This window comes from Strix aluco, chromosome 15, assembly GCF_031877795.1.
Source record: "Strix aluco isolate bStrAlu1 chromosome 15, bStrAlu1.hap1, whole genome shotgun sequence".
Taxonomy (NCBI): Eukaryota; Metazoa; Chordata; class Aves; order Strigiformes; family Strigidae; genus Strix; species Strix aluco.
In genome coordinates this window covers 21,624,835-21,746,730 of record NC_133945.1, presented here as the reverse complement: position 1 = coordinate 21,746,730, position 121,896 = coordinate 21,624,835, and the positions used below count along the sequence as shown (strand labels likewise).

The 121,896-nt window shown below is 56.3% G+C and overlaps 1 protein-coding gene across 1 annotated transcript; it reads right to left on the bottom strand.

Annotated features, from left to right (window-relative positions):
* Nucleotides 1-2,337: 2,337 nt before the first annotated feature.
* On the bottom strand, nucleotides 2,338-63,017 carry HS3ST4 (heparan sulfate-glucosamine 3-sulfotransferase 4). The gene is made up of 2 exons (XM_074840894.1): nucleotides 62,290-63,017; nucleotides 2,338-3,163 (listed from the first exon to the last, which is right to left on the bottom strand). Exons 1-2 carry the CDS (start codon nucleotides 62,904-62,906, stop codon nucleotides 2,527-2,529), a joined length of 1,254 nt encoding a protein of 417 aa, XP_074696995.1. The 5' UTR covers nucleotides 62,907-63,017; the 3' UTR covers nucleotides 2,338-2,526.
* Nucleotides 63,018-121,896: the final 58,879 nt, after the last annotated feature.

Sequence of the window (121,896 nt, the reverse complement as noted above, 5' to 3'; positions counted from 1 at the left end):
CCCCTGTCCCTCCAGCGAGGGGCACAAGAAGAGTGACAGGGCCTTGATGGCAGTCAGGGACTGGAGGCTCTTGCCGGGAGGAGCCGGTCCGAGCTGCCCTGGGGCAGCGCTCACACCTCACCAGGCCAAGGCTGGAGTGGGCAGGGAGACCCTCTGGGAGGGGATGGGGGTCTCAGGGGCTCTTTCACGCTCAACGGCTCCTGGTTAAGCTGTGGGTGAAGACTGAGAGAATCCAAGCTCTGGCCACGGAGGCGATGGGCAAGGCCACACTGGTGGCCACAGCCAGCCTGCCGGCTCCCGGCCATGCTGCAGCTGGGATGGCATCCCCCCGGCGCCAAGCCCTTCCACAGGCACCCAGGGCCACCGGTCCTGCTTCTGCAGGCTCCGCTCAGCCCCATCAGGGTCAGCCCCCCGCAGTGTCAGGGCCGCAGCACACTGGGAATGGGCAAAAATTTCTGGGTATCCCTCCATTGAGGAGCCCGGACACTGGGCCTCGATGAGCCCCTCATCCTCCAACTGAATCCATCGAGCAGCTTGCACCAAACTGTGTAACAACAGTTTTCACTTAGGAGCTGCTCTGAGATTTTAATAACGTGTGAAACACTGTAAAATTATTCCTATTACATACTTCCAATTTCCATGTAATAATTTGGGGATTTGTGGGTCTGTGAAAATCTGTGTTGTGTCGAGAGCTGTTTTTAAATCTAATCAGGCTAATAGGAACTGACATGACGTTAGCAGAGACCTTGCGGTGCCCCTCCAGCATGGCCCATGATGTAAATTTTCTAAATGGCTTCAGCTCTTTTTTCATCCAATCCAAGGCACCAGCACCACTTCATGGCGTAATGAACCACACGACAGGCCATGAAACCCAAAGCAGGTTCAGCTTGTTACCCAACGTAACAGTGATTTCATTTGGTTAGCTGGATCAGTGGGGATTTCTTGCCACCTTAATCAAAACTGAGTCTTGGTCCTCCCACAGAGATCTCACACAGCATCTCTGCTGCTTTCCGACAGGCAGGGACCTGCCCCTGGATGGGCACTCGCACCAGCTACGCTCCACCGGGACACAGCCTTACCACTCATTAAAACAAAGAACACGGCCAGCAAGATTTGAGTGCCCTTAGAAATCACCCATGCGGAGGGAGCATTTCAGCAACAGTAGCTCTGCATTCTTCCTTTTGTTCCCTCGCTTACTGTTTTCCTCTCAGTAATGGAGATGGAAACAGGGCAGCTGTGCCGAAGTGCTGCTGGGCGGCTCCGCTGCTTCTAGCACGCAGCTCTCATCACACTGCTGGAGGTTCCAGGTGGGATATGGGTTTATTCTACAGTTTCTACCAGGATTTACAACTGTGGTCGATGTGGTCATTTCCACTAGAAAGCACACATTCTTTGCGCAGAGCAGTGCTCACACTGGGAATTAATCGCTTTTTTGTAATTCTGAAGTAAAGATGAAGGCTGCTTCCCATTTTGCAAACCTGGTTGTCAACCCCACACAGCAGAGATCTTGTTCTCAAGGTGTAAATGAAGGGCAGTGCCAGGGACCCCAAGGCTCAGCGCTGCCCAGACCCTCCGCTGGGGCTGTCCCCCCGCCCTGCCCTGCAGTCACCCCCTCGGTTCCCTCCAAAGCACGAGCAGGGCACAATGTGGCCTCACCGGGAGGTGCTGCCCATGCGGGCTCCACACTGTGCCTTGGCGGCCCGGCTGGGTGGGGAGACCCCGGCTGGCTCCGAGCGGGCGCCTGGCACGGTCCTCAGTACGGCTGCCAGGAGGAGCCGGGGGGGGGTCTGCGGGAGGCCCCGGTTCCGATCTCACTGAGCATCCCAGCAAAGCAGGAACGACTCTCTTCCAACAGTGGAGATGACACACCCACCAGTTGGAGGAGAATTGCGCCCAGGTGTTTTGTGGCACTTGGTAAATACTAGTTTTAGTGCAACAGGTAATTGAAACGTCTGGTGCAAATGAAGTTTCTGTACATAGTTCCTTTGCAGCATAACTGGCTTTATTCCTTCCACACACAAATACCAGTGTGCATCTGAATGCACGTATCCTGAATTTACCAGATCTGATGCTGCTGTCTGGGCAAAACTAAAAGCCAGGGCAGGAGAAATCACACCTATGGGTTTGTCCCAGTGCTGCTGGGTTTTGTGAGCCACCCTGCGCCCAGCTGGCTGCGGCAGGAGGTGCTGGCCCTGCCTGCGGGGTTGTGTGGGGGACACCAGCAGCAAAGTGTCAGGATGAAGCATCCCATCGCCCTGAGGAGCCCCGCTCCCTCTGCCTCCTCCTCCTCCTCCTCCCACCCACCCCTGACCCCTCAGAGTCATGGTGGGAAGAGCCCAAGTGCAACGCGAGGTGACGTGCCACTAAGGTTTCAGAGCTGGAAACGCGGGGTGGCTTTGGCTGCAACCCTGACAGCGCAAGAGTCTTGCGCTCACAAGGCTGAGCCTCCAGCCCCGAGTGAGTTTTGGGTCTCTAATGAAGATTTGCATCTCAAAAGAAAATAACTTTTTTCCCGATTTTGTGGTTCTACTTATCACTTTCTTCCTGCTCCCACTGGAAATCTTGGCCTGTCATTTGGTAAAACATGACATTGAAGGGTTTGTAAAACTTCCGCAGTCTGTGGATGACGTCTGGGTCTATTTTGGGGTGAGTTCGACCCTTGGACTTGCCCAAGCACCGGGGAGCGCTGCTGTCCTCTGGCTTCTTTAGACAGGGGAACCCCTTGGTTTTATTAAAATAAAAATGTTTCTCTGTCACAATCCTCTTGAGGCCTAAGAAGTCCTGGACCTTGGCCATCTCCCCGGCCGGATCAGTGATGAGCCTCTCACCGCTGACAAAAAGGATCTGGGAGAGGGGGAAGTACTGGAGCCAGTTCTCCAAGTGCAGGGCGTAGATCCCGATGCGGATCGCACTCCAGGATGCGTCGATCAGCCCCAGGGTCCGGTTCTTGAAGGCCAGCACCTCGAAGGTGGGGATCTCCGGCTTCTTGGAGAGTGTCTGCGTGTAGTCCGAGATGGCCCGGGTGACCGGGTTCCTCACCACCACGATCAGCTTCGTGTCCTTGGCCATGGAGTGAATGCGCCTGGGGGCCTCGTTGGTCACGAAGTAGCTGGGGGTCTTCTCCATGGTGATCTGGCCGTCCAGCGTCTTGGGCATCACGTTCCTGTGCAGAAGCAGAGGAGGGGTGGTTAGCAAGGGCCAGGCAGGGATGGACACCTCGGCGTCCCTCCTGGATGTTCCAGAGGAGGGCGGCTGCCCCACCAGCGGCCCCAGGGACCAAAGCACTTCTGGCTTTGTTTCTTCTTGGACCCTGGACACGGTGGGTGCCTGAAGTGTTAATCGGCCTCAGTAACACGTTATACAGCCGATTCGCCATAGGCATATGTAGACAAAAGTTAATTGACAATAAACCTGTACAATACCTGTCTGTTCAGCAAGCCATCTGCTTCCATTTGCTCAATTAAGCCTATTCACTTCAGAGCCTTGTACCAGAGTGGTGCAGTTAGGATTACACAAGACCTTTTTGTTATGATGACATGCTTTTAAATGTCTCAGCTAATAAAACTTAATACAGAATAAGATCCCTTGCTTCTAGTACAATAATTAAATTTATTTACTATCTTGTGTGTGAGAAAGAATGACTTTTCTTTTATCTCTAATTCACATGCTCTGTCAATAATTAATTGCTGCTGGGTTTTGAGCTTCCTGTGCAAGCACTTTTATTAGCCAAAAGGAATTTGCCTACTGGATAAATTAGCATGTAGCAAGACTTTCCTGGATAGCATATTACCATATTGTAAAATGAAACTGCAGCGAGATAGCATTTATATCTAAGAAAATGAAGAGGTAAATGCTTGTCCCAGCTGCCCCCAGTTAAAGATTATCATAGCAAGCTGGAAGGTATTAAATGATGTCTCCTGCAAGAGCATCCCAGCCTTGCTCACACCTCCTCAGCCGCCGGGTGCTGGGGCGGCTGGAGGGCAGCGCCACGAGCCAGGCACCGACCCCCTCCACCGCGCACGCCGTGGCCAGCCCCAGCCCTGCCGCCGTGCCCCTGCCCCACCAGGCTCTGCTCCGGCACCGGACATCATCTGCAGTGCAGAGGCCCCAGAGGGAACCTGGCTGGATCCCGAAAGCCGCGGGAGTGACCTCACACCAGCAGTGACCCCACGCTGGCAGCGACCCCTCCCCTGCTCAAAGGTTTTACCAGCGCAGTGTTACGTGCTTCTTCAGTGTGTTTCAACAATATTTTTATCTTAAACTTTTCAAATACTGGTGCCCAGTTCGTTTAACCTGTCACTGGCTAATTTGCCCCAAAGACACGGTGCCTGACGTGCTGCTGCCGGAGGCACAAGTTGGAGCGGTGTCATGGCCCCCGGCAAGCACGTGAGGTTCAGGCCAGGCCCTCTGCAGCAGACACGGAGGATGGTGATGCTCAGGTCTGGCAGGATTATCCCTTCATATTGCAACTATTTTTAGTACAAACATATGGCGAGGAAACAATGTGAATAGGCTGGAAATGGTTCTGTAAGAGCACCTTGGGCACTGGCGACCGCAGCGATGCTGACGTCAAACCGCCGAGCCCCAGGAAACAGCCATTTCAGGAATTACGCAGCTGAAGTCTGCAAGCAGAAGTGGCTGTCAGGGAAGGCCCAGCTACATTTGCCTGTCAGTGTCGCCTCATATTTGTGACTGGCTAAATGCATCAGCTTGCTTTAAACCTCTCCGTAATTTGAGGATTTACTGCTCATTGCACATCCATCCAGCCGGGCTTGTTTTGCCAAGGTGCTGGAGGAGGTGCTGGGTCTCCTGGCAAGGCAAGAGCAAAGGTGGGTCTGAGGCTGCTCGTGCCTTCAGCATTTTTGGGTGAAGAGGTCAGCAGGGTCCTGTGGCTGCCTGTCTCCTGCAGTCAGCATCTTCCCTGTTGAAAAATCTGAGTCCTGGCAATGGGGGTTTGTAGGGGAGCAGGGCTGCAGCTCCCCAGAGCACGGTGGGGTGTCTGCAGTCCCATTTCTGCCCAGAGCACTTCGGTGCCTTGGCCCTGCCTTGCATCAGCCATTGCGTAGCAGTGATACGCAGGGAGCAAGGATCAGTTGGAATGATGCATCTTGAGGTATTTTTCCTTTAAGAAAAGCCTGAACAAATTAAGAGCGATGCAAGCACTCGGGGACTGCAGATGCTGCAGAATTACAGACTGGCTTTCCTGGGGGGGATCCAGCACCTGGATTTAACAGCCCTGTGGGAAGGAAGCATCTTTTATAGCTATTCACATCACAGCAAGGGCCACAGCGTGATCAGGGACTGAGGGCAGCAGCCACCTGGGCATCGGCACCACCGGCTGCAGGGAGCAGCGGCTGGCGACCAACCCTGCACGGGCATCCCTCAAACCCCCGGGGCTGCACTGGGGCTCACCCGACTTCTCAGTCTCTGTGCAGTTCTGACCAGTGCTTGACCCCACAGAAATCGCCCTCGCTCAGCAGCACGTCTCTGGAAGTGGCTGACCCTCCGTTTCAGGACGTGACCCACCGCAGCCGTGTCCCCGCTGCACAGTCCCGCTCGCTGGCCGCCACACACACACACCAGGCCTTTCTGCGCTGCCCACAAAATATAAGCGTGGCTGTGTAAAATTTCCTGTTTGATGGGGTTTTTTTAAAATATTGCTTAACAAACTTGGAACTGAAATGCTAAAATTTCTGCACAGAAACTGGGTCTTGGTCCTGATGTGACAGAGCAGTGGAAGGAAGGAGGAGAGCTGGGAGCTGAGCCAGGAGGGGGCTGGGGGCTGCTGGGGGCTCCCTGCGGCTGCTCTCGAGGTTGAGGCTGAGGAGGGGGAGTGCCCCTCCTCTGGCAGGGACCGGCCTTGGCAGCGGCTGGAAGTGGTTTCCAGCCCCACTGGGATGAGCACTGAGCACAGACTGAGCCCCCAGCCCCGAGTAGCCTCCAGAAGAGGGGCAGCCTGCATGGGGGAGCCAGCGCCTGTGGCTGTCCTTGGGGCTGCACCATGGGCCTGGGAGAACACGGTGGCGGAGTGAGGGAAAGAACTGAGACCAGGGAATAAAGGCACTGCCAATCCAGTGACTTTGCCTGGGGCGCTCCCAGAACAGGTTTCTATTGAACCATTAATTACCAAAATCAATGTGTTACTCTTCTGTTCCTTGCTCCACAAAATAGTTATTTTATCATCAGTTATAGCTAGTAATTTGTAAGCATTTCCTTTTTAAGGGATACTATCACAAGCTGCAGACCATGTTTTACCCTGCTGCTTGCTGTCCTGTGCTAACAGCACCCCAGAGCACCAGCACGGCCAGTGCCTAGGGCAGCGGTACCACAGCCTGTCTGACACCCGTCAGTAACGGGAACCCCCCAGGAAGGGCCGAGGATCTCTCCGCCAGCTATGGGATTCTCTGCCCATGCTCCTTTCCTCCTGATTCCAACCACTCAAGATTTAATGAAGTCCTGAAGCAGAAAGTTTTAATATTTCTTCCCAATCTCTGTAGTTAATGGCAACTTTAGACATGGTTAACATGCACAGAGGTGTCTGGTCCCTTGTGTGTCTTGCGAAATTCTGTGCTTAAAGACATCAAGCAGCAACAGGGTCCTCAGACTTGTCCCTCGGTGCTCGGGCAGTGTTTCTCCTTTGTGCCAGCTCTGTATTGACTCTGTCCTGCTTCGCGAGGATGGGAGAACGCAGCTCTCTGCCTTCTCGCTTTATCCCAACCTTCATTTTACACCACGGTAAAGCCTGAAGGGGCTGTACCGGCTCCGATGCTCCTGTGCCAGCTCCCCACAGGAACACTGCAGGTCTCCCTTCACGACAGGTTCTCCCAACACTGTCCTTCCAGGCCAGGGGCATGTTGGGTCCTGAGCTGGTAATGGGGGTGACGCTCTGGGAGGCTGACCCGGGGCTGTCGTTACTGCTCCTGCTGCTGGGAGCTTGTGTCAGCGCTTTGGGACAAGAGGCTCAGCCTGGACCAGCAGGATTGCAGTGAACCCATGAACCCGTCGCATGTGGCACTACAGGATACGGGAAGAGGCAGCTCTGATTTCTGAGTGAGGAGGGTGAAGCTGAGGCAGCAGCCGCCTGTATAAGGGGAGAAGGAGCAGCACGTAAAAGTCCTTCTACCTTGCAAATGGCGCTGGAGCGCCAGGCCAGCACCAAACCCCGTCACCCCACGGTGTTCAGCTGCCCCACACCCCCGCAGCAGCACCGCGCGCTTGGTGCTGCCTCAGCCGGGACAAGCTGTTTCCCCCTGCAGTTGTGGGAGCAGGAGCAGGGACCAGCCCAGGCAGAACTCGCTGGCGTAGGCTCCTCTGAGTCAGGCAGCCAGCAGCATGCAGCAGGCTGTCAGATGTCAAAGCGTAGCAATTAGGAGATGCTAAAAGCTCTGCTGGACTCCAGCGATGGACTCTCAGACAATAGGGCTCGAGGGGCCCATTGCCACTGCCTGCTCTGACCCTGCGCACAGCACAGCCAGACCTGCCCCGGCCCACCCGAGCGCAGCCTCCACCAGCACACTGCAGCACAGAGCCGGGGGGGCCGGGGGGCTCCGGGGGGCTCCTGGGGTTAGTTAACACCACTCCACACTGCAGCCGAGTGTGAGCAACGGTAATTGGTCTAGCCACAGCCACCAGCTTCTGGGGTTTTTTTGTAATACATCTTGGTATCTGGTCTCTCTCCCAGCCGACAAGATGCTGTTCTGCAAATAAGTGCCTGTGGACTCTCAGACTAGAAGCTCAGAGCAACTGGGGGCTGGCTGGGCCCCCGCCCCTTGTGCTGGTGCTCTGCCTGCACAATCAGACCGGAGGGTGTTCCTGATGTATTTGTACTGTTTGCTCCTGCTCCCCGCAACCAGCATCTCCCCAGCACTGCGAGCTGCCTGCATGACAATTCTTAAAAAGAGATGAAAATTAATCAGAATGCAGGGGCAGGACTGCTGCTCTCCTTCACCCACGCTGCCGCTGCTGCCCATCCCGCCACTGGCAGGGGCAGGGTGACAGCCGGGAGCGGGGTTCCCTCTCCTCCAGGCACCGCTGTGCTGCAGCAATAGGCCCTCCACAGACAGTTCTGTGAACAGAGATTTTGGTCCCCTCTGCTCTAGGGTCAGGGCAAGACGATTATCTTGGCTTTAATATTGTCCTTAGTTTTTACATTAAATTGTGGTTTCAATAAGCTGTTGCAAAAAAAAAACCCAAAACCCAAACCTCTAAGCTTTTTCTCTGTGGTGGGGACACTTCAGACAATACACTGGAAGCAAGTTGTAATGGCTGATGTTCAAGTATAAAACAAACACACCAGGGGTTTATAAAAAGAAGCACGAACTAACTATTAATTACAACGGCCCCTTCAGATGATGTTATCACAATAAACAGGAGCCAAGAAATTGCAGAGCTAATAATCTGAAAGTGTTGCCACATTTAAGGACTGTGTTTAATTCCATGCACAATAAAGAGAAATGGATAGATAGGTTGGCACTGAGGAGAGACAGCAGGGAAGTAGCGATCAAGGAAAAGAGGAGGAAAAGCAGATTCAGCTTTTGCTGTGCAGTTTTAAGGCTAACACTGGGAGCTGCAGTGTGTCCTCGAAACACCCCTGGCCCTGCAGAGTGCCAGAACTACTGCAGCTCTGGGATGCACATGCAGAAACGCTTTTTCTCAGACTCTGCCTTGTTTCAGTGACTTTCCAGGTGCTGCCTTCCCGGGCAGGCACACAGACAGCCGTGCTGAGCTCCGCCGAGGCAGCGCTGGAGGAGGCTGGAGCCCGTCAGCCCCACCGGCAGTGCGTCCCGCTGCACGCAGTAGCTGCTGCCGAGTGCACGGCAGAGAACGACACACGGCACCGCCAGCTCCTGTTGCTGGGAATAACGAGGGTCTTAAACCTGGAGCAGCCGAGCCTGTGGCATGGCGGGAACACTCCTCAGAGCAGTCAACCTTCACAGAGCCACTGCCACGCGCTCTGCCCTAACGGCACGCGTGCCAAGGGAATGCTAGCCAGCTCCGGCCACTCTCCTCCGCAAGACTGCAGTGCTGGGCCCGGGCTTTGCTCCCGGAGAGGACTGTGTGGCCTCCGGGACACGCTTTGGCTTTTCTTGCAGCGTTTCTTTCCCTTTCGATGCCGGGCCGGCTGATGACGAGGCAGCACCGTGCTACTGGCCATGCCCGACAAAGGGGGAAGCGCTGGGATGGGACACAGCTCCCCACGGCCCTGCGCTGGTCTCTACCCCCTGCCCACCCCTCCTCTGCCTCCATCGCTACCCACCTGGAAAAGGAGGGGCAGTGACAGCAAGTGCTGGAGGGAGCTCAACCACACTCCGTCCTTAATGACTCTGTCGCTCAGTGACAGGGAGCAGCATCATTTCCCCAGGCTTGTTGGTAGTGGCATCTCTGCACTGTGCAACGTCAAAATGAAACTTTTCTTGCCATTCCTGGGCTTGGCTCCAGGAATTACCTGGTCCTCCAAGCAGATGATCAAATATGTATTATTGGGTGCTCACTTGGGCTTTTGATATTTCTCTGCTTTCCCATTCATTCCTTGTGGCCTGGAGGCTGAGGAGGGCCAGGCAGCTCTGTGTGCCCCCCCTCCAGCACCCCCACTGCTCCTGCAGCTCCCCGGTCACACCAGCGACTCGCTGCTGTTGCTTCTTCATGGTTTTTTGCTCTGTACATAAAAATGGCCCCAGCCACTGCGCAGTGATGGGCAGCACATCAGGCTCCTGGTCTCTGGTCCGTGGCAAAGGCCAGCTCTAAACCCGCATTGGGAAAATGTGCTGTAGTAATTGCTCTTAACTGCTGGCTTCAGACAAGCTCTTTATTTTCAAAGGATACATTTTATAAATTTGTGAATTTGCATGTTGCCAAAATCCCCTTGTGGTTTATTTAAATCCAGATTATCTTGTTTATTCCTTCAGTCACAGCTGTCATTTATCTCTGTGTAGGCAGCTTGTTCACGATGTTGCAGGTTTCCTGAAATCCCACTCAAAAGGAGCCTTTGTTAACTGTATTTTCATGTTCTCAACAAGAGAAAAAAGTTCACAGCAACTCCCAGGGCTTGGAGAACCACAGAGGAGGACGTGGCTTTGAACGATCGCTATCCGAAAGAGGCAATGGCCAGGTGCTGCAACCGTGTCACCTGCCCGTGGAGCTCATCTCTGCTGCTCCTCAGGGTGGAGCAAACATCTGCTTTTGTCTTCTGAAAGACAAACATGAAGTAATTTTCCTTTTTATTATTAACACATTCCGGTATAATTGCTTGAGCTGTCAACTGTGACCTGCCAGTAATTCAGCAGGCGTGGGACTTTCAAGGGGAGAATGGCATTGCAACTGAAGACTGCAATACGCATTAAAAGCAGAACCTATTTGCTGTAAGCCCCCAAGTCAAATCTCTTGTTGAATTTGTTCAAACATAAATTTACAGCTGAATTTACATAGGTTTAATGTTTTATAATCTTTTTGGTCTGTGAATCTATATTCAAGACTGAGTGCATTAGCTTAGAAATATTGCGCTTAACGCTGAAAATAATTTTAATCTCACCAAAGTCCAATCCTTTGCACATCACTAAACCTCAGAATCCAATCCCTTCTAATAAGAGACACAAAACTTGCATCTGTCGCTGCCTAATAGATTCATACTGCTTTAATTCAAATGGCTTGCACATGTCTGTTAAAAAACATTAAACGCAAATTGTAAAGCACTTTCAGAAAAGTGGGTGCCAGTTCAGTCTGGGGCTAAAGCAAAACAACTCTCCCTCGGGAGACTCACTGAAAGAGTTTAATGGTTCAGAAGGTGGTGGCTGTGGGAGAAGGGGGTGAACCACCCTTCGCTGTGACTTGAGCTCTTGCAATACCCAGAATTAAGGGCTGCCTGGGGCCATGGGTTTCCCTCTCCAAGACAAGCAGCTTTCCCTTGTCCCCGAGTTTGCAAAGCCATTCGGTGTCTGTGCAAAATGCTCTCGTGAGGGGCGGTTTGAGATCGCAAGGACACTCCTCGCTCCGTGCCAGCCACGTCCCTGCTGAGCTGCTCCCTCCCAGGGCGCACAGGACTTCGAACCCGGGACACGACAGCCAGAGCAGGGAGCAGCCCCGGCCCTGCTGCAGCTGGGGGAACAAGGAGCAGCCGGGGCATGGGAGCGTCTCGTCACCCTGCAACAGGCCCAGCTGTGCTCCCGCTGCCCTGCCCGCTCCCCCCGGGGCCACCTGCAGCCATACCCCGACAGCAGTGTCAGCGGGATGGAGAAGGGTCCCCAGTTGCCATACCAACGCAGGTGCCAGCGCCGTGTTGACTAACTGCGAGCCGATCTGATCAGAGAACAGCAGCATCGAGTTGCTACGGTAACTGAAGTGCCGAATTGGAAATTGTGTCAATAGCAAAGTTATCCAAGAGGAGGGAAGCGTGAGCAGCGGGACGCCGGGCCTGAGCCCCCCGCAGCTCCTGCACGGGGACTGACCAAACAGCTCAGGACATGGCCGAGGCTCAGCTGCAGCCCAGGTGCTGGCCCCGGCTCCTCCATTCCATGGGGCACAGCTCCCCTGCACCCTCCTTCCCTTTCCTGCTCCACCTCTGCTTTCCTTGCAGACATGGCCAGAGGGGTTTGTCCCCAAAGGACAGGCCCCCCCTCCGGCACGGTGCAGGCAGGGCACACGTCAAGAGCAAGGATGCTGCCCACGAGCATCATTCGAGCCGCTCTCCCAGACGCCAGGGAAAATGCCTTTGGAGTACAGTCTATTTCCAATGTGATTTTTCATCATCTCGCCCAGTCTAGAGTACAACAATCGCAATGAAAAGGATTCTGTGTCTCCACAAAATGCAAAATCTTTAACGGCTCATTGGCATGTGCTGAAGTTGGCCTGGATAAGAAGTTACTCCTGAGAGCCCGCTATTGATTCTGTCAGGGATTCAGAGGTTTTATAGGCATCGCTCAGGATCTCTTTAGTACTTGTACCTTCTTAATGGCTCTCATCACCAATAGAACTGAAAACATCCCCCTGCGCACTGGGGAGTGGCTGAATCTGTGCCAGGAGACGGTGCTGCGCTGCTGCCCTCCACGGCTTGCCGTGAGCCTCCGAGACAGCCCCGGGGCCAGAACCTTCCATGGTTCCCCAGAGGCACTTTAGGAGGTGGGGAAGATGCCGGGGCTAGGAAAAGAGGTGGGTGAACTTCACCCGGGAAGGCTCCTCTCCTCCTACCACTATGCAACAAAATCAGTGGGCAGCTGGCTGAGTAGCAGACAAAAATATAAATATGCTCTGATTTCACTGGGACCATCTGGCTCATGCATGATAGGCGGGTAAGAATGCTATAATCATGGAGCAGAGAACTAAGCTGATCCATTAAAGTCTTTTAGCAGAAGCAACTATGGAACCTGTATTAATCCAGCAATGCTTTGTGAACAGACATCACAAGGTTAGATCCATTCAGTTGCAATTAAAAATAACCCTCGCTGTTCAGGCTGGCTTGGATAGCTAATACAGCATTGTGTCCCCAAAGACGCTCATGTATATAGATTGTTGATGCTCGCACAATGCAATCTGAAATTATGATCTTAATGCTAAATCTTGCTTTCTTCTGTTCTTTCCTCAAGTGGTTCTCCTCTGGGATACGGCTGTTGCCTTGAGCTGAAATCCCTCACCCATCTGACTGCACTGCTCACACACAACCGGGCAGTCTCAGATCAGACAGCGCTGCTGCAATTTCACTGCCTCCCTAAAGCGGGGTGCCCCTAACCACCCCCTTCGTCACCAGCAGCCCCGGCGGATGCAGAGGGGTGTGCTCACTCCTCAGCTGCCTGACCTCGCCCGGAAGCGGCCGCCAGAGCTCTGCAAGCTCCTGGCACGCTGGAAGCACTTGGCACACCAGTGCCGGCCCCCACCATCTCCGGTGGCTCAACACAGCCCTCGGCACCGCCTGCCTCGACTGTGCAAAGCAACCTCAGTCTCGTGGATGGAGATACATGTTCAGTATGACATCGTTTTACCAGGGATAAACCTGGCCCGAGTGCTCCCATTTTAGTGTGAGATTTATCACTGGTCAGTGCTCAGCCATGAAACAGGTTGTGAAAAAGGCTGAAATGCGTATTTCTAACCCTACTGCAGTCAAAATTGTTTTGACTAAGCCTCACTACAGTTCTCTACAGAAGCTCAGCAATCCTATTCACTGGGAATATCTCAGTGTCATCTACCAGATTTAATTACTATATTGATCACAGTTACAGCAAAGCAGCGCTACTCTGAGTGCCCAGCCTCTCGCACATGTGCTGCAACAGGGACTTGCTGGCAGGCAGCGGAGAGCCCTGACTCCTCTGACTGGGGATGTTCAAGACAAGGTGGTCTGTTCCGAGTCCAGGTTTCCCTTCCACGTACAGATACAAGTCCCTCAAGTGCTAGCTTATTCATTTTCCACTGTCACAGGAAGAAGGGAAAAGACCTGGACGTCCATGACTTGGTGTAAATCCTGGGGCTGAGAAAGCAGCCAACCCAGAAAGAAGCATGTCCACCCTGAGGACTCCGGGTAACCGCGCTGAGCTCCACACTCGTGGGAGGCTTGGTCTTGCAGAAAGGGTTCAGGCACTTTGGGGACCACACAGCAGCTATTTAATGAGCAAATAAAGACAAATTAACTCTGAAAAACCTGGGGTGTCCCAATACCCGTGTCTCAGTCATGGGCAGCTTGCTCTGTCAAGTGGGTCCTCTGAAGAATGGGAGTGGTCCTGTTTCTCCCCAGTGCTGTTCCCCCACCCGCTCAGAAGATGTGGTCAAGCCGTGGGTGTCACCTGCACCGCTGGGCTCTGGGGATGCGCATCCCAGTGCTCAGTACAGGGCTGACTGCGGACAGCGGTAGAGCAGAAGGGGAGCAGCATGGAGACCTTCCCTACACCGGCTTGGGAAGTACCAACACAGCTGCAGCAGGATGAAAACCTGCTGGGGTGAAAAACATGCCCAATACAAGTGATCAAACCTCACTTTGAGATCGGCCAGACCTACTGCACGCTGCAGAGCTGTCACCACCCAGGACAGGCCTGGAAAGCCGTTTGCAGCCGCTTGCAGCTCCCGCTCCCCGGCTCGGGCAGGGGTGGGTACGCAGGGCTGGGCAGGGGCACGGGGCTCCTCCGCCCTTCCCCTGCGTGCCAGGCCCAAGCAGCGGCGAGAGCCCGGCTGAGGTGTGCACAGACACAGCCACGGCCATCCCAGTCCGCGCCGCAACCTCGGGCCAGGCGCAGGGCTGCAGCCATGCCTGCCCAACCGCCCGTCCTCGGATAAAACGGGCATGAACACACGAAAGGCCGATGCACGCATCAGCCTGTGCTTGCAGGACAGAAATCCTCTCCGGAACACTAGACCAGGGCACCTTGTTGGCAGCAGGCCATGGCAGAGCTGCCCTTCCCACCTGCTTGGGAAGAGCCATTCCCGAGGTGGGCAGCTGCTGGGGACACACGGCCGGCCAAGTCCTCCTGCCCCCCGCACGGCTGGCAGGCACCCGAGCAGAAGCGCTCCCATCCCGCTTTGCCTTGCTGATTGCTAAGTAGTATCTGTGGAAGTTTCAAGCCTGTTAATAATACATGCTATTGATGTTGCAGTTCCTGGAAAAGCCAATCTGATATGGAAAAGATACAGCTGAGGAAGAGAATGCTATACACACAGTCCAGTTCACTTTAAATACTGATGTGACTCAACTGGGCACTTCACTCCTGTTTCCCAAAGATGGGTCCTTCTGAGAAGGAAGACCATAAAAATAGAATATTAAAATGTAGTAGCACAGAGCTATACATCCTGAGGAGTCCTTTTTCATCTTCTGCAAAATTTACTTCTACCGGGAAAAAAACCCTGACAATAATGGCTGCCTAAGTGAAAGCACTGCTGCTGTATCATGCTAAAAGCTTTTCAGGGAAAAACAGTAAATAAATTCCACTCTTCAGATGTATCTGGATGTTATCCTAACACAGTGCCAGAGTAATAGGCGAGCCATCAACAGCTAAAAGGCTGGGAATTGTTATGGAGAGACAAGGGAGGAGCGATATCTGCAGAACAGGTCGAATAACAGAAGTAACTGTACACATCCCGCTGCCGAGCTCTCGCACCTCCGGCAGCCGGAGGAAGGGAGGACTCTGGCCCCACTGGCACAGAAAAGTCTGACGCAAAACTGCCGGTAAGGGCTGCGTAGGAGCTCCTGGCTGGCCAGAGGCAGACGGCCAGCACAGCCCTTCTGTGCCTTCAAAGCGGTGCCGTTACTCCTTCCATGCCCAGCTGCAGGCGAGGGGGGTCCCTGCAGGCCCCGGGCTGAGCACAGGGCAGCGATGGGGGAGGACGGGGCAAGGAGGACAGGCTCCTGCAGGGAGCTGGCAGGCTCTCAGAGGACAGAGGATGCTGGACATAGCAAAGCCAGTCCCAAATCCCTCCACAGAGACACTGGGGGGGCAGATCTTCCCCATCACGTTCACCTTGCAGCTGTCCAGAACACAATATCCCTTGTTTAATCTACAGTGGGGCAGTGTTTGCATCCAGCCCGTGCCCTGGGCAGAGCCCCGCTGCCCTCCGTCTCTGTTACAGGGCAGCAATGAACACCACTGTCCCATCCCTCTTCCCCGCAGCCCCCACTCTCCCCACTCAGCCCCAGAGGCAAGTTGGCTCCTCAGCTCCCGAGTTCCCAGGGCACCCGCGAGGCACTGAGAGGTGACGCTGCACCACCTTGGTCCTGGCATCAGAGGAGCCCCATGCCAGGGTGACAGCACAGACCTGAGCCTCCTCCCTTGCCACTCAGGAGCTGCCCTTCTGCCCCAGGATGGAGCAATGCCAGCCAGGCTGCTGCCGAGGGAACAGCTATTTATTATTTGCTTCTGTCAATTATTTTGGGGTTTAAGTTCATTTATTATGTATGCAAAAATGGTAATACAGTGGCATGTGAATGTCTTTTAGGCATACAATATCCTTATTATTCAAAATGTTTTTTCCTCCATAATTGAATGGTTTACCTTATTATTACTTTATGTTAATGACCCAGCATTTCCATTTTTCTATAGGATGCTTAATTGTAAGCAAAGTGCAATCAGAATCAGAGATGCCATCTGTAATTGACAGCATCATAATAACAGCCAGCATCACAGGAACAAAGTACCCAAATAAATGGCAGCAGGGAGAGAGCTGCCTCTGAAAATACCCAGGAAGCTGTTCTGGGCTGGGACAGAGCCCCATCCACGCAGGATCCTCTCCCCGAGCAGTGACAGTTTGGGCATTAACACAGATAGAGTGCTATTTATATCAGTTTGTACATTTAATCAGTTTTTTTGCAGTTTTCAGCGAGATGTGAACTATATCCCTGTCCAAGGCATTTGGTTCAAATCAGCTGAGACAGAGAATAATCAAGATTTATGATTCTCATTCTAACTCGGATCACACAGTCAGTGCAATCGGTGCAGCAGAGCTTCCTCTCTGAGCCCGAGTGACATCCCTTCACTCTCCCTCGCAGAAGTGATTTAACGTCCATCTCAGGAACTGTCAAAACGCTGCTGCAACTCCAGATAACAGCGACTCGGGGCTGTCCCCCCGCTCCCCCACTGCACAGCCACCCGCTCCCCTCCTGGGCAGCGGCACTGGAGGGGCACGGCGGCCCAGTTAGGGGTTGTTGGGCAGAAATCAATAAAGCAGCACTTTGCAAAAGAAAAGGGATTTCATCTTGTTCCGCCTCTCAGTACAGCTCAGAGCAGCCAGGAGAAGGAGCGGCCTGGGCTTATTGAGGGGGAAAGTCCTCGCTGGGGGATCAACACCGCAGGTTCTGCATGAGCCCCCGGTGCCCTGCGAGGGGAAGGGGCTGGGGGACAGCGGGAGCACGGGGGCTGCGGCAGGGAAGGAGCCTGCAAACGGCCCCGGAGGCAGCTCCTGCAGTGGGGAGGGTGCCAGCGCTACTGGCAGACAGCTCTATTTCCAGGGGCTCAGCACCGGCCCAGGCAGCCAGAGCTGTGCTCTCCAAGACCTCAGCTGGGAAGCAAATGTTTGGATAAAAATTAAATGATCCAAAAGCAACTCTATTAAAAAAAAGAGCCAGGCGATGGGAACGCAGCAGCGGCCAGGCTGTTTCTGAGGGCAGCCACACCGGGCTGCCACTGGCCTTGGCTCTCGGACGCTCCAGCGGGCTCTTCCCCAGACATCTGCTCCCGCCAGTGCCAGGCGGCTCAGGGACAACTGCGGAGGCGGCTTCTGGCACATCATCGGCCTCTGTGCCCGGGAGAGAGCCCGCAGGCGGCAGCCAGGCCGCCCAGCAGAGCCGGGCAGGATCCCTCCCTGGGCAGCAGAGCCCAGACACCTCCGTGGATAAACCCCATCTCCTGGGGGGGGGGTCATGAGAACAGAGCGCGGTGACACGCCGGGCAGGGCTGGGGGATTCATCCAACAAATGGAGTGACGGGAGCTCGGTCTTGATTGCGGCAGGGGGTGTGCTGGGAGGGGGAACACGGGCTCATCTTCCCTCATGCACACCCTCGAAATGAGGGCAGAGAGATATGCCAGCCATGAAGGGAAAATAAATGCTGTTTACCTGCAGTAGTGAAGTCTCCCCGTAATGACTTTGTCAGCACAGGTGCCTGTTAATGTTTTGTTTTCTTCAGGGTTTGTTGAGCCATCTCTTCCCCATACACATACACACCATGCGCAGCACAGCTTAGATTTAGCCAGGGCTCGGTTAAATTCACACATGCAGTGTAACATTCAAGTAAGTGAAAAAACAGACTGATGCCACTCCAGTCAATAGAGTAAACAATCCCTGGTTTGGATAAACAGAATTACTAGTGCTGAAGAGCCCTGGGCAGCACTGCACACGCCGATTAGTGTAAATGCTAAACACAAACCAATTAACACTCCCGAAGTCTGCTTATCTCATGTCACTTAGTGCTAAAATAAAGCCTAACACTAAATACACATATTGATTTAGCCATTAAATCTAGCATCACTCAAAATAGCTCGTTATATTACCGAGAAACAAATAAAGTCACCTTAATTTTCAGGACCTACTGTATTATGAACACTGACTTAATTGCTCCATCCAGCACCAGGAGTTACTACTGACACTGAGAACAGAGTGATAGTACTTCACTTAAAAATTAAACCTAGCAGGACCAGAGGCAGGTGGCAAGAGGACATCCCTGTGTCACCCCAGGTAGCTTTGCTGTGGAAACACCCAACACACTGGCCTGGTGCTGTGCCAGCAGCTCACAGAGCCAGGATGTAAATGTCACACTGGCCAAGACTATTGCTCTGCCAGTACCAGCCACAAGTCAGGGGCATCAATTCACCCCCCTAAGGACAGGGACAAGACTTACCACACAGTCCTGGCAGACACCGCTGGGGCCCTTTCCTAGGACAGCAAGCACTGACACAACACCAGTCCTTGAAGAACCAAAGCTACTTCTGCTTTGATTTGGGTTTATATACCTGTTAATTGAGAAACTATTGGAAGCTGGTGTGTGGGAAGCTGCTGATGGGAAGAGCCCGGCTGGAGGTATCCTGCCCTAACGAGCACGGGGAGAAGGCAGGGTGGGACATGTGGATGTTAGCAGGCAGTGTGTGATGTTTACATTCCTAATTACAAGAGCTAATTCTTCGGTTTGGCCAGGTGTCCCTTCTGCAGACAAGGTTAATGGGATGTGAGAGGCCACAGCTGCCACAGCACCAAGTGAGGAGGACAGGCAAGGGACAGCAGTATTAATCAGCCAGGAGCGATGCAAAAATGGTTATCTCAAGCTGTTTGGAGGCACGGATTAAAAATAAATCTCCCTGAGTTTAATATTCTGCCAGTCAGCTCCTTTTTGTAGGTGGAATCTATTAAAAAATTATCTTTCTGCTAAAATGCTAAAGTATTTTTGACATTTAACAGCTTGCTTCAAGCAAAAAAGTGCAATAAATACATGGGAGAGCTAATTGGCTCCAGTACACCCAACATCCAGCCCGTCATGAATAAGCAATGTGGCGCCAGCTTACCCATGGCTCCCGCAGACCCCAAACCCCTCCTGAGCAACAGCACATCTGCTCCAGCCTCCCCTGTTCACCTGGGGTAACTGGGAAGTGCCCACCATGATCCAGCAGCAGCACAAAACCAGCCACAAACTGGATGTTTAGAGCCGAGGGTACTGGGGTGGGATGGGGTGGGACACGTGCTCTAATTTGGTTTTACCGAAGTCTATACCCTGAGTTACTTAGTTTGCTTCAAGATGCAGAAGGAGCTGCTTGGCAATGTAGTCTTCTCAATAAAAATTAATGCTTTAACAAGAAGCCAAATAGCTACAGCTAATGTACTTCTGAATGAGATCTAAATTTTATTCATAAGCATCAGTGTCAGGACTAAAATAACAGTTTTATGGACACTATGAGCATAAACAGCTCCGCTGATTCAAAAACAGAAACTGCACTTCTGAATGAATCAACTCATTCATTTGGAACAAAAGCATCATTTTAAATACATGCTTCAAATAAAAGAGGAAGCTGGAGACAATATTCTTCTTGTGAGCCTGCTTCCAAGACATGCACTGCAGAGAAGAGAGACTAGCTCCTGGCGAGGGGATGGTGACTGGGAATGTTCTGGGGAAAAGGAGCAGAGATCACCCAGAAGGTGCCTGGGACACGGCTGGAGGTGGGGTGGGATGACGTTCCCACCTCCTGAATCACCTACGTGTGGAAAAGAATCCCAGATGGGAAAGAAGAGTGCTGTGGTGCTGCGGAAACCCCCACTGAGCTCCAGCATTGCGGACATGCTGGCTCTGGTGCCTGCTGGAATGGCCCTCATTTATTTGGGAGCATGTTTAGGTGTTTTTCTAGACTCCTGAGCACCAGGCATTGGGAAATCAGAAGGCATTTAAAGAAAAAAAACCCTCAGGGCTGTGGATGTCACTCCCTGATGTGTGGGAGGACGCACAGAGCCTCTGAACACCCTTCCACATGGATCTGCATGGCTGCAAAAGCCTCTGCCTGGACGGCTGTATCCACGCAGCTGTCCTGTGGGATGCAGCAACGCATGATACGGCAGCAACTACACTAAATTTGTGTCTCTGGAGAAAAATAATACAAAGGAGATGACTCTGTTTCTTGCAGATGTTTCTAACCGTTGCTGGTCCCTGGTCTTTATGCTCTACCTCTGCCTGCACTGTCTCCCTCACCCTCTCCCAGCATAACGCGCTGTGGTGGTTCCCAGCGCCAGGAGCTGCGGCACGACCCAGAGGCAGGGCAGCTCGGGCTCGTTCCTCAGTTTGGGGCCCTTTGTGCTGCCCTACCTCTCATTTCCAGCCGTGCTTTACGTGGTGGTGGCCTGGGAGGGCCCTGTGGTACATTGTGCAGGGGACTCTCCAGGAGCTTTGTCTGGATCTTGATGTGAATCATGGTAACACACAGATATCCGTTGCTTGCCCAACAAAGCAGTTACAAATGCAAGTTAAAAACGGATAAAATTGGAAAATGGGGAGAGCTGTATAGCTAACAACTAACTGATAAAAGATTTTTAGAAAAACACATCTTGGAGAGTGCGCTCATTACAGACAGAAAAGTCAGACAGGTGTCAGGAAACACTCTGACACAAAGAGAACTTTACGGAGATGCATGACAGGACGAGAAAATCAGAGTCAGCTGGACTGATGGCAATTCTTGTGCCTCAAGGCCTGGGGCGAGGAGCTGTGCCACACGGGCGCTGGGCTGAGCAAGGGCTCCCGCAGGGCACGGCCAGAGCCCAGGTTGGCGGAGGAGCTGCGGCTGGGAGATGGGCACCGAGTGGTTTGGCTGGGCAAGGGAGACCAAGGAGGGGCAGTGACACAGGGGAGGGGGCTCGCTGGGAAGCAAAGCCCTGAGTCCGCACGGCTCATCCCCTCGTGGTGCCTCTAACGAGCGTCTTTGCGGGGACGGCACTCGTCCCAGCCACCTTTGCCAAGACCCCCCAGAGACCCCGCCGGGCGCCGGCCGCAGCTCCTGACCGTGCCTTTGGGGAGGATGCCGGGGGCACCCGCCCCCCCCCAGCACATGCTGTGGCACATGTGCACGGGCTGTGGCGTGGCCGTGCCAGCCAGAAAGACTCCAGAGCACAGCTGAAACTGGGCTGAAAAATGCATTGTGTATTCAGCGATGAGTTCGTTAAGTTGTCCGGCGGTTAATGAAACCCTAACAGGCTCTGGACAGTTTGTTTATTTTACAAGGCCAATTAGGGGCCGTGCAAGAGGAAAAGCGCCAGCTCCCAGCACCCCCCTGCTCTCACACGCTTTCTGCAAGTGGGAACAGGACCGAGCAATTGCAGTCGATACTTAAACACCCTGGGCGAGGTGATCGCATCCAGCCCCGAGCAGCCAGAGCTCCCGGCTGGGCCAAGCCCCCTGCCCCAGGCAGCCCCCAGTCTCCTGTCAGACCCCATCGGCTCGAGGCGCCGCGGGGCAGCTCTGCCCGCGCTGAGGCTGGGCGCGCAGGCAGCCCGGCTCTGGCCACTGCAGCCTTTCCTGTAACTGGGGTAATATATCTGTGGCCACAAATGAAAGATCAATATTTATTTAACACACACACACTACCCTTTAGAGGCCCTTAATTGTAAATTAATCATCATTAACTGACAGTAATTGAACATGCTGAAAGCTACGATCATGGCTTTCCCCCGCAGCGGGAGGCCCTGGCGCGGCCGCGGCAGCCGAGAGGAGCGGGATGGAGGTGGGAGGCGGGAGACGGCCCCGGCAGCGGCGATGCTCAGGGCTCCGCTCGGGCAGCCGAGGCTTCGCTCGGCTCGCAGCCGTCCCGCGCCAGAGGCACGGAGCTCTGGGGGCTGGGGGACCTTCGCCAGGCCCTGGCAAAACGAGGGGGTGACCCCAGGAGCAGGCAGGTGCCTCTTGCTGGCTGCAGCCCCAGAGCCCTTGGCAGGACACGCTTGTGCTTGAGCCCCAGCCTCAGCCCCCAAGGGGAGAGCAGAGGCGTCCAGACTGGACAAACCCCACGGCCCCTGTGTCCTGCACGGGGGGCTGAGGAGAGGAATGTGAAGAGTGAAGGGACAGTCACAGGAGGAGTGAGTGCATCGGTGCTCTGCCAGCCCCGGGGCTGCGGACGGTCCCGGGCAGGTACGTAGCTGTCTGCGGGAGGCACAGCCCGTGACAGCTCCACACCCGGGGGGTGCCTTTCCCTCGGGAGGGAGAAGCTGCAGTTTGTTTCTTTCCAGACTTTACAGAAATACAAACCAGAAGTGCCAGTGCCAGCTCCTCCTCCCTTGGCTCCGGGGTGAACCAGGCGTGAGCCTGCCCGCAGGGCGGCACGGGGGAAAGGCTGGGGGACACGCACGGTCACCAGCAGAAGTGTTTTGGAGAGTGCTGCTGCTTTTTAGACAAACTTGCACACTGGAGGGCTTTTGAGATCTAAGTGTGCTCTCTAGTCCAGGGGGTTAGAGCAGCTCTACCCTGCATTTCTGGTATTACAGCGATTAAGCAGCAAAATGTAACCTAGTCCTTGGTGGGGAGTGCAGGAGAGTGTGGCTGATCTCCAGTGCCAGCAGGCTGTGCAGAGTGAGCTGGCAGAAAGAAATGCAAATTCCCTTTCTGTAAGGACGACAGTGGCACGAACACTGACTTTATTAAAATGCAGAATTATTTCAGGGCCCTTTGTTTAGCTCAGAGCCTGGAGGTAATTTATGCGCAAGGATGGAGCAGTGAGGGCTGTGCTCAGCTGCCTGGCGCTGCCAGCATTTCTTGGCTCATGCTCCTGGTGTAAAGGCTTTCCAGCGCTAGAAGGAAGGTCTGGGGAGTGCACAGTCTCCCTGCTTGTTCTTGCTGCAGAAGTTTTCCTGTCCCCACAGCTCCTATGTACAGATCCTGGGGCATGGGCCCTCTCAGCCTGGACAACAGCAGCCTGATCGCACCCCGGGCCTGGGGGCTGCTGCTCAGGAGGTGCCGTCCCTGAATGCTGGTGCACAGTGTCCCCATCTGCCTTCCCTGCGGCTCCCCTGGGGCAGAGACAGGCGCATCACCCCCGCCCCAGCCTGGCCAAGGGGCCATTCGAGTTGTGGGCAGCGAGGAGGAGACCCGCTCCCTGCCCTGGTGCCACGCCATGGGGCACGAGCTGCACCTCTCATGGGGGGAGCACAGGAACGTTGACCCCTCCAGCCACCGGACTCGGCATCAGCGCTGGATCTGCCCCAAGTGCCCTCAGGCTGGGCAGTTCACGGACTCTGCAGCCCATGAATTCTGTTTGGATTTGGAGACTCGTAGCTGGCAATTTGAGCTGCTGCAAGCTCTGATCAAAATCTGGGGCTTGGTTGGCTCTTCTGCAGCTTTGGCCTCTATATTGAAGGGAAACAGGCAGGATTTGGCAGAAGAAATCCCAGAATCTGGCACAGAGATGACAACTAGTTTCTTATGATGAAATACTAAAACTCAGAGGGATGCAGTTCACTCGCCCAAGTCAGGACTCCAGCGTGGCTCAGAGGAAACGTCCTGGTCCACAGCAGAGAGCTGGGCAGGCTCCTGGAAAGGGACCCGGAGGGCATCAAATGGGGGTTTCCCATAAGCCATGTGAGGTGGACAGAAGAGAGAGGAAGATGCTGCGGCAGGTCTCCGAAGCGCAGCAGCAGGCACGCTTGCTCATGGCCACGGTCCTGGGAGAGGGTCCAGCCCAGTCACCGTGGGCCGGGGGAGGTGGCAGAAGGCTCTGCCCGGCGCGTTCCGGAGGAGTGGGCTCGGCTGGGGGGGGGAGCGGCGCAGCCGGGGAGCGCGGGGGGACACCAGGGCAGAGGTGGGGGCTGGGAGCCGCTCTCAGGCGCGGCAGCTCCACCTGAGCATCATTGCTAAGGCAAACAAAGGCTCCTGGAGCTTGTTGACAGGGGCGTTTGTTGAGATGAAATCTCTGCATCCGGTTACGTGTTCTTGCTTTGAGGAGCTTAAACTATGTCCAAGATCAGGCCAGATTAAATCCCTGACTTCCACTGCTGTCTGGGAAGTCTCATCTAGGCCGATTTGCATTTTCATCTGCATACCAAGGCTGGGCTTATAATCAGCAAGAAATCTTTCCCAGCTCATTGGTCCAAAGGTAAATGTCTGCAATGGAAGGTAAACAGGGGGAAGGCTGGTGCTGCTCCAACAGAAGCTCCCCCCGTGCCGCACGTACAGGATTTGCCGTATCCTGACTGACCCGACACAGGGGGCTCTGCCGCCTCATCCCGAGAGCTCCATGTCTGGTGTTAGGACGTGCACTGCCGGGGCTGTGTGTCAAACATATTACAGCATGTTTGACACAAAGTCTGGTTTCACTGAGCCAGGTTTATCACCTGATAAAAGCTGCTACACCCAGACACTGCAGGCAGAGCAGAGGGCTTGCTATGAACAGGGGGATCCAGGGCTTCTGCTTTCGTGCAGGTGGGGCACAGATTGAGGTTGAAGGAGGAGAACCGTGCTCTCTGTGTGACTCCCAAATCACACCAGGGCCCTGCATATGCCCGTCACCAGCAGCTGGTGACGAGCCGCAGATTTGCGGGAGCCAGGAGGAGGAACGGGGGTGCTGGGAGCGTGTGGAGCTGAGAGCCTGGAGCCAGCCACCCTTCTGGAGGGAGAGACTATTCTTAGGTGGGTACTTGGACGTGGTTCAGAGGAACCTGCCTCGTCACATTTAAATTCCTCTCCCCGTGGTGGCACGGTGACAGAAGCCTTCCCGTATGGCGCCGTGGGAGGGAAAGCTTCCGCCCGCCATTGTCTGTGGCGGATACCAAACGGCGTGCTGGGCGCCTGCCATCGGCAGCAGGCTGCTGGCCGCCGGTCCGTACCCCGAACAGTGCTGGCGGCCCCGTCCCCCAATCCTGCGCCGGGAGAGCACCGGGAGCAAGTGTCACACACGTTGCGGGGACACTGGCCGCAGACCACCCTTTCAAGGCATTTACACACACCATTTAACTTCCCCAAACACTCTGCTTCGCTAAACCTCTTCACTCCTAGTTTCTCTGCACGTTGATCTCCTCACCACACATGCTGCCAATTACTATGCAAAATAATCATGTTAATTCCCAACTCCGTTAGCAAACAGCCAATAAAATCTCCGGCGCTTGCCAAGAGCGGGGGCCCCGGCACCGGGAGCGCGAGCGCGAGCGCGGCGCTGCCTGCAGAGAAACCCCGAGTTGCAGTGAAGGAAAATGGCCACGGCCTCAGCAGCAAACGGGTTCTGTGCCATGAGTGGCTTCATTCGCACCGGCAGCGTCACGATGTGCCGCGGGAGCTCCTGCCAGAGCCCTGCCCTGCCCTGCCCGCCGCAGCCGTCCTGACACAGCATCCCACCGCGGCTCTCGCACCGCCATCGGCCTGAGCTGCCAGGGACAACGTCAACAGGTCCCGTTCCAAGGGTGGGCACTGCGTCCCCACAAACATTCCTCCTTCTGTACTTGGAAGTTTACAGAAAGTTTCCAGCAAATTGGGGTTACAGTAAGGCAGCGCTGGGGTCAGCCCATCCTGCGCCAGAGGCAGACGTGCAGCCCTGCATGGCACACGGCAGCACGACGAAATTAATCACCGCGGCGAAGCTCCTTCCCTGCCACTGTGTCACAGTTGCGCCACCCTAATTGTGCTGGTTAAGCGCAGCGTCTTGCCTGCACTTGGTTGGGGCCACGGCCGTTTCAGATAAGACAGAGCCTGGATCAATGCTCTGTGACAGCCGAGGCGCTCCCAGCCAGCCTGTTCATGGGGCATCTGCAGAGCCCCGACCCCCGAGCAGGGAGCGCAGCACAGCGGGCGCTGTGAGAGCACTCCCGCCTGGCCAGGAGAGCGTCTTCCCGGCGCTGAGTGACCCCACCGTCCCCAAAGCGTGGTGGGGAGGGTCGTCTCCATCGTGGGGCAGGGCTGCCGGGGCTCTGCGCTGCCCGGCTGACACTGCGCGTCTGCCCCGCTCTCCCCTCACAGACTCTGTGGGGAAGGCACCAGCCTCCCGGGGAAACGTGTTTGCGTTGCCAGGAACGATAAACCCTGACGCTGCCCAGCCCTTCAGGAAGGGCCGTTATTTCTGACTGACTCCCTGCCCTCCAAGAGGCTTTGCCACAGAGGACTCGGCAGCTCTGCCCTCTCGCTGCTGTGCTTGGCATGGGACAAAGCCGCCTGCACATCTAACACTCAGGGCTTCACCAGTAATCCCATTAGATGTTTCTGTGTTATCTGACCCGTCACAAACACCTTGCTCTCAGGAAGAGACAGCTTTGCTGGCTCCAGCTAGCGATGGCTCAGCTTAAATCTGGTCACCGCTGCCTGCTCACGCTGCATCCCAGCCGGCGCTCGGCTCAGGAGCCGCAGCTACTCTGAGCACACGTGCTGGCCACTGGGGCCACCAGAGACCCAGCGGGGTATGGACACCCTTCCCGAAAGCCACCAAAGCCCCAGGCACTGATGGTGACCCCGCTGCTGAGTGGCTGCGGAGCCGCTGGGTGCCCAGCGAAGGGCAGCCCCCTCCGGACCTGGGTCCCTGCCCCATGCACACTCTGCAGCCCTGGGGAATGGCAGCCAGTGGAGCCAGGGCCGAGTGGCTCTTCCCACTGTCACCTGGAGCTTTTCCAGACGCCAGGTATCTGCTGTGCCTTCTGCAGCTGGCAGGGACGGGCAGCGTGCACTGGAGGCAGCGGGACAACTTCCCGGCCTGAGACTGAGCTCCGGGGCAGAGCCGTCTCCGTCAGCTCCAAGCTGCTTGGCCGCCCAGTGCTGCAGGGACACGTTTCAGACCAAACGCATCTCCAGTTTGGGAGCGCTTGGGGACCAGCGGTGACGGATGGTGGCGGCGGCTGCCCTGGGCAACCTCAGGCTCGTGTGGAGAGACGTCTCCTTCCTGTCAGAGAAGAAAAAAGCCATAATCCTCCCTAACTGCTGCTGTGATTTTCTTATCCATCACAGTGGCAGCTTATTTCTACCTGCCCGGGACCCGTTACTGTGCTGGCAGTGGACGAGAAGTGGGGCAGCTGGCAGGAAAGCAGCGGCAGCACCCATAGGCATCCCCTGCTCCCATCGCTGCAGCTGGACCAGCAGAGCCAGGGGCAGGCACTCACGGGTGAGGTCCCAGCCCCAGGAGGGGGTGCAGCGGCAGCCCTGTGCACCCCCAGGGCAGCGGAAGGCCCAGGTGGGTTCCAAGAGTGGGAGAGCAGATTTGGGGAGTCCTCATGGCAACAGCATCGCTGGCTGTCACACCGGACAGCCTGGCAGGGTATGCCAGGGTGGGGGGGGCTGCTCGCTCCCCGTGTTTGCCAGGAGCGGTGCAGGGTGGGCACAGGTGAGGCCAAGGTGGGCAAGGGGGGGTCTGCACCACTGCATGGCCTCACCGCACCCCAGGGCACGTGGACAAAACCACCACGATTCTTCCCTCCTTTGGTAATAGAATGTGGGGCAGCAGATCCCTGAATTCAATGCCTTCCTCCGGATCAGCTCCAGAGCGTGCTGCAGCCCTTGGGAACAGGCAACGTCTTCTGTAAATCTACCAATTCTTGTTTGTTAGCTGGCGGCGTGACCAGAAACGCCACGCTCAGTGTGCGCATCTGCAATCGCATCTCATCTCCTGAGGGGTTAAACCTGACCCTGAGGTGGGGACCGGTGCTTGCCAGGCAAGGCCCAGAGCTGAGCCGGGTCCTGGGATGGCCGTGGGGACTGGGGGTGTCACACAGCTGTCAGGCTCCAAGAGACAGGCGTGAGGGTACGTGTCACCACAAAGGAGCTGTAAACGCTTCCAATATTGGGCTGAAGTTTTAGAATCCTCGTTTTACAGTGGGGGGGAAAGTGTTCCCGTGTGTGTTTGCATGGGTCTGTATGTCTGTGTCCCTGACGAGAGACAAACAGCCCCGCAGCGGCAGCTGCTAGAAGATGCCCACGGTGAGTGTCCCTGGAGGAGTGTACCCAGCGCCGGCGGGGCTCTCCTTGCACCCCCTTTCCCCCTCACCGCTGGCCGGTGGGTGCGGAGCTGCAGCCTCCCCCTGCTTTGGTGCGAGGGGTGGCCCTGCACGCCCTGGGCTGCAGAACCTTTTCTGCACCGGGTTGTGGCAGAGAGTGGCCAACCTGCGGGCGCGGGTCTGCGCTGGAGCTGGGGGTCACTGGACTCTGCTGCTCCCAGCCACCGTGGGGCCGAGGGGTGACCAGCAGCCGGTGGCTCTTCCCCGCACCGACACCGTCCCTCAGCGCAGCCCCGGGAGGCTCCATGGCCTCAGCCCCAACAGTGATCGGCAGCAGCAACCTGTGGCAGATGCAGAGCCACTGCGAGGAGCAAACCCTCCGCCGGCAACGGATCCGCCCTGCGCAGCCCAGTCACCAGTTACGCCTCCTACACATCTCCTCTCTATTTACAGACATAAATCCTCGGCGTAGCACAAGAAAAGGTTCAGCTTTGCCAGCCAGACTTGTAAACCACTTTACAGTAGCCCACGACTCTGACACAGACATTTTAAGGTGGCACCATTGGTGTGCTGGAGCTGCACCTGAGTCAGCAGTTGCCACACGCACCCCATCCTGGCACGGGTTTGGCTCCTCTCACCCCGCTGCCAGACCCCCGGTGCAGCTGGGGGGGTTGGGGCTGCGCTGCGTCGGGACTCCCAGCCCAGCCTCGGGTCTGCCCTGTGCTCCCGCCGAGCTCAGGCCACGTCAGCAGGAGCAGCTCCGAGAAGCTCCAGGGGCTTTCGCTCTGCCCAGGGAAGGGAAACAGCAACTTTTAAAAAGTCAATTAGCTCTCTGTCAATTAGCTTATGCTGAAGCAGGTAATTACCTTATCACTTAGAGTACTCCTGTGCTCCTGGAGAAGGCAAACACTGCTCCTCCCTGCCTGGCACAAAGGATCCCTGCACTTAACCGCCACCCTGGCCACCCCACAGCCGGTGGGGCCAGTGGCCAGCACTGCCAGTTTCGGTGCCCCCGGCCACGGGCTGCCCCGGGCACAGCACCAACACGCCCCAACCCATGCTCTCCCTGGCAGATCGGGCTTTCGGCGCTCACAACGATCAGGAAAAGAGTGAGAACCAGAACTGCAGCGTGACTCCCCGCCCTGCCCGTGGCAGCGGCACGAACCGGGCTGCCGGCAAGGGGGCTCATGGCAGCTCTGGTCGGGCCTGGGCACGGGCTGTGCCGAGCCTCTGGCTCCCGCGACCGGTTCTGCTCTGTGCCCTGCTCGTTTCTCTCCTGCTTTTCTACAGATGCTTCTGCACAGCCCCCAGGGTCACGGGCTCTGGGTGAGGAGAGGCAGGGACACGCCGGGTGCTCCCCGGTCCCAGGCGGACGCAGCCCCTCGTCCTGGCCAGCAGCGCCGGGTGAGCTCTTCAGTGTTTGGCAAACGCCGCCATTCCCAGGCTGTTCCCTGCAGCAACGGCTTGGCCAACTCACTGCAGAAACGGCCGCAAGTTCATGAGCTCCATCTCCAGAGGAAGACGTTCTCCTCACGGCGGGATTGCCTTGCAAAATCTGCAGCCAAGCAGCGTGTCGCTGGCATGTCCGGATAGGAAGTCTCCATAAAAAATCTCCATAAAAAATGAAGCAAAATAAAAAGGTTCCACTGTAATCCTATTAATGCATCTCCACACAGGTTGGTGTCTCCTGAAGAACACTTCCCATTAAAGAAATCAATTTAGTATTCGGCTTTCTTCCTGTGGTGCATATTGAAGTGGGATTTGACAATGATGGAAAACAGATTTGTGTTAAATACTGCCAATAATGTCTCATAGCTCAAGGTTACAGCTTCTTGTGAGCGACAGACGCTCGTAATCCAACGTGTTGAAAATACTGCACTCCACTATCAATTATCTGGAGTTATTAGGTTTTAAAATAAACTGCACATCCGGACTTCAGGCCACACGTTTATTTTACATTTTCCTTGCAGTTCCTTCACGCTGGTCTGGGCTTTCTGAGGTTTTCTGAGGCCGTCTGCCACCAGCCCTTGCAAGGCGCAGGGCTGCTCTGCGGCACAGCTGGGTCCGTCTCCAGCCACAGACCCAGCCCGTGGCCCTGAAAACCCACTCAGTGCAGTCTGTGTCCTCGGTACCCCTGGATCTCAGACCTGGATGGAGCTCCAGACTTCAGAGAGGCTTACAGCAGACACTTATTTCTTGAGCCTCCTCTGTTTGGCTAAACACAAACTGCAGGTTTCAGACTCACCAGTTTGGTTGGTAATTTCAAACAACTGTTTTTCTTCCTTGGTTTCTCAGAAGCCCACAGCAAAACAGTTTGCTTTGTGTCCTAAATCCTGGCTTTGATGCTTGACAAAAGCCTTCTTTTCTTTGATAAACAGAAATGAAGCCAAACATTAATGGATCCTTTTCTTCTCACTTGAGAAGGCAGGGGAGCCTTGCAGGGGAGTCAGAAGACCTTTCGGAGCATCTTTTTATTTTGAGGCTGCAGAAGCATCAGCCGAGCCGGCGCCTGCCCCTGTGAGCTCCCTCTGCCACGGGGATGCCTGGGCAGAAGCATGAAGCGACGCTGATCTGGTGCCAGCATCGCGTGTCGGCTGCCCAGGGGTGGTTTCAGCGGTGCCACAAGGAAAAACGGGACAATCTGGGAAATGCAGGACGGGCTAGATGTCAGCCCCTGCTTGGGGATGCACAGTGTTACCTGTCTGCGGAGGAGGTACTGCCGAGTGACAGGGAGCAGAAACAACAGCCAGAGCTGGGGAAACAGAGACACGACTGGGAGGTTCGTCTGACAGGTAGGACGTGCAAAATGCACGCACCTGGGTAGTGGGGCCAGGGAAAGCAGACCCCTGCGCACTCCCTGCTGGGCATCTTCCCAGTCATTTTTTACCCTAATCTGCAAGTCAGTAAAGCCATCTGTCCCATTTTTGGCTCGCACTTTTGAAGCAGTGTTCCCTGGGACAAGGAGTCTGTGGCGTGAGTCGTTACGGCCATCACTTCGCCCAAGCAATGGCAGCGAAGTTGACCAACTGTGGAAGAGACCACAGGGGCCAGCAGAAGGCTTGAGCTAGCCCGGCCTGGCTACGAGGTGATCGGAAACTGGGGCACGGCGCATCTTTTGCAGACCACGAAGACATTCACTGGTCCTACAAAACCCAGGGTAACAGCGAATATTCTTGATTCCTGTCTATCAGCACTTCATTAAGCAATTACAGATCTACAGACATTTCTCTTCCATAAAGTGTTCCTGCATCAATGGCAACAGCCTGCAAATATTCGAGAGGCATAAACAGAGTAATTAATCAGGGTGCTGTAATGGCAAGAAATTAACATAAGGAAAACACAGACTGAATATTGGAGAAAGTTTTCTGGCAGCAAACCATGTTAATCAGAGAATTGTCATCCCAGGGAAAAGGGGAAACTCCACAGCATGACACAGGTCAGAGATCCTTGGCAAACATCCCAAAGGGAATGCAGAAATGCTGGCTCGTGAGATGGACAGGATGACCCAATATATGACTCGCTTTTCCTAATATCAATCACTGAGTGATTTCTAATGATGATTCACTGCTCTGGGTAACGGCCCATTTGTTCACAGCTTGCCTGACAGGGCAGCAACGTACTCACTGAGGTCTCCCCCTTGGTGAGAGCATTTGCTACCCAGGTCTCTCCATGCTCCTTCTGCTGCCCTGCCACAGGCTGGGCTTTGCAGCAGGTTATTCCTTCGCCGCAGGTTATTCCTTTGCAGCGCCCAGGTGTTGTGCCCACGCCGTCACCCTGCGCTCCCCGGGTGGGCAGGAGCAGCCCCAAGAGTGCTGGTGGCTGTTTGCGCACAGGCAGCTGCCCGGCCGGCACTGGAACCAGCTGTACCGGGTCCTAGGAGTTGCCAGTCCCACAGAACAAACAGTTTAATAGTTTGGATTGCTCTGTGCGCATGTTAATATTTTGGGGCAGAAAGAGGGGTAATTGCAGTTCTACAGAGGAGCTACAGCTGCAGCCCTGCCGGGGAGCCTCCAGGAAGCGCGGTGGGACAGGACTGGTTCCAGGCAAACCGTGTCTGCCTGGCAGCTACCCAGAGCACCCCGCAGCTCCGCACCAGAGACCCGCACCTGCACAGCACGTGCCAGCAGGAACACCATGCTCCAGCCAGCCTTTGAAAGGGCAAAACCTGCAAGGTGAAGGAATAAAATTACCCCAAGTCACCGATTCTATTTTTACAGCAGCCTTCCCAGAAATTTGGGCACACGACAGTGAGTGCTGTACCTGCACTGCCCTCCTAGGAGACCCTGGAGACACACTGAACCCCACTGCCGAGCACCCAGGGCCCCCTCAGCCTTCCCGTCACCACAGAGACGCTGCTGTCCTGCGGTGCCCGTGTGCGGGAGAGCCAGAGCCCCCGCTCCCAGGTGTGCTTCGCAATCATGGAAACCAGAAGAGCTCTCTAGAGCTGTGGCAAAGGAATTAATCCAAAGGGTTGGGACATTCAGCAGCTGCCGGCTGCTCCCTCCACGCCTCCAGAGGCTGCGCCCTACCTGTCGTGACGCTGGAGGTCGAGAACAGAGCAGACACCAGCTGATTTTACAGCACATGCCAGGAACTCAGCGTAGTGACAAGTGTCGCTGCCAGAGTCAGGGAACGCCGCTCCCAGCCGCAGCGGGGCAAGGTTACCTTTACCTGCCATCACGAGGAGGCGGCGGCTTGTAGGACGCATCCCCTCAAACACTGACAGATCGCTTGCTCCACGCGTCCTGTTGCAAACAGATGTCTCTGTGCAACAGAGCAGCCACCCGAATGCTAAAGCAGTTTGTTCCCGGCGCTCCATAAAGATGTTATATTTGTTCCCAGAAGTTAATCTTTAAAGATTTTTAGAGCGATCAATAACCAGGGGATGTATGCAGAGCAGTCTGGATGCAGGAGCACCTCCCAGCGCATCAAGCACAGTGCTGGACAGCAGTGGCCGTCCTCCAGCGCAGGACAGGGGGCACCGCAGCACTGGAGGGCTCAGGGGACTGGGAGACTGAGCCCCAAGACACTGGGGGCTCTTGGCACCGAGCCGGGGGCCATCAGGCAGCACTAAGCCAGGCTGCAGCAGTGGGGGCTCCCGGGGCGCACCAAGTCCTGCCGGCACGGGGCCGTAGCCGGGGGCACACCGAGCCCCACCTGCACCGGGGCTCCCGTGCGTGGGCCGTGAGCGCAGGCTCTGGGCACGCAGACGTCTGCAAGGAGTGAGGGGAAGTTTAGTTTCAGTCTGGCAGGCAGAATAGTGGGGAGAGGAGGGTTCAGAGCCAAGAAACTGGAAAACCACTTAATTTGTGTTGGGCGCCGCGTGCTGAACGGAACGTGCCCGTTTCCGCAGCCCACGTGGTGCGTCCCGGTCCCGCAGTGACTGCTGGACAGCCGGGTGCCTTCGCGCAGGCACAGCTAATGCCTCACCACCCCCAGAGCCCCCCAGGTGCTGGGTTAGGCCCCTGCTCTTCTCCTCTTGGGAAGGAGCTGGCTCAGCCACTCCTGGCCCCTGCTCCAGCACTGCCCCGGGGAGGGCCGGGCGCTGCCTCTGCGGGCACCTGCCCTGGGGGCCGATGCGGACCCGAGCTGCCCATTGCTTCAGCACGTGGTGCGGGAAGAAAGCCTGGACGTGAGTGTGAGCGTTTGGGGAAAACACCCCAGGTCCCAGCAAACCCCCCTCCACCCTCTGAGATGAATTTCCATATTCATGAGTCTTATCACTCCCCTCAAGCTGCTGTGTGAACGCAAGCAATTCAAAAAGCAGCACCATACAAAGGCAGATTTTGAAGCCATTGGGGAATCAGCAATATAGTTTCTCAAAGCCTCACTTGCCCTGCACCCGTCCTGCCCAATTTAAGCTTGTGTTCCAGTACTGCTAGTCCCAAGGTGGTGACTTAGTCCCAGCAAGGCCGGTGCAGGTCCAACGTCCCTTGTGGCACTCATGCAGCACCACCGGGGCTGGCTCCTTGCTGGGGGAGGGTGGGAGCGGGCTCCTGGTCGGGTGCTGGAGCAGAGCTGGGACAAGCCGCTGGGTTGCCAGTTTGATGCTGTGACCAGCCACCAGCCGCTGCAATCAGCCGGCCGGCAGCTGGCCTGCCTGGGCAGCGCTCCCAGGCTGCGGTGGCCATGCAGCCTTTGCTGTTTGCCGCTTTCAGCCCAGTGTTGCATTTAGCATTTTATTAAGGAGAGCCATTAACATTTGAAAAAAAATTCCAGACTTTGTCAGTGCTTATCCTTGTCTGACTCCACAAAGCTTGTTCGGGCTTTTATCTCCCGCAGACTAGATTACACTAATGCCTCCAGCTCCCGGCTCGCCCGAGGACTGATTACCAAGTGCCGCGGCCCTGTGGCCACGTCAGCCCAGCGCCTCACCCTGGGGCTGGTCCCTGGCCCTTCTGCCTCTTGGAAAGCTCTGGAAAGAACAGTGCTCCGGGTCACCAGCTTTAACGAGCGCTCTGTGCAATTAGCGCTCCTAGTGCCCCCATCGCCCGGCCACTGAGCGCTGCTGGGGCTCCTGCGTGGCAAGGCTGCCTTCCGCCGCGCCGGGAGAGCGGCTGCGCTCAGCGGCGCCTGGGCTCTCGCTGCTCGCCCCTCGCTGCAGCACATCGCACCCGGTGCCGCATGGGCGACCTGCCCGGGCACTCGTGGGGCCAAACACGTCTGGTAATGCTCCACTGGACTGGTGTGAAGCTGGGGAGCTGGGGAGCAGGAGAACCAGGGACCTGCTGGGGAGACCCACACTCCTCTGCTCCCAGTGCTGTCATCCCCCCTTCCCATCACACGCCAGCTCCTGCGCAAACAGCCGTGCTGCTCTCCCTGGGCTGTTGTGCTGCAGGCCAAATTAATTGTTTCTAATAAACCCATCTTTAAATTACAGAACCAGGCAGGGGCCAGCTGATTTGAGGGCTTTTCACGCCATTAGCCCTACTGCAGTCGGTGGTGGGCCAGGCAACGTCCTCGACTGCACCCCTGTGACTGGCTGGGACGGGGCCCCGCAGCCCCCCTTCCTCTGCTGGGGGGGCTTTCACAGCGGAGCATCTTGGCCACCCCTCTGGGCCTGGGGAGAGCCCGAAGGAGCTCCCCACATGCCTGATCACACGCTTCAACTCTGGGAGACCAGGAGCAAACACCTCATCTGGTCCATGCCAGTGACAGAGATGTCCCCGGCAGCAGGGAGATGGAGACAAGCTGGCAGGCGTCTGCTCAGGGCTTGCAGCTCCTCTTTGGGGGAAAGTGCAGTGATAATACACACTAAGCAAAGAAAGTGAATTTATAGCCAGTGCTGCTTAATGAGGGGGTGTTTCCCAGGGGCAGCTACAGGCAGCAGGGTTTGCAGAGGCAGATTTGCAGCCACTTTGCAAAGGCAGATGCTGGGACAGGGGACGCACCACAGGGGAAGAGGCTGAAGCACTCGGGTAGGATTTGCCCTACCCTGCCCCGGGGTATCTCACCTTTATCAGCCTGAGCCCCGGGAGGGGAAGCAGAAACACTCACAGGCAGCAGCAGGTTCATTTCAGCACGTTGCATGCAGTGCCTCTACGCCTGCCTGGCTCCCCCCACAACTTATCTGAACTCTTCCCAGATGGCTTTTATCTTTAAACTACTGTACAGCAATACAAAAAAGACAACAATAATTTAAGATCCTCTTTGACTGCAGGCTAATACCAATTCACTCTGTTTGCCGAAGGATGGTACTTTCCCTTCTTTATATAGCCTCTGTGATTTTTTCAGCGTATGCAGATAATCTCATGCTCCTCATAAACGCAGCCATAAACTTTCCTCCCTCTGCCCCCTTAGAAGTGCATAAAACCTGCAGGATAACCAGCGTCATCCCAGGAGGCCTCTCCGAGGAGATAACAGCTAAAACGGGGCGGCAGCAGCCAGGCAGGTCTCGGGGGAAGCTCCCAGAAACTGGCCCCATCACTTGCCCCTTCACAAGCCCGAGTGGAGCGGGAGGGCAAGCACAAGGCCAGGGAGCCTGAATTTCCCTACATGAAGGATTCTCTCCACCGCCGCGGCTGCTGCCTGGGCAGGGCTGCACCCGCAATGCTCCCAGCTGGCGTGTGCTGGGGAGCGCGGGCCTCCGGGTACGAAGGGCTGGCTGGCTTGAAATCAGCTGCTGCTCTCCCCCGAACCCGCCCGGATCCTACGGACACCTCTTGGGGGCTGTCTGGAAGGGAGTCCTGCCTACAGACTAGCCAGGAAAGGTTGCCTTCTCCTGGAGAGATTTTGGAACATGAAAAGCTCTTCCCGTACGGATGAAAGATCAACACCTCAGTGAATTATTTGGGGTCTACAGAAATGCAGTCTTCCCAGATTTCAGCCCTATTAGTTCTGGGGTTTGTTTCACATGCTAGATCTGAATTAATTAAGCCTTCAAATTCTGACTCATTTTCAAACCTGTTCACTAGAGCAGCTGAAAGAAGGTGTTCTGTCAACAATGGAACTTCCCCCCAAACACTTTAAAATCTGAAGGTTTATCAAAATCAACTTTAGTTTGCAAACTGTTTAGGTTTTGACTTAGCAGCTTTTTTTTTTTGTGGCAAAAAGAACGGTTAAGAAACGCTCCCAGGCATCTCTGCTGCAGATTCTGGGAGAGCAAAGGGGGCTGGCACAGATCTCTGATTCTCAGCCAATTTCTCCAGCACCGGATTATAAGCATCCTTCTTCCTCTTGCTGGAGTGCAGACAAAAACTGCATGTTCTTGTAAAAGCCTCCAGCCCTAAAGAAGACAAAATGGTGTAATGTTTAACAGAGCACGGTCTCCTGGCCATGGCTCTGCGTCCCTGGGGTTATGCGTGGGCAGCCTGGGCCACTGCTGGCCCCCCTCACCCCCAGGTAGCCCTGGTGTGGAAGGACACCTCCAGCTGGGCGGCGAGAAGATGCCACCACGGGCATCTGGGTGCATCGTTCCCAGAGCGCAAGTCAACCTTTCCATGTGGGCGAATTAACGGAAGCCCCTTCCCTGACAGCAGAAACCTCCTGTCTTTCCGCCAGCTGCTCTTTCTCAATTCTTCACCGAGAACGACAACGAGCACTTGCATCTTCCCTCGGCCTCTGTGTGAAACTACTGGAGTACGGACATCGCCCACCGCCGGGAAAGGTGTTGAGGCACCGGGCACCTGGCTCAGCGCCGGCCAGGGCTCCCCGTGCCTGGCCAGTTTGGACAGGGAGGCGTAAGGTTCTTTAGGTCCCGTCCCTGGCCCAGGGCCGGCCCAGGATCTGTAGGCTGGGTGCTGCACGCACAGCTCCTTCAGCAAACATCTCCCAGTTTGCTCCCTGCCAAGAAGCAGTGTCTAGTTTTGCCAGGAGTCGTCTTGCTCATTACAGGTGCCTCCATCCTGCAGATGACAAATCGCTCCCTGAATGTGCAGGCTGCACAGCGTGTCTCTGGTTGAGTTGCGATTTCACCCAGAACCACATCCCCAAGAGTTATTATCGGTTTCATTAGATTAATGATTGCAGAACCACCAGCAGCATAGCAGATGAGGCATTTACTTTTGCATTCGCGTACAGTAGCAACCAGTTGCATGGTTTTGCTTAAATCAGGACAAGAGACTGACTGGAGACTGACACAGTGAGGCGTGATTTCTTGCTGGCTTTAGCAGCAAGGAGACAGATTTATGATGCTTAAAAAATACCGACTGGACTGCGAAACGGACAGAAATCTTTCTGGTCTGTGCATAACGACACACAAAACTTTAACCCCTTGCATACTACAAACTTCTTCCCAGTCTATTCTCAGATTAGACTGACGGTAGAACCCCCTCCCTAATACAATGGGGTGGGGAAAGCAAATTAGAAAACATCCTCTCACTGCCTAGTCTGTCATCTGTGCTGCTAATAGTCATGAGTAGACCACATGGTGGGCATGCTGAGATAAAAGGAAGCTAAGAGATTGTTTGTACCGTTAATACATCTCATGATAAATGATGTGTAAAGTTTTACTGCAAGGCCTTAAGGAGGCTGTGAGCAGGGAACACCAGCTGAGGGAATGCCAGGCTGGGGGAAGGACCGAAAGGCAAACCTGGGAAGGCTGGGGAAGGGCCGGGAGCAGCCTGAGCCCAGAAAAGAGAGGCAGGGAAGGTTTAATCCCATCTCCTCCAGGGAAGGTTTAATCCCATCTCCTCCAGGGCCATATGACACCCCAAAGCCAGACGCGAGGCGCTGGGATGCTGGATCTGATGGGGCCAGATGAGGGAGGTTGAGGCATCACAGCCACGCTGGGAGGTGAAGTTGAAGACTCCTGCGATAGCTGAAACAGAGGCAGCCAAGGCCAATCCTTTGCTCTTTGCGGGCTTTCTTGCTTTATCTTTCTGAATTTTTTCCTATGTTATGACCCAGTGTTAAATGGAGTAAAGTTATTTTTCATCCTGAAACCTTCCCTGAGGTTTCTGGACCCTCCTTGCCCCTGGGAGCAGAGTTCTACTAAAGAGGTGGCACCCTCAGAGTGGCGGGGCCGTTCGGAGCACGAGCTGCAGAGGTCGGTAGCGCGGGGGCTGTGTCCGCAGGAGGTGCCGGCGCCGGGCGGGGGGTTCCGGGACCACTCGCACTGCAACTCCTGGGGCGCCGTCCTTTGGAAACCGCTTGGCTTCTCCTTAGCCAAAGTCTGTGAAGCTCAGGGCTGTTACTGGTGTCTGCTGAGGTCTCCCTGAAGCAGCAGCTGTGTAGCAGCACGAGAGATGCCGGCACAGTCTGCACTTTCCGTGCTCACTCAGGCCAACTCTTCTGGTGCTTTGTCCTTGGCTCGTGGCTGCCGGGAAGCAAACGGTGGGACACTGAGCCCCAGTGCCCCGGTGAGCTGGAGTGAGCTGGTCTCTGTGCCTCCAGCTGGAGCCCGTGTTTGAGCCTCTCAGCACCACTCCCGGAACAAACCTGAGGGTCCCTGGGAAGCTGCCACCCACCTACATCTGCTTCTCCGTGCTGCAACTACCGGCACGAGCTCCTGCTGTGTGGATCCTGATGCTGGCGGGAGATCCATGACTGGCAACACTGCGAGCCCCTCTCCTCAGCTGGGGCTTTGTGAGATTCCCCAGGCAGAGAATTAATGCCATGGCTATCTCATAAATGCCATGCAAACACGAAGAGAATTGAGCAAACGATAAAATGGAGATGAATTTTTGGGAGCAGAGAGATTGAATAAAGAAACAAGGCATCAAAACATGCAGTTTATGCACAGGAAAGATATATCTTGCCAAGGACTAATATTTTGTGTGGCGCAAATAACTCAATAGTAACAGATATGCACATGTAAAAGCGTGATATTAGGAAGAAAGTGCTGGTTTCCCCTGCTTCTCCTTGGAGCACCTGACAAGTACAGCCTCCTCACCCTGCACTCAGCATTGCCTTGTATTTAAACACCCTCCTCCTCCCTGCCCTTCCCCTTCGCCAGGGACTCTCCTCTCCCTGCTGGAGCCTGGCGTGTCGAGGCGGGGTCGTGGCTCCAGCTCTCGGGCGCGGAGGAGCACTTTCTCCCGATGACACAGAGACAACGCCGTGCGCAGGCTTGAGGCGCAGAAGTGCCCAGCCCAGGCTCCCCATCACGCCTGGTGCTGCCTCGTGCCCCCTGCTCCCTGCCGCCGTGGGCGTTTCCCTCCGCACAGGGGATGCTCTTCAGCTCAGCAGTGTTCACCGTGATGCTCGGGGGGCTACGGTACATCGAGGCTGTTTGGGTCTGCCCCAGGGAAGACAATGTGCCCAGGGGCTTGTGAGGACCATGGCCTTGTCGGTGGGAGCCAGCCCGCGGTGTGACGGGGAGTCAGGGCCCCTGTGACGCTCACCTTCTCGTCGGTAAAGGACTCTGCCACCAGGCAATCAGGACGCCTTTCAGAAAGTGTGCTTTAGCAGGCTCCCAGCGTGCTTCTGTGCCAGACCATCTGTCTGTGCTCCCCATCTCTCCTTGCCACAGCCAGAGATTTGCACAATCGAGCACATTTAACTGTCACTGGAATCTTCCTACCTGGCGCGAGGGCTGTAAGCCTTATCTGCATTTAGGAATTGCGCTAAGCCAGCAGATCTCCTGCATATTTGCTCTTTGAAACCACGCTATGAAAAGCTCTGGCAGGAGGGCCACATAAAGGGAAAGCCCTACATCTCCAGCCTACAGATAAAGCTTTGCACCATACAAGACATTTCGATATTTTATGCTACAATTTGGCATTGCTCCAGAAGAGCTGAGTTATCTTAAGCTTTGTAAATGCAGAGCTAAAGCATTAGCAGGGGAATTGTTCCTAAGTCAAGGGTTAGGGGCGCACAGCAAAGAGGGTTCTTACGGGGCACTCTCCCACTGGCTTTGGGGGATGAGTGCATGAGCACACCCCCCACCCCGGGGAAACCGCACCACGCTCACCAGCGCTAAGCCTGGTGAAGGGCTTACTGAAAAACTACAGCAAATCAGTTCATCCAAGCTCCTAAGTACCCAAAAGCATCAAAAAGTAAAAATGTATTTTAAACTCTGGCGATTAATTAGGATGATGGATGGGGACACAAATATGGTTATGGTGCTTCCTTCGCACAGATGCAGGAGCTGTTCTGAGCGGGGGAATCCGAGATGCTCAGAACAAGATGCTGCTCTGGATGGTCATGGCTCGCGCAGCCATGGAGAACGGCAGGACGTGAGACCGCGGCTACCCAAAACCTGCCGGAGGCTCCTGCCCGCGTTAGCATGGCCAGAAAGGTGCAAGTGAATCAGATCTGCGTTCGTGCCCACCCTGGGTTGCCCATTTTTGCAGGAGCGGATGGTAGGAGCTGAACAGCTAAAATAGGCGGTCTTGAAATAATCTTGAAGGAGAGAAGCGAGGCAGCTGCTCAAAGGCTTGTGCCAGCCTGGAGCTGAATTTCGCTCAGGGAAAGGTGCCGCAGCAAAGGAGACCCTGCGTCTGATCAGGAAGCTCAGTCAAGAGCTGGAGCGTTTAAACAGCAATAGCAAAGGAACTGGGAAACAGAAAACAGGAAAGAGCAAACGGCTTTTAAACAGTGGAAATGTTCTGCTATGGAGGAGGAGGAGGACTGAAGAGGGAGGATTAGCCAGCTATAAATACAAGCAGCACTGAGTTAAAAGGCTAATTAGAATAGCAAAAAGAAATACAGCAGCACATTTCAGAGACTATTTCAACTAACAAAGAGTTTTTCAAATCTGTTTGCAGGAGCGAATATGAAAGAGAAAATTGGATCCCTATGAAATGATTTCAAGAATTGGAGGAGGAAGAAGGTAATGGCAGATCTCTTAAACAGCCAGTCAAGCTCCCTGACATCTTCATCTGCTGCAAAGGTAGAGGGAAAGACGACAGGCCTCAGTTTTCATGTCTAGGGAGGAGAAAAGAGCCAGTAACAAAGGATGGGTTTGTGAAGAGATGGGGCACAAAGGGAAAGGCCAGGCATTCCTCCCCGGGCAGCCTGGAGAGAAGCAAGAAATCCAATTATTTCAGGCTGAACTGGAAGGGCCTGAGCCCCAGGGTGCCGAGGGTCTGCGACAGCCCCATGACGCCAGGTGCAGGGCGGGCGCTGCCTCCCCCTGCTGCCACCCCAGAGCTCGCCCGGAGCGGGGGGCTGCGAGTCCCAGTGGCCACACAAGAGGCGGCTCACGGGGTGTCGGAGCCAGCACAGAGCAAAACCACACTCTGTGGAAGTGAATCATTGAGCCCTGGGAGATTTATTACCTCAGCATATGCCAGAAATGGCTTTTAGCTTCCCCAAAGGCTGGAACAGATGGTCCTCAAGTTCCTAACCTATTAAATACATACATGCACACACATGTACATACATATACACACGTATATATAAACATACACCCCCCCGACTGGACACCCCCCTGCGCCCCATCCTGCGAACACGCGTGGCTGGGCTGCACTGCTGCAGAGCAGCGCCGTGAGCTGCCTTGTGCCCCAGCAGCGCACACCGCGTTCCGTGGGGCAGAGCGGACTGAACGCTCCTTGACCTGTCGGCGCTTCGGCCGGCGTACCACGGGCTGCTCTGCAGCCCTTACCCAGCTCGGGTTTTCTGCCAACAATTGTGATCGACGTGTGATACGTCCTGCAGCTCTTCCTAGACTCAGGGTGATGCCAGAGTGGCGGCGAGGAAGGACGTCTCTCTCTATTGCCCAGTACACTCTGATTTTCCCCAGTCTTTGGGACACAGGAGCATTTCAGCCCTACAGAGAGCTGAGAGAGGGTTTGTCCCACAGATCTGCTGGCCAGAGGCAGCACAGAAAAAGGAGACTTCACCAGCGCAGAGGCCAGTTTGGATGCACATCCTCCATCTGGGCTCCGGGCTGTAGTATGAGGGTGTCATCCAGATCCCTCTGCAGCCGGAGAGGAGGGACTGGCACCCCCAGAGCTCCCATCGAGGTAAGCAGCTGAGGATAAACGGGATGACTTTTGTTCTTCATCCATTCATGATATCACTGGCGGCTGCTGTGACCAGAGCCACAGGTCAGGATGACATCAAGCCGTTAATGGGACAAAAGGGTGACAAGTGGGGATGATTCAAGAACCAGGGAGGGGGCAGGGGGGAAGAGGTGGTCAGAAGGAGCAGACGCTCTGTCTCCTCCCTGGCAGACAGCGGGAGCTGGCTGGCGGTGACCCTGCACATGGCAGAGCGCTGACAGGGACAGCGCGGGGGCTGGGGAAAGGGCCGCCGGGCTGGGAACTTTCTGAAATGAGACTAATTGCATTGCCTAGCAAATCATAACAGCAGCTATGATACTTTGCTCTTCTCCAAGGATGCGGAGTGGCTTTATGAGCGCTAATTAACTCAGACTCATACAACACGGCAGTGAGGCAGGTGCAATTAGATCCATGGAGAGCGGCCGTTGGTAGCGCCGGGTCCCACGGCGGGGCGGCACATGCAGCCCGGGAGATCTCGCGGTACCCCAGGGGGTACGGCCCTCCCCGGGGGGCGATTACAGCCCAGGAGTTCCCGCTCCCAGGGCTCTACTAATTACCCATCCCAGCTCCCTGCACGCTCACATCCATATTCATCATCACTGCCTAGAACAAACATAAGGCAAAACCATGAGGAGTAGTTTTGCTGATGAACAGCCACCAGCTGCAGCCCTCTGTCCTGCCCGGGTCCAGCTGAGTCCGTCTGTCCTCTTCTCCCGACCTCTCTGCTGTGCCCGTTCCTCTGCTCCTGCCTGGTCACCCATGGGGCCCTGCAGCTCCACATCAGACTGGTCCCAGCACGCGGTGTGTGCTGGGCGCAAGGCAGCCTCGCCGAGGTAGGACACAGTGCGGGGTCCCGGGCGCTTAGCGCTGCGCCCCTGCCCTCTCCCCACTCACAGCCACGCGACTCCAGCCAGCAAGGCGCCCGCGCGGAGCTCTCTGGGGTGCGGAACAGCGGGGAGAGGAGCAGAAAAATTCACAGACGTGCACCTAAATAAAATATTTTTAAGTGAGTCCCCATGAGGTGCCAGCAGCTCTTTAATATGATGCTGCCTTTGCTGGGTGATCCTGCCTTCGCTCCAGCTGGTGGGGAGAGCGGCTGCCAGCTGCCCACAGGAGAGGGAAGACAGCAAAGTCTCCTCTCGCCTGGAAAACCTGCGCTGGCTCATCCTTGAGCACCGCTCTTGACTCTACAAAAGAACGGCCTCTTGCAGTGGGTAGCAGGGTGGCAGCAAGAGCATCAGCAGCAAACGTGTGCGGCCAGGGACGGCTGCCCTGTCCCCAGCACGGAGTGGAGTGGCAGGGCCCAGCCACAAGGTGCAGAGGATTTTGCTCCGAAATGAAGAGCTTCGTTGTTCTCAAAGGGGTGGAACTGGATGTAGCCTCCTGCATCGCACCACCCCTCCAGCCCTGCCCCTGGGGATCGCTCCCGTCCTCCAGCTGCCAGCAGGAAGCAGCAGCTGAAGCCCCGCAGCGCTGCACCGGGTGCCCAGCTGGCCTCTGGCCTCATCCTCGGGCTGAGGGCGTTTGAGATTACTAGAGAGAAATGCCGTACGCCTTAGGGAGCGATACCTCATACAGGCAGGGACGCCCCATCCTGAGTCCCCGGGCATCCACCCGTGGTCACTGCCAGGACACTGGCCTCGGTGATGTGCCCCCACAGCAACTGCCCTCATGGCGTCGTGCCCTCCCCACCACTCCGGTCGCTGCTGTCACTCCAGCGGGTGGGATCCTTCTGTACCGAGCGGGGATGACTGCTGAGAATGTCAGCTTTAATAGCAGACTTCACCTTAGCTGGACCAAACAGCTCTTTGCCCTGTGGCAAAGCCAATGCAGCATAAACTCACCAGGTCAAATCTGGCCATTTACAATTTGTGCTTTCTTAGTACGGGGAAGAAATAGTTATTTCCCCTAATTACAAGTTAAATGCCAAATAAATGCCCTATCCTGTATGGTAATTGCAATGTCACTGAGTGATTAATGCCTGCTCTACAAGCTGAGAATCTGCACAACATTTGCAAACCGCAGTAACCCAGCTCCCCCGAGTTGCCGAGCTCTGCACGGCCTTTCTGTCACCGGTCATTTGCTGAGCTCTGGTGAGCCAGCACCAAGGGTGGGCTCCGATCTGCGGCAGGACACACGCCGATAAAGAAAGGCTGTGCTGCGCCAGCACCAAGAGCTGTGGCTGTGCCCGACTCACAACCTGGCCCCAGTGTTGCCCCCCGGCCACGGTGCACCGGAGCAGGCGGCTGAGCCGCACCGGCCACAGGCTTTGTGCCGCACCGGCGCCTGGCCCCCACCCACAGCAAAGTGTGGGAGCAGGGGGGGATGGCCCCGCTCCCCACACCCCCGCGGAGAGCCCCAGCTGGTCCCGGGGGCTGGAGCAGGGAGCTCTGCGCGGGGTCCCGCAGCGGTGCCAGACCTCGGCCCAGCCCTGGCAGCTCTGCATCCCTGGGGCGTGCAGGTGCCCACGCCCATCCCAGAGCCGAGGCTCCTTGAAGCTGCTCATGCCACAGCCCCGCGACCCATCACGGCGCCGATCGATACGAGGCTGAACATTAAAATTGATTCTCCAGCCGATCTCACGTTCCAGTAGCGAGCAGCGCCTTCCCCCCGATGATTTCTGCAGACTTGCCATTATTATTTGTACCCAGTGACACGGCGTGTGAGCAGGAGGGGTCTGGCCCATCACACCCACCCGCCAGCCCCGGCGGCTGCCGCCACGGGAGGCCAGGGCTGAGCTGCGCTGCCTCGCCTGCAGCCACTCCTGCGAGGCAGAGGGAAAGGCTTTCAAGTTTAGTTTTATATGTATATGAGGGTCTCAAACGGTGACACTTGCTAATTACATTTTAGAAAATAACAAAAGGAAATTCTAGACAAAAGCTCAGCATTTAGTCTTCCTCCCCCCCACACACAGGTTTTTCCCCTTTTTAAAAGAAATAATCTTTTAAGCATTAAAAAACCTCCCCAGTGCTGCTGGTACAAATGCAGTGTAACCTTGAATTATATGTAGCAGGGCTGGCTTTCATTATTTATTAGCACGATCAATTAGAATATTCTGTTTGCAGAAGAATATAATCCAATATGTACTTCAAGCACTAACAGCTAAATATATGCTTATTTAAAAATCAATCTAAAAGTCAAGGTTTCCTTTGTAAATCCTTACTACAGATTTAAAAAAAAGCATTGAGTGTTACCGCCTGCTGAACGCTGTAGTCTCCAGGAGACATTTTAAAACATCTCAAATGGGAATTGATTGTAAAAGGCAAACAACTGCTGAACCCCCCGGCGCAGAGGACTCGCGGCTCGCTGGCACACGCGAGGGCTGGCACACGGGTGGGCACCCCGGGATCGCAGCCTGGCCGCCCCACGGGAAGTGGGGACAAGCACCCCCCACCCCGGCAGCCACCCACCTCCCTGCACACCCGGGGGGAACCGGTGGCACGAGGCTCCCACGGCACCGGGAGCTTGCCAGCCATGCCCAGCGACTCGCCACCGACACGCAGCATCCCGGCAGAGGCTTATTTCTCATTGAATCGCCCGGGCTGACACGGCGCCAACGCATCCGACTGCCAGCCCGGCCCAGGATCCGCAGTGTCCTCGCCTTTCTCCCCCGAGTCACAGGTTTCTAAGATTAATTGTCATGTATTATTTATTGACCTCAGCCATGACCTTGGCCCGGCGCGGTTTCCTCCATGAGCGCCTCGGCACCACGGCGGTGGCAGCGACAGGCAGCTGCTCCAGCCCCGGCCACGCTGCGGGGCTGCCCCACGGCCCTGGAGACGCCCCGGGCGCTTCGGTCCCGCTCCGGTCCCACCCCGCACGGCCATTCCCCGGCTGTGCCAGCGCTCGCTTTAATCTCCTCTGCTGCAAGCCAGGCGCGGGCGTGCTCGGCGAGCTTCCAGGTTCTCCTTCTTTCTTAAGCTCTTTCTCTTTCGTCTTTCATTTTTAAATCTTATCTCCAGGTAAAGAGGGTATTTGACAGGATCAAAAGGTGACCTTTAACAAGGTTAGCAGAGCCTCAAACAATATCCCTGCAAGTTCATGCACACTCGAGCGTTAAAGGAACGGTTCTCTGATCTCCTGTTCCTTGCTGGAAAAGTTGTTTCACAAAGATCTCTGCCAAAAGTCCATGCAGCAGGCTGAGAAAACTTTCTTAAAAACCCAACACCTAGAGCTAAGCACAGATTGTCCTCCAGCTTCTGAGAAAGCAATCATTAAAAACTTCTGAAGTATTTCTTTCCCTGTTCAAGTTCCCAGTCTCTTGCCAATTCCCTGGGTCTAACAGATTCCCGACTATCCCCCATCTTTCACTTAGCTAAATAAAATCACTCGAATGCCTCTTAGGAGAGGCATTACCGTGGTGGAGGGAGGTCAGACAGAAGCAATCAGAATGATTGGAGAGTGATTAGTGGGCTGGAAGCGCATCCCAATGGAGCGCGGGTCAGAGACCCGCGGCAGTCTGCTGGGCACGGGCGACGCGGCAGCACTGCCGGGGACCCCTCGGGCCCCCAGGGAGCGAAAGGCCCCAAGCTGCTGGGGCTCCCTGAGGGCTCCTCTGCAGCGCTGTGGCCTGCGTGGGCCTGAGGGCTGCCTGGTCATGCCGGGAGAGATGCAGAGAGGGACCAGCAGCATGAGCTGGTGGATGGCAGATCCCTTCCTGGGGAGACTGGGTTATTCGACCTACGAGCCGGGGGTCACTCCAGCCTCGGCTGACACCAAGGCCCACAGACCTCTTGTAAGCACCTTGCGGACAAATTCCAGGTGGGAGAAGAACAGCCTGGGCTAAGGGATGATGTGGGCACGTGGTGACAGGGCTCCTGAGCTTCCACTGCACTATGGCATCAACCGGCTGCAGGGCTGCATCCCCCCGGGGCCCCGGCAGACGAGGAGGGGAGCCGGGAGGGCGGAGGCTGGGCTGTGCTGGGTCAGGAGGGCACTCCCAGAGCTGGCACTGGTGGTGACGGGGCCCCCGCGCCATCGGCAGGGCGAGGGGTCACGCGTGGGCTCCCCTGCCGGCAGCCGAGCTCGCCGGTGCCTCCGCCCGTGGCCAGGCGCCCAAAGCGAAGTGAACAGACGGGAGCGGGTGGGCGGGCAGGGATGATACCAGCGTTAATCATTTCCGTGCCACCGTACATGAAAGCGGCAGCGCACAGCCTGCGCCGCTCCGCTGCCAAGTGCTGGGCACGGTGGACGAAGGCGCGGGCGAGCAGCTCTGCGCAGAAGCTGCCCGTTCAGCACAGCCAACCCGCCGCGGCTCCGCTGGCAGAGAGCGGGTCCCCTCCACGTCCCCGCGGAGAGGGACGAGAGGCGCCAGCTCTGGGAGGGGATGCACCCAGCCCCCCCGTGCACACCCATCCCTACAGCACCTGGCTGCAGGGGGGGCAAAACCACCCCAGGCAGGCCAGCAGCCAAGGGGTTAAAGGGCCTTGTTATTCCTTTCATACCTGGGCTCCACGTATTTGCAGACTGAATTTCCCAGAAGCCGGGGCTTTTTACTGCCGGATCTGCTGTAGAACCATGTTGTTATAGATTGCAAGTTCCTTAAAGGTCAGATAACACAATACAATTGAATCATATTAGTGAGCATAGCGCCTTGGTATTTTACTAAGGAAACCCATAAAGCAGATTGTTTGTTGCAGAGAAACATACGTTGTATAATAAAGTCAGTGTAATTGTCTCCAGAAACAAACAATCAGTTTATGAGAAAAAACCTCCTGTAATTGTGGGTCCTCGGTGCGGCCGCCGTCGGGGCCAGGCGCTGGCAGGGTATCGAGTGCAGATATTGCAAGTCTGTATTTTACAATTTAGGCTACAGTACCTAAATGCATTGCAGAAGACCTAGTAGGGAAATAAACAATTTCCAAGTGTATTGTTGAGAGACAAATATTCAATACTTCATTTAATGTATGGTTTGCAGTTAGCGGTTAATCTAAGACAATGCAGAGCGAGCCGCGTTTCACACTGCTATTAAGGAAATGCAGAATTGATTGTGAGGATGATTGAAGATTTCTGAAGAGCACAATTCCCAAGTCCGTGATGACCCCTCCTTTTTTTTTTTTCTAATTTGCCTGTAATCTACTCAGACAAATCCTTTTATCATGTTTATTTCCTTTCCAAGTTACAACCAGTGTGATTAATTACTTAACTTTGCAGTCCTGCTTACCCTGCTGTACGCTCTGATTTTTCTTCCTTTTAAAATGGTTTTCCATCCTAAATAGACATATTTCCTCTCTAAGCTCCTTTACTTTGTCCCACTGAAACTCGCTGTTAATAACGGAGGGAAAGGTTTCCGCAGGAGCTGCCCAGCAGCCGCCCGTCCCGCCATGGATGTCGTGGTCCCTCCTGGAGCTCCTCACCCCGCCTCCCGCTGCACAGGGGCTTGGGCCGCTTCTGTGGGGGGAGGCAAAGCACAAACCTCTTTCTCCAAAAACTTGGGCACTTGTCAGACCCAGGGGGGTCGCAGCCACTCTGCCGGCCTGGAAATTCTCATTTGGTTCTAGATTTAATCTCGTAATGAAATAGAAATTGGAACCAGCGCAACTGTTTTAACCTTCCCTAGTCACAGAAAGAGGAGGAAAAGTAATTTAAAAAAAAAAAAAATATTGAATACACAAAGCCACGTCTCCTCTCATCCACCTTTAACACCCCCATCGGCCGCTCACCATCCGGGGGGAGCGGAGGAGGAACGCGCACGGCTGTGCCACCTGCCGCCCTGTGCCAGGCCCTGGCCCCTCTCCACAGCGTGCCGGCATGTCCCAGCCAAACAGTGGCAAAACACACGCGGAAAAGCAATTAGATTTAAATCTAGTTTCCTCTTTCTACCTTGCCTTTCTCTTTTCTCTACTTAGATGCTCTTCAGCGTTCTAACTAATATGATTTGTGTTTAGCACAGTGTGAAACAAGAATGATTTATGGGTCTGTTAGCACTACACGGCTACCTGACGCCATCTCAGCCCCCCGAAAGGGCACTCCAAGAGCAGATTGACGAGAGTGTTCTGGCATTACATGTAATTATTTGTATACCCTGCCCGCATAATCCCTGTTATTCTGGTTCTCACGATGCCTGTGTGCTTTCTTTACGCCACACGCTGGGCTCTGCTTTGGGAGAAAATAGGACCAGGACCCTCAGCCAGGTCCAGCCCCCGACGCCACATACCAGCCCCTGCCCACGCTGCTGCCACGAACTGATCTGCTGGGCTTAGATTGATGTTTCAGCTCAGATTAACTTGTGCTTTAGCTAAAACAAATACGGGCTCAATCTCTGCATTTCATTACCAACAACTAATGCAAAGGCTCTGCCTGCTTGGGAACCGATCAGACCCGACTCCTCGAACGTGTTCAGAAGCCCAGCAAGTTCAAGGCTAGCTCAGCGACTCGGGTGCCAAAGTCCTAGTGAAAACCTCTGGGATCGGTCAGATTTTACCTGTGGCTCTGAGAGCGGCTACATCAGTGAGGATCCTGCGCCTCTGCACTAGCAAGTGCCCTTCATTAATTCTTCATGCTGCCCCAAGTACATCCAGCGTCCTCCTCGGCTTGGCAGCCCGCCCCTGCGAAGCGGGGCAGACAATAAGCAGAGCCCCCTCCCTTTCCTTCAACATATAACAAGAAGCCAAATGAAATAATGAAAGAAACTCATTTTAATGCCACAGAGGGAATTGTTTTATTGCTAAAGCAGCAAATAGAACTAATTGAATCCGCTGGAAAAAAAAAAAAAAAAAAGAAGAGCGAAGGAAAGGAAAGGATAGGTGCAGTGCACAGACAGAAAGGGCAAACTGGAGCCTGAATATTCATGGGCCTGGAAACTGCAAATCCTTGAATGCAAAATATCTTCATAACTGATAATACTGCCAACGGCGATGCATGCACAGTGCTCAGAGAGAGGGAGTCGGGACCGTTTGCATTTACAATACATTTTTTTTTTAAGTAATATTCTGGAACAAATTCTCTGGTTCATTAAGTTGCTTTGTGCCTCCCTGGTAAAACAAACCAGCCTGGGAGCGGGAGCAAGAACCACGGCCCCGCACCGACTCCCACCCGCAGCTGGGCGCAGGGCGAGGCTGGGCAGGGTGAGCACCCACGCAGCCTGCACCCTGCCTGCGGGCAGCAGCGCCTGGAGGAGCTCGACCACCCCCACGGTGCCACATTCGCAGGCAGCAGGCGCCCCTGGGACAGTTCTGCTGCCCGCAGGGGACAGGCAGGAGAACAGGCAGCTGTCTGCTGGATCTGGGGGCTGTGATCCCCATCTCTGCCGGGGGCTGAGCGTGGCAGGGCTGCACAGCTGGGGGACTTCATCCCAGATCGCTTCCCATGTCACTTGCCGCCAGTTAAATCTGCCACAAGCTTTTAAACTCACTGTTTTCAGTGAACCTTAATTTTCAGTGGCAACATATATATTAATGTAGGGGGCTGCATTTTAATTAAGCCAGCATTCGTGTTCTTCCTTACAATAGTAAGTGATCCAGCAAGAAACACCAAGGTATAAATCCTTTTAACGAAGAAGGAGCTACATATTCTGCACTATACATTTAGGCACAGAAGCACCAATGTACAAACTGACTGTTCCATGAAGTGCAAGGGGGTGCTCCGGGAGGAGAACTGGCTTAGAAATGCAATTTATCCCCTGAAGGTACCACGCAACATTCATTCGGCACCACTGCGACTGTAGGCCCTGACCCTGCACCCCAAAGGCATCGCAAACCCCCTGTTGTACCTCAATCCACCTTCTCCCCCCTAGAAAAGACCCAAGGCACAATGAGGCCGCGTGGGGTTGCACATGCCCGGGCTCCCCCCGGACCCCGATGCCTGTGGGCAGGAGGGGAGGGTCTGTGGCAGAGCCCCTGCGCTGGCAGGAGCCGGCAGAGCTGCCGGAGGAGGGGGCCTGTCCCCCCCGGGGTGCCGCGGAGCGCTGGGCACCCAGCGCCGGTGCTGTAACTCGGGGCCAAGCTCTTCCCCGGGCCGGCTGGAGCCCAGAGCCACAGGACGAAAGCCGCCTCTCCGCAGAGCCCCCCCAGCCCCTCCCCACACCAGCATCCCGAATCCTCGTCCTCTGGGCGCAGCGAAGACCTTCAGGCTCCCTCCGCCTGCGACGCGCTCTAAGCATTAGCAGAAGTTAATGAGGGGCACCAGCCATGCTGCGCCGCGAAGCGCCTCGCCGGGTGACCCCGGGGAAGGGCCTTGAACCGGCAGCAGAAGGCGGCTTGTACCCACCGCGGTGCCCGCGGGGACCCGGGCCAGCAGGAATCCCCGCTCCCAAATACATCACCCCGACTGCAGTCAGCAGCCGGGAGCTCAAACATTAACAAACGAGCTCCTTAAACACTCTGGCCACGGGAAAGCACTTTCTCGCCGTTGCCTACCCCAAAAAAGAGCTGAGAATTTCTGCTCAGGTTTTCCAAATGAACCACCCTGTGGCAGAGACACGGATGGTCTCCCACAGAGACAACCGCATCCCAAGACGAGTGTTTCAGAATACTATGTGGGAACAGAGTAATAATAAAACACCTTGATGTAACTTTACCAGCAGTGGCTCTAGCAGAAAAGCCTGTAATGATCTAATAACACATTTCCCCTGCTGCCACTCCAGCCTTGAGAAATCCAGGGTAGTTTGAGCCTTAAATCCGTCCCAGCTCTTCCTTTGTCATTAATTGTTAGGCTATTTGTATTACACATTTTACATACCAAATAGACTCCAATTTCATGGTGGGCTAGACTGCAGAAATGCCTCTTTTAATCTTTTTAATTCTAAAGTAGTATCAAACTTTAATATTTTCTAATGGAGTATACATTTACTCACTTCTAACAGTATCACTACAATTTAGGAGCAATAAAAGTCAAGTTCCCGTCTGTATGATAAGCTTGCAGCTTTATTTCCGAAGTTCAATCAGTTAACCTAGGAGAGCAATAGCTTCCCTACAATGAGTAACGATGCAGAATAATATTTAGATAGAGATAAACCCTTTTTGCATAGGAAATTACATTATGATTTGCTGGGTCTTAGAAATTCTCAGCGAGATGCTTTAGTTTACCAATGAAGTTGTTGCCTCAGGCGTTTTTCCACAGCGCTTTGATTTTTTGGGGGGTTTCTAGAGGATTTTGAGCTGAGTAAGGAACCTTTGTTGTTCCCGATCCAGGCGTGTGTAGCAGACCCGCGGCACCTCCTGCGCGCCCTCCTCCCGTGCCGATGCGTGGGCAGTGCTGGAAGAGCCCCCCAAAGAGCGGCCGCGGCGCAGCCCCGGGCTCTGTCCCTCGCGGGGAGGGGGCGGCCGGGCGCTGCCCACGCTGCTGGCTGGGGACTCCCAGGGCTCCCCTGGCACCCGCCAGGTGCTTGCCCCGTGGGGATGCCCTCGTGGCTACCCCAGCAATGGCAGCAGCTGCTGGCTAGCTTGGACTGCTCTGCTGTGGCCAGATAGTTAATTTACCTTGGGTAGCCGTTCATAAAGACTGGTGAGCCAGAATGCTGCCCAGTGCCTCCCCTCCGCTGCCAGCCCCTGCCAGGTTTAACCCTGCCCGGGGCAGAGGTCAGCATCCAGCACCAGCCACCATCTTCCTTCACACCAGGTAAAGCGCTTCCCCGTCACCCTGCCCGGCCCCCCGGAGCCTCTCTCGTCCGTGCCCAGCCGCCGCTTGCAGCCCTTTGCCTTCCTGTATGTTTTTAACAGCAGAGCCTCAGCCTGGGGCACCCCCGTGCCCCCCGCGCATTGCCCGGCTCTGCAGGCCCCAGCGCCGCAGAGCAGAGGCAGCGATTGGGGATTAACATGGTTCAAATAAAATAGCCCAGAAATTAGCTCGGAGGTGCAAGTGCTGACAGCGCAGGCGAGTGGCAGCGGGATCAATGCTGGTGCTCCCGGGGGACGGACCAAGTGGGGATGAACCAAAGGCCAATTAAAGGCCTCCAGCAGCAACAACTTTGGGATCCAGCATCTGCCATCGGCGTCTCATGAGTCAGCGCTCTGGACACAAAAGGGTCACTTTGTTTTTAAACAAGTGGGACTGGAGCCCAGTAATTCACAATTAATAACCTGCCTGAGCCATGTGGTCCCTTCCCCCCACAGGTGATTCCTCCCCACGTGTCCGGGGCTCAGAGGGGGGTCCTGAACATGGGGGGGGGGGGGGGGCAGCTGAGCCCCCCTGCATGGGGAGCACCTGGAGGAGCCCCCAAGCCCCTGGAGCTGGTGCCTCCTGGGTGTTGGACGGGTGGGGAGGTTTTGCCTTTCCCTTGGCTGGGCGATGGCAGCTCGTGCTGGCAGCTGCTGAGTCCAAATGCGAATTGAACACAAGCTCGTGACGTGGACGTTAGCTTTCCACGGGCGTGCTCACTGCTCCGCTTAATTATATGAATGTCCATCAAGAACAAATACAGAAAGGGCAGAGCTGAGGCTGAAATAAAGTTATTTGCAGATGTGGATGAACACTAATAGAAAGTATATTATATTACCGTACCCATCTCAATGCAAGATGAAAGGAAATATGCTCTAAAACAAAGGAGAGCTGCCAATTCGGGCTACCAGAGCACCGTTGCTCCACTCGGACCCAAAATGATTACCCACTGATAAAGGAGGGGGCCAAGTCCACTCCAGCCTGGCTCTGGAGGGAATGGAAATCAGATTTTGGCTTGAAATGTGTTACAGCAATCTCTGTAACACAAAATAAAGCCTGGCAGATGGAGTTATTTTTATCCAAAGCCAGCTCTGTTTAGTAGGTCCATGTCTATAACTGATGTCCCTTTGCTACTTCCTCGTCCCCCCTCATCTCCCTGCCTCAGTTTCTCCAAGGCACTGACAAGATTGGAGCAGACAACCGCAGGTATATTTTGAGAGGATTCTACATTGCTTAGCTGTAAAAATCAATTCTGAATTTTGCATCCACCCTCAGCATTTGGCCTGTTTATATTGCCAAATAAATTCTTTAAAGAAGTACTGTACTTCACAGGAGAGCTTGTCAAGGTAAATACCTTCATTTACATAGCAATTGAAATGTTAAAGCCATAAAGAGCAAGTTTATGATCCATCCTTGATGCTTGGATGTATAATATGACAAGGGGGAAAATAGTGCGCCTTGCAACATTTACTAAATTGGTGTGTTGACTCTGGGGATGGAAATGGGAGATTTGAAAAAACAGGTTGGAGGTTTTTTCCAAGGTTGGTTTTGTTTTTTTTTTTTTCCTCTTCTTTTTTCCATAAATATGAATCTTTTCCACAGCCTTCAAATGCTTGGCTTTTAAATACTCTCCTTCAAGCTTGGAAATAGCCTCTACCTAAACAAACAGAGGGCTGGGCCCGGACCCGCGTGGGCAGGAGCTACCTGGCACGCGGGGCTCCCCGGGACGCTCGCCGCAGGTCACGGCGGGGGACGGGACGCTGGCCCGGGAGGGGCACCCTGGCCACACACCCCCATGCACCAGCATCCCCTGAGAAAGGGGAAGCGGGAGGTGGTACCCATGTGCCGTGTGTGCAGTCGAGGTCGGAGAGGCAGCTCCTGCAGCCCCCTCCTGAGCTGCTCCCAGCGTGGTCGCGGGGACGGACCCTGCCCAGGCCGCTCAACGCGCCGTGCCCCAGAGCAAAGGCCAGGCCACGCTTCGCTGCGGCTGACCCCCTGCCTCTGATCCCAGCAGTACTTTCTCACCGTGATTGAAAAAACTCTTATAATTTAGGGTTTTCATTTAAATTTTTCAGAAGGAAGGAGAAATCAGTTCAAACCACTTCAAATCCTAAATAATACTTTAAAAAAAGTGTAAGAAAATGATAAAATGGACTGCTGCCTGCATACATACCACAGTGAAATTATAATATCCACACTTAATGCTTTGGAAAGTTTGATAGCGCATGTTCCTCACCTGAACTCAGTATGAACATTTCAGCCATTCATTCATACTCGTACCCTTCTCAATTCATTGAAACCACTTCAAGCAAAAATCATTGACAGAAATTACCTCTGTGTATTACACCACGAGCAGTGAGAAATGTCCCACATGAGCCTCTCCAGCCCCCAAAGCAATAAAATTTCTGCTGAAGTGCATGATATAATGACTCAGGGAAAAGAAGTCCCCATGACAACAAGAGGTAAGAGAAATCCATGAAAGGCAAAAGACTCCGACCTCTCTCAGTACAAGGTGTCACCAATTTGTACTGGAATTTTCACTTTGAAAAATCAAAAGCCTTTATCCATAACTTTCATTGAGAACCTGTTGTTCCTTCTTTGCTAGTCTGGGCTTGGAACAGAGCAGAACAAGCCTCACTGAATCAGAAACTGAACAGGGGTCAGGTTCATCATTTAAACCCATGAACACAACCAAGTGACTCTTTGTTTTTCTCTTTTCCAAGGGGGCTGGTTTTCCCCAAGCCTATTTTTGGGGTTTCTGTAGCATCTACATGCTTAAGCGATACTGTATTCACACACAGAGCGAAGCTCACAAACTCTGACACTACAAATGACAAACCTTCAGCAGCCAAGCACTGTAGTGTTTCCTTAGTGGATTATTGAGCAAAATCCTAGAGAAAGAGTGTTCCTGAAAGTACAGTGCAACAGCTAGATTATTTCAGGCCTGGCGACACATGGCGGTTCCCTACTCCTCCTCCAAGGGACGCTCCAAAAGTTATCGAAGAGGCGTCTCTGCCTTGCTTGGTTGGTTTTCTGAGCCCTGGGCTCGTATCGCCTCTGCCAGGGGTGCTGGGCTGCTCCCGTCACAGGGTCCGTGGACGCACCGGGGGAGCCAGGCAGGACCCCGCAGGGTGCGGTGGCGGGATGTGGCCCTGGTGCACCCCCCACCGAGTGAGCGGCACTGGCCGCGTCCCTGCCGGGGCTGCCAAGGGGCTCCATGGCGCGGCCGCGCTGCCTCCCCGCTCCCACCTGCTCTCCCCGCCCGGAGCTCCCCCCGCCAGCGTGTTGTCCCTCGCACGTGTCTCACTCTCTTTGCAAGAAGAGCAAGCGCAGCGTGGAGGGGCTGTGGGTGTGGAAAGCAGCTGCCATTCCCATGGCTACAGTCAAGTGGCCTGTGGATAACCATCATCAGGTGATAAAACACTGCAGAGGCGCCCGATTCCTTCCTGCGTCCAGTCCCCTGAGCCGAGACTGAGAGGCAAGGCTGGGAGAAGCTGCTGCCCAGCCAGGCGGTGGGGTGGGCTCCCCTGGCCCAGCACACAGGGCAGGGCAGAGGTGGGAGACCCCCAGCTCTGGCAGGCGGTGGATTCACTCCAGGAGCTCTGGGTGCGGAAGAAAATCCAGGCCTGATGATGGAGCAGCCTCTCTCCAGCCCCCAGAAGGGTGAAACACAGGGACTGACCAGCGAAGAGCCTGGGCCCTGCTCACAGCCTCCAGCCTGTAGCCCAGCTCAGCCCAGAGCCGCCGCCAGCTTTACTGGGAGCTGGAGGCAGGCCCGGTGGGAGGTCGGTGCTGCAGGCACGTGCTTGCTCTGCATGGAAGACTTGGGCTAGAAAAAACAGTGCACATGTAGGATCTAATCCAGCCTCTAGGAAAGGCAAAGGGGATGAGATATTGAAAGAGCTGCGCTACACGGAAATACTTGCACAGTCTTCAACCCAGATTAATCCCAACACACTGGATCCCAGAGGAGGGAGGGCAGCTGAGTCACTACATTTCAGCAAAAGCCAACTCACAGCAGGTCCCAGAGAGAGAGAGGAAGAAAAAAAAAAAAAAAAAAAAAAAATCAATCCACTTTCCCTAAGTTACCAGAAGTGCAGAGGGCACAGCACACCGTGCAGAGAAATACAGCAGTTACCAGGCTTCTGCAGCGGTGCCCGTCATTAGCAGCAAACCCCGATCTATCCATCCGCTGTGGGTGTTCCTGCAGTGCCCATCAGCGCAGGCTCACCGCGCCGAGGGAAGCGCTTTGATTTTCTGAATACCCTGAGCGGATCGGAGAGGCACAAGCATTACCCAGCAAAGCAATTACAGCTCACAGTGAGGGTCACACTGCGGGACCGAGGCCGAAACGGCCCCACACTATTGCTGTCCAACAGCCCTTCAGGGATGCTGCAGGGGGGTCTCATCGCACGTCCTCGCACCCGACCGGCGCCGGTTCTGCTGGCAAGAGCCGGGTGCTCCGAGGCAGGATCAGCCCTGGCGCAGAGACGGCCCCGCCGCACCAGCCTGGGGATCAGCACAGCAGGCGGGTGGGCGAGACGGCAAGCAGCCCCTGGGAGGAGCAGAGCCCGTGACAGCGATAACGGTGCATGACAGCCGCTTTCCTGGTACAGACGAGTTTAATGTCCACAGGGACGTGGCAGCGTGGGCTCCGCAGCCACAGACAGCTGCTCCCTGGAACCGCTGGTGCAAGAGCACATGGTTATTGCTGGGAGAAGAGCTCCCTGTCATGGTGTTATCCATTATTTGTACGAGGGTAGCAGCTCACAGAATAACACACAGGCCTGACTGTTAGGGAGAATGCTCAAAAAAACCCAGACAGGCGGTGAAAATAGCATTAGACATGCAAACCATTTCATCGCCTGTCACGGTGACTGCTGCCCGCAGTGGCTGCAGCGGGGCCGCTCCACGCAGGAAGAGACGCCCCTGTCTAAGTGCTTAACGTGCGGAGGCCTAGGGCAGAGCGAGAGGAACGTAGTCCCAATTACAGAGACATTGCTGCAGCTTCTCGGTGAAGGCTCCACCGAGAGGGAGGCAAGGAGTAAAGCAGTGTGCATGTACATGTAGAATTTAACTCCTGGTTATCTGGAATAATCTTCCAATCAGTGAACTTTAAAAGTCCACATTTAAATTCACTGCTATTGGATACTCTCTTTGCACTGTGGAGATCATATTTTTGTTAAAACCACAAACTGTTTTTCAAAATGCTGTTGGGAATCCCCAGTTTTCTGCTAAACACAGGATGTCGAGATCGCCTTGAAAGCCTGAGCGGACACAGCCGAAGCTCCTCACCGTGCTGAGCCTGCGGGCAGCTGTGAGCAGACTTGGAGCGCTGGGCAGCTCCGCTCAGCTCAGAGAACTCCCGAGCTGCCCGAGGGCTGAGGCCTGGGGCATTGGCCGCTCGCAGAACCACCCAGCTCAAGCACCATCTGTCCAGGTGCTAAGAGCCCCCGCTCCCCTCACACGGACACCCGGAAGCGCTTCTCCTCCGACACCTCCAGACCAGACCCCAGCAGCATCTGAGCACCCAGTGGTGTTGGCGGCCACACACGTGACGACGTGCCAGCGCTGGAGCCAGTGGCGGCAGGGCAGGGCGGCAGCTGTGTGATGCCAGCAGGGTCACCTCCCTGTCTTGCCGGCCACAGAAAGCCACCCAGGACCACACGGAGGCTGGGGCTCCCCCGCAGAGCCTGGGTCCAGCCCTCTGGTGCTCGGTCTCTCCAACGGCTGTTGCAGCAGAACCAACCCAAGGCCTCCAGCACCACGAGGTGACAAACCTGTCTGAGCATTGGACACTGCGGCCAGTTTGAAGTTCCTGTTGTCATCAAAATCCTCTCATGCTTGTGTACCCTCACTCCACGCCCAGGCAAGGAAATTGGACATATCCCAGATGCTGCTTCTGTTTGTGCTGGTAATGAGCATGTGTAGACATAAGCTAAATTCCTTCCACGCTCAGAGGCCTCCAGAGCCTCCCCATGGTCCTGCTGTGCTTGCTGTGGTCTCAGAAAGGTTCTCACAACTCCTTCCCAGCTGCAGGATGGCTCAGGGCAGAGCTCAAGGTGTGAGACATGCCCACGGAGCACGAGCATCACACTGGAGAGAGCACATCGCCTGTGCAAGCGCCTCTGGTCCGGCCTGGCCATGGGGGCTGTGCAGGAGGGGTCACCCTGTGCCTCGGCTAAGTGGGCAGCAAGAGCTTCCCCGAGCACATGAAGGAGTGGAAGGAAGCTCAGACACTGGCTAAAACCCAGCAGCAGCTCCAGCAGGGAAGGATGGTGTATCCCGTGGGTTAGAGGGAATGAGCGAGTGAAAGAACTGCCAGCGACTGCCAAAGGAGAAGCAGGTACCTGCTCCTTGCCACAACCTTCATCCATGGGGGACCAAGCTCTGGCATGTTGTAAGGGATGAAGTCAGCGAATTCCACCACCAAAGATAATATTTACTGCCAGGTATCAGTGTCGTAGACTTGAGAGAGAGATGAAGATACGCAAGTAATACATACACCAGAGCGGAGTATTGCCCCAGCACTAGCAAAGAGGAAGGTTAAAAGTCGCTTCCCACTCAGCCTTTAGAGCCCCGTTTAACAGTAGTCAAGTTACAGTCTGCATTAAAGGGGGGGGGAAGCAAGCTAGGAAATTTATCAACAAAGGTTAATGGACGAGGGCTATTAAGTGCAGTTTAAGGAAAGCTGTATCATTGAACTTGTCCTTCAGGCAGCCCAACATCAGGGTGACCGGAATCGCAAATTACAACTACACAAACACTGCCGGCAGCGCAACAGTGACCAGCCCGAACCAGCCTCTGACCCAGTTCGCGTCAGCGCGCGGGTAAGAAAACCTCAGTTTGGGAATTTCTACCTGAACTTTGTCTGCAGCGCTAAAGCAATCCCAGACAGTCTGGCTTTCCCCAAAGGTTCCCAGAAAAACAGCAGAGGCTGCACAGAGCTGTGTGCCAGCCCTGCCACGCCGCAGCAGCCGGGGCAGAGGCGTTATCTGTGCTCCCTCCCGCCCCTGCCCGGACCCGGGCACAGCGCCTGTCACTGAGCCACCTCCAGGCAGCAGAGACGAGTGAGGCAGCACGGGATGAACTCGACAGAAATGGCAGCGTTTAGGTGCTGTCTCCATTTTACAGGCGGAGAAACCAAGGTGGGGAAACGGCTTCTCTTCCCTGCAGCTCTGCCGGACCAGAGATACGCTCAGTACCGAATGACAAAGCAAGGAATCCCGAGGGTCTGCTGTTTCCTTATCTCTCTACAGAAGAAAAAACTTGACAGTATTAAAACCTAACAGTTTCTAATGCATGAAAGAAGTGTTATATGCAAAATACAAACAAGTGATAGAAGTCACTGTAAGGAGAAGCTGGTATAAACACTTCAGTAGTTGCTCCTTTGCTTAAAGAAAGCTGACATTTCTGTGGATAGGAAAAATCTCCAATTACCCTGCGTGGGACACAGCTGCAGGCAGCCGGCCCTCTCGGTGCACTCAATCAGCAATCTCAGAGAAGGCCAGGAAGAAACAGCTGCTAGCAGGGAGGGCCATCTCCCCCCGCTCCGTTTTTGTTTAGTATTTGTACAGCACCAAGCGCACCAGCAGCCTGGGACCAGCCCATCCCCATCCCCGGGGAACCCCTCACCCCCACCCAGGCCGCCAGCGCTCCGCGACCTCCTGTTCTGTCCTGGAAACCTCGTGCGAGGAGAACACTGTTTGGGCTGGGCAGGTGCAAAGATGACTTTAGGTTAAACAATCAGGGCAAACCCTCAGGGCCACCGTGACAGTTAAGCAGCAGTGTAATTAATTTATTTATCCCATGACCAGAGAATCCACCCCCCAGCCTACTCTGCCCAGGACCCTCCCAAATCAGCTCCCACCCAACCGTCCCCTGTCCCACCCCTCCACCAGTGCAGCACCAGTGCTAGAAACGAGCTGAACAAGCCACAGAGCTGCTGCTGGGATGAAAACATTCAAAATGCATTCTGCAAATGAAAACCTGCATGTGCCTTTTGCTCCACGAGAGGAGTTACACCCACTCTCTAGCCCTTTTCTTGTAGCATGACTTTAAAGATGAAAAAGCAGCTGCTTGCCATAGTCAGTGCTTGATCTTCCCCTGCCTGTTTTGAATAAAACCAAACCTTTTTACATGCCACTTTCTAGCCTCTTCCAGCAAGTTTCTAAACTTATTTTTCAAGGCAAGCCTTTCCTGCAGGAAAATTCCATAAAATAAGATACTGTGTCTGAAATTACATATATATACACAATAACCACGGTCAGTCCTTTCTTCCTTCCCCACGTCGGTACAGCACACTGAAAACCCTCTCAGACACAAACGCACTTTCTCAGTGCTGATCTCCACTTTATTGAAGTCCCTCAAGAAAATCCCTCAGTATTTTAACAAAGCCGAGTGGATGCTACGCCAAGGAAGCGTTATGAAGACTTTGCTTCCACAATTGCCACAAAAAAATCGCCTGGAGTTCCTCACATTTAAATGCCATTGACACGAAGAGCGTGTACTCTATTTTAATAAAGAGTGACCAGATAATCCGAGCAATAACTAACTTGCTGCCTTTATCCAGTTTGTACTTCATTTTCAGAGCAGCTAAACAGCCACCATACTAGGCACAACAGAAAGAACTTTATCAGCTTAGGCACAGACTATTTCTTATAAAGAAACGAGTAGGGATTGCTTTTCACCGTAAGCTACAGAACTCCGAGTAATTTGCAAGTTCCACTGATGTCCTGCCTTCCTCCTGGTTTGGAGAATTTGAAAGAGAGAGAGAGAGAGAGAGAGAGAAGCCCTGAGCCATCTCAATTCATTGATTTGCTAAACCTGCCAAGGCACTTAACACTTCATTACTGCCTCCAGTATTTCCTAATAATCAGGACTTTTAGCATAAGATTCCCTTAAAACGTTACCCCATGTCAGACAACAACATTTAGAGACCTCTTCACGAAGAGAATCAGATCTCGTCAACGGAAAAACTTTCTGGCGTGGAACTTGTTGAATAAAGAGTCAATCTGATTTGTGAAGTGAACCCTGCAGCCTGGGTGAGAGCAGGCGCCCTCCTTCACCTCAGAGCCCCCGGCACCACCTGGAACAACTCGCAATCTTCTTTATTTCAGTAATTGTTAATTACTGACCTATTTAGACGTGTTCCACGCCAAGTGCAGCTGAACCGCCACCGTCTGCTCCAGCGCCCTGTGCACCGGAGTTGCAGACGAGGGATGTTTTTACACATTCCCTGCCTCTCCATCAGACACCGCAGTTTAAATCACCGCAGCCGCCAGCCGAGGCACCGCGCGATCGCCCGCCCGGCCCTGCCCGGCGGCCCCGCACCCGCCGCGTCCCCACGGACCCACCAGCGGTCCCGGGACCCGCCGCACCCGTCGGGGGTCCCACCACCCAGCCGCCTACTGGGGCCATCCGGCGGGGAGAAGGCCGGAGGACCCCCCCGCCCCACGGCCCCCCGGGACCCCCCCGCCGCCTCACCTGTACCACTCCAGCCCCTTCTCGTAGTTCCTGTCGAAGAAGTGGGGCTCGGTGCCCACGGCGCGCACGTCGGGGTGCGCCCGGATGGCCTCCAGCAGCGCCCGCGTCCCCCCCTTCTTCACCCCGATGATGAGGGCTTGCGGCAGCCGCTTCTCCCCGTAGTCCGGCGTGGTGCTGCCGCCGCCGCCGCGGCTCCCGGGGCTGCCGGCCCGGCTCAGCTCCTCGTCCGTGGTGCTCGACTCCTGCGGGTCCCTCTCGAAGGCTCCGCTCGGCGCCGCGATCGCCTCCCCGGGGGCCAGAGGCGTCCGCAGCCAGTCGCCCGCCGCCCCGGCCCGGCTGCCGTTGGAGGCCCGCGTCGGAGCCGCCGAGGGGCTCGGGGTGCCGGCGGGGGAGCGCGGGGCGCCGCCGGGGCCCGCCGTGGCGGGGGGGGAGCGCGGGGCCGCCGTGGCGGAGAGGGCGGCGGGGGAGCGCAGGGCGGCCGGGCCGGTGCCCCCCATCAGGCTGTAGCACAGGTAGGTGAGGCAGAGGGAGAGGCTGCACATGCAGAGCAGCTTCCGCGCCGGGGGCACCTTAGAGCCGCGCCCGCCCGGCACCCCCGGCTGGGCGGGGGGGGACATGGCTGCTCCCCGCTCCTCGCCCCGGGCACCGGGCGCACATGGTGTCAGCCGCCGCCCGGCCGCCCCAGCCGCATGGGGGGCCGCTGCCCTCCCGCCCCGCCGCCGCCGCCGCCGGGGAGGGGGGGGGGGGCCCGCATGGCACGGTTGCCGCCGGCCCCCGCCGGGCACCGGCCGTGCTCCGGTGGCCGCCCCGCTGCCGCCGGCTCCGCACTGTTGCCTCCCGAGTTCCTGCTGCTAAACTTTGTGCCGGGTGGGAGGCGGGAGCGCGCTCCCGGTGCGGGGAGGGCCCGCCCCTGCCCCCCCCCCCGCCGCCGCCGCCGCCGGGAGCGCGCCCGGCCCCGCCGCTCAGCACCGCGGGCAGCGGCCGCTCAGCACCCCGGGGGGCGGCGGGAGGGTCTCGGAGCCCCCTCGGGGGCAGGGCAGGCCCCGGCTGGCTGCCCCCCGCCTGTGGGGAACAGCCCCCCCAGCCCGCCCGCCCCATCCGCTCCCCGGATCCACCCGCTGGGCCACATCCTCCCACCCCCACCCCCCCCCCCCCCGCCCCGGCAGCGCTCCCGGGCGCCGGCCCCCGAGGGCAGGGGCAGTGCCCGCCGTCCTCCACCGACGCTTCTCCTCTCCCGCAGCAGGAATCACCGCGCCACAGCTCCGTGACCCCTTGTCCCGGCCCGCGCCCCTCCGCCTCCCCCAAAGCGCGGTCGGTGGTGTCACCCCCCGGCCCTGCGGCTCCTGCCCAAACCCTCCGGCTCCCCGAAGAGGAGCGTCCGGACAGACCCTTGGGGACAGCCCCACGCAGCGGGGCCCAGGTCCCTGCTCTGACCCCCGAGGAGCTGGGCAGGCTTCACGGGGCAGCCGCTGTCTCCCGGCAGCTTGAGGGAGCCTGGAGAGTTCATTGTTCAGGTGCCAGGAGCTGCACTAGTAGGTGAGGCCATCACACCCTCGCACGTTGCTCTTCCAGGAACTCTGTCCCCAGGCTGGGGCTGAGAACCTCCCTCCTCTCAGTTTTTCTGGAGCAGCCACCAGTTCTTCCCAGCTCCACATTTTGGCACTTACCACCTCCAGTTCTCAGCTTTGGCTTTATCAAGGATTTTCTGAGGGGAAGAAATGCTTTAGTGTCTCTCAGCTTCCTCCTATCGCTCATTCTGGGGTCTCCCAGGAGTCTCTCCCTCACAGGTGTTGCCCTGTGGCACTGGGGCACATTGCAGCTCTTGGCATCCTGGCCACCGCCGTCCCCCTCAGCAGAGCACTGGCATCGCCGTGGTGCGGAGGTGAACTGAGGAACACAGTCATTTGCTAAAGCCCTCACAGGGGAACAAGTGGCAAATGTAACGCTTTGCACCCCAACTGCTACCGCAAACCACCGGCACCCCCTGAACACTGCAGATCACCCAGAGAGCCAGGAGCGGGTCCCGGCAGCCGGAGCTGCAGAGCGGCTGCACGTTAACACAAACAGGGGCCGCAGCCAGGCTGGAAGAGGGTAGAGTCGAACCCAGCCTCGCGTGGCTGTGAGTGCCCACGAGCGGGAGCACGATTTGGAGGCAGTGACCCCTCTCCACCAGCCTCCGCCCCGGGGAGCTGCAGACCTGCACACCCCGTGCTGCAGAGGTGCTCTGGGCAAGGGCTGGCGGGAGAGAGCAGGCGGAGGCCCCTCATGCTCCCCCAGCTGATGAGCCGCAGCCGGGATCTGACAGGGGAAGCCCAGGGATTCCGCCAAAGTCAGCCAGTCACTCTGTGAAGCTCAGCAGGGAGCACAGAATCACAGACTGGTTTGGGTTGGAAGGGGCCTTTAAAGGCCATCTAGTCCAACCCCCCGCCACGGGCAGGGACATCTTCCACTAGATCAGGTCGCTCAAAGCCCCGTCCAACCTCCAGGGATGGGGCATCCACCACCTCTCTGGGCAACCTGTGCCAGTGTTTCACCACTCTCATTGTAAAAAATTTCTTCCTTATATCTAGTCTGAATCTACCCTCTTTTAGTTTAAAACCGTTACCCCTGGTCCTATCGCAACAGGCCCTGTTAAAAAGTCCCTCCCCATCTTTCTTAGTCCCCTTAAGGAGGAAGCTCTAAGGTCTCCCCAGAGCCTTCTCTTCTCCAGCTGAACCCCCCAACTCTCTCAGCCTGTCCTCACAGGGGGGTGCTCCAGCCCCCCGAGCATCTTCATGGCCTCCTCTGGCCCTGCTTGAGCAGGTCCGTGTCCTTCTGATGTTGGTGCCCCCAGAGCTGGACCCAGCACTGCAGGGGGGTCTCACAGAGCAGAGCAGAGGGGGAGAATCCCCCCCCCTCGCCCTGCTGCCCACACTGCTCTGGGTGCAGCCCAGCACACAGGTGGCTTTCTGGGCTGTGAGCACTCATTGTTGGCTCATGTCCAGCTTTTCACCCACCAGTACCCCAGGTCCTTATCATCACAGCTGCTCCCCATCCCTTCACCCCCAGCCTGTATTGATACTGGAGGTTGCCTGACCTATGTGCAGGACCTTGTACTTGGCCTTGTTGAACCTCCTGAGGTTCACATGGGCCCACTTCTCGAGCTCGTCCAGGCCCTCTAGATGACATCCCGTCCCTCCGGCGTGTCAACCGCACCACACAGCTTGGCGTCATCTGCAAACATGCTGAGGCTGCGCTCGATCCCACTGTGTCATTGATGAAGATATTAAACAGCCCTGGTCCCAGAGCGGACCCCCGAGGGATGCCACCTGTCACCTATCTCCATCTGGACCTTGAGCCATTGACCACTACCCTCTGGATGTGACCATCCAACCAACTCCTCATCCACTGAAGAGTCCACCCATCAAATCCATCTCTCTCCAGTGTAGAGAGAAGGATGTTGTGGGGGACTGTGTCAAAGGCCTTACAAAGTCCAGACAGACAACATCCATAGCTCTTCCCTTGTCCACTGCTGTGGTCACTCCATCCTGGATGGCCACCAGGTTGCTCAGGAGGACTTGCCCTTGGTGAAGCCACGCTGGCTGTCCCGCATCACCTCCCTGTGCTCTGTGTGCCCTGGCACAGCTTCCATCAGGATCTGATCCACGACCTCCCCAGCACAGAGGGGAGGCTGACTGGTCAGCTGTCCCCAGGTTCCCCCTTTCTGCCCTTTTTAAAACTGGGTGCAGTGTTTCCCTTTTTCCAGTCACCGGGGACTTCACCTGACTGCCACGACTTTTCAGATACCACGGAGAGTGGCTTGGCAATTCCCTCAGGACTCTGGGACGCATCTCGTCAGGTCCCGTAGACGTGTGTGTGTTCAGGTTCCTCAGGGGGTCCCGAACCTGATCTTCTCTTACAGAGGGAGGGACTTTGCTCCCCCAGTCCCCGCCTTGCGGCCCATCCACTCGGGAGGGGTGGGAAGAGAGGCTGCCAGTGAAGACTGAGGCAAAAAAGTTGTTGAGTACCTCAGCCTTCTCCTCGTCCGCTGTCACCACTTTGCCAGTCTCGCTCGTCGGGGTTACGCTTTCTTTGCCCTCCCTTTCCCGGCTGACGTACCTGTGGAAGCCCTTTTATTATTCGTTGTGTCCCTTGCCAAGTTCAGCTCCAGCTGCGCCTTGGCCTTCCTGATCCCACCCCTACACAACCGGACAGGGTCCCTCTACCCATCCCAGGATTCCTGTCCCTGCTCCCACTGCCTCTGCCTTTCTTCTCGCCCTTTCCTTTGACCAGCAGGTCCCAACCCAGCCATGCAGGTCTCTTGCTTCCTTTCCTGATTCCTTACACCTGGGGATGGAGAGCTCCTGCGCTCTAGGGAAAGCGTCCTCAAGGCTCTGCCAGCTCCGTTCTGCTCCCTTCTCCCCGAGGGCAGTTCCCCGGGGGGTCCTATTGACTGACTCCCTGAAGAGGTGGCACTTGGCTTTCCTAAAACTCAGGGTCCTGACGTTACCCTTCGCCTGACCCGTATCCCTCAGGACTGTGAACTCCACCAGAGCAATATCCCATTGGAGTCTCAGCTGTGCTTGGTCTCATGGGAGAAGCAACATCTGAAAAAAAAATTAAGTGCCAATATCAACTAGATAACCAGAGCTGAGAGAAATGTTAATCAAAAAAGAGGAAGATCACAGACTTTACCCATAATGAACAAAAGCTCAATGCTGCTCTCAGCTGGACATGTGTTCTCTCTGTGCAGCTCCAGTTCCAATAGAGATTATTCCTTCATAATATATTTTTTATGGTACACATGAGACCTCTGAAATGCAGTGTCTTGTGTCCTGTAAATCATTTCCTGTAACTCATGGATTCCTTTTCAACTGCATTACGGTAATGTGAACGTTAAGGGACTAACTTGAACTGACAGAAGCAAAGTCTCGCGTCCCTCGCGCAAGCTTCCAGCCCTGGAGCTTGGGGGAGGCTGCACAGCCCCTGCCCAGGCTGCCCCGCTTGGCCTGGGGGTGTCCCTGGGAGCTTGTCCTGGGGGTGTCCCCCAGAGCTTGGCCTGGGGGTGTCCCCGGGAGCTGTGCGGAGCCCACCAGGGCAGCACACGGGCCCTGCCTGGGCAGGCTGAGCCCACAGACAGCAAGGTTGCTGCTGCACATTTAGCAATCAGACTTGAGCCTTAAATGAAAATCCCAGGTGGGTGCAGCCGGGGTCATGGGGAGGGGGAGGCCCGTGCTGCAGGGCTGGGGACAGGCTGACAATCTCAGAGAGCCCTGAGCAGAGTGGGGTTGCTCTGCTGCTCTGCTCAGCTCATATATATGTCCTTTCACATAACTGTTATAATATGTATAGATCTACCTTGAGAGAGATGAATCCTCCTCATACATGGAGATACATTTATTCCAAATTAGAGAACCCACAGAGAGTCTGCTGGCATCAGCAAGCCCGCTCTTGAGTTTCCTGATATCACACCAAAAAAAAAAAAAAAAGAAAAAATTGTTTTCAGTTCCAAAAATATAAGATGAACATCAAAATAGACGCCATTTAATGAGGAGTCGCAGTGCTTTGGTCTTTCTTACACTGAGCACACATCTAAACCGCAGTGCTTAGCAGAATGCCCTGCTCTGACATCCTTGTGTCTCTTCCACTGTGATGTGCTGCACAGAAGACTAATAGGATTTGCAGGCAAATCATACATAACGGAAAGACTATTTCTTCTTGGGCACCAGCTTCCAGCCCAGAGGAAATTTTATAGCCAGAATGTAAAGCCCTCTAAAACAAATGGTTTAGCCTTAAATGCCTACTGCCTGGGCTCTGACTCTTTTTATTCATCATAGACTGTGTATTTCTCCTGCATGGATGTCAAACGCATCCATGAGCAGATCTGAGTGTTATCCGAGCGTCTGGTGGTGTTCAGCCAGTGGATGCAATAGGAGCTGATGGAGTGTAACACTTTATTTGACAGTTCTGCTTTTAACGGCTTATGTATTTACACTGCATACCTGCACACTTCTGTTCACATTAATTAGCAAGAAGAGTGCTTCCCCAGCATTCCCGAAGTGTCCAGTCCAGCAAGGCCAGCTGAAGCTGTTAGGCCTGTGAGGGAATTGCCAGGATAGGTCAGGCTGGTGGATCGTCTAGTTCATGCCCCAGATTTTGGCAGGGACCAAGACCAGCTGCTTTGGAGAAAGGTGGAGGAACTCTGTAGTGGGCAGCCACGAGCTGACGTAGTTTCTTCTAAGTCGGCAGCATTTAGTGTGACCTGCGGCTGTCCCAGCCTGGGGGCCGTGCCTGCGATACTCAGGTTCGTGCCAAAACCTTGGTTATGGGGACGTGTGACGATGAGTCATGGCAGGCGGCTGGGAGCTGGGAGGGCCTGACTCCGCACGCGCTAAAGGCAAGGCTCTAACTCGGGCTGCTTTCCCTACATAACGGACTGGGAAGCCCTTTCCGAGATCTTGCCGCACCTCTCACCGCCGGTTGGTCCCGCGCAAAGGCGGGTGGCCTGGCTCGTCAAGGGGAAGCAGAACTCCGCTCCGACACAGGGACAGGTCAGGACTGGCCCGTTCGCTCTTTAGACATGGGAACATCCACCATTCCCATCACCTCTGCTCCAGGAACATCGACTGGGAGAGGAACGGGGGCAGAGCCAGACTCAAGGACAGCTCCAGACTGAAGAGGCCGTCTGAGGGGACCTGGGCATATTTAGCCACGTGAGAGGAGGGCTGGAGCGTGTCCCTGCTCTCTAAGCACAGGGGCAGATGAGCACCAAGGAAGGAGGGAAATGGCCTCAGATAACAGGCAGTGCTGGCACAAAACCAAAGAGGTATGAATTGGCACAAATACGTTTTGGCTGGAAATCAGATGGTTTCTAACTGCGGGAGAAATGTTGTTCTGGAACAGATTCCTGAGAGGAGTACTGGGGGCAAGGCATGCAATTAGTTTGAAGATTGAGTTTGAAATGGACTTTATGACATGGTTGCCAGCGATTGCAGGGAAATGGGACTGGATGGCCCGAGCTCTCCCTGTCAGCTCTGCACTCCCGTTGTGACTCAGGAGCACCAGCCTGAGAAACCCCTGACAGGAAAGGGCTCTTTAATCTATCAGAGGCTTAACAAGGCCCAGTGATGGGAAGCTGGAATTAGACACATTTGAGTGAAATGAAAAGTGTGTATTTTAACAGGGACAGTAATTGCCTTTTGTAATACTTTGTGAAGGAATATGGCAGGTTACCTCTCTTGGAAGGCTTTTCGCTGTCACTGGAAGTCTTTTGAAAGAAATGGTCCTACTGGGCCAAGCTGTGAGCCGGGGATGTGGTCCCTGCAGAGAGGCTCTGGCCTGTGAATCCCTATGTGCTGCTATCTCCATTATTGCTTCTGCTAAGAAGTAAACTTCCAGACATGAACACCTTTATTTCCTGACTTTTACAAACACTAGAACTATATTTTTCAGAAAACTACAGAAGTTAACCTCCCATAATTCCTTCTCATTATTTCTTTGTCATCAGAAGCAGTGAAACACCTTGAAAAGAGGTAGATTAATTCACATGGTGTTCTACGTCCTTCAGGGAATGAATGAAGATTGTACATATACACTGAATAGAAAATAAACAGTAAAAATGCAATGACATTTGAACTCTAGTCCAAGACGGCACTCAAGATGTTTTGCAGTGGCATTCCACACTCTCAAAGCATTTTCCCATTCATGGAAGCAGGTTCAGGTTTAGAATAAGTGTCTGTTCTAGTGGTTTTTAGCAGTGGCTCCTGTGATCTAAACTATGCAGCCTTGGAACCTATGTCCACCTTCCTCGCCTAAAATTAACAAAAGGTAGAAGAGGAGCATCTCTGGGCAAACTGCTCAGAAACCAACCCCCCTGTTTCACTGATGCATTGTTCACAGTTGCTATAAAAAAGGGAACAGCTCTTAGACTTGGAAAAATGTATGTGGCACAAATATGTTGTTGTACGTGATTTATACAGTGAATAGTCCCGAAAACGTAGCCAGAGGGAAAGCCATTCAGTCTGAGAGGTGCACGCTGGCCCAGACAAGAGAGGAGGTTAGACAAGGGGCAGTCAGAGGTGCCACAGGCATCGGAACCAACTAGACGGTGCTTCAAGATCCCAGCAGCCCTGAAAGCCTGTTCCTGTACACTCTGCATGGCTAAAGACCGTAAAGGCCCCTGGCCCCAGTCGTGTGGGCAGCGGGAGAGATTGTGGTGAATGCCGGGGGAAGCGGGGCCCTGGGCTCTGCTGGTTCTGCTGTCACTCTTTTGATAAGCCAGCCCTTAGGAAAGCTGTGAACAGGGATTGTCCTGCCATTGCTGAGCACCTGAATGACGTATCTGCTCCCCGTAATCCTCCCTGTGCTGGGCGTGCTGGGGCTCTCCCTCCTCCCTCTCCCTTTTCCTACAAGCATCCCGCTGCCGCCCTGGACCCACCGCTTCTCCTCGGGGAGGAGCCCGTCCGCGGGAGGAGTGGGTGGAGAGACACGAAGGCTGCGGCCACCACGCTCACAGCAAGCCCAGCCTGGGGCTGCTGGTACCCCCAGAGACACAGCCCCAAGCAGCGAGGCTGCGTGGGGCTCAGCCTGACGAGTATCCTGCTAAGGGGGGGGCTGCCCGTCAGGGCCATGCTCAGGCCTCCTGCTGCCCCTGAGCAACCTGCTCCCACTCTGCAAGCCCCAGTTATTGCTCAGGACTGAAGTCTCCAGTTCCCCTCACAGCTGCCCCCGGCCGCACTGATAAGCTGGGGAGCTGGCTGCTCTCCCTGGGGGAAGGGCACTGCAGGACCTCCCCCATCTGTCCTGCACTTGCTCAGTGTCAGGGGGTGAGTGGCTCTATCTGCACATTATCAGGAGATAATCTCCTGTTCTAATCTTGGCTCTTGCAGAACGAGGACCAGGGCTTGCAGAGGAAGCCCTTCACTGATCACACGACAGGATGACATGGCAAAGCCACGCTGAACACAGTGTTAGCTGGCTGGCTCCATCCTGTGCTGAAGCAGCGATGGTGGTAGGAAAGGGGAAGGCAGCGGTCACGGAGAAGCCGCCTCAGATTTGCAGGGTGGCTACAGAAGGGGAAACCGAGGCAGGGAGGGAGGAGGAGATCCACCCTTTGATCCCAATCTCGGGAGGCCCGCTGTCGTGTCCTAGAGCTGGTGTGGGTGCAGCGTGGCCCTGCTGTGTCCCAGCACTCCAGGCTGGAGGCTGGCAGAGGCCGGCAGCACATCCCGCAGGGACCTGGCGCCTGTGGCCGACGCAGCAGCTCTGTGGACAGGGCTGCCTGCGGGGCAGCGGCGACCAGAGCGTGGACACGTCCTGCCGCTGCCGTGGACTGCACTGCCGCCGGCTGCAGTGAGCAACTTCCGAGCTGTCAGGACATCCTGCAGCCAGCCAAGACTGGGGGGTTAGCGGGGCAGCCAGGAGACCTCCTGGCCTCTCCACCTCACCAGCTGAGCCCCTCGACGGATGCTGCTGGTGCCCTGTTCGCCTGGGGCTGGAAGAGTCTCTACAGCACTGGGGCAAATCCTGAACAGGGAAGGAGTGGGACGTAGCTACCAAACAGCGCAGAGCCAGGGCCTTGGATACGGCTCACCCGTGGCACAGCCAGCTGCCAGCTCTGCATCAGCGCGGCCGATTGGAAGTGTTTGGCCAACATGCACCGTGCTGCCCAAAACGCCCTTGCCCAGTGGCGTGGGCCACTCCAGGAGAATGCACTGGCTCGGCGGCTGGGTTGCCCGAGGCATGTGCTGGGCACCGTGCTGCAGCCTCGCGCAGCGTCACCCGCTCCGATGCCGGACATCTCCTGCGCCTGCTCAGGGGCTGGGCGTGACTGTCTGTGCCAAGGTGCCACTGAATCCGCACAGCCTTGGCAGCCTCCCGGCTCCACCTCGGGTCGCTGGCACTGAGGTGCTCCTCGTGTTACCATAGCAATTGGCGAGGCTGCTTGAGAGGGAGCGGCCAGCCCAGCCTCTGCCGCCTGGGTCCGAGGGGTGCTGCTCCCCCAGCCCAGCCCAGAGCCCCACAGCAGAGATGCTCTCCCTCTCCCTCTCCCTCTCCCTCTCCCTCTCCCTCTCCCTCTCCATCGCACGCTGGTGCTTGGGCCATGGAGCAAAGACACCAGCACCTCCCTCACTTCATTCCTCCTCTGCAGAAGCCCTTCTGGCAGCCAGCAGTGCTGCCAGGTTAAACTGTTAGGTTAGAGCTGACAAACCTCTGCCCGCACCAGAACCTGACTCTGCGCCACCACCTGCGGTTCCCCAGCATTGCCCCCGACACAGAACCTGATCTGGGGGTGCAGGACAGCCACAGAGACCTCAGGGCATCTGCTGCTCCCCGCTGCATGCCTCAGCCCTGGCAGTAGTGGCTGCTCAGCTGGGAGGGCTTTCACTCCCCTGCCATGATGCAGAGTTGTCCCCTCCTAAATCAGCACCAGGTTTTACAGGGACCCGGCGATGAGGCTTCCCAGGCCCTGCCCGCGGTCTCCGGCCCTTCGCTGGCAGGAGCAACGCCCAGTGTGAGCCTGTAAATCCTCTCTGTTCTCACTCACCCCTTCCCTTCCCTGTGCAGTTCCCCCTCCCCTCCTCACTTGCCACTCAGCCAAGCCCTGCCAATTCAGTAATTTAATCTCTGCTCATTAGGTGGATCCTCCACCTCCCTCATCATTTCTGTAGCTCTTCTGTGAGCTGCCTAATTTATCACTCTCTGCCTGGTAACAAGGTACCCAGCATGTTCCCGCTAAGATTTATTCTTTAGAAACACCCATGCCACCTACTCTGCAGGGCTCTGCTCTCTTGACTGCTTAGGGACTCTTTCTTTTAGGATTTTGAATGATTTTACTTGGGACTGAAATAGGATTAATAAGTGATCATGACTATTCATTTACTAGATTTTGATATCACATCTGCCTTCCTTGGTTCTGGTATCTTCTATAGTCTAGAAAAAGAAACCTCTGCTGATGTATCCCCAACCGCTGTGAGCAAATAATACCTGAATTTCAAGTGGGGAAATGAATTATGCTCCATGCCTTACACGACCAACTAGACAGCGAGGTCTGAGCAAGACAGCAGTTAATGTAGCCTGGGATGGCATTTAGCGAAGTCTGAAGTCATTTCTTCTCTATCAAAAATGAGAAGTTCTTGTTCTCTCATGTTAGAAATATTGTTGCGATATTAAATTTTACAAACCTGTCTGTTGTTTCATCATCATCTGGCTGCCAGCCAGCTGTCGGCGTGGGATCAGATCCTCGTCTGGCCAGCAGCACCGCAGACATGGCCCAGACCTCCTGGGAGATCCCTGTGACACAGAGCCTGTGCCTGTTAGCCCTCCTTCACTGCTGCAAGCCCAGGAAGGCCACCGCTTGCCACAGAAGAGCGAGATGACATTGCCAGCGCTTGCCACAGTTGGTGGTGGGATGCAATCCTCGCCACCACCACTAGAACATCCCCAGAGGTGGAAGGGAGAGGCACTCGCCGTATCTCCCCGGGGTGTCTCGGAGCATCTGAGCCTTTGCTAGAGGCAACAAAGAGAGGAAGCAGGAGGGGAGCCAGAGCTTTTAGGATAGTTTAGTTCAAATGGAAGAAACCCTTATCGCTCCCGAGTACTCAGGACTCCTGCCCCTGAAAGCATTCTCTGGCGATGACAATTCACATCCTGTAGCTGCAAGTGATGGAGCAGGCCCGCTCTGGAGCACAGACATCAAGGGATTAAGAAAAGGAACAGGAAACAAAACAGGTGTTTGCCACCCATCCATTGCACGCTACCCTCTCTGATCAATTTTGCAACCTGATCTTGTCCTCTGCTGTGCCAGAATACAGCAGATGCATTCAGCCTGTAATTTAGTCCAGCTGTGGGTGCAATTTCTAGCTAGAACTGACTCATGGAAACATTTGGCTTCATCTGGGAGCAGAGAACCCCCGCAGTGTGCCAACTGACTGACTTCTGTGAGCTTGTGTCAGTGTGTCAGGACAGGGCATTACCTGCAGCTGAAGCGCACACAGTCCGTGGGGAAATAGCCCGTGTGCCCCCAAACCGCCTCCTCTCGGGGCTGCCAGGAACCACGCAGGGCTGCAGCACGTCGACCACGCTCTTCTCTGTACCTTCTTCTCCCTTGGTACCCACCGGCTTGGCAGAGCAGGGCTTGGCCTCGCAGGGAGCCAGCGGCCCCCAGGCACCCCCCGGGTATCCCCGGGTACCCCTGGGCCGGCAGCGGCAGGAGCCGTCCCACAGCATGCACTGCCCGCCCCGGCAGCCCCCATCACCCACCCGCGCCTCCGGCCTTTCCCTCCGCGCCCTGTGGCCACCGTGGTCCCGCGCTGTCCGTGCTGCCGCACTAGCTCAGTTCCCAGGACCTCTCAAATCTGCAGGGTGGGTCTTGGGGCGCTTCTGGGCTGGCTCCAGACTGGAGGCAGTGACCGAGAAGGAAGGGCGGCTGCCTCCTGCCAGGGTCTCAGGACATGACCGGGAAAGGGTGGGGGATGGAGCTGGAAATGCCTGCGCAGGGATTGTCGGACCCTTTTGCTGCGAGGATTTCCCACCCTGCTCTCCTCGTCCCTGTCCCGTGGACAGCAGGAGCTGAGCCGATGACCGGTGCTTGCCTCCGCACCCCCCGCCTCGCCCCCTGCTCCCCATGTTTGGCTGCGCAGATTTCTGCTGCAGCCCAGCAATGCGACCGCTCCGGGCCCGGCTCAGTTTTTCTTCCATGATGTGAGAAGTGACAGCTCACAAACTTGAAAGAGTATCTGAAATGTCTGAGGAAAGGAAAAGCAGAGAAACCCCCCGATGCCAATGCAAGGCAACTGGGTTTGGATATCTGACATTTTGTGATTCAGAAATCCACCGTGCAGTGAACTGAAAACAAAAGTGGCTGCCTAACTAACTGCTTAAACAAACTTCAGATTCATCTGAGCAGAGTTTCTAAAGACTCGGATATAAAGGTCAAATAGTCCTTGCCAGCCCATGAGCTTCTTATACAGAGAAGCATCAACTATGGCCCTTGTTATGGAAAACAGTCAAAATAATACAGTGATGTTACCTCCAAGAGAAAATAGATAGTGCAAGTTATTCCATCTTCCCTTTTAGTGATATCAGTTTAGAAAAAAGCCAGGCTATTTACAGAGAGCATTTTGCTTCCAGTACTTTTGAAGTAAGTGAATTTTGAATTAGTTTAAGTGCAGGATAAATCAGTGAAATAGGAAGATCTTTACACTCCAATAAGATGCTATTACTCATAAGCATATTGCACTCTAGCTTGTGGACTAAAACTATCAGTGCATGACAGGACACCAAGGGCATGAAACACAGGGGATCCATGAAAATTAGCAAAGCACCTTCGGTATGAAGAGGTAATTTGGGATATTGATTGGTGATGATGGCAGCCCAATGCTGAGATAATCTGGCCAGATCCTGTGATCCTGGGTGCTTCAGACAGCCGTGAAAACTCCAGAACCCCTTCCAGGAGCAATTTATATTTCTTCAGCTTTCACATCAGAGGCTGAAGCAGGAACACAGAATTAAATGCTGTGCTGTTGTTAAGGACACTGTGTCCAGCGTTACTCTTGTTTATCACATCCATCACCCCAGCACAGGAGAACCACAGGCGGGAGCTCGGCCCCTTGCCGGGCACAGCAAAAACACGCCTGGGGCCAGGGTCTCTTTAATGAGTTTTTAACCTGGGTTAGAGCAGGGTGCACAGGATGGCAAACGCACAGGGATGGAGAGGAAGGGTGGAGCGGAGGCTGCTGCAGGGGAAGACGGAGCATCACCCCAGGATGTCTGAGGAAATAATAATTTTTCTTTTTTACATCTATGACTTCACTGTGTGTGGACACCCGCAGCTGGGCACAAGGAAACTCGGCGCAGGAAGCCCCGTGCCCAGCTCCCCACTGCATGGGTCGTCCCGACCGCGGAACACCGGGGCGTGCCTGGCTCCCGGCAGCACAGCACGGAGCTCTGGGTGTCTCCAGTGCCAGTTTGTGTGGTACAGAAGCAATACGCAGTCAGAAAAAGGCAGACCTGGAGGGCTCCAGGGATGGCCAGGCGTGATATATCGTGCTACATGCACGCTCTCAGCTTCTGAGCGAGACACGCAGCAGGGACCATCGCTTCTGGCCCTTATCTTTGGACACGTCTCCAGAGAGAGACCCTCCCTGGGTTGCAAGTCCAAACAGCAGCTGGTCAGAAAGGAATGACACTGAGTCTTCATCATCCACAGTCCCAGCTGGTTTCAAGCATGAAAATAAGAGGGCGAAGAGCAGAAATGGCTTTGCAGTTTCCACCATTTCTCTCCTCTTTCTCATTACAACGGGGAAGGAGCGTTGAGGTGAAGGTGTTTCCTCCTTGTGCTCCAGCCACGCCGTACCAAAGCCGAGACAGCCAGTGGGTTAAAAGTCGCTTCCTGAACACCAGGTGACCTTCCTGTGGGCTCGTGGGCTCGTACCTGGCTCTTGTATCTCCAGCTCTGCAGCAGAGGTGTCGGAGGCCTTTCTGGGAAATGAAACACAGCCACACACTGGATGCAGAGAGGCACAGAGAATCTCTCCCTGCTCCCTTGACATCTTTCACCCTGCTCCTCACAAGCTGCTTGGATTTTGTGTCAAGAGGTGATTCTGCAAATTAAATCGGTTCTTGTCTCCTCTTGGTTGGCATGGCAACCCGGGAGGATAGATGGCACAGCCTTGCTACAGCTCTCATGGCTGGAGACGCATCCCAGCTCCTTGGTGCGGAGATCCCGCAGATCCAGGCAGACGGTGCCGGAGCCCCAGGCAGGGCAGCTCCGTGGGCAAGGCTGGGCCCAGCTCCTGGGACGGCTGCGCAGCACCCGGGCTCGGATTCTGTCTGGCTGAAGGGCTGTGCTCAGCTCAGGGCCAGGCAGGGGCAAACCGTGGCACAGGGGAGGGGTGCCTGGGCCAGCAGAGCCTGCCGAGCCTCCGAAAACAACCGCAGCAAGAGCTGCGCATCAGCACGGTCACCTCCCGGCTCTCGGACCTCCCAGGCCTTGGCAGGGATCGGCTTTTCCCTGCTGCCTCAGTAAATGAATTTAAGCATTTTCCAGCTCAGCAACTAGAGCCTTTGCTAGTCTTGCATTTGTGTTTGATTAATGAGATAGCCAGTAATTTAAACATCTCTTGAGGTCTCTGTCTTTCCTGAGTAATTCTGAAGTTATTGCTGTTTACATAGAAGAAAATCATATTGCCTTGCAGAGAGCATTACTGCGGTGATAAGAGTGGAAATTGATCCTCGAGGAGTAGAGGCAATGGCACTTCCACGGAGTTGCAGTGAATGCTCATCGTTTCCTGGAAGAGAAAAACACCTTCCTCAGGCTGAGAGTCGCCCACCCCAAACCTGGGAGCGGCTGGGGCCATTCCCGCCCCACGGATCCGAAGTGCCTGAGACCGTGTGGGAGAGGCCCCAGAAAACCAGGGGGGCAGGACTCACCGGCCAGAAAACCCCCATATTGAGGATTCCTCCAGGCTGGGGTTGGGGGGATTAATTTCCACAAGCAGACTGGTTGTCAGACCCATTTGAGATAAATCCGTTTTCAAAATTATCATGTTAAAAGGTTTTAATTATTGGGGACACGTTAGGAAGACAGCTGGGATTTGCCTTCTGTTGTTCCCACCAGGCCTGAGCAATCCTGGTTTTTCTCACATCCCAGCATAAATCTGGAATAATCCTCCAGGTCAGAGGACTCAGGCTGCTGTCAAGGCAAAACCCGGTCTGGGAAGAGAGTGCAGACAGTGATGATTTTGGGGGATACATTTACAAAACCAGGACTTGTTCCTGAGCAACAGCCGTGGGATTAGTGCTGACGCTAAACCACACAGATTTTCTGCATGTGTAACCTTGAAGCTGCTTTGCCTTTGAGGAGAGAGCGCTGCAGCCAGACGTCGCACGCATCACCCCGGTCTGGCTGGTTTTCCAGGAGGAACTTGGAGCCAGTTCAGATCCTCAGGTCTGGCTGGCGAGAGCTGTCGTCCTGCCTCGGCTGCCATCCATCTCCATCCTTCCCTGGGGCTGCAGAACCGCTCCAGGCAATTCCTGAGCAGACCATTATCTGCAGCTGCTTCTGCTCCTTGGCCCAGACACCCACCGCCCCACCCCGTTCCGCGGGGTCAGGGGCACCCCGGGCTGTGGCACTGAGCCAGGACTGGGACTGGGCTGAGCAGCGGCCGGCAGGCCCCGCAGCACGGTGTCAGGGGACGGAGCGGGGACGCCGAGCCCTGCAGTCCTCCCGCCCGCTCTCCTGCAGGTGTGGGGAGCTCCAGCTCTGAAATGTGTTGCCTAGAGAACTATATTCCTCCTGCTCCTTTTCTTCAGCTGCCTCAGGAAAAAAACTACAGAAATGGATAAATCCAGCTGAGGTTGGGGTTGAAACAAGACGTGAAAAAAGGGACTAAATTAAGGCCCACATACTCTCAATCTGTCCTCTACATTTTTGAGTCATCCTGTTACATCTGGCTGCCACCAGAAGGTCGCCCGCCCTCCCTCCCACACGTACCAGTCAGCCCAGCAAGCTGAACGCTTTATGGACACTGGGAGGCTGGAAGCTGCGCTGCTGCGGGTGGCAGAGCTCGGCTTTGCTCAGCTGCCGAAGCGCCGGGAGCCCAGCAGCGGGCTGAGCCGGGCAGCACAGGGTCCGGCAGCACGGCGCTGACTCTGAGAGGGGCGGGCAGGAGGTGCCCCCCCGTTATTCACTGCAGGGCTCCCCCGAGCGCTCCAACACTGCTGATCCTCCCACCAGCAGCCCCGCTCAGGGCCGGGCAGGCGACCTCCCGCCCGTGCTTCCCGCTTGGGCGGCCTTGAGGCCAAACTTCCCCGGCAGCGTAGGTTTGTACCTCCCTGTTCTCTAACACAGCTTTTTGCAGGTGCTCTCTCGTGGCCCTGTATGAAATAATTTCAATTTAATGAGCTCAGTTAGCTGCAGATTAATCGAAAACAATTTTGCACAGGTTCCTTCTTCATTATAAAAACACTCTGGTCTGTCTTCCAATTTCTCAAACTGTCTCTTTGTGGTCATCTCCCTTCTCTCCCCTCTCCCCTCATGCTGCCGGTACAAATTACCCTTCCCTGCACGGGCTGGCTGGGAGAGCAAAAGCCTCAGAACTCTTTAACTCCTGCATCCTCCCATGGGCGAGGAAAGGAGCTCCTCCCTGTGCACATGGCGTGTCTGCAGGAGAGACACTTAAAATTCCTGCCATGGTACGAGGCCACCTTTGCTGCAAAGCAGCATCTCCCCTGCACACCATGAGCACCCGCCGTGCGGCCACAGTGGCCAGCAGCTGTGACAGCCCTGGGCTGGGCCCAACATCTGGGCAGGCGAGGTGCCTGCAGACCCTTTTGTTTCTGCTCTCCTGTACCCAGCAGGCTCCGAGCTTTCTCTTTCTCACAACACTCACTGCTGGGGTTTTGTCCTCAGAAAGCCCAGCTGCAGAGCTCTGAAGTCTCCCGGTGCGTTTGACGTGGTCAGGGGAAGGAGAGCATCCATGCAGCCCCACCTCGACACTCTGGCCAGCCCGGGGGTCCCTCACTCACCGATTCCCATCCAGAACCCCAAGCTGCAGGATCTTCCCGCTACCAAACCCTGTTGCTGGTCCCAGGGAGGCTGCGGCACAAGCTGGGCTGACGAAGCTGCAGCCCAAGGGTTTCCAGCGCCGGTACCGCCGGGGCTGCGCGACACACGCTGCGATCAGCTTTTGTCACCAAGCGATTCCCAGCCCTCTGCCGAGTGCAGGGAGGCAGAACCAGCTCACCCAAGCGATTTCCTTCCACCTGCAGCAGACGAGCTTTTCTCCACACCCAGGCACTCAAACCCCTGCCCATGGCTGCAATGCCCTCCCTGCGCCCGGCGCTGCTGCCCCCCGGTCCCCCACGCAGCCGGGCCAATCCTCATCACTGTGCTGGCTCCCGGCCTCCTGGTCACAGCCGTGCCACCCCAGGAGGGACAGGGGAAGGGAGCTGGGGACACGGGACAGACGGGGTGCAGCACTTTCCAGCTGCTGCCCCGGTCTGCATACTGTGCTGGTGGGATGGATGGTGCAGTTTGTGACTCTGGTACCGTCTCCTCTGTCCAGGGGGGCTGGGAGTTGCCTTCAGTAAAGCCAAGTTTCTGCTGCCCCACGGAGAAAATTCCCTGGAATTTCCCCTGCAGTTCTGCAGGAATCCCTGTGACAGCACAGTTACAGCTCAGGCATCAAGGAAATATTAATTATCGCCATTATCACCCAAGCAAATCAGCCAGTGTGTAACATACGCAGCCTTGAGCCCCCCAGCTCCAGGCGGGGTGTCGAGCTGTGAGCAGGGCTGGGGGGCAGGAGGAGCCGCTCCCTGCCCGACCCTCCAGCCCCTGCCCACACGCTGCCGTGCCCCCTGCCCTGGGCTGGCAGAGACCACGTGCCCACTGTGCTGCCGCCGCGGGCTGCTGGGTGCGGTGGGCGACCGTCCCTTTCGCCAGCCGGCCCCAAGCCCTCCTCCCGCCCGGGCGAGCTCTGGCCGAAGGCAATCCATCTCGCAGCCTTATCGCCACGTGCTGCTTGGCCCTGATTTACTGTTATTGGCAGTCAGCAACCTTTGCCATTTATATTCGGTGCCAAGCTTCAATTTACAGTATACTTTCTGCTTCGGCTCACCCCAGCCTCTATCTCCACCTTCCACATTAATGCAGGATATGTACAGAATTCATCTTGGAATTTATTTAAAAAATGTCAGCCACGCTGGCTTTAGTACGTTCCCTCATCAAAGCAGCACAAAGCTCAATTTAAATGAAAATTAGCAAATTATGGATTGTCACCCGAGCCAGCACCCCGTTCAGTCCCGCTGAGCTGGCAGCATCCCTAGGGGCTCCGTGCTGGTGGCACTGCCCTGGGGTGGCTCCAGGCGCTGTCAGGAACACACGTAAAAGAGAGCAGGAGGTGAGTTGTAACTGGCAGCCCAGTGCAATTCCTCCGGCTGCAGAAGATGAGCCTGTGACGTGTCCCCCCCCAAGTGGTTTTAAAAGCTGTAAAACATTAAACTGTGCAGCAGCTGCTTTCCCTCCCAGGGCAGAGCTGTCCCCAGGTCAGGGTGTGCTGTGCAGGGGTGGAGATCCTGCCCCTCCACAGCATTTAATTTATGCTAACAGCAAGGAGCTGCAGCTGGGCACACAGGGGAGAGCAATAACTGTTAATTAGGATAAAGAAGGGGAGCGCCGTGGCAGCCTGTTGCTGACTGTTCTTGAGTTTGGGATGGGAGAGGGGAGATCTGTGCTAGGCCAGGATCTTCTGCAGACTAGCTTGTGTTGTTTGACTTAGGGTTTGCTGCCCTGTGCTCCAGCTGTTTAGAGCATATGGGGGTGTTCTGGATTTGGGGGGTGTCTATTGAGACAGCAGCTTCTGCTTTTTGTGGTTCTAACAAGCTCCATGTGTAGATTTGCTCTTGTGGTGGTTTCAGCCTTAACAGTAGGCCTGGTTGAGCCTGCATGAAAAATTTTGGTGTGAGCAGCAACAATTTTGGGAAAGAGCAAAGCTGTAAGAGGGGCACTTGCTGGGAAGCGCTGCCCCGGGCTTTACCAGGGTGTGATGGAGTCTCCACAGCCCCGGTCAGCAAAGGCAGCCCCTCCTGGTGTGAGGGGCACCCAGCACCCTCCGCTGCCCAGGGGGGGACTACCCTGCCCGGTCTTCAGCCTGAACCCAGAGCCGGCGGCACCAGTGGCTTCACCTGGGCCTGGACTCAAGAGACCCGAGGGGCAGGTGGGGGTGCTGAGGGGGTGTCCTGGGGGCAGCTCAGAGAGGACGGTCTTTGGCTGGAAACTGGACTTGTCGGAGGTTCCCAAAGACAGCTCCAGCTGCTCCCCGCTGGCTGGGGACGGGATGGGGACGTGTGTGCTGGCTGCTGCAGGGAGAGGTGTCTCTGCAGAAAGTCAGGAGCAAACAACAAATATCGTTGCAGAAAAATGCTGTTTCCCACATTTTGCAGCAATTAATATTCTTTTGGAGAGCTAACCATTGCTCCTTTGAGAAAGGGACAAAAGAAATATCATTGACAAGTTTTTCAGCCTCATTACAATATTCTGTACATCAAATGTGCCCAGTGTACCAGAAAATACAGATGTTGCAGCTGTCATTTGGGATAACCTGATTATCCTTTTATTTCTAGCTTTGTTCAAAATAAATTAGCTGTGGTAGTCTGTTCAGAGAGATAATTAGAGTCAGCCTAAACACCAGAATGCAAGAAACCTACTCTAGGTCAGAGACTTAACTGAGGCCAAGCCAGGCTGAAGATCAAGCCCTGTGTCTAAGCCTGCACCTCCCACCGCGTTCAGGACCTTCTCTTCTCCTCCGCTCCTGCGGAAAGTGTCTGAGGATGATGAAGACGTGCCGGTGGGAGATGAAGCTGCCGCAGGCCGGTGTGTGCTGCCTCGGTTCCGTGGCAGGGCTGCCAGGCAAGGTCTCGTTTCGCCAAGCACAGCACCGGCACCCAGAGAAGGGGAGCCCTTGCCCGCAGCTGCAGGGGCTGCGCAGAGCCGAAGCCGTGGCAGGGTGCTCCCTGCCAGCCCCCCGTCACCGGGCGCTTAAGGAGGCAGAGGAGGTCTCTGCGGGAGGATGTTCCCTGCACGAGGACTGTCCGGGAGGGCAGCGATGCCGTGGCTGCAGGCGAGCGGCTCTGGCCCGGGCTCCCTGCAGGTCTCTGAGCGGCACCTCAGCTCCAGCTGAGAGCCGCGTTGCTCCCAGGGCCCGAGCTGCAGTCCAGTTAACGCTAGATTCAGCACACTCTGTGCACCAATTAAAAGCTTCCATTCCAGTCATTAACTCTACTCACTTTTTAACAATACAAAAAGTGAAGACGTTTTCTTTTTAAGGCTGATGTTATTTTGGCAGCGGTTGAACATGTCAGTCTTAGCAGAAGCTAATTCTTCTGAATTAGGCCATAGTCAAATCTCTGTTTTCTAACTCTAGATATTTAAAGCCCGAATGATTAGATAATCCAGAATACAAATGAATAAAGCCTGAGGAAAAGGAAAACCAAGCCACTTTAGTGATGTCCCATCCCATATGTTCTGACAAAAAAAATGCAAATAAATGCAGATGTGGACGTGTGGCAGAAGACCAGGGTGTAACCTTACGGCACTCGGTTCAAGTTGGGGGTTTGCCTCTCTGGAGCGCTCCCCTCACCCCCTCCGCGGGGATCCCTTTGGGCGCCGCCTGCTCCGGGCTGATTCCAGCACAAGCTGCAAAGTGGCAAATTGAGTGAAACTGCGTGGAGATGGCTAATCATGAGATGGCTAATGGAGATCACTAATGACTCCCTCACCTCTGCTAGGAGCCCCCACTGCAGGTTATTACCATGACTGGTGCTGTGGGGATCGATCCTGCCCCCCTGCACCCTGCAGCTGGGTCGTGGGGAGCCGTGACCGCCTACTGCTCAATGAAATTACAGTTCATAAAATTTGCTGCCTTACAAATCAATAGTAAACACAGGCTGAGCCTTCCCGAGGAGCGTGGCTAATGTGCTTGCCGGGGCTGGGGGTGCCGAGCAGAGCGGAGCGGACTCTGCCACGAGCACAGCTGAGGAGATCTGGGCTCAGCCTGGCAGCACCTGGGGACACAGAGCTGCCCGTGGGGCTCTTCAGGGAGGCTCCCAGCCCAGGAAAGGTGAAATACTTGCTCTGAACCAGCCTAGGTGAGGAGCTTGGGTCTCTCAGGAGTTTATTGGCACCATGGGGAATGAGAGGCGGGCAGGAGCAACTTGGAGCTGCCAGCCCAGCACGCCGGCTGCGTCCCAGGCCCCGTGCGCTGCTGTGTCTGTGTGTGCAGAAGAGTTTAGGTGTGTGTGGCTGCTCCGGGTGGCCCAGGAGAGGCCGGACATCCCAGCCAGCAAGGGGACATGCGGACTGCACTGGCCTCACAGTCATCTCTCACGGGCTGGGGTTTGCTCTTTGCCAAGGGCAGATGCTCCCCGCTCTGTGTCACTGTGCATCTCGCAGCTCCTGGATGCCCGTGCCAGCCCCGCAGCCCGACGGCCTTCCAAGCTCGGGGGGAGCTGCAACCAGGGGTAAATCCCCCGGGGTAGGGCCAGGCGCAGGAGGAGGCTTCTGCCAGGCTCCACGCGGGTGCTGGGGTTGTGCGGGGGCAGGATGGCCCCAGCCGCGCTCCGCCAAGGAGCCCTGGCTCAGCTGCGGACGCCCTGGTGTCGGCCCCCCCGTGCTGCGTGAACGGGACGTGCTGTGGATTGGCGAGGAGGCTTCCTTTTACCCGCCTAAAATCACCTTGCTTTGGAAAAGTCAAGAAGGGAAATGGCCTGATGAGAGTCTCAGGAGAGAGGGTTTATGTACCAAGGAGTGGAGTGGGATGCCCTGCCCGTGCAGCCCCCCCGGGGTCCGGTGAGCGCGGGTGCCAGGCAGTGCCAGGGCTGGGGGGCTCATTACCGGGGCAGAGCTGGCTGCCCACACGTTCATAAATATTCTCGATGCAGGCAAGACTGGCTGGGTTTTGATCGTGGTTTTGCTAGAGAGCTTTTGCAAGGATCTTTATCATTCAGTGTCTGTGTAAAACACTTTCCAGAGTCTAAATTCTGCTATAGAAAAACTATTTATCAAGTGCCCCCCCTCTGCTGATACACTGGACAGGAGTTGCCAGCACGCTCTGACAGCCGGCTGGAGGCAATATGATAGATATGTGGCTAATAATCAATCGATACTTTTGTTTAGGCCTCTGTCTATCAGTCTGGCATTGTGTGAACTAATTAGATGATAAAATGTGATGAATGTGTATTAAAGTCAGCTTCCTCCTGTTAGCACTCCAGGGACCCTTTCCATTTTCTAGCTGACCTTTTAGATCTCAGCTTTATTGTACGTGAATGCAATTAAATCAATTTGTCAGATATTTGCATTGCTCCTGCTAGTTCAGAATTCAATTAGTCAGTGTCACTTTACTGTCCTTGTCAGCCTCTGCACCAGCTCGGGTAAAAAAAAAAAACCAAACTGTTAAAACCAAACCAAATCCTGCCAAGACTCGGTTCCTCTCTCCGTGGCTCATTCCTCTGTGGCTCACACTATTTACGGCCGCTGCTTCTCCCCGGACCCTGCACAGGGGCTGCACCCCGCTGGTGCCTGAGCCTGGCACTCAGGGTCCCCCCCATGTCGGAGTTTGGGGGACCCAGCTGGAGCAGGCGAATCTCTTGGGTCTGATGGGGTGATTAGCAGGCACCCCTCATTACCTCTGCTCCGGCTCTGCCAAGTGGAAATCTTGTCTAGCAAAATTATTCACACAAGCAGAATGAAACTGCAACAGCCATTTCCATGCTACAAGGGTTTTAAACAATATTCAAATGAGAGCCAACCTTGGCAATTATTTTTCTTCCTGCTGTTCTAAAGTGATGGCTCCTTTATCCATATTTTATCAGCCAGCGAGGAGCTCTTGATAGTTAAGATTCTGTTGCTTGCTTAGATCCACAAGAGCACATCCTGAAAGTCTGTTTGAAATTAGCATACAGGAATGCATCTGGCGAGCCAGGACTCGGTCCTCACCCTCCGCACTTGAATTTCGAGTTACTTCTTGATGGCAAAGCAGTCGCTCACGGCTCCAACGCGATGTGCCGCCCTTCTCCTCTCGGGCCCTGGCTGGGGCTCTCTCAGGGGCTGTTATCAGGCCCAGGCAGTGGCGGGTGGGACAGAATGAGCCCTCGTTTGCAAAGGGTGAGTGGAAGGGACGGCAGCAGGACCGGCAGCGGGACCGGCAGCAGGACCGGCAGCAGGACAAGCAGTGGGACAGGCAGCGGGACTGGCAGTGGGACTGGCAGTGGGACAAGCAGTGGGACAGGCAGCGGGACCGGCAGTGGGACAGGCATGTTCATCCTTCAGATCCTTGGAGGTAAAAATTCCAGTGTGAGGAGGTGTGAGCCCCAAGCGGAGTGCTGGTTAAAGTCTCGCTCAGTCTGTGTTGGTTCAGCCTCACCAAGTCCCAGCCTGAGATCTGCCCTGAACCCCCCACCATGCTGGGCTCGTGCTCCGAGTCCTGCCCTGGCAAAGCTCTGTCCAAGCCTGGCCTGGAAGGGCTCCGGGGGAAGTCGTCTCTGGAAACCACTCACTGAGGGTCCAGCAGCTGCGGGGGTTTCCAGTGAGCAGAGATCCTGGGGCTTCCCAAACCAGTGAAATGGCAGCAGGACAGTGCTGGGGAGAGACTCCGCGGGGGCCGGAGCAGCAGAGGGGAGAGGAGCGGCTGCGCTCCTGCACCCCGCAAGCACGTGGCGCCTTTGGGCAGCAGCCAGGGAGGGGAGATAGAAGTTTGCTGGGTCTAATGTTTGGATGACAAGAGCTTTGCTTGCACAAGCTCACCTTCCCCCTCTGCGTTCTGGCTGGGATATGAATATCTGAACCATGGCAGGTATAATTAACAGATGGAACTAGCTAATTATGTCCTTTGCATGTGAGCAGAAGACGCAACTGTTAATTGCTATTTGCACATTTATTATTCCAAGCACTGGGACTGCTGGCATTTACTGTGACATGTGCCCTGTTTAAAAACAAACAAACTGCACTCCTGTCTGTGCTGTGGTACAATTTAAGGCCTAATTAATATAAGCTGCTATGCTGCCCCGTTGCTTTGAGGGGTGCGTGGAGGGAGTGCGCTGGTGTCAGCGGTGGCCCCGGGCCCTGTGGCTGGCTGCCGTGGAGCCCGCTGGCCTGGCTGTGCGGCGGGGACAGCGCTGCAGGCCCTGCGGGGCCACTCGCAGGGAACTGACCGTTGCCCCACCACCAGCATCGCAGGGCTGCGAGCGCTCCCAGGGAGCCACGCCAACCTCCGACAGTGCATCCTTGCGAGTTTGTTCTGGAGATCACTTGGGAGCCAATTTGCACACCCCGGACGTCAGCAGGAGCACCCTCACCGCATCTGCCAGCCCGCAGGTCTGAGACCCGCCGCCGCTTCCAAAATCCCCATCAGGAGTTCGAGCATCCTTCACACCAAAGCCTCTCCACTTCAGAGTATGTCCCAGCCCGCGCATCATCCCTACCTCCGCTCCGAAATCAGCAGTGGGAGCAAAACTTCCCATCGGGGGAAGGCTCCCTTGAAGCCTCCCCAGGCTCGGGCAGGGACCAGCCTGCAGTGACTTGGCACGTGGGGGCTGACCCGGTGCTGCACCGACCGGGGAGGGGGATGTCAGCGCAGCCCCCGCGCCCCAGCCAGGCCCAGGACCAGCAGCGCCGGAGCGTACCCGCAGCAAAGCTGGGCTGGTCTGAAAAAGCCACTCTGCCTCTCTCTGTCTCTCTAAAATATAATAAGAAAAATAACAACTATGTTTTCAGAAGTAATGATTAAATCTCTAGTCTTGAATAAGTATTTGTTTGAGATCAGTGCTCAGAGTGCGCCTTAGCTTGGTGGTTAGTTATATAAATATCAGAGATGAATAGCAGAGGAATTTCTACCTTTTCTATTAAAGAGTTGAGATGGATTTCAACGACCACACTTACATCAGGGGGTCTGAGCTAATGTTCTCTAGGTGGAGGCTCTACTTTGTGATTGGAGGAAGCGGTCTCTGAAGTGCTGTTATTCCCTCGCCAAGCAGGACATACTGCACCAACCTCTACTCTGCTATTAGCGTGGGGTGAGAGGGCATCCCCCCCACGGGCTCTCGCCAGCACAAAGAGGCTCTGAAACAGCCACGGGAGGAATGACGGAGCCCGAGCCCCCTGCTCCTGACTCCAGGAGGGGCCAAACGTCACCCCCGGGGAGAGCGGAGCTGGGGGTCCCTGGCTCACCCCGCTTGGGGATGGGGCCAGCCCGAGGCTGTTGCCCCTCTGAGGGGCTCTGGGGGCAGGGGAGTACCCAGCCCAGCCCCCTGCCCCGGGGCTCTTGCTTGGCCACCTCCCTTTCTCGCTGGGGTTTGCCTTTCCTTGGTGTTTCCAGGGAAATTGTTCCTTTGAGCCCCTTCCCTGGGGCAGGGGCTGCGCTGGCCCCCAGCCCGGTGACCAGCCTTTGCATCGCAGCTCGGCGGGGGAGCACGGGCTCCGGGTGCCACCGTCCCCCCACAGGGACCCTGCGCCCGTGGAGTGAGAGCTCCTGGCTGCAGCAATACACAGCCTTGGAGAAAAGCATCCTCTGACCTTGGGACCCTTCCTGGCTGTGTGGAGAAAGCTCTTTGCCGGTGAATGCATTTCTGGGCTCGTTAGCAGGAGGAATAAACTGGACTGAATAAGCTTCTGGATAATAGACTGCGGAGAAGTGCCTGCTGCTGCCAGACAGCAAGCGGGGACGTTTCCCCACCCCCACGCATCTCAAGGCATGCCTCCTGCCGTGGAAATGAGCGGCCAAAGTGGCTGAGATTGGAGGAATTCCCCTGGAGAGGCAGGGAATGAGGCCGCGGGGGGATCCCCACTTCAACAGCAACGCTGGTGCCTCAACTGCACTGCGGGGGTCTGGGGGTGCTTCAGCCCCCGCGGTGACCAGCCCAGTGTAGCGGCCCCCGGGGCCAGGCAGCAGCACTGTCACCTGTCACCCCTGGCAGCCGCTGTGGCAGAATAAAGGCCGCAGCCACAAAGGGCCTTTATTCCCTCTGAGGAGGCAAAGCCCTCAGCGGGCTGGTCCAGGTGGGTGCTGGGCGTCATGGGTGGGGGAGAAGATGCCTTGGGGCAGGGGAGCACTCAGGGGGTGTCGGAAAGAGCCCAAAGAAAACAAGTCTGGGAGCAGTTGGTGGGAGAGGGTAAAGGTTGCAGCTCTGCAGTAGGACTGTCAGAACTGGTGAGGTGGGTGCCCTACAAGACACCCCCAAAGCAGGTCTCTTATTTTCAAACATCCACATTAAATGACCAGAAATCAGCCCTTGCCGGGCAGCGTGGGCCGCGGCAGAGCCGTGCGGGCATTGCAGGCTTGCACTGGAAGTTCGTGCAGTGGGTTTTGGGGTGCAGCCCGCAGCTCCTGCTGCGCGAGGGCAGGAGGTCAGTGCCTTCCCGGGCCGCGCCGGGGCTGCAGGGGTGGCCTGTGGTCAGGGCAGCCGGGTGCTGCTCTCCGAGCAGGAGCTGCAAACCGCTGCCACCCGCCTTTTCCGTCCTCCAGCGTAACGAGCTGTGGTGCCATGTTTGGGTGCTTGTGCTGACCACTGAAATACCCGGGGGGGGCCAGGGGATGGTCTGCACCACTGCTCCCCCAAAGCGCTCCAGTCCCTGTGCTCACCCCTTGCCACTGAGGGCAGAGCTTCCCCCAGAGCCAGCCCGGTGCTGCTGGTCCCCAGGGCCTCGCCGGGACAGGGCACCATGTGAGCACCCAGGTCAAGCTCCTGGCGAGACCCGGCCCGCCCCGGGTGGCCCCATGTGGGAGAGGTTCTAGCAGGATTTCTAACTAGTGCAGCAACCACCACATAGAAATCCCAGAGACTGTATTCTGAGTGCATCCAGTATGTGGGGTTAATGGAGAAATACAGACACAGAGCAAAGTCCAAAGCCGCAGGCAAAACGCTTCACGTGTGACGAATCCCAGCTGCTGTGGCTCAGCTCGGCACGATGCTGTTTCAGCGTTGCCCTCTCACTGCCCGGGCCCTGCCTGGGGCTGGGAGTGCGGAGCAGCCCCTCTCCAGACACCACCGATCCAGGGCTTCCGCCTCGGGCGCATTGCGGGCACTGCGCTCCCAAATGGGGCTGGGGGAAAAGAACAGATACAGTCTGAAAAAATCTGCAGGGTATTAACGATCAGTTCAGCAGGCGTGGGCAAGTGTTGTCCTCAGCAGACTGGCATCTGGAAAGCCTCCGGGATAACAGCAGCCTGGCCACCAGACCAGAGAGGGACAGAGGGGCGTGTAAATGTATTTCTGCTGGGTAGGAACAAGGGTTTCAGCACGGGATAGCTGTGGGCACCCAGGAGCAAATTAGCCGGGTGTAATGTAGTAACCTGGTCAGTGCTAGAGGAGGGTCTCATCATCTTCCTGCCAGCACCCAGTGGCACCCAAAGAAAGCACAAGGGTTGGGTGTGTTTTCAGACCACTCTGCCTCATCTGAGCTGCGTTTCAAAGCAGGTACCTCCCGCGGGAGCACAGGGAGGGTCTGGGGGACACGGCACACACAAGCCCCCGCGCACGCCCAGGACGGTGAGCAGGGCTTGCACCAGCACCCATCAGGGCCAGCGTGGGCTCAGCCCCCTTCTCCATAGTCTCCATTAGAGGAGGAGAGGTAGTGCCCGAGCAGGGCGTCAGGCCCCTATCCTGACCATAAGGAACACGGACAACCTTCCTGCTGCTCCCGCCTGCGTTCTGCCACACCGTGCTGCTGCCTCGGCCTCACCACAACCCCGCACCCACTGGGCACCAGGAAGGGGTTCCCGTGCTGGTACCAGCGGGCTGGGGCTGCCCCACGGGTGCCCAGGAGGAGGCTGGCGGGTGCTGGGGTGAGCGGAGTGGCAGGGTCTGCAGCCCAGGCTCCTCCACATGCAGCACGGGGCAGAGCCCCCGAGGCTGGGGGGGGCTGGGGGTGAGGGGCTGCATGCCCAGGGTGAGCTGCTTCGTGCCCCAGCGCCCATCCAGGCTTCCTGAGCCGGGCACCCACCCGTGTCCAGGTCTGAGCCCCCGGGCCGGAGCTGGCGAGGTAGCCGGCAGAGTTAGTGCTGGTCTGCTTTGGGAATGGGGATGAGGATGAGGGAGAAAGTGAAATATCTATAAGGATGTGAGAGCTCCCAGCCCCGTGCCTGGTGCAGCCGTGGGCTAGCCGGCACGCCAGAGGGCAGATCCACTGCTGGGGTGGCAGCTGGATCCTGGCCCCCCATGCCCCCCAGCACCCAAAGCCCACGGAGAGAAGGTGCCCGATGCCTCCTTGAGCAGCTCACCTGGCGAAAGGGGAGCTGGTGTGGTGGAAGAATGAGGTTATCGGGAAGTACAGAGCGATGCCTCTGCCGAAAGGCTTTGGGCAGGGCTGGGGCCCCCCGGGCAGGTCGCTCCCCTCCATCTGCGCGGGCAGCGCAGGGAGCCCAGCAGCACGCCGGCTGCTGCACAGCCCCGAGAGCAGCCCCTGCTGCCATCGGATTGCTGCTGTAAGTAAATAGCAGCGTTTATATTAATTGTTTTGCATTTCCTATAAAGAGCTTGGGCTTTCTGAATCTGCAGTTAACTTCTGTGGGTATCTAATGAATATATTCTGTGCCAAACACCGGTGAGTGCCATTAAACAGCTCTTTGGGAGCGCTGGGCATTGGTGTGCCAGGCGATTTAGAAAATATATTAAAATTACCTGAGCGAAGCATGGGGACCCCAGGTATCAAAAGCAATCTCTTCAACCTTACCTCAGCAGCAAAATTATGGACTGGAAATTTCAGAAAGCTAGGAAATGCAGAAGTTAGGTTTCTAATACTGATGTTAACTCAGGCCCAATTGGATTTAACTTGTCCATTTTACATAATATGTCTTGATACACGCTTTGTCATCAGACTCCAAATAGGCAATATTTAATGTGCGTGAGGTGATGAATTTGGTGTTCCTGTTACAAATACATATTTTACATGCCTTTGATTACTTTCATAGTACAGTTTGAGTTTTACACTGCTATTTTATATTTTCAGAGCACAAAAAGGGAGGGGCAACGTGGAAAAGAAGGAACAAAACCAAACAAATGACCTTGGCACCAAACAACTGACCCTGGCATTAAAACTGCTTCAGTGTTCGTGTCTGATGTCCGTTCGGGGCACAACTCCCAGGTCAGCAGCTCAGGGGCAGTGGTGCGGGGAGCAGCCAGGGCTGGCAGGACCCCGCTGCAGTGATTTTAGGGAGACTCGAGGGAGATTCCTGGCTTGGAGCCACCCAGATCCAGCGGTGGGCTCCTGCAGAAGGGAAAGGCTGTGGAGCTGGTGATAGGGAGCAGCAAGTGCCCAGGCCCCAAGCTGGGATGTTCAGGTGTGAAATGTTAGAGCTCTTCTCAAGGAATTGCATTGGAGTATCTTTGTCCCAAAGAAGTAGCAAATGCTGTAACTGCTTCTTTAATTGTTATTCTTTATATTTCTTTATTTAAAGACTCCAAAGCTGGTCCTGGGTACTATAAATTAATCAGGTATCGACCTGGTGATTTGAATAAAATAACCATGGAGCAAAGTGGAAGTGGGAGGCTTCTGCTCTCGAGGGGGCCCCGGGGTCTGTGGAGGAAGGCTTTGCCTTGAAGGTGGAGGAAGGTTTGAGGGGTGCTGGGGGGTGGTGGCTGAAGCAGAATGGGGTGAACTCATGCAGGGCTATGAGATGGGCACGGTGACAACCTCCCTCCCTCCCTCCCTCCCTCCCGCACCCTGGTGCTGCCCCCCTGTCCCCGGGGGGGCCACGGGAGCTGCCTGTGGGCTCAGGCAGCACCTCCCAGCACCGCACAGGACTGGCCATGCAGTTTCATCTCCTGCCTGTCCCCTGCCTGTGCTGCCTTCAGGCAGCTACTCCTTATTCCAGCTGGTCCCACCACGATAAACAAATGTTTTCCGGAGGTCAGGTCTAAACGTCCTTTTGCAGAGCTTGCTCCTGGTCGTCCCTCCCTGCACCGCTGTGCGCAGCTCTTTACAGCGCCGTGAAGAATTACAATTCTGCACCACAAAAGCAGGAAACAGAGCTATTAATTTCCTTGTGAGTCTGCAGGGCACTGCCAGGACAGATGCTGCCTTAAGTAAATGTTACCCGTTTCAGGAGGGAAGGGGAGATGCACTGCACCGGGCTGAGTCCCCAGCACCACCCACCACAAGGGACTGCGTGAGGGGCCCCACAAAGTGTGTCTGGGAGGGAGAGGAGGATTGGGAGCCCCTGGGGCAGACTCTGCCCTGACAGGGGGGTCTGAAGCACGGATGGGTTATGTGCCTGCAGCCTGGAACGCCAGACATGGGAAGGCTGGAAGGCAGGGTGGGTAGAACTGTCTAAACACCCCCATTCTTATAATTGAAGCAATTGTGAATCATTTGAAATGCCAAAACCTTGACAGGATAATGAGTTAAATCCAAGAGCGTGAATTCAATTACGTCTTGGGGTGCCGCTCGGCGGGAGCTGCCGCAGCACGTGCCCAGAGCGCCGACGGCACGGGGGCAGCTGACCCACCAGCCCGGGAGGTTTCCTGCTGTCCTGGGGGGCTGCCCCCCACCCGAGCAGGCTGGTTCCTGGGGGGCTGCAGAGTTGTGGTCACAGCGAGCCCTGAGGTTGTCACCTGCAGCAGCAAGACCTGCCGATCCTTTTTGGCACTCTGGAAAAGGTCCCCCCCCTCTGCACACCCCCCACCGGCTCCTGCTGCCGGCCTGGGGGGGTCCCCTCCAAAACCCACGAGGGTCCTTCGCGGCCGTGCAGTCTGTGTGCTCAGGAACGGGCAAAACCCGACTGTGCTCCCGTGGCGCTTCGGCAGGTGGCCAAGGCCCTCGCTGGTCATGCTGTGGGGTGCTGGGGGGGTCAGCCTGTCCCGGCATGCTCTGGGCTCCATCCCAGGGCTGCAGGGCCCAAGTCCCCATGGCCACAGGCATCATGTGCTGCCGTCCCTGCCTGCCCTGCCCAAACGGTACAGAGCCAACCCAGGGCCAGGCCTGGGCTGCCAGGGCCACCCGCTGCCCCCCAGCTGGTCGCATCTGAGTGGATTTTCCATCCTGAAAACCATCACCCCCGCTTCCCAGCTTGGCCGGATCCAGCGGGCTCTGGCTACTTGAAAGCACTGCAAGGTTTCGAATAGCGGTGGCTTTGCAGGATGATGGATTTCAGTGCCTTTCTGCTTCAGCTTATTGAACAGGGTGAATTTTTATGGACATTTCTTTCCTCATCTCTATTCATCCAAGTGTCTCTGGAGCACACATGCTGGAGGAGCACAAAACCAGCGGCCATCAAACCGGTGCTGGCCCGAGGGAAGAAGGGAGTTGCCTGTCTCTGTCGGGGCTAAGAGCACTAGCGTGCCGTTTCCAGAGCCCTTGTCCCGGCAGCCCCTCCATGGGGAGCGCTTTGCTCCGGAACTGTGCCGATAGGTTTTGTCACCTCGTTGGGAGCGGCTCAGGGCCATCGTCCCTGCAGTCGCCCAGGGCATGACTCTGGGTCAGTGAGCACCAACGGCACCAGGCAGGTCCCACGAGGGGACCCAGCAACAAGTGGCTGTTGGTGCTGCCAGGACAGAACCAGCTGCCTGTGGGGAGAAGCCAGGGAGGCCGGTCCTGGGTTGGGGGTCCAGCGGCACAAGCTCCAGCCCTTCCCCCCAGGTGGGGGGCCAGGGCATCCCAGGGGCAGCACCAGGCTGGGCTCTGCTGCTGCTCGGGGCCAGGAGCCAAACTCCGGTGGCAGGGATGTGGCTCAGCACATTGCAGTGGCATTTCCAGGAGGGGACAGCGGGGCTGGCTGGGGGGTGAATGCTGAGCGCCCGTGGGTCCCTGTCCCCTGTCCCCTGTCCCCTGCCCCAAACCTTCCCTCCCATACAGCCATGCGAGGCCGCCTGCCAAGCAAGTCAATACGAATCAATCAATGTTTGCGCCCTCTCAATAACTCTATTACATCCTCAAGGACAGATCTAAACCACCCAAACGGGCCTGAAGCAGATGCTTTGCTGCCAGAAGAGCAGGCGCGCAGGAGATTGTAAATCATGCAACATTAATGTTGTCACTGACAATGAAAATCTCTGTATCTCCGCATCTGCCTGTGAGTGGTGGCCTTCAGATGTGCTTAATAAGCACCCGAGCTCCTGCGCCCGCAGCGCAGGGTGGGTGAGGGGACATGGAGCTGCCTTTTGCCAGGCAGCTGGGGCTGGGGAGCGCGCGGGGCACGAGGCCCTGGCCTTGGGGCTACGCGGGTTTTAGAACGCGCACCCGGCACTGCTCGCCCAGCACTCGCAGGACTCGCAGGGTGAGCTGCCATCCCCGGAGCTACACAAATAAAACCTTTCCTGAGATACTGGCGAGAGCAGAGAGCCTCTGCCCCACCGCCCGGCACTGCCAGCTCTGAGCTCCGCTCGGCGGGAGCAAGCACAGCCGCTGCGGTCACGCCAGCCCCTCTTGCCGGCGCGAGGCAGCCCAGGCCAGCGTCACTTTGGCATTCTCTGGATGTGCGAGACGCTATTAGAGCCGCCGCTCTGGAGCTGGCCCGGCAGGACCGAAAGGTCAGAAGACATTCTGTCGCTTGTAAATAAATAATAATAAATTACCATGTTTGAGCACACTCGGGAATGCCTCTGCGTGCAGAAACATCGGGCTGGATTAGTGCCCGGCGCTGACACGGGGACGGGAGGGGTGCTGCCACCCTCCCTGCCTGCGGCCAAGGGCACGTCCTGCTGCTGTGGCAGCTCCACCGTGGCGGGGATGTCACTGTCACGCGATGGGCAGTGCAGGGCAGACCCGCTCCTCCCGAACACGCCTAAGGCGCAGATCAAGGCCTGTGGGGGCTGCCTTGTCCCAGCCAGCGCTGCGGGCCAGCCGGCCAGTGAGCCACCCGCACTGGCCACAGGGCTTCCCAAGGCCCGGGAGAGCAGAGTCTGGCCCCGAGGAGCAGAGACAGCTGCAGCCGAGCCCCATGCCCAGTGGGACAAGGTCAGAGGAGAGGTGAGGGGGCTGCTGGTGCTGCATCCCCCAGGAGAGGGGCCTGGCAGGGAGATGAGCCCTCCGCTCCTCCAAGTTTCAGAGCAAGCTAAAACTCAGTTTATTTTTTCCCTCGGTCCATGGTTTGCCTTGGCCCCGGTAGCTGCTCCATCTACTGAGCCTGTCTGTTGGGGGTCTATATGAGCATTCATATGGAAAAGTTCTGTTCCTTTGAGTCATTTTTCATTAGTTGCAATACTACTGAGCAAAGCAGAGCTGGTTTTGTAAATTAAAATGGGTTGCAGTTCAATACAGAATACTTCATTTGCAGCCAAGTTAAATAAGAGAATTGACATAAATATAATGCAATTACTTTTGCTACTTTCATAATGCCTTTATGAGGAAGATAACCATCCGCATGAATACATTATCCCACGGTATCTCTGCATCATTTCTGGACTTAACTCTTTTGAGTGGTATCAGAAGAATGGATACATTTAATTAAGTATCTTATTTTAGAAGTCAATTTTACAATGATCAGGAAGCAGTATCTTTAATTTTCAGTCATGGAAGCAACTTTCTTTTCGTCTCCAGACGGTTGTAGTTTTAAGGATGCGATCTTGCACAGTCACTACACGCGTGTGTCTGGCAGGAGAAGCTGTGAGGTCTGGGTGTCCCCTCACAGCCCCAGACAGGAGGAGGCTCCCAGGGCCCCCCAGCCGTGCCGACCACAGCCCTGCCCGCTCTGCGGGGTCACCCCTTCTGGGGGCCAACACTGGGGATTTGGCAACAGGGAGTAATGCCCCAACGCCGAAGGCAGGTGCCATGCCCGGGGTGGCCGGGCAAGCAGAGCCCTTTGCTGGGCTGGGTGTAACATATCCCCTGCCTTGTCCGGGGTCCTCAGTGCCTCCGGGGAGTGCAGCGAGCTGGGAGGGCTGGGGTGCAGCAGCAGGGCCACAGGGCAGCTCCGGGGAGCTGGCACTTTGCTCACTGACTCCTTATGCTTACAGCAGCTTTTTCACCCCTCTGCTGCCTTTACAATTAATTCTCAAGTGCTCCAGTGCCGTTATTACCTGCTGCGCCCCAGCCCACCTCCACCAGCTTCCTTCATTAGCCGTGACTTCTAATCAGCACAGAATTAATTGCAGATTTGCTGGGAGAAAGGTGTGTTTGATAAAGCACGTCTCTAGGGGGACTGTTGTATTTATGTTGCTCTCAGCAAACGTTTCCTGCGGGGACCGGCGGACACCAAGGGACAAGGAGGTGCGATGGCAATGCAGGATGACGTGGGACGGGGAGGAAAGGGACCCCTTAAGCTGTACCTTGGGCTGCTGTGTGCACGATAACCCCTGCTCACATCACCCTGTCTCACTTCAGTCTTAAAATACAGAGTACAAAGAGAGAGAACAAAATCCCTGAAACTGGACTAAAACCCTTTTGAAATGTGCTTGGTGTGGAGCAGATGGGATCTGTTTCTGTCGGGAGGGGCCTCTGCAGGCACATTCCCCATATTTGCTTTTACATCAGTAGCTATTTTAGACTTGCAATGCCACTTCTCTGCGAGCGGCCAATAAAAATATCCTGCTGGAAGTGATGGGATTCTTACCTCTGTACTTCGAGCAAAGCTGCTTGTCTTGAGTGCAAAGCGCCTTCAGCTCCCAGGGTGAGCAGCATCCTCCACAGCTGACACTGGGGATGGCTGAGGCACCTCCGCAAAGGCTGCACAGCCTCGGTCCCTGCTCCCCGATGCATCTCTGGCCACGGTCCCCCCAGCCCCAGGCCCCCACGGGGACACCCCTCGGCACCCGGTGCGGGCAAGATGCCGCCTTGCCTTCGGCCCTGCACACTACGCGGGTGAGAGGCGAGGTGTCCCCAGAGCTCTCGCGGGTGGGCAGGGGTGTGTGGTGTGGGGGCAGCTCTGTCCTAGCCAGTCCTGCCCAGCTCCGCTGCGGGAGCACGGGGCGGGGACAAGGGTCAGGGTGTGGGTCAGGGTGTGGGTCAGGGTGTGAGCGGGGCCTGGGGCTGGCTGGGCCCAGCAGCACGGGAGGGCGACGTGCCCGGCACCCGGGGTGCGAATCGCCTGGTGCTCGCTGGCTGCAGCTGCCTTCCGTGGCATTTTAATGCCACCACTTTTCATCTCAAGGCTGAGCAGCTACATTTTAAAATGTAGAATATTGGGGGCTTATGACAAAATCAAACAACACTTGCTGGAGAATTGATTCTGCCCCTTGTTTCCCTCCTTGCTGGTGCCACCGTATTACTCCTTGGTGAGCGATACATCAGCCCTGCAGCAGCGCAGGGTCTGGGTTTCAGGATGCTCTTACGGCTGGCTTTTCAGCATGAGGAATAGCAGCCCGGCTGCAGATGGGAGGATAAAAAGTCCCTCTAAAATTCCTCTGGCAGATCCATACTCCATTTCTGGTGGTGTGAAAACAACTGCACAATTGATTGGCTCTTAAGTCCAAATTTGTGAGTTGCAGAAAGTCGCTGGCTCCAAAGTCACTTAAATTCCCTATGTGTCCCAGAGGTGCTGTTAGTTCTCGGGAAGCTGAAACCGCAGAGCCCAGCCCCTCTCCTGCACACCCACCTGCCTGGAGATCATCTGAGCCCCGGAGTGCTCACGTAATCCAATTGCCGGGGAACAGATCCCTGCCCTGCACAGGGCAGCTTCTGCGTTTGGTTATGCAAGAGCAGGTGAAGAATCCCAATCTTCCCCTTAGTTATTCCTTCCCTACTTTCTCCCTGATTGCTCAGTACAAAAGCTTCGAGCTGTCTTTAAACCAAATTGCTTCACAAATGACAAATAACATGAAAATAGGCTTCATAACCAGGAATAATGAAAGAAATCATTCACTTTGATATCAGGAGATGGTCTGTGTTAAAGGAGCCCTTCAGCCTGAATAGCAGAAAAGCACATTGCAATTTTCATGTACTTACTGGGATAAAACATGTGACTCCATGGATGCTGCAGCTGTCATTTCGTGCTGGTCTTTGCACTTTGATTCTGAATTGCATAGGTTATCTTGACACTTGCTGATAAATTTTAAATCACCTTTTTTGCTGTATGTGAGAAGGGGCAGGGAGAGCGTAAAGCAATACAAACGTTAATGATATTTTTTAGTCCTTGCCAGTGAGTGGGAACAGCCCTGGGGACAGTGTTCAGCGATGTGTCCCCGTCTCTGAGATCCGCCTGCCACAGCGTCCGCCCCGTCTCCTGGGCTTGCACCTGAGCACAGTCGCCTGCACCGGCTCCGCACAGAGAGGGTGGCCAGGCCCACGCCATGCCCATCGCACACGGGGACGGTCTCTGGGCTCACACTGTGCCCATCGCCCACGGGGATGGTCTCTGGGCTCACACCGTGCCCATCGCACACGGGGACGGTCTCTGGGCTCACACTGTGCCCATTGCCCACAGGGATGGTCTCCACTCAGCTCCTCACCTACACACCATTGACCAACACAATAATCTACTACAGCGTAACTAAGCAATATATCTGAGCAATAACTAACAATTTTCCAAAGCTTTTATTTTGGCAGCTATGAAGATAATGGCTAAAAATAGGTGTGCCCATCCTGACTGGCAATTAAAACATCATCATTTTGATTCCATCATGTTCCAGTGCACAGGGGGCCCTGCTGGGAGTTAGATCAGCTTGATGTGGCAAATTTACTCATCAAAACATGTATAAAAAGTGGGGCAACTCGGAAAAGCACCAGCAAGCAGACCCCTGCAGAGCTCCCCGGTCAGATGTGCTGCACCGGTGGGCGGCAGGCACTGCCGGTATCGCAGTGGGGGGTTCAGTGATGTGGGGCACGGGGCTGGTGCCCGGCAGTGGCTCTCCAGGCACGGGGCGGCTGTGCCCGGCGGGCAGGCGAGCTGTGGCCAGAAGCAGGGCTCTGCACCAGCTGCGCGGCTCGAAGCATCGCTGGGCAGCACCCCGCTTCCCAAAGCCGCTCCCCTCCTGCCTGACCGGAGCAGCTGCAGCAGCGAGGCCTTTCCTCCAGCTCGGCCATGCCTTTGCCCTGCTCCCCTTTCCTCCCCAGCTCAGACAGAGAGCTTAGGGTTCAGAGAGGATTTGCCCCAGAGAAGTTCAAGTGTTAGGAAAACCTCCAGTGCAAACTGATTAATTAATCTAATCAGACACATCTCTCTGGAGGAATAGGATTAGTGCTTTTTGAATAAGGATTGTATTAAGCTGATACGTTACAAATGCAATGAGATGCTGATTTATCGCAAAGAGAGGACTTGACAATTCTCACAGGTTCATGATCTCATCCTTAGAGCTGCAGGTTGCTGCTGAGCAAATAAACCAGCAATGTGCTCCCAAGTTTTCTTTGACATTGCAGAAGCCACAGAGCCTGGTACGGGCAGGGAGGCACCTCTGCCAGAGCTGCACAGGCACCGGCCTGGAGACCTCCACGCCCAGCGCTGCTGGAAAACTGAACTCTGGGGATCTCCACAGAGCACCTGCCCACTGCCAGGGGTAACGGGTGGGTTGTGTGAGTGTTTGCATGCTATGACACCCTGCTGTCAGGTCTGGGAGCTCTGCTGGGGCTGTGACGCCCTTGGGAAGGCCATGGGGGTGCTCAGAGGGGGCAGAAAGCTTTACCCCACAACACTGACTGCTCTTTCTTGCCAGTTGCAGCTCAGTTCCATGAGGGCAAATGCTGATGCACCGATAAGGACAGCCAAGATTTGATTTTTTTAAATTTATTGCCAGAACATGAGCATATTTGGGGGAAGATTTTATCTGAAGATACAAATTCTGCTCCTTGCCTAGCTCACACTTTAAGCGCCAGAAGAGACTTCTCTGCTCTCGTCGTGTGTGAATGCAAAGCACCATCTGTTTCCTCTTGTACCACAAGTCTTGGCATGCAAAGAGTTACCAGGTGCTTCGCTGTCTGTCTTCACTCTGAGACAGAAAAGTCCCCGAGACACTTAATCAGGGCAGCACATCCTTTACAGTATGTCCATTAAGTGACTGTCCACGGGACACCAGACATCCATCCCCCGGTTAATGAAGCGTCATTGGCAGAGTTGACCCACATTCAGCGTGTTTAAACGCACACGTGCCGCCCAGCGCCCGCAGGATCCAGCGCCATTTCAGCTGGCGGCACTGGGACTTGCTCTGGCTCTTCGGGGATGGATGGGAACGCTTCCACCTTGTCCCCCACGCAGAGGACAGCATGGGTGCCCCGTGGCACAAGGCGCTCCTCCACAGCATGCCCTGGTCCTGGCTGTTATGGGGAGGAGCCCTGGAGGTGCATGGAGGGACCAGGTCACCTCATGGTGACGGGGGTCCGGAAAGGGACGGGACAGGAGGTCTCCTTGGCAGGCACACAGCAGTGGGGCAGGGTGCCCCAGCACGGCACCAGCCTTCATTAGGCGCTCGGTAAGCCATGCCACAGCGGCTCTGTCAGCAGCCGTTTCCCCCGCCTACGGATTTCCCTACAAAGCTGTTGCTTTTCTTGCTGCAGTTCCCTCAGCATCACTTCAGGAGCCCAAGTGAATGTCTCGACACAGCTACACTTGTCCTTTGCTCGGCTCTGTGCTGCCAGCACAGCAAAAATACGACTGAAACGCTCATAGCAGCAGCCGCCGGGGAAGCGCCATCGGTCATAGTTACAGGGTGCTTAACAAAGTGTAATGAAACGGCAGGTGCAGGCGCTGCGCTTCCCGGAGTCCCATCTATTAGCGGAAGGGAACGGGAATGCTAATCCTCCAGCCCCACTCCCCAGCCCAGCCGTGAGCTGCGGCCGCCCCCGTAGCAGGCCTGGCTCCCACCAAGACGGGGCTCTCGGGGGCAGCACACCCGGCCCCGTGCCCCATGGGCTCGGGGCACACGCTCAGACCCGCCAAGGAAGCCCCACGGCACCCGCTCTCCTCCCTCCTCGCCTTCTTCAGCCGCCTGGACAGAGCCCAGCAATGGAGAAGGCTGGTGGACACACCTCCTCCTCCCAAGCCTGGTCTGGGCTCGTTCCTGCCCACACGAGGAGCTTCCACACAGGCTGCCCCAGCTAGCCCTGCAGGAAATGCAGCAAATCCTCCTCTTCTCCAATCCCCCAAATCCCCCGTCACCATTCCCGGGGTCACTGTGCAGCCTGGGACAAGGCTGAGGAGCTGCCAGCACCACAGGGAGCAGAGGGGATCCCTGAAATCGCCGCTCTGTGGGCCCGTGCATGACAGGGATGCCAGCTGCCTGCACGCTGCCTGAGTTGGCCAGGTTAATTCAGCTGGGAAAGAGCCTTTACGAGCCAGCAGCAAACATACCTGCTCACCACTGCCCGCCTCGCCAGCCGTGGCCTCTCCTGCCCCAGGACAAGAGGATGAAAAGTTCATGGAGTGAATTTCTCAGCTGGAAGAAAGGCAGAAACAAACACAACTTGAACTATCACAGCAGGCGCATTGTTGCCTGCTGCTCAGGAATCAAACAGGCAAGCAGGCAAGTGGCTGATCTTAAATACAGGCAGCGGCTCCCCAGCAGCCAACTGGGGCATCCAGGAGAGGTGGAGCTGCCTCTGGCCAAGGACCTGCCTTTGTTTCTCCACCAAACAGGGCAGGAGCCTCCCGCAGCCCCAGCAGAAAGCTCAGCCAGCCCTGAAGGCAGCCGGGCTCTTGGGCAGATGCAAAGCTCCTGCCCACGGTCAAGGCAAAGCCCTTCCTGAGCGAGCAGATCCAGCTGCAGCGCTCCTGCTGCTGCCCGGGAACAGCAACGGTGGGAACCAACGACCACAGCTGCCTCCCACCGCTCACTGCTGCTGCAGGGGAGTCCCCGGCGTGGGGCTTCGAGAGCCTCTTTCCCTCTCCGGGGTTTCCAGAGCTCCTTCACTGTGGCAGTAAAGTGCTGCACAAAATTAAAGAGCCTGGAACAGAAAGTTGCTTTTCTTTCTGTTTCTTCAGGCAGAGGAGATAAAAGGCCATGTCGTCGCTAACCAGCTTTGCTCCGCACCAGTGTATGGCGCCCATACGCCCAGGCAGCGTGGCAGGCGCGCAGACTCTGCCACGCTCGGTCATGGCAGCAGCACCCAGCCCGCGGAGCGAACGGCTCCAGCCCCAGCTTGGCAAGTGTGCCGAGGGAGATCCTGCTCGTAGGGCACTACGCAGCACGCTGCCTTCCTCGGGGCCAGGCAGCCCGCAGTGGCGGGGGAGAGGCCGTGCCGCTGCCCCTGGCTCCCCATCCCGCCAAGGACCGGCCGGGTACGGAGCCGCTCCGACAGGCAGCACCGCTGGGGCCACTCGGGCCTCTCCAAAGGCCAGGGTGGCCCAGGGGTTTCTGCAGAGCCAGGGCGGACGCGGGCGGTGCGAGCCGCGGCCCTTCTCCGGGCGGCAGCTGCGGCGCTGGGGTCTGGGCAGCGCCTGTCGCGCTCTACCTCAGCTGCTCCCGCCATGGCAGCTGGGCAACCCGCGGCCTGACGGCCTGTGCCCCTCCAGCCGTCTGAGCCTGACTAGTACAGCGCAGCCGCCTGTTTTCTAGGTAAAAGAGAAATCCAGCAGGAGTGGTGAGCTCGCCCCCGCGGCATAGCCCGGCCTTGTCCCAGGGTTAACAGGAGGCGTTTCACTACCGTGTTTCTTTTCCTTTTCCCCAACAAGCTCCTCAGCCAGCGCCAGCACAGTGCAGCTAAAGCCCAGCCTAATCCTGCTTCACTCATTACTGCAGAAGGTGAGGGAAGGGTTTGCTGCTTTGAAGCCTCTTCAGAGGCTCCTTGGGGGGCTGATGAGCAGGAGGTGCCTGGTGCTGCCAGGAGGGAGGGTCTGATGAGCGAAACCAGCCCCAGCTCCCCCAGCGAGCCGCCCGCGGGGCCGGGCTATGGAGAGCCAGACTGCGGCCTCCCGCCTTGACAGAAAGGGCCGGTGATGGAGAGGGACGGGGCTCCGTCTTCTCTTAGCCAGGCGTTCTCCAGAGCAGCAGAGCTTCGACTCAAAGCGCTGCAGGAAAAGGACACGCAGGCTTTCCCCACCGAGGCGTGCTGGGCCTGCAGCAGCCGCACCGCCAGCCCGCGTTTGCGAGCCGAGAGCACACTCTGCCGAGCCGCCGCCGAGCCGCAGCCGGGCCTGGGGAGCGGCCAGGGGGGCTCAGCTGGGCCCAGGTCCTGCAGCCTGTCCTGCCCAAGAGACAAGGCTCTGGCAGCACGGACTCAGGACAGGCCCCAGGCTGGCCCTGCGGACCCGGCGCGGGTGGGCTCACTGGCCCCGGGGGCTCTGGCTGCTGCAGCAGAAGCGAGGGCCGATGCTGCAGTGTCGGGCCTTGCCCATGTCACCCCGTCCTCCGCAGGGTGGGAGCTGGGAGAGGCCCCGCTCCAGGAGCAGGCAGTGCAGGCAGAACACTGCAGGCAGGCGGTGCAGGCAGGGCAGCACAGGCAGGGCAGTGCAGGCAGGGTGGTGCAGGCAGGGCGGTACAAGCAGGGTGGTGCAGGCAGGCTGTGCAGGCAGGGCAGTGTGTGCTGGCCCAGGGCTGAGTCTCCTGAAGCCGCAGGCAGGCAGAGGCTGCCCTGGCCCCGTGTCGAAGTGGGCCGAGCCGCCGGGCCCACGGGGACCCCTCGGAGAGCCCCACTGGTCCTCGGGCAGTGGGGGCACCTGATCCCGGCCCGTCCCCCGGCGGTGGGGACACAGGCGCTCCATGGGGCTCCTCCAACATCCCCCTCGGCTCTGTCCCGCTCGGTGGCAGTGCCGGGGCCCGCGGGACAGCTCGAGGGGCTCCCTGGCCCTGTGCCGGGCCTGTTGTGGGGGCCCGCGCGACTGTGACTGGGGGCTGCAGCACGCGGGGTCCCACAGCCGGGGGTCCCGCACGGCCGGGGGTCCCACAGCACAGCCCGGTGCTACGGGCACGGCCGCCCCCGCGGGGTCTCTGCCCCCGGCCCAGCCCAGGGCCCCGGGCATGGTGTCCCCCACGCCGTGCTGTCCCCAGACCCTGTACCCTGTCCCTGGTCCCAGTCCCTGGTCCCTGTTCTCGTCCCCAGTCCCCACTCCTGTACCCGGTCCTGTTGCCGGTCCCTGGTCCCCATCCCCTGTCCCCGGTCCCTGATCCCCGTTCCCGTTCCCGGTTCCCACCGGCCGTGCGCCCCCGCTGCCGCCAGGGAGCGCTGTCGGCCCGCAGAGCGCTCCGCGAGGCCTCGGTCAGCCCCGCCCGGCCCAGGCGGGGAGCGGCCGGTCCCGGGCAGGGTCCCGGGTCTCACCGGTGTGACAGCCCGGGCCCCCCTGCCCGCGGGCCCAGGGGGCTCCTGCTGGCCCCGCGGGGGTTGCCGAGGGGCTGCCGGGCCCGGGGCCGCGGGGCCGGGTGCGCGCCCGGGGAAATCGGGGTCATCTCCGGCAGATCGGGAACGGAACCGCCCGCGGGGCCGGCGCTGGGAGCGCGATGACTTCCCGGGGCAAAACCCGCTTAGGAGTCGGTACCTGGCTTGGGCGGGAGCACAGAGCCGCGGCTGCGCTTCTCCCTGGCGCGTGTAGCTGCTCCCGGGCCTGGCCCCGCTGCTGCCGCCCGGTTGTGTCCGTGTGTCCCTCGCCTCGGCCAGGGACGGGCAGCGGCATGTGGTGCCCCGGCAGAGCCCGGCTCAGCCCCGGGGCCCGGCCTCCGCCACCACCGCTCGTCACACAGCATCACACAGGCAGAAAGTTATCCCTTGCCACTTACTCAATAGATCGATCGCTTAATATTTAAAAAATAGCTTTCATTCTTCCCGCAAAGAGTTCTGAAGGCCTCGGTGACAAAGACTTATTTGATAATCGATAACTGTTAGCACCATGTTAGGCCCGTGATTCATGCTAAAACGCGTGGTCCATCCGTCAGCAGGTTACGGTGTTCGTTGGTCAAACTGCTAAAACACTGCCTGCAGCCTCTGCGGCCAGAGCAGGGGAGAGGTGCCGGCACCCCCGGCCCACTGCCCCCAGCAGAACCTTGGCTCCCACCCTACTGCAGCACCCGCAGCCGAGGGAGCGAGTTCCCAAGGCTGCTGTGAGCCCTGGGGCACCCACCAGCAGGTTCCCGTCCCCTCAGACACCCTCCAACATGTTTGGCCCCACCACGGTGGTAAACACGGTGTGTTTGGGTTCTGGCAGGCTGTTACTGCGGCAGTGTCCCAGTGCACGATCAGAAAAGGACGTGGCAGCTCCGCTGCAGAAAGCTGCATCCCTGGGGCCACGCGTGCGAAAGGCTGGAAATCCTGTAGCCTTTGTCTGGGAACGTTTGGCCCAGTTCACACATTGCAAAAAGCTGGCACAGAAAACGGATGTGAACCACAAACCACACACAAGCCCAAAGCTCAGGAGCTGCTTTCTGCCTCCAAGGAGAATGCACCAGTGCCAGGAGCTCTGGGGTCCTGGGGAGCACTGCCAGGGGGCACAGCTTCCCACCACCATACGTCACAGTGTGACTGCAGCATTTGCAACGTTACAGCTGAATGAGTTGAAAAAAACATTTTTTAAAAGAAAAACCTTCCCACATTACTTAGGATCTGACAGAGGCTTTAAAAATGCTTTAGCTGGCTGGAGCCCTGCAGGACACAAGATCTGCTGTGACCTCTGTCCCCCGCCAGGGCCTGGGAGAGCGGCTGCTGCGGCGGCAGGCAGGGACTGGCAGGGGTGACAGCAGGCAGCGCTGTTCTCCTCGTTCAGTTTGGATCTGTGCCCAGAAACCTCAGCAGTGGAAACAAAACTGCAGCACTGAATACACTGAAAAATAAAATCAGTGGGAGAAGGCTGTAGCACGGAGATTTTTGCACCAGTTTGCTGCTGTGTCCCTGTCCCTGAGAAGAGCCGGAGCGTTCTGCAGCCGCTCAGAGCTCGGCCAAACCCGCTGGGCCAGGCTGCCTTCTTGAGCGGCTGAGCTGAATTCGTGGCCCTGCAGCCTTCATGCTCTATGAAGTCCTTTTGCTGACCTCCTCTTGAGTACCTTCCTCACCCACAACGATTTACCCCTTCCAGCTGCCCTTAAACCCTTCTTCGGGCTTTACAACCCAACTGCTGCTGTGTGTGTTGCAGGGTGGATGCCGAGGGCTCTGTGTTATCCATGAAACACCGTTTCCACACAATGCTGGACCGGGGCATCGGGCCTGTCCCTGCCAGTTGGGCTCTTGCTGGGCTCTTCAGGTGACCGAAGGAGACTGATGGTATTTTCAGCTCGTCCCCCTGAGCCCCTCCTTGCTGCCCCAGTGGCACGTGTAGGACGTGCTCGGGGGCAGGGCTCAGGCTGTCAGGGCCATGTCCTGCACACACAGAAACACACACGAGGTTACCACAGCGGTGCTTGTGCCATGTGGTCACTGGATAGGGGATGCTCTTCCTCTGTGGTACGTCCCTTCCCCTCCTCCTGCTCCTGCCAGGTGCCAGCCGCAGTGCCTAGTGCCTCGGGAAGGCAGATGCCCAGCTCTGAATCGTCCTGCAGTCCATCGTGATTTTCGGTGTAAAGGTCTCGGCGTTCCCCTCTGTGTCTGTACCTACAAGAGGGAGTTTTGCTTTTCCCTTCCTGTCCTTGCTTTCAGCCCCCCTCCTGCCTGCAGCGCCTTCCCAGCCCTATAAATACCTGCTGCTCTGGGGGAGAGCTCACCGCCGTGCCTCCCTGGCTGCCCGCCCCGCAGGCTCACACATTTCGGCACCTTCGTTCTCAGCATAAACCCTTTAAATCACACCTTGTCTGAAAGTGTGAGGGACTAGCAAACAACACAACTTATATTGGTTCCTGGGCCATCTGGGAACCTGATTTAGATGTAACATTTTCTGCAGTCACCTGGAGGAGGCTTTGGATGAAATATTTCAGGGCTATTGATTTCTATATCCATCAGTCAATCCCCTTTATTCTTCCTTGTTACTTCCAAAGCCACCGGTGCCTAACAAACCGCCTGGGCTTCCCACTGACTTAACGCTGTTCCCTCAAGCATGCACAGCCAGCCTGTCCCGCTGCCCACACGAGGTGACACCTTATTCACCAGTCCCAGAAACAAGCTCTCCAAACCCCAGCGCGCTCAGTGCCTCTGGCCTGACAGGGTTGCGTCCTGAACAGAGTCTCTCTGTTGTGGTTTTGGCTGGAGAGCTCCTTGGCACCCGGCACTGCTGCCCGAGCGGGCACGGCCACGGTGGGTGACTCGCTGAGCACCGCAATGGGGCCATCGGCTGTCTCTGCTGGGCTGGGCTGTGGGTGCTCATGGGCACCCGGCTGCGGCTCTGGGGATAAGAGGTGCGATAGAAGTGAGCACAGCACACAATGTGATGCTGATGGCCACGGGAGGCTGGAGTCCTGCTCTTAACGCTTCACATGGATCCTTCAGCGGCTGCAGCCCTGCATTGGGGTGGGCGCAGCCGAGACCCGGGGGCTGTAGTAGCAGCGAGGGGAGTAAATCTCCGGGTCCCTGCAGCAGCGCATGTCACCACTCCTGGAATGGGTTATTGCCAGCAAAGTGCTGTGCTCTGAACACTAGAGAGCAGTGGGCTTTTGCGGGGACACTGCTGCCTGCCCTGCCCAGGCTCTGCGCTTCCGCATCCCCGCATCTCTGGGAAACCGGCCTTAAACCCTTAAGCGTTAAGCCAGGGTCCCGCAGGAGATCCCACCCACAGGCACGCCAGGCACCGACCCCTTCTTGGCTCCCTGCTCCCCCTGCCCGGTTTTGCAGAGACGTCTCCTGAGGCGGAGGACGGGGTGTCCCCCCTCGCAGCCAGGGCCTGGGGCGCCCACAAACAAAACCAGGGCAAACGTAGCATGGCGAGGCTCGGTGTTCCACGGCCTCCGTGGCCTTCCTGCCTGACCCTCGGCTTTCCCTGCCCAGAGGAGCAGATTTCTTTAAACAAGGGAGATGCTTCACACTGAGCTGCTCATCCAACACCCACCAAGGGCTGTGTGTTTATTTTCCTAGATAAGTCAACGACTGAAAAATGAGCTTTCTAAGCTCACTTGAGTTACTCTGGATTGGTATTTAATGAGAACAGTAACCTTTGGCAGTCGGGGCAACGCCGTCCTGGCTGTGCATTCAGTAATAGAGACACTTGATAACGAGGGCGTAACAGCACAGACATGCTCTGGCTTTAACCAAATTACAAGCTCGTGCAATTTCAGAGGTGCAGCCCGGCCCCTTGTCACCTCTGATTTTTCACTAACTTTTTGGCACGTCAAACGTGAAAACCTCTCTCATACCTGTCTCTCACCCTCTTGCCCTGACGTGGGGGGTGCTTGATGAGCCCCCACATAGGAACAGAAGAGGAGAGGGAGGAAATCATTATTTATCCCAAACCTGAAGGCTGTGACTGGCACTTTCATTAAGGGAAATCGATTAACTGGTGCCGATTGTGCTGGTTGCTCTCCCCAGCCGCTGCCGGGCCCAGGCGCTGCCGCGGCTGTGCTGCACGGAGGTGCGGGGCTGCAGGGCCTGGCTCACCGCTCTCGCTCGCCGGCTGCTCACCGACGTGTCCGCAAGACACCGGGCCCCGGGGAGAAAACAACGGGCAGCTCCAAACAAAGCAGGAACCGCTGCCGAGTGCGAGGGTGGTGCGAGGGGTACGGAGGCGAGAGCCGTGCCTGGCTGGGGGGAAGGACCACTCCTTGGGCACCAAAGCAAGAGGAGCTTTAATGAAATGAAGTTGGCAGCTTTGTTCAAGTCCAGTAATCTTCATTTCACAGGGTACACGGCAAAAGCATCTGCTCTTAGAAACTTAATGTGGTGTAAAACTCATAATTAGAAGGAACAGGACCAGTGTGTCCTCACAACTTCACTGGGTGCAGACAGCAGTAACCAAGGCCATGAGTTCAGTTCAGGTACTTCGTTACGTAGTGTGTGGGGAGCAGCTGGGGTGAGGGTGGTCCCCCAGCAGCGATCCTGCCTGGCGACTGGTGTGGGCTGTGGAATTGGCTTCGGCCCCCACCCCCGCCTCCCCGGGACCCCGCGGCCCCGCAGCGCTGTCCCCTTCCCCTCCGGAAGGCCCAACGGGGTACATGGCTCAGGTGTCAGCAGCAGCCGGAGCCCCGGCATGCCGCTGTGCTCGCCTCTCCACGGGACACCCACAGCCGCTGACCCCACTGCTTTGCCCCCCATCACAGCCAGCGTCCCCACCACGCTCCAGCGAGTCACGGGTCTGTCGGGAAGCAGGCGGCATTAGCAGCCAGGAAAAGCAATTTGTGAAGAGAGGGCTCTTGCCTTCGCAGCCACCTCTGAAATTTAGTTGTTGAGCATCTCCAAAGTTTGGCACCGGCTGAACCCGGAGTGCCAGTTTGGTATGATAAATATAGCATCTGCATGCTGCTGCTGGGGATAAAAGATTGTTGATGACCTTTCTGAATGAAATCTTGGAGCGTGTGGAATAAATGTAGAAAAGGTCATAAGTGGAAACTTTTATTATGTGGTAAAGTCAAATGTCATTTCTAATCAGTTAGTAGACACCTGGGCCTGTGGTGCATGGCTGCCTGCCGCCACGTCCTCCCCGGAGCAAGGGCAGAGGCTGCTGGGCGTGCGCTCTCCTGCCTGCACCAGCCTGCCCGCACAGGCAGGCCTGCTCCCCCAGCCACCCACTGCAGCCAGCGGGGTGGGGAGCCCCCCCCAGCGACCGGGCTGTCCCCCCACAGGTGCTCACGGCTGCAGGGTGTCCCCCAAAACAGCTGCAGCATAGCTGAGAGGGACAAAACCCAGAGTGGGCAAAATTAGCCAGGAAAATAGGGGCAGCTCTGGCAGATCTCATCTTAAAATGAGCCAAATGGGGCCTTTGGGGGTTGTCTATTATTATTATTTTGTATTATTTTTAGACAATGTGAAGTGGCTGAAATCTCAGTCCCAGATAAAGTGAGATGGGGATGAGGTGCAGCGTGCCCCCGCGGGACCCTGCTGGGTGAGGGTGCCTTCGGGGGGTGTGAAGGGACCAGCGAGGGGCTCAGTGACAACATGCCGTACATCAGGGAGCAGCCTGCCAAGGGAGCTGTGTGACCGCACCCCTGAAAAACGTGGGCACCTGGAGACATTCTGACCATAAAAGCGTTACATGGAAGACGATGCAAAAGAGGCAAAATCAGGAAAAACTCCTGCGAGTGCCCTGCCCCAGCCAGGGAGCAGGAGGGTGGTGCCCGGTGGGGGCTGTGGCGAGGCTGGCCACTGCCCACCTGCCTGCCTGCCCTCCTGCCCTGCTGCCTGCCCTCCTACTGCCCTCCTGCCTGCCTGCCCACCTTTCCCTGCCTGCACCAGCCGGGAGGGCGGGAAGGGGAGCACGAGGAAGCGGCAGAAGGGCTCAGCAGTGTTCATGCGATGTCCTGCTCCGGGATGGCTGTGGGGGGACAGGGTAACCGTGCTCAACACCGGGCTTTAATGTTCACTTTGGTGCTGCAAACAGCTGTTTCAGTTGCATGAAAAGCAAAATGTAGACAAAGCATTTTGTTTTCAAAGGCTCATTAGCTGCAGCTGCAAGCCGAGGTGCTGCTGAGAGGATCCTCTCAAGCTCCTCTCCGGGTCTTCTCCTGGCCGCGTTTCACAAATGTTTCTAAGAATGTGAGTTTACTTTGTGTGAATGTTTTAAGAAAGAGTGTAATTGAAATTCTCTTCCCAGTGCCAGGGAAGATGACTCATACATCACTCTGTTATTTTCTGTATAATAAACAAGATGGAAAGCTGGGGTTGGAGGAGCTGGACTTAACAAATAGCTGAAGCTCTTTGCATTCAAACAGAAATGACATCAACATTTAAATCCCAAACAGCCCTGCTAAGATTACATTTGCAGTCAGTGTAAAGGGCCCAGACAGCCAGGAGCAACGGTGCAAATGCATGTTTGCATTTATCTTTTGCAATAAGTATTTCCAGTTGTGTACATGAAAAATTATATAATTTCCTGGATTTCAACATTTTGGGTCTTTCAGCATGTACATCAGCGGTCTGCGATGTTTGGACCTGTCCATAACGGGCTCGGGAATCGGCAGCACTTTGCAGCCGCAGCTTCGGCAGGCGGAGGGGACCTGGGCCCTGCCCGGCCGTGCCCTCGCCCACCCCACGCGCTGCCGGCTGTTCTCCTTCTCCCTGTGCAACTGTGTAAAGAGGGGGAAAAGCAACAGGCTCATCCCGGGTGTCTAATGGGGAGATGGGAAGGTTGGACACGTCCCCATCGACAGCTGGTCCCCAGGAGCGCGGGCTGCCTGCGGCCAGCTCCGGCTTCAGCTTCCCCAGAGCTTCCTGTGCTCGGAGAAAGCTTCAAACACATCCCGAAGGCTCAGAAGCAGCATCTCCACCGTGTCCCCACCCCGGTGCCCGGGCTCCCGTCCCACCCAGGCTCCGCCGGGGTCCCTGCCCGATGCAGGCAGCCCCGGTGTGTGGGGATCCTCGCCGGCCGCGCGCTCCCACCCCGCCACCCCGGCCTGCAGCCGCCGCGGGGGAGAGAGGGAGAGACCACGGAAAACAAATTGTTTTCCTCTTGCATTTCTCTCTTTTGCTAAAAGCCCCAGTGCAGTAATCTGAGTGGCATTGTTTAGCCAATTACTAATTTACTAGGAATTAACTTTAATGCATTAATAAATGTTGTCATTTTCCTGACAAATTATCATAATAACGCATTTTAATGGGCTGCAGGAGTCGGGAGAATAGTGGGAAATAAATATATTTTAGTATTACTTATTCACTACATCTGTACCTAATTATATTTGCAGAATAATTACACTGCCACTGCTTCCCCGAACTGTGTTTGTGTCAGCAGCACGGGGGTGATAAATCCCTGCCAGCAGCCCCCCCGCAGCGGTGATTACAGCCTTTCATCACCCGCGGGGGGGCCCCGGGGTGACACTGTCCGGCCGGGCCCGCCGCCAGCCGCCCTGATTTACTTACCTCTGCGCAGGAGAAACTAATTCAGGAGACGGATTGCTGGAAGGACCCTCCGTGCGGAACATGAATCATTCTTTAATCACAGCCTACCCTGGGCGAAAGAGCACGGCTCCAAGGTACTGGCGGGAGAGGGGGGCTCAGCCCAGCCTGCAGGATCTGGGTACCGCCGCGATGGGTTGGAGGATCCCCCTGCATCCCACTGCCCCGTCACGTCGCGCTGGCTGGGGGTGGCCAGAGCCGCTGGGTTCCGGGGGGGGGGCGGGCGGTGGGACAGGGAGCCGGGAGCACAGGTTGGCTCTGTCGGTGCCTGGCACATGGTACCAACGGCCTGTGGAGGGGCTGGGGGACGGGTCTCAGCTGCTGCCCGTGAAGCGGGGAGCAGAAACCGTGAAACTCTGGGCCTGGCCAGCCCGAGGGCTTCTGCGGCCGTTGGCGGGTGGTGTGGCACCCCCCGGGGAAGGGACAGGGACAGAGACAAGGACAGGGACAGGGACAGAGACAGGGACAGGGACAGGGACAGGGACAGGGACAGGCAGCGCTACAGGCAGGGCACTGGTGTGGAGAGCCCAGAGCCCTGGTGCAGTGACAGAGTGGCTGGCTGCTTCCTCGGGTGCAGGAGGAGGACAGCAGGACAGAAGGACAGCAGGAGGATAGCAGGACAGGAGGACAGGAAGACAGCAAGGCAGCAGGACAGGAGCAGGACAGCAGGACAGGAGGACAGAAGGAGAGGAGGACAGAAGGACAGCAGGACAGGAGGACAGGAGAAGGACAGCAGGACAGCAGGACAGAAGGACAGGAGGAAAGCAGGAGGACAGCAGGACAGAAGGACAGGAGGACTGCCCTGCACACGCTCTCGCAAAGGTCAGGGCGCGGGCCGGCCGTGGCCCTGCTCCATCCTGCCACTTTGTGTGGGCTCTGAAGGGTCCTGGACAGCAGCAATGAACCACAATTATGCGAGACCTTTCGATCAGAACAGATTTATTCAAAACTCATGCATAAATATTAATGTCCCCAAAGATTTTGAACAACTATTTGGCATAAGCAGAGCAAATATTTAAATCAAACCTGACTGCTGTGCATTGCAAACAGACGGGGCAGTTCTGCGCGTGATGGCAGCGCTGGCAAAGCCCAGCTGGCTGCTGTGGCGTGTGCGGCACAAGGGCCTGCACCCATGGGTGCCTCCCGCTCCCCCGATTCCCAAAGGATTGTGCCAGCCATGCAGGCCGCTCCCGGGCAAAGGGGAACCTCTGCCTGGCCTTGTCCCGGACTGGGGCACGGGGCAGCCCCGACCTCCCCCGCGGGGGCTGGCACACGGCAGCGTGGTCCGGCAGCTCCCAGTGGCAGTAATTGCCTGTGTTCTTGCCCATTTTGCCCCATTCTCACCCCCTCTCCGAGGGCGGCACACTGGGCACACGGCACCTGACGGACCTGCAGTAATGATCAGAGGTATGTGCTGTCATCAGACAGCACGCAAGGTTATGAAATGATAACTGGCTCCTCTTGGCATTGACGAAGCGTGTCCACTTCAGGCAAATTGCTGTTTTCCCGGTTAATGGTGACACAGCCGCTCTCCAGGGACCTGCCCGAGGGCTGGTGGGGGGCTGTGGCCCCCCCTGCTGCCGGCTGGAGCTGCCGGCCCCGTGGGGCTGGGGGCAAAGGGCACAAGCCAGAGGAGCCGGGGCGCTGGCAGAGGAGCCGGCAGTTGGAGGCTGATCTAAACCCTCCTGCTCCCGCTCCTGCTGCTGCTGCTCGTAACACAGCTCTGCAGACCTGACAGTGGGGACAACGGTTCATCCCCAGAGCCACCACCTGCATCTGTCCTCGTGGAGGAGATAAGCTCTCTGCTGTAGGAAAGGCAGAGACTTCGCAGGTCCTGCCTGCTCCCTGATCAGGCTGCGCACTAATGACACGATCGATGCTCATTGATTGTTCAAGGCCATAATATCAGGATGCTATCAGCCCAAGTGGCAATTGCACAGAGACCTGGTGTCTCTGGCAGTCGCAGTGCAAAGCAGAGATAACAGGAGTTGGCCCGTTCGGCACTGATGAAATAATTGCCCGGTCTGTGCCGCGCAGGCGAACGTGCCGGTGAGCGGTGCTGCGCTCCTCCCGGGCTGGGGTCCAGGCGAAGCGAAGGGACAAGCGGTTCCTGCTTCATCGGCGTCCCAGGGCCAGCTGCTGGTGTGCAGAAGCAGCAGGAGGCATTCAGGAGGTCACTGAAAGGAAACTTTTATGCCTCGAAGCATACGGGGATTCTCCACCAGGACACAGGGTGCTCTGCAGTCTCCTTCTGATGGGAGGGACTCGGCAGCGTTTGCCTCTCGCCCTCAGCTTGGAGAGGTGGGTGAGGTTTAAGGCAGAGCCCAGGGACGCGTTCGGGCAGGACCAGGCTCTGGCCGTGCTGCCTCCATTTCTCCTCTTCCTCGGGTGCCTGCTCCTGGCTCTCAGCTGGCATTCAGCACGCGAGGGGAGCCGCAGACAGCCTCGTGTACAAAGATCCCAGGCGTACCTGGAGCTTACGCAGAACCGGACCAGGAAAAATGCCCACAAATGTGCTTTTGGCACATGATTTCCTTGTAAGGTTTAGAGAACAGCCCCAGTTCTGTCCCTTCCAACAACAACAGGCAGATCCTCTCGTAGGTAAGGGGGGGCAAAGTGGCAAATTGCAGCAATTGCCTGTAGAAACGGGCTGGTGTGAGGCTACAGATGTTGGCACCAGTTGGTCTAAAATAAAAATAATTGCAGACCATTAAAATAAAGCAATCTCTTCAGATGAGAAACAATTATGCTTTTCAAGGCAAGTGCACATGTCTTTACACCTAGTAATTATCAATTACAGAAGATACCTGCTCTGTTATCTCAACAGCATCTCCAGTTATCTTTTTCATTGCTAATTGCAATGGATTTAATTCAGAACTCAAACACTAATGATTTTGACCTTTATGCTTATTCCTGAGATGCGATAACACTTTAAAGGCTGCGAAAAACTGATCTGCCTGTTGTTTGCACTGCTCTTCCCCACCTTTTAACAGGGAGAACCTCCCTCCCACCCCGGTCTGTCCTTCCTGACGCCTCCGGGCTGCAGAGGAGGGGGCGTGCAGCCCCCAGCCCCAGCCCCAGCACCAGGGGGTCCATCCCAGCGTCCCCCCGGGGTGTGCGGCCAGGGGCATCCCCCTGCTCCCAGGCTGGTCTGATGGCAGCGCCACGCAGCTCCCGTCAGTGCTACCTCTGGGTTATTTACAGTGAAGTTTGTGAGTGTCCCCGCAGACTTCCCGGTGGAGAGGGGCTGGAGGGAAGCTCTCTCATTGCACTCCGTCACAACCCGCTGCGGCCCCTTTCCACAAGTACTTCTCTTGTCGCCATGTGATGTTTAAAAATCACCTTTTAAATCACTTTGAAAAGCATCCATTGAAGCCTGGTCAAGCAGCAGCTTTGGGCAGCAGAACCATGCGCGGTGCTGCAGAAGCTGCAAACAGAGCAGCACAAACCTTGGATTTATCGTGTTCCAGCACTTTGTCTGTGCATTAAACGTGGGCGAGTGTCTTGCGGCGCCCCACGACGTTCACTCCTGGGCAGCATTTCCCAGTCTCTTCCTCTCATTTAAATGTCAAGCGGGTGGTGTCAGGGGCAGTGAGTGGTGCACAGAGCCCCCGTGGGAGATGGACATCCCCGGAGTGGTGCTGGGCCCCACGGTCCCTCCAGCTGGACGCACCCGTGGGTGCCCTGGCTGCTCCCCGGGGCTGGATCCAGGGGGCTGGTGTGTCCCTGGGCCCCGAGGCTGCGGGTGCTCTGCGGAGCGGGTGCTGGTGGCCGGAGTGGGGTCACCCCACGCTCCGCACACCCTGGCAGGGCTGCGGGCTCCGGCGCGGCTGGGCAGAGCCGCATTCCAGGTGCCACGTGTGAGCGGTGCCGCTGGAGGCCACGGGGGAGGTGGAGGTGGTGGCGCAGCTCCACGTGTCTTGGGGAGTCAAACTTCCTCCTCTGCTCCTTCTTCAAAGCAGATCTGATCTCCACGTTCAATAAGCACATGTCCTGGCTAAATCCCCTTTTTAAAGGCCCTGATTTCTTTTCTGTCTTTGAGGAAGATGATTCACTCTCGCCTAATTAAAGCCTCATTTCCACGAGGAGCCCTTGGGTTAGCTGGATTCTCTACCGGCGCTGTGCCGGCCGGTGCGTCCCTGTCCCACCCGCGTGGGCAACGCTGCCTTCACACATGGCTCCTCGAGCGAGGCTGCCGGGGGGCAGGAGGTGGGGGAGCGGGCAGGAGGTCCTGGGGGCAGGAGGTCCTGGGGGTCAGGAGGTGTGCTGTGTCTCTCCCAGTTCCTTGTCTGCTGCCTCCAGCAGCTGCAGAACAAATCCAGGTGCCAAGGAATTGCAAAGCAGGCAGAGTGTCAGGAGGAGGTGTGCAAGAAACCCCAAGGGTCAGTGGATTTCCATTGCACCCTTAGTGCTCTCATTAGCATCCAATGTTTTCATTATCAGTGAGTTTGGAAGTTTGTCTTTAATATCCAATACAAATCGTCCTTATTACTTGCAGATGGTGAAAAGCTGTTCACGCTGGGTCGAGCGCTCAGCCCTGCCTTTGGAGCTGACACGTGGCCCCTTCCCCTCTCCTGTTCTGCATTACATTTGTGAGTTTTAATATTTAATTGGTGTTTTTTGCTATTTTTGTCTCCTGGCGCTTTGCCGCGGTTGAGAGCTGGAGGTCAGCAGCCTGCCGGAGTGGAGGGGGAGCTGTGTATTAGTTCATCAGGTTTTTATAATTTATTTGTTATGGATGCTACACCAGGCCTTTCCCAGAACCCTTGGCTGCCTCCCTTACCTGTTATTTATAGGCTTCTATTTCCAGGGCTCTGGCAGCCTCACTGATGGAGCCCGCCCCAGGGGGCTGGGACCCCACAAACCTCCTGGGGGAGACCCGCGAGCACGGGAGGAACGAGCCCCAGGTGACAGCTCGGGGCCCAGGGGGACAGATGCCCACAGCCGGAGGTGCTCCCGTTTTGGCTGGTGGCCCCAAAGCGCAGCCGCCTGGCCAGCTCGCTGGTGGGGCTCGTGCCACGGGCGGGGGCTGAGCGGGGGCCGCGGGCGGTGACTCACCGCGCTCTCCCCGCCGCTCGAGTCTGCACCGGAGCAGAGCGCCTTGCGCTGGGCTGGCATTGTGCCTCTGTTGTCTAGGCAAAGGTTTCCATGACACTAAATAAAGTGAAATATGATTTTGCACAGCTGGATTCTGTCTTAGATGCAGGTTAGGGACAAGAAATGTGCATCCAGCAGAGAGCTGTAGGTAGCAAATTATAAGGGTTGTGATCTGTGATGGTGACAAGCAGAAAAATACCAATTTTTAGCAGCTATTCAGCTGGCTCCCAACCAGAGGTTTACTTCCAAAGCCACATCTTGTTTGTTGGTCTTGCATAATTGGCTGTGACGAGGAAGGAGAGTGTTCAAGGGATGTTGTACAATAAACGAGGACTGGAGGGGCCGTATATCTGTGCCTGGGCAATGCGCCGGGTGCCCACTCCCAGTGAGCTCACCTCATGGCCAGGATGGGGCCCACAGCCCCTGGCCCTGTGCGAGTGGCTGCCAGACCCGTGCACGGGCACCCTGGGCTCGACCCAAACTGGGCCCAGGCTAAACCGGGCCCGTCCATCACCTGCCAGCCCCCGGGGCGTCCCCACGGCACCCTGTGCTGCGGTGCCTGAGCCCCAGGGGCCCGGGGGGAGCGAAGGCGGGTTCTCCCACCCTACAGCTCCTCGCCCCACCATGTCCCCCTGGCAGCCTCCGCCGAGCCCCACCGCGACAGCAGCGCCACTGCCCCAGTGCTCGCGGGCTCCCGGCGAGGGTGAGGGGGCACCAGCAGCAGCCAGTGGCCATGCGGGACCTCCTCAGTGCCCAGCCAGTGCTCTGGTTGCCCTGTCAGCCCCGCTCCGTGCCACATTCACTGGCCCAGGGCATTAACAGCGGTACCCGAAGATCACCTCTGCCGCGGCCGTGCACTGACCCGCAGCAGGCTCTGAAACTGCTGCTTGTACGGGGATTCTGTTCAAACACCTTCAAGGTGCAGCAGCTGATGGGATTGTCTCTGTGAAGCTTGGAAAGGAGCTTTACAGATCTTATTTTAAGAGGTTTAATTAAATGTTATGGGATATCAAGTATACTATGTTAATTGGTGTTAATTTGGAAGTTGTCTGAATTCTGGAGACTCAATTAGAAGTAATTAAAATCCATACTTATTTATTCTTGCATACAAAATATGTGCTGCTTTTCCACTCTTCTTTTTCCATCAGAAACAAAGGGCATGTCAGGACCCAGGGTGCACCCGACTTTTGGGGAAGAAATTGGCGGGCAAACTGAGACTGGGAGGAAAAATCAGAATCAAGCTGCGTTACGGCCTCACTGCTTAGGTAGGCAGCTGGAAAAGAGCTTTCTGTGGTTACAGCTCAACCGATTTCCCCCAGTTCAGGGATAAGCAGCGGCTCCGGGTGCTGGACAGGCAGGGACAGGCAGGGGACAGGCAGGGCTGGGAACCCCTGGAGGGGAATGGGGGCAATGGCTTGGCCTCCTGAGAACGGATGAAGTGGGGGTGACCGGGCCCTTCAGCCCCCCCTGCCCGGCATGCTGGCAAACCCCCAGTGCCTGCAGAACAGTAACGCAAAAGTGAAGAAATAAATATATAACTGCAGGAGAGGAGCCACGCGAACGCCCCAGCCTGCCCGCTGCCCAGCCCCCGCCGGCCGCACTAACGATTACACAGGCGATGGCTCTACAAATTAGCCATGAAATTGGGACCTGACGGGAGCTTTGAAATTAGGAATGTGGGGGAGAGTTTGTAAAATGTTTAAAAGGCAGAAGCAGCACAAAGCCTCAATTTTAATTATTGCGGTTTTAATCAGTGGAATAGTTTTTTCTACCCTGAATGGTGAAGTAATTGGAAATGTGAATGGAGTGTGATTATTGTGTAAATTACAATATCAGGAAGAGCAGCCCAGCCCGAAGCGGGGCCCTTGCTCTGGGGAGGAAGGAGCGTGTCGGCGGGCGCGGGGAGGCGGCTGGCACAGGGGTCGGTGCGATGGGGACTGTGTTCTGGTGCTGGCCGTGTGCCGGGGCTGCGGGTGGGCATGGGGCCTCCGCATCCCGTTGGGGGGTTCCGCCAGCTCTGCCTCCTGGCACGGGCAGCTCCTGCCTGCTGCCACCCCGGGAGGGCTGGCGGGACGCGAACGGACCACGGACCGGCTGCAGGCGGGGGCTGAGCTGCTTTGGGGTGAGCAGAATGGAAGTCACTTGATAGCAAGGAAGGGGTAGACCTGCCCTCAGTCATGTGTAGGTGATTGGGAGTAAATAACTCCTTTCATCCTCAAATCGGGTGACTTCATACGCTCAGCAAATGGGAGAAACAAAATCCCGATTTTCGTTCGCCTTCCATGCACGTAGTAAAAATGAACCTTCGTCTGCAGCAATTCTGAGCTAATGAAAAACGAATGAGGTTTTAAATCAACCCAAAACGCAGAGCTCTGCTGCCATAGTTGCGTGCGGCTGCTGTAGGACAGCCTCTATTTCCAAGGCTCCTCACAGAATCCTGAATAATTTTATTAGATTTTGAGCAAGGCTGTTGCCAAAACATTCATTACCGCACCCAGCAAGCAGCGGGGAGACAAAGGGGTGTTTGAGGGGCTGATGTCATGGGCAGTCATGGCTTCCTCTTCTCTTTCTGGAGTTTCGGAAGGCTGAGGTTTATTTTGTGGTGTTTGTACATCGCTCATCTGGTCCAGAGTGACCAGCCCTGCCTGATCGCTCCTCCTGGAAGGGTCTCTCTTGCGCGGCCTTTAAATCATGTCTGAACATGACATAATTCTCCCATGTGCCTGGTGACTTCTGTGTATTTGATCAGTTCAGATTCCATAAAAATGTAAATAATCAAAGCCCTTCTGCTATTATTTATAACGCCTCACTCCGGGCTGTAATTTATGTATTAATTTCAGCTGCAAGTTTCTGAAGGGAGGGGGAAAAAAAAAGATTAATAATCGGGTGTGTGGCTGCCACTAAACGCCATTGCTGCGGGTGTCTCCCCCACTGCACGCACACAGAAGCCCCTCAGACCTGGTTACCTGCTCCCAGGGGACCGGGGGGGCCAGTCCCTGCCTGGGGACCCACTGGCGGGGTGGCCACAGCACGTCCCCATGGGTGCTGGGGGGTTCCTGCCGACCTGGGCAGGGGGATGCGCTGCAGGGTCCCCTCAGCACCCCCCTGATGTGCCGCATCATCCGCCGGCTCGGAGGTTGAAGCTCATGAGGGTCTTTAGAGCAGGTGACTGACACGGAGCTGCTGGTGGGCAATGTAACACGGGACGGTTTGGGGCCATGCCGGTGGCTTGCCAGCACTGCCCTGCGCATGCCACACTGCCCGCCAGCCCCCAGCCGCCCGCAGGAACTTGCTCCAGCTCGGGAGCTTCTCCCTGTGTCAAATGCCCCCCCCCAGTCCAGAGCAGGAGGCAGGAGAGGGCTCTGCCCCCGCGGCCCCAGAGCCAGTGTGGGGTGCTCATGGCTGGCGAGGTGACCCCTCCACAACGTCACGGAGCTCCTGCCCTCACAGAGATGGCTTTTCCATCACCTGGCCCCAGCAGCCCTCCCTCCCACACACTCGTGCAGCCATGACGGGGTTCTGCAGGGAGCAGAGGGGTTGGCTGGGATGCTGAGCACCAGTCCCCCGCTCTTCCCAGAGGAGAAGGGGGGGCTGAGGAACACAGGGCTGTTTGTGGTGCAGAGGGACAGGGCGGTGTGGGTGTGTGGGGTGAGCTGAACCCCCATGAACTCACGCCACGGGGGCTGCCCGGGTGCTGCTTTCCCAGCCCGCCGGGCCGGCTCAGGTCTGTTCCCCCCGAGAGCAGACATGCAGTGCCAGCCCGTGAGGAACCGCAGCGGAGGGACAGCGGGGGGGAGATGCAAACCGGCCCAGCCACGCCAGCGTTCCGCAGCCCCGCTATTAGCTATCTGTTAAGCATCGTATCTGATCCCGATGCAGCATTATATGCATTTCTCTGGGAATAAGCTCCTGCTTGACACAGTCTGTGATTGCTTTTTTAAAACCATGCGGGGAGGATCAGTTCCTTCATCCACTGATAAGGTATCAGGTGACAGAGGGATCAGCATCCACCACATAAATCTGCAACTAATCCTTCGGAATCAATATTTTTCATTAAGAACCTGTGAGAGTTGGGCCATTATAGGGAAAAATCTGTTTAGGTTGACACCTTGATGAAGTTATTCAGTTCAGGGGCTTAAGTCATTGAAAGGTAATAAAGAGCAAAGAGCACAGAAAGATCGAGGTGCCGGTTATGAGAACTTGCGACGGGAATAGCGGCTTTATTGCAGAGAGAAATTACCATACTGATTTATTGTGGAATTACAAGAACTTTAAAAGGCTGGCGGCAC

Excerpts from the sequence above, each read along its gene's own strand:
- HS3ST4 (XM_074840894.1), bottom strand. The coding sequence starts at position 62,906 with ATGTCCCCCCCCGCCCAGCCGGGGGTGCCGGGCGGGCGCGGCTCTAAG. Across the intron at positions 3,164-62,289 it reads AAGGGGCTGGAGTGGTACAG|GAACGTGATGCCCAAGACGC; the intron begins GTGAGGCGGCGG and ends GCTTCTGCACAG.